The sequence below is a fragment of the Chanodichthys erythropterus genome, chromosome 22 (genome assembly GCF_024489055.1).
Source record: "Chanodichthys erythropterus isolate Z2021 chromosome 22, ASM2448905v1, whole genome shotgun sequence".
NCBI lineage: Eukaryota > Metazoa > Chordata > Actinopteri > Cypriniformes > Xenocyprididae > Chanodichthys > Chanodichthys erythropterus.
In genome coordinates, this window is record NC_090242.1 from 11,270,202 (window position 1) to 11,414,380 (window position 144,179).

Genomic DNA, 144,179 nt, shown 5'->3' on the forward strand with positions numbered 1-144,179 from the left:
ATGAAATGAATTATCATTTACTCTCTCTCTCCTGTCATTTGCCCATATTATGAACCGGCATGATGGTGAGCAAATAATGAGTGTATTTTATTTTTAATTAAATTTTATTTTATTTTTTCAATCTGCTACTGTAAATGAGCACGTGATAAACTGTGATGTGCACAGGTGTGTGGTAATATTCCTGAACGCCCAGTCGGTGGCGTAGTTCTACAGGCCTTTAGGGAACAGTAAAAGAAACATTAAACTATTCCTTGAATTTTAAGTCATCAATTCTTATCAATTTTAAAGAACCGTTTCTCGGGATTTTTAAGTGCAAAACAACTTTTTCTTACCAACAGCATAATCATGAAATATGAACTAGTTGTCATTCCTGGAGTTTTACTGAATGTTTTAGGACATTCTACTAAATGTTGAATGAGTCTACAATACCAAATATTTGCTAGTATCAGGTGTTTAGGAATCGCATTTACTTTTTAGGGGTTTCATGGTTATACAAATGTAATCATTCAAGGAAAAGTAGTTACTTGTGTATAACATAGTGTACTATGTTGGTATACTATAGTATACTAGCATGGTATACTTCACATGACTTCTCAAGCCATCTTTGGAGACAGTGTATCTAATATATGGTTATATTATGTAAAAATAATTCTATATTATAGTAATATGTATTCATTTAATTAGCATACTTGAGTCATAATACTGAGTATTGATTTACTGAACATTTCCGACATTAAACCTTGGGTTGTATTACTATTTAATAACTATTTTAACTATTATATTATAACTTTTTATATATAAAAAAATAATTATGTATTATTTTAATGTATTCTTTTGGCACATTATACATAGTGAAATTGACGATCCTGAACATTATCTATCTATCTGATAATGATGAACACGTGTGTGTGTGTGTGTGTGTATATATATATATACACACACACATTATCATATATATATATATATATATATATATATATATATATATATATATATATATATATATATATATTATATATAATGATAATGTGTATATATACATGTTCATCACACACACAGATATATATATATATATATATATATAAGATTTTTTTTTTTTTTTTTTCGAACTCTAGTAGCGTATTTAATGTATATATGATGTATAAATTGCAGAAACCCCGAATGACTCTAAAGTTCAGTATTTTTCAGCTGAGTTCAGGCTGTCCACTCGTGTGTTCAGTGTTGCTGTGAGGATGCAGGTATTCACTGTTGCATCTCACATGCATGACCTCTCGTGTCTCATCCTCCCACTGCTGCGTCACGCTGGAGGAGGGCGAGATCTTTAAATATGGAACAAGACTCGAGACGAGCGCGACGCGACTCGAGCAGGTTTACGCGCAACGTGGAGCGTTATCCGACGGGACAGAGAGAGTTCGCGAGCCTGTTGCGTTATGACTGCTGGGGTGACTGAATTTATTGTAGTTAGTAGAAGCAGCAGTGAAATATCTCTGCTCCAGATAAACAGAAGTGAGTCTCTGAATGTGTTCCTGCTTTTACGCATCCAGACACGCTGAACTTGGAGCGAATTCGCACTTGCGCGTATTTTGAAAGTCTTTCTGAAGCCCGGACGCACTTTAACTCAGCGTAAGGGGAAGAAAGAGGGTCTCTGCCACAGGCAACATGAGCGACAAAAACAAGTGAGTACTTTTATTTGCATGTAATCTTCCTCAGAGTTCAGTCGAGATCAGTTCTGTTTCTATGAGTGGGTTGAGTAACAGCCCTCCCACCCTGGATCTGTCCTGCTTCTTCACCAAAAAGTAAAGGTGTAACAGTATCCTTCAGGACAGAGCAACAGATCTGCTCTGAGTATGTGCGGTTAGGGCTTCAAATTTCAGCGACCGAAGTTATCTATTAAACACATTAAAATGGCCATTTGCATATGTTTGACAGCTCATGAACATCCTAAATGTTCAGACAGCATCATGGTTTCTTGCACTACAGGTTCTAAGAAGAACCACGAATGAAAACTTTTTAAATTAAGCTTTGTTCTATTAAATTGGCATCAGTGGTTCTATGAAGAATCTTTAACATCCATAGAATCTTTTCAATGCACAAGGGGTTCTTTATAGTGGAAAAAGCTCTTTAGAATTTTTAGAATGTTCTTCAAAAATGGTTCTTTTTTAGAACTGTTCACTGAAAGGTTGTGGCATGTGCGGAATTACCATAATGGAACCGTTTATTATTTTAGAGTGTAAGAGAATCTTTAGAGGTTCTAGAATGAACTTTTTATCCCTCAGTTCTTTAAAAACCATCTGTGAACTGGTGCTTCAGAACCAGAGAGCCAAAAATTGTTCTTAATCAACAACAACCAAAAGTGTATTCCATCAGGGAACCTTTTAGGATACAATATATTTTTCTTCTTCACATCTTTAGAAAAACATCTATGTACTTGTAATTTAGAGCCCTGAAATCAATATGCTGATCTGAAGAACCAACAAAGGCTTTCCAAAAAAATTCAAGACTCCTAGATAGGCAGAATGATTCTTTATTAAGAACCTAATGGAACATCAAGAACCTTTTGGCTGTCTGAAGAATCAACTCTTAAGTATAAAGGTTCAAAAAGTGAGTTTTCACAGTGATTAACCTTTTAATGAACAGTTCTTGAACAATTTTTTCATAGTGTGAAGAACATTGTAACAATCTAAAGAACCTTTTTTTGCAATTGAAAGATTCCATGGATGTTAAATGTTCTTAAAGGAACCACAGATGCCAGATGAATGTTTAACTCTGCTGAACCCAAGAACCACTGAAGAGCCTTCATGAATGAAATATCTCATAGGGCTTCCAGAGGCCATTAACAGGGGGTTCCACCGGCAACACATGATGTATGATGTAGTTCATTCTGTTCATTCCACTGCCAAGTCGCGCTGCTTTAAGTCGCCCTCTTTACAGGTTCTCTGAAGCCGCGGCTTGAGCGGTCAGAGTAATCTTTTTCCAAGAAGCTCCTGTCAAAACCAATTAGGTCCTTAGCGTCCAGGAGCAATGTGTGCGTCGCTTAGCGTTCCAGAATCTGGTGGCTAGATATAATGCAAGCTGCAAACGGGATTTGTTCTCTTTTTAGTTCTGTGAAACTTGTGCTGTCATAAAAAAAGAGCCAGCTGCCTGTAGAGATCACATTTTTTACCAATACGGCTCTTCAGATGTGAGTGGATAGATCATGTGGTGTCTGGTTTCTTATGCAGTGCTAAAGACAGTTTGATTTTTACACTTTAAGAGGCACTAACTTGCTGGGAAATTAACACTTACAAAAAGTACTGTGATGGTAGTTTAGTATATACTATGGTACTGCATGAATACCATATTCATATAGTGTGGTATTTAAATGCAGTATAACCATGGTATCATACTCACAAAAATGGTAATACCATAGTACTTTGATGTGTACATAACTTTCAAACAGGTACTTGTTTTTAGACATTTAGTAGTACCATTTGCACCAAAGTAGTACCAGGTTTTTTTGAGTATCATGGTGTGTTTTAAAGTACCATAGTAATACCATGTGATACCATATACTATGGTATTGATGTGGTACTCAAAGAATACCATGGTATATGTATAAAATCATGGTATTATCATGGTACATGTCAAAAAAAAAAAACTGTTACTTTGAAGAATACCATGGTATAACCATGTCTAAACATTTTAGTACTATTTGTATACTATTATAGTATGGAAGCTTGTTTCCACCACTGAATAAAAAATAAAAAAGGTAATTGTGCCTTTTTATCTCACAATTATGATTTTTTTTTCTCAGAATTGAGAGATATAAACTCACAATTGTGATTTATATCTTGCAATTCTGACTTTATATCACTCAATTCTGACTTTGACTCAAAATTGTGAGTTTATAAGTCAGAATTGTGTGATATAAAGTCAGAATTGCAAGTTATAAAGTCACAATTGCGAGGAAAAAAGACAATTGCGACTTTATATCTCTCAATCCTGACTTTATAACTCGCAGTTGTTTAAATCTTGCAATTCTGAGAAAAAAAAAGTCAGAATTGTGAGAGAAAAAGTTGCAATTACCTTTTTTAATTTTTTTTTTTTAGTGGCGGAATCAAAGCTTCCATTGTATTTACTAATAATATCTTCATTTAAATTTTAGTAATTTTGTTATGCACACTTGTCATTTTTATTTTTATTTTTTTTATCTTTATTTTTATTTCAGGTTTAGTTTCAGTAATTTTAGTAATTCAGCTTTTGTAATTAAACTTTATTTCCAACTTTAGTACTTAAACTTATTTATTTCAGTTAGTTGCCAAGGCAATAGTTATATTTGTTATTTCGGCTTATTTTAAAAATTTTTACTAGTTGTAATTTTAGTTAAAGATAACAACACTGGTTAAAATCCTTGATGACACATGGTACTTGAAATTAGTGCTATTTTGAATCTGTTTTTCAGAATCTAAATCCCACCACACCTAAGTAAGATAGCGGGGATTTCATAGAAAAAATATGTAATTTTTCCTCATTCCTCACCTGGACTCACACAGGCTTATCTGTCTGTGTGTGTACGAGAGCATTGCATAAGTGCTAGTTGTCACCTGTTGATCTATGTGACGGCTCTTTCCCTTCCACTGACTGTCTGAAAGCACGCAGACTTCAATCTGACCATCTTCCTGGTGCTTTGTGTCACCTGTGCAGGTATTGTGAGAGGAAGTTTCATAGGAAGATAAGTGGAAAATGCAGAGTCACAATGGAATGTCCTTTAGTCTCTGCCCAGATATGCACGCCTTGACTCCTTTATATCTCTTTTTCTCCTTGAGAGTGAGGTCATCTCTCGCCTGTGAGTGACGGACAGAAGTGGCCCTGAACCTGCTGGGTTTCTATAGTGATACACCATGTGTTCTGAAATAGGATTTATGTATCGTGAGCTCAGCACTGATTTCAAATGTGAACTTGAAGTTCTGGAGGTAGACGCAGAGCTCAGTTTACACCAGCCAATCAGTTCCTAATAAAATCAAATCTCATTTTTCTCTCATAATACATACTGTTTCACATGGAAAATATATTGCATTATGGAAGTACAAAATGTTGTGAATGCTGTTTCATGTTGACTTTAAATCAATGGCTTGTCATTTTGTTTAACCCCTGATTGTCTTGCTTTGTGTTGGATTAGTTCCTGTCCTAAAATCAGCCCTGTGTTTCTCCTCTTTGCCAGTTAAATTTGGGAGCTTGTTGGGCTCCAGCTGTCTCTTCCCGACATGTGTTTTGGCATTTGGAAGTTCATATCACTAACTTGTTTGACTGCTGTGGTTACTGTTGTGTTTAGGCTTGTTTCACAAATATTCACTGATTGATGTCAGTGACATGTGCTGAAGTGTGCTGAATGGACCCTTCGCTAAGCCCCGCCGCCTTTAGTTACTGTTGCTACGCCTGTCAAGCTTTCGCGTCTGGCAAGTCATTTACAGTATGTATGCACCGGTGTCATTTTTTCGAACAGGTGAAATATCTGAGAGAGCAAGATTATTCCAGAGTTTCTGTGCAAGATGACAAAATTATTGTAAAAGCATTTTATTGTTTCTTTTATCTGTTAGATAAGGGATTGTCATACTTTTATGACCCCTTAAAGGGTTAGTTCACCCAAAAATGAAATTTCTGTCATTTATTACTCACCCTCATGTCGTTCCACACCTGTAAGACCTTTGTTCATCTTCAGAACACAAATTAAGATATTTTTCATGAAATCCAATGGCTCAGTGAGGCCTGCATTGCCAGCAAGATAATTAACACTTTCAGAAAGCTACTAAAGACAGATTTAAAACAGTTCAGGTGACTACAGTGGTTCAACCTTAATGTCATGAAGCGACGAGAATATTTTTTGTGTGCCAAAAAACAAAATAACGACTTTATTCATCAATATCTAGTGATGGTCGATTTCAAAACACTGCTTCATGAAGCTTTACAAATCTTTTATTTTGAATCAGTGGTTCAGAGCGTGTATCAAACTGCCAAAGTCACATGATTTCAGTAAAGGAGGCTTCGTTACGTTATAAGTGTTTAAAATATCTTAAGGTCTTACGGGTGTGGAATGACATGAGGGTGAGTAATTAATGACAGAATTCTCATTTTTGGGTGAACTAACCCTTTAATATACAAATGCTTCAAATCCTCTGCATAATAATTGCTGTATAATCTTCAGTAACACTGTATAATCATTCATAACATTTAACATACATTATTTCATTATGCTAAACAAGTGTTGACCTAGTTTCTAAATTAAATTTGCCATCATGCCACTGTATTGTGACAGAAAGAGATTGACGTCTGTGATGTTTTACACTGCAGAATCAACCAAATTATGTATCAGACGAGACTATATAAGAGATTATTTCTTTCGGCCATAAATTTTAGCCACGTTTAGAATTAAATTGTAGCGCTTAAATCATTTTTAAAGAAATTTATGTTTATTATGTTAAAATGATTCAAGAATTTTATTTCTAAATGTGTTTTTTATATATATATATATATATATATATATATAATATATAAAAAATGTATTTAAAATGATTTTGCAAAAAAATCTAAACTTTATTTCTTAATATTTTAAAGAAATGTTTGATATGCATGTGAAACATATAGAAATTTTATTTATACTTTATTTAAAGCCTTTATGTGTAATGTATGGACTACCATGTTGTGTAAGTTGTTAAAGACAGGGTTTAATTCCGGATCCTTGCATCCTGATCTCGTCTGTCAGTGTGCAGGAGATGTAGACTAAAAAGAGGAACAGAAACAGACAGAAAAATGCTAGGAAGAGAACATAATTTGAGGTAGAGACAGAAGAGAGAAAAAGTTCTGTAGAAAACAAAGGAAGCCTTGTACAAAAAGGAAAGAATGGCTGTATAGGACTGATGGGAAGAGAGATTACACATGGAATGAGGAAAATAGGTGTAGATGACAGGAGAAAAGTGGAAAGGACAGACACAGACTCTCAACACACCCTGATCTGCTGAATGAGTGTTCAATGAAGGTGAATTTCTATGTCAGTCCAGGCTGGTTTATGGTTATTAGTGGTAGTCATCTAGTCACGTTGAGGTTTTGGTCAAAAACTGCCCGTTTAGACAGGAAGAGACCATTTTATTGATATGTAAAGTGACCAACCACAGTTTGTTTTTCTGGAAACACTTTACAAAAAAAAAAAGTGCATTAGTTCTCATCCACTTTTTCAGAGGCGTTGGTACCGCAAGTGTTTTTTCCATTCACTTCTCCCATAGGGATTTCAAAAAAGTCGTAGTTTAAAGCATTATAAGCCATGAACCAAACCGACCAACTACGAGGTGAATTATAACTCTACAAAAAAGTATATATAAACATATATTTTTGCCTTATTGCAAAATATGGATAGATACACATTTAAGTAATTTGAGAGCGTAAGGGAGAACGACTTTATGAGAGTTGACGGAGCTAATAAGATATTTTGTCATGATTTGCTGTTTCGTCTCTCTGATTGGTGGAATTTTTGTACAGAATTATGGGTAATGTAGTTTTTCACCAGGAATTCCACTGTTAAACACTGTTAACGTGGGCTGATGGCTTCAACAGAAGCAAATGCTATCGATTAACAACCTTGTAGCTCACAGTGGGGCTGTCTGTAAAGGTTTATAAGGTACCGTTAAAAAGTCTATGGAGAAAATTAATGTTAAGTTTTACTTCCAGAACCTGATCGTTGCACAGGTTTAATTTAACTGCATTAGTAAATATGAATTAATAATGAAAGATACTTCTAAAGCATTTATAAATCTTAGTTAATGTTAATTTTAACATTTAATGCATTATTAAAATCAAAACTTGTACCTGTTAATATTATTTCATGGACCTGAGCTAACAGGCATATTTTATTTTTATTAACTAACATTAACAAAGATTAATAATTAATGTAACAAATGAAATAATCTGTCCAAAGTAATAAATGCAAATTATTTCCCATATATTAATATTTGTTTTCCCAAATTATTGGCACAGAAAACAAAGTGGAAAGTTTACTTGCTACTAAGCGTCTCAAAACAAAAATTTGATTATATTAATCTGGCAATCTTGATCAAAAGTACAGCAAAATTATTGCAATTTAAAACAACTGTTTTTTATTTTAATATATGTTAAAATGTAATTTATTCCTGTGATCAAAGCTGAATTTTCAGTGTCACATGATCCTTCAGAAATCATTCTAATATGTTGATTTGCTTCTTAAGAAACATCAGTCTGCACTTGTTTGATTAATTTAGGATGATACTATTGATTGTATGGATCAGTTCTGGCCACCAAAAGTCTCAGGCGCTGTTTTGGTCTTTCTCCTCTTCTTGTCTTCTCCTCTCTGTTCCTGCCTCCGCTGTTAGTCCTGTCAGTCGGAATGATTAACTGGCTCTAGCTGCTTGGGATTTAAAGAAATCTACACCATTCGGCCTGACTGTCCCACCATCTGCTACTCCAAATGCCTCAAACAGACGCTGCATTAAACTCTAGCTTTACACACTGGCTAATCTAAACTAATTGCTAAGATGTTATATGACCAATCAATGGCTGCTGGCTGGACATGGCAGAGGATTATTCCTCAACCACTTGAGTCCATGTTTCATTGGCACCTTAAAGGGATTGTTCACCCAAAATGAACATCATTTATGCACACTCAAGTCAGTCCAAAACTGTATGACTTTTTTCTTCTGTGGAACCAAAAATCAGATATTTTGAAGAAAATAACATATTAGCTTATATACATTACCATTCAAACATTTAAAGGATTAGTTCACTTTAAAATGAAAATTACCCCAAGCTTTACTCACCCTCAAGCCATCTTAGGTGTATATGACTTTCTTCTTTCAGACGTATACAATCGGAGTTATATAAATAATCACCCTGATGCTCCTAAGCTTTATAATGGCCGTGCACAGAAACCACCTGTTTGAAATTCAAAAAAGTGCATCCATCCATCATAAACTTATTCCACACGGCTCCGGGGGGTTAATAAAGGCCTTCTGAAGTGAAGCGATGCATTTGTGTTAAAAAAAAAAAAAAAAAAATCCATGTTTAACACATTACAAAGTGAAATAACTAGCTTCCAACAGACTGGCTTCCATATTCAACTTACGAAGAAAGTGGAACGCCTCTCGCTGTTCAAAATGCTTACACTACGTCCTACGCTTTCCCTATTCAACTTAAGAAGAAAGCATCACTGGCATTTCGTCAGTTATGCTTTTTTCATAAGTTGAATACGGAAGGTTGTGTGGAGTACGTTTATGATGGATGGATGGATGAACTTTTTTGAATTTCAAACAGGTGATTTCCGTTCACTGCCATTTTTAAAGCTTAGGAGTATCAGGGTGATTATTAATATAACTCTGATTGTATTTGTCTGAAAGAAGAAAGTCTTTTGTAATATAAATGTCTTTACTGTCACTTTTGATAAATTGAATGTGTCCTTTAAAAGTTAAAGGGGCTCTATGTAAGATTTTTACTTTAATAAAGCATAAAAATACCCCAATATGTTTGCCGATATTTACAAAACATGCTGAGTTCACATACTTGTTTCTCAGAAAAACAATGCTACAGCCAAATATTCTACTTTGAAAATATGCGTTCCATGTCGGAATGTCTGTTTTTGTTTTGGTCTGTGTGAAACATGTGCTGCCAGTTTATCCAATAGTATTTCGACATCACAGGTTGCCAGTTGGCGGAAAACACAGCATATTGTAGCCATGGAAACCAGCAAACAAACTGGTCATATTTCACACCAAGATTCTACATATTCTACATCACAGATTCTACCTGACCTAAAAGCCTCTGAATCCATCTAAATATCTCTATGAACAACAGCATATTAAAACAGATAAATCAACTCATCAGCTTACAGTGTGCAAGTCTCCTCAGCTTTCATTGTGAATTGTGCTACATATTGTTGCTGGCAACCGCGTCTTTGAACGAGGGGGGGAGGCAGGCTAAACAATATTTTGAATTTGGACTGCAGTACCTATTTTGAACACTGGTTGTCATTATTACATAGAGAACCTTTAAAAATTCATTAAAGTGTGAGCAAAAAAAACGCCATTTTTGTGTGTGTCCCTTTAAATGCAAATGAGCTGCTGCTCCCGGCCCCCTTTCCAGAAGAAGGCGGAGCTTAAACAGCTCAACAACAACAAAGCTGGAGAATCTCAAGCAGCCAAAATGAGGATTGTCAGTAACGGTGTTCAGCCTTACATTGTTCAAACCAGAGTCGACACTGATGGAGAGACTCAGGAAGAAGTTACAACTTTTAGAATGAAACTGGACGTTTCTGAATGGTTCATGGATAAATTTATGTAGTTGCTGTGGAGTTGATTCAACTCATCCACTAGCATGTGCATCATGTTAATGTTTTGTGCAATTCCAGTGTTGAATTGACCCTCGTTTGTGAAGCAGTCTGGCGTACAACAACTTTTCCTCTTCTCTAAAGCAGCCCAACATGGCCCCACCCCCTCTGATGCATGTTCTCGGGGGCAGGTTTATGTAAATTTTGGGGTTTGTGATGTCACCAACCTGGGAAGAAGCTCATTGCAGTTCCTACCAGCCGGTCTCATGCTAAATGCTAAAAGCTAAATATGAATACTGGACTTAAGCAATAGCTGCATATCTGACAAACAATCCTGTTACTTTTGAAATGACTTGTTTGCTTGGATCATAAAGTTAATTGTAAACAACAAAAACCAAAGTGGCAAGTAGTTTAAACCGGATTAAACTGAAAAAAAAAAAAAAAAAAAATTCTGTTCCCACAGAAGCTGTTACATTTGAGTAATTAGAGCATATGAGAAGGATTTAAAGATCAGAAGGTCTTATTAAAAGCTCTGTTGAAATCCCACTTACACAGTGATGTTGCTTTTCTTTAGTTTTTTCACTCTTACTTTCTTGGCTATGAGAGCCAAACTGTGCTTGTTGTTGTGTATTTAGTGTAGTATCTAAACTAATACTAAACTTAATAGACATGTCACAACTCAACTTTAACTCAAAGACCTATCTCAAGCACCTAATAAACCACTTCCCGCTTCAGGTGTCAGATTTAACATGACTTTTGGCTTTGACCCCAGGAAAGGGTTTGTGTCTTATAGACTCCGCAGCTGTCAGGACAACACCTTGTTGCCTGTTTAATTGATCACTTCTGTGAAACCACAACAGCTTCTGAGGTCACATGGCAGGAGAAAGTGTTCCTTGTCGCTATCAGTGTAAATGCCAGTGTCGCTGGTGTACGATTGTGTAATTAGTCCCACCTCTGAATTGGTAAACATGGTGCGAGGGCTGCTGGGAGCTCGTGCGTCAGTCAGTCACACACCTTTATTGCTTGTGTTTACTTTAGCTTCATGACATTCCTCTACCCGGGTCTCATGATTTTCCTTATCATAAACTGTAATAAACAAATCCTTTATTGTGTTTGAGTGTGTGCACACACACATGAGATCAGTCTCTCATTAGATAACAGATTTTTTGGTTGTAGTTTGTAGTTGTACTGTCATTTCTTTCCAAAGAAGTTTCATAAAGACCATGAGACCTTTTTTTTTTTTTTTATTGGGACAGTTAAGCACTTTTATATATTTTACATCATCCGGATGTTTTAGATGCTTTTGTGTCTTGCCATTTTTCATTATGCTGAATGTGATTCTCATATAGTACATTACCTTACATAAAAAATACAGTATAGTATGTAAAAATGACATAAATTTTTATCACAAATTTTTATCAGCATAAAAGAGATTTATATCAGCATAAAACACTTATAATATTATTTATTCTTATATATATATATATATATATATATATATATATATATATATATATATATATATATATATATTTATTTATATATATATATATTAGTGTATATATATTAGTGTATATATAATGTGTATGTGTGTATATATATGTATATATAAATGTATATGTAGGCTGTGTGTGTGTGTATATATACACATACACATATACACATATACATATACACATATAATATATATATATGATACACATGAACAATTAATACAGAATACATATATATATATATTATACAAAATACATTTTTCACACACACACACACACACATATATATATATATATATATATATATATATATATATATATATATATATATATATATATATATATATATATATATATATATATATATATATATATATATATATATATATATATATATATATATTTATATAATACATTAATTATAATTAGATATATATAATTAAAATAAATATAATTAATTATATATATTTTTTTACCCAAATTTCACTTCATAATAATTGTGAGTTTTGTATTTTTCTTTTTTCAGAAATTAATTTATCCTGATATAAATTTAAAAAACTAAAGGCAATACAATAAATATTATGTAAATTTATCACTATTATATATAATTTATAATTTATTAATTATGTATATGTGTGTGTATATATATATATATATATATATGTCTAATTTATATTAGTTATATTTAAATTAAAAATCACAGAATATATAAATGTGTGTGTCTGTGTTTTATATATATATATATATATATAATTTAATGATAAATTATATATTATTAAATATATATATATATATATATATATATATATATATATATATATATATATATATATATATATATATATATATATATAAAATTGTATATATGTATGTGTGTGTGTATATATATAATGTGCAAATACGTGTGTGTATATATTTGTGTCTAACTTATATTAAGCATTTCTTGTTTTTTACATCACAGTTATGAGGAAAAATTATTCTTAAATATATCACAATGCAAAAAAAATACTAATTTAAGCACTATTTTATTATTATTTTTATTTTAAGCACTTAATTTTTTAAGCACTATTTATATGTATATATGCGCAGTATCTTAATTGTTTCTTTTTGGTGTGAAATATGACCAGGAACGTTTTTTGCTGGTTTTGTGAGATTGGCTCAACTTATTACATCTGTTAAACACATTTCAAGTACTATTTCCCGTTTGTGTTCCACTAGAGATGAATAAACTTTATTTAGTTTGAAATCAGATGCAGAGAGTTGATGCGCTGCCAGAAATCCGATTGTCAAATGCTGATCCAACGGTTTATGTTCGTGTGGCAGTCTGGCTCCTCATGGTGTGTGAGGGGTTATTATAAACAGAGAGATTACAGTACATTCGGCTCATGTTTAACGTATATTAATCACAAGATAACATAGCTCATCTAACCAGGTTACATGACCACCTGGCCTTCGTTCGTCATTCTAAAGACCACAGGAAATGAACTTAAGAATGACCGGAGGGATAAATGAGATCTATACTGTGAAATTCTCCGTAACTGAGGATGGATAATGCATGCTTCACTGTAATGATTGTATAATAGAGTGTAAGAAATAAAGAGATATATATGCATAGAGACAGAGATAAAGCAGAGACAAGCTGTGAAACCAGCACCACTGACCTCATGGATAAAAGAGTCTAAAATGACAAAAAAAGAAGGGAGAATATGTAATAAAACACAGTTGTTCTCGCTAGCTCTTTTGTGAAGTAAATGTCCAGCGTAAATGATACACACTACCATTCAAATATTTTGGAGGCAGAAAGATGTTTTTTTTTAAAGTGTCCCTATTATGGTACTTTAAAAGGTTCCTAATTTTGTTTTGTAGGTTTCCTACAACAGGTTTACATGCATTTAAGTTCAAAAAACACTTCCATTTTCTCACAATATGCATTGTAGCATCACCTCTTTTCTCAAAGTGTCTGAAATTGCTCTGATTGGTCAGATGGCCCCAGGGTTGCCAGGTTTTCATAACAGAACCCGCTCAATTGCTTCTCAAAACTAGCCCAATCGCGTTTCATGGGGGGTCCAGCAGTAAAAATCACGTTCCGAGGGATAAAATCTGTGTATTTGGCGGGGTTCCCCTGATAAATTCGCATCCCAGGGGCTAAATATCATGTTATTTGGGGTCGCTTCAATCCGCGGACATGAAAAATAACCCATGGCAACAGTGTAAAAGTAGCCAAATTCCGCTGGAATATGTGGACTTGGCAACACTGGATGGCCCAGCCTGTTGTGATTGGTCTACTCTGCTCTGATTGGTCAGATAAAGTCAGATGGCCTAGCCTGTTGTGAAATGAAATGGCCATTACCATATCTGAATTTCAACTACGAAGGCTTCCTCATCACTTCATACTCAGTGATACAAATGATGGCGTTGGTGTTGAAAAGTAACTGTTTTTATACAGATTTTTTATTAAGAAAATGTAAGCAGTGTTTTTATCCATGCATGCAAAATTTTCACCACCATAATGGGATATTGTGGGTGGTTGTTAGGGCGTTGCTATGTGGTTGCTAAATTACTTTGTTATTTTATATGGTTTCTAATTGTTTCAAGTCATAAGAGTTTACCCTCAAGTCGTCCAGTTCATCCAATCCTCAGGGCAAGGCATGTGATGACTTGAATTGAAACCAGACTGGTTCAGGTTTACACGCCTGATAAACAAGTAAATGTAAAAAAGAAAGGTTAAAACACAAATCACTGATCTCCTTCAGAAGAAACGCTGTTCTGAGAAATGTCCGCGTGCAAGGCGAGATTAAACGTGTTTACTTTTTCTTGATAAAGTCTGGGTTATAGTTTTTGTATTTGACTTTCCCTCTCTGTTTTTTTCTGTTTTAGAATGGAGGATGAAGCCATAGTGGACAGGGGAGCGTCCTACATCAAAAACGTGTGTGAAGAGGAGGTCGAGGGTACGAAACACACACTCACACACACACATGTTCTTGCACTTAAATATATTGTGGGATACACGATCTCCTGTGTCTCAGTGACGACCGCAGATCCCTAAGACTCTTAGGTGCTGTGGATTGAGTTTCACGTTCACTTTCACTCATTCCTGTTTTACTCTCTTTCGACTACCAGCTGTTTTGTTTTGTTTTTATTCTTGGTTATAATTTGTGTTCAAGGGCAGGAGAGGATTATGAGCGCTGCAGATGTAACAAAACAAAGCTCTACACGTGAAGATGTTTACTACTATCTTAATCCACACACACACACACACACACACACACACACACACACACACACACACACACACACACACACACACACACACACACACACACACACACACACACACACACACACACACACACAGAATCTGTTTCCACACTGGAATTGACTAAATGGGCATCACTTTAGCACACTATATTTCAGTGCAAACCCCTTCATCTTATTCACATGCCTTATACGGGTCATTGACGGATAAGGTTTTTAAAAGTGTAAAAAAATATAATGGAGATATAATTAATTAAGAAGTTTTATCAAGTGTTAACAATGAGATTATGTGGTTTTTATAATCATTTAACACTTTTTTTTTTTTTTTTTTTGTCATTTTTTACAAGATGGACAAAATTTGTCACCAAAAAAGTCCAAAAACCAAAATTTCAGTTTTGCCGAATGACATGTGGTTATACTAAATGACGATATTTTTTAACAATGCCACAGGCTGATATCTAGCTAGCCAGTAAAAGGACAATCAACATTTTATATTTAGTACAAGTTTTTAAAATATTACAACATTTTCCATGTTTTATAGTGGTTGTACCGAATGACCTGATGTTTTGGGACATGCGTATGAGCAAGTGAAAACATGAAGAGAGAGTTAGTTACTTTGCTTCATGACCATGTGGTCCTTTGTAGGTGTCTGAATGATGTCACATCCTGTCACATGATATTGACCGCATGACTTGATCCAAAATGGTCCCTTTATATCTGTTACTCCGAATGACATCAGTGAAATTCATTTTTACGGACATTCTTTCTCATAATAAAGAAATGACTTCTACACATAATTTTAATACCATTTATGGTATTAAGCACTATGTTGATATATGATGTTATAAAATCATGCCAGAATAAAAAATATATTCATTTATTACATTTTAAGATGTTTTAATCACAAATCAAATGGTTGTATTGGCCTTTGGACGGTTAAACCGAATGACATTTTGACACTTCAGAATCTTTAAAATACATTTATATGTAGCAAAATATAATTAAAACCTTTTGGATTCAATAAAAGAGATGTAGTTGTACTACCTCACATACTTTGGATGTCATATCTATGTTTTTGTTTTTTTGTATTATTAAGACCTTTGGACAAAAAAATTACCCATCACGTCATTGACCCTTTATTATATTATATTATATTATATTATATTATATTATATTATATTATATTATATTAATTATATTATATTTATTATATTATATTTATTATATTATATTATATTATATTATATTATATTATATTATATTATATTATATTATATTATATTATATTATATTAATTATATTATATTTATTATATTATATTTATTATATTATATTATAGATAAAATGTTTAAAAAATTACACCCTGTATGGTAAATTTACCCATTTTTCATTCATTCCGGGATTAAAATAAATTGTCATAACTCTTTCCATGTAAATGTAGCTCATCATAGAATAATTTTAATTTATATAATTTTAATGAATAGAATACTGACAGTGTGGGCCATATTCAAATTTGCAGCCCCAGTTTTTTAATTGACTTGGTACAGTTCACTCTGAGTGAATTCCTCTCTTAGTTGTGGGATGTATAAAGTATTAGAAGTTTAGACATCTAAAAATATCTCCACATCAAAAGCAGATCAAACACGCATTCGCAAACTTGAGCAGTTCACACTTAAGCCCTTTTTATATTTGTTTCACTCTCTCTTGTCGTCCCTGAACTTTGGACTTTCACATGATACACACACACACACACACACACACACACACACACACACACACACACACACACACACACACACACACACACACACAGACACAGACAGTGCTCTATCAGATAACGACTGGTGGACTTCTTTGTTTAAAGTCAAACCTGAAATGAAAGAAGTGAAGGATGACTGAAGCATGATTGATGGATGACTGGACTGATGAGTGATTAGTTCTTATATCGTTCTTTGAGTGTGTTCATCTAAGTGTGTGTGTTTTCTGTTTTTACATCCACTTCCTGGAGATGTTTTGCTGTTTCCTGCTAGATCAGCTGTACAGGAAGTTGTTGCCATTTATCTATAATCTAACAAGTGTGAGATACGGGTCAGTTTTTTTCCTTCAAAAAATCATACCAACACAGAAACGCAGTGAGATTGATTTACCTTCTTACACGTTCCTGGTCTTATTGTGAATGATTGATCAGTACATGCTCTTCCAAAGAAAATAAATGCTGTAAAAATGTAACTCTGAAATGACTTTTTTTCACAGCTGATGTCATCAAGCCATTTTTCCTGTTTCACTCATGCAAACACATTAGAAAGTGAATCTCAGTGTGGTCCTGTTGGTCACATCAATGTTGTTTTGGTATTATTATTAAAAAAAAAAAAAACTATTACAGTATTATTAATTTTTGAATATTAGCTTTTTTACTTTTTTATTTAAATTTTAGTTTGTCTTAGTAATTTTGTTATTTGTAATTTTTATTAGTTTTAGATCAGTTTTTAATATTTTAAATAGTTATTTAACATTAATATTAAGAATGATATTAATATTATTTTTTACTATTAATTATATTAATATTTCTATTTAGCTTAATTTATTTTTATTTCAGTTTATTTTACTTCTAAGAATTTTAATTTCAATTTTAAAAAGTCAGCAACTTTTCGTTTTTTAAGTTAAAGTTTTTCATTTACATTTTATTTCATTTAATATTTTATTTCAGCATCTTTTCAATGAATAAAAAAGATTTGTAATAGTTTTAGTTTAAGTTAATGATATCAATGAGAACATCACATTAACCACGTTTCCATCGAAATTATCCGGAACAATTCATGCCAGGAACTTTTTCCCCCAGACCTGTTACTGTGTGCATTTCCACTGCTGTCTAAAGTACCGTGAAGATTAGACAAATTAGTCTGGTGACATAGGACTGTGTGCGACTTTCTAGTTCCCGCTGGATATCTCAAGCTTAAAGGGGACCCATAATGCCCCTTTCACAATATATAATATAAGTCTCTGGTGTCCCCAGAATGTGTCTGTGAAGTTTCAGCTCAAAATACCCCACAGATAATTTATTATAGCTTGTCAAATTTGCCCCTATTTGGGTGTGAGCAAAAACACCCTGTTTTTGTGTGTGTCCCTTTAAATGCAAATGAGCTGCTGCTCCCGGCCCCCTTTGCAGCAGAGGGTGGAGCTTTAATCGTGCTGGACAATCTCAGGTAGCCAAAATGAGAATTTTCAGTAATGTTGTTCAGCCTTACATTGTTCAAACCGGAGTCGACACTGATGGAGAGAATCAGGAAATAGTTACAACTTTTAGAATGAAACTTCTTCTCTAAAGCAGCCCAACATGGCCTCACCCCCTTTGTTGCGTGTTGTCGGGGGCAGGGTTTATGTAAATTTTAGGGTTAGTAATGTCACAAACCCAGGAAGAAGCTTGTTGTAGTCCATACCAGCCATTTGTTTTAGTCCTTAAAAAGTGATTTCTGTAAAAGAAAATATCTTTGCATTGAACTTTGAGTGTCGTAACTTTGCAGATGTTGTTTATGCTCAAACAGCAAGTTAAAAAAGTGAAATCATAATCCAGGACCCCTTTAATAAAGCCTCAACTTCATCGTCAGTCCATCTGTCATATTTTTCAAACTCCATTGTTGATTCGAGTAGCAATCAACAGCACACACCGCAACAGACTTTTAAATATGGTGGTTGAATTAAAATGCTGCGTGAACTCAACCAATCAGCATGTTCAGCGCCCAAGTCCCATCCCCGAAAGTTCCTGAACTTTGAAAAAGTACTACCTCTTGAGCAGGGACTTTCTGAGGGGGAAATCTTTAACCGGAACTTCATTTACATCCTGGTCCCTGCAGTTGAAACTCACCGAGTACCACCCCAAAGTCCCTAGTTCCTGGGGAAAGTTCCTGCGGTGGAAATGCACCTAATTATTTGTATAAAGTTGAACTTGGAAATGACCAACTCTCATTAAAAATTAATGTCTTACTGTTGCTTTTTTGCCTCAAATCACTGTCTGTCCTCTTTAATAGTGTAAAAATCTCAACTCTGATTAACACAGCCTTGCAATAAAAGTCAGCAGATTTTGTCTTCCATCAAATCGATTATACATTGACAGTTCAACAGTAGCACACAAATGTACACACAGAAACACTATTTACTAAAGCAAAGACACCATCTGGTTATCTGTGTGTCTATTTTTAGGCTTTGATTTCTAACCTATCACTCTGAAATGCATGTATCTGTGTTTGTAAGTGTGTATGTGTGTGTGTGTGTGTTTGTTTGTAATCTTGTAATCTTACCATGCCTTGTCCCTGTGTGTAGGTCATCACACAGTCTACATTGGCGTTCACGTGCCTAAGAGTTACCGTCGGCGCCGACGACACAGGCGACGATCCAATCACAAAGAGAAGAGGGAACGTTTGACGGAAAACGTGAGCGACAAATCGGACACAGAGAATGCAGATGATCCCTCCTCCAGCATCCTCAAACCACTCAGTAAGTGACATATAAAGAAACAATACCCAACTGCTCCTGTATGCCTGCGCTATTGATGTGATCAAAACAGTATTTGTTTAGATATACAAAACCAGTGCACTGATATTACTACGAATAAGTCCCGCCTTCTAAATAAAAGAGCCAATCGGCAACTGTTAATGTTGTGTCACTGCAGCTGCCATTAGAAGGTCTGGTTGCTTCATGTGCATTGGCTGGTCAAGCCTGAGATAATGCATTTTATTAACCTTACTGTAGTATGAAGCAGAGCAGGGCCAAGTGCTGTGTGAGTAAAAACGAGGCCGCTGGAGCTATTGCTAATGAGAGACGAGCGTAAGACATGGCTCGAGAGTTTAGACTTTTATTATACCACAGTCCCCACTTCTGCTTCTTCTGGTCAAGTGTATGCGGGGTAAAGCAGCGCTGTTTTATCATAATAGATTCATTTATGTGTTGAAAGTTGTTGTAATGCTACTCTGTGCGTTCACTCGGCGGCTGCTGTGCAACTTGGGTATAATGGCATTGATACGGTCCGTTTCCGGGTTAAAATTAGGGATGTCCAGATCCGATCACGTGATCGGAAATCGGGCCCGATCATGTGGTTTCAGACTCGATCGGAATCGGACATTACCTCCCGATCAGGACTCGGATATATATGTATTAGGCGTGCAACGGTTCTCGGTAAAAAATCGAACCATACGGTTCTCCACTTACGGACTGCACTTGCACTGCAGTCCATCTCGAATGACGACGCATCTATTGGTTAATATGGTTTGTTTAAAATAGCAACGTGGAAAACAGACAGAGTTCAGATAATGTATGTTTCAGTCGATAGATGCACAAAACGTTACAACAACGATAATCAGAAAGCGTGGACAAAACAGTCACTCTTTGTAAACTGTTAACTGCGAGTGCCGTTTGCTCTAATGTCCAGTCATTTACGCCGTCATCACCTGTTGATAGCGCGCGAGCGCAGGTGAGACCTGAACAGCACACGTTGCTATCTGTGTTTAAACTAACTCATTTAAGCCTTGCTGATTTAAACCTTCAAGAACAAGACGCGAAAGAGAACTCGCACGCGCTGTGAGAAGATTTGTGTGCGCTCATCCGACGCGCGCACACGCTTATTTCAGTCAGCGCGCAAATACTGAGTTCTCTTTCAAGTCTTGCGCTTCGGCGGCCACATTCATACAAAAATTGTCAACATGCCCGTCCTAGCGAGTATCCTAGCAAACATAGTCGGTTATGTCTTAAGTGAACGTATATTAGTTGAGAAAGACAGCGCATGTGGAACAGTATGTACTGAATCGTGCATGTCTTAAAGGGAAAACCTCTATTCCTGCTGCCTGTATTTAATGTTAAATCAATCAACAAATAACAAAGAAATCACTCACTGCTCTTGACTGAATCGTTTTTGTAACTTCAGTAACGATTAATCTTTATTTATTTTATACAGTAAATAATGTGCAGTGATATTTTATATTTGATTACTATTTGAAAACTGTTAGATACCTGAAAAACCTGAAAAGCACTGTCCCTGGATCTGTTTTTTCGCTCTTCTTTATTCTTTTTTATGTAGGCTATTGAGTATCGGATCGGGACTCGGTATCGGCAGATACTCAAAATCAAATGACTCGGACTCGGACTCGAGGGCAAAAAAACGTGATCGGGACATCCCTAGTTAAAATAGCTTATTTCTCTGGATTTAAACTTTTTTGGAAACATTTAGGATAATGTAAGTACACAAGTCAACATAATATATAGCCTAACACCAAACAATCTTACACACTGCGCCTTTAATGCATCCTTGTTGAATAAAAGTATTAATTTCTGTCTTTTTTTACCACAAATTTCTACAAGTCATTCTTGATGTCTTTGAAGAAAACCTTCACAGATATTTTACAGATTATCTCCGAGCAATCCTTCTGGAGAATCAGGGAGTGAATTAAATAAATATGACTGACCCAGAGAGCCATGGAGAGAGAGAATGAGATAAAGCGGTCCTTACAGCCTCAGTTAAAGGTCTTTGTGTGCTAATCTCTCCTAATCAGTGACATGGCTGAAAAGGCAAAGCATCAAGCTAAACAAGTACATAGACACCTTTATCTGCGTTTATCCTCGGTGAACCCGCTCTCCGTCGGTCTCTCTGACTGTAGATCGTGTGAGAGCACAGAAATCCCGCATTTCACACAGTCATTACTTATAGTAAGTGACTGGGTTAAACTAACAAACACATTTCTTGCATAAATAGTTTGTACAGCTTTTCATGGCCTGGATTTGTGGCTGGATTTAGTATTAGTGGTCAGCTGATGGCAACAATGCCACTAGTTTCAGTGTTGAGTAAATGCTAGTGTATAATGGGTAATTTTAGCCACTTGTTGTAAGAGGTGTTAACTTTTAGCCCAGGTTAGGAGACATGGGCCAAAGGGATGTTCTTCCCTTCTCTGTTATGTACACCATGGCCTGATTTACTCCTGAGGGGCTGTTTCAGGCCACTGAGGGATGAAAACAATCGTCCAGCTTTGGCTAGTTTAGTTTAGCTTAGCATGCTCCAAATGTGCTAAGCTGCACAAAGAGAGAAAGACAGTACTAAAAAGCCTTCAATATGTTTCAAGTATGAATTCTGGTGCCATTATCTTGCATTTTTTCTAATTTAATACTGTTGTTTTAATTGCATATTATATTATCAACATAACAAATTGAGTAATTATTCAGAATGTCTTAGTATTGGGTATGGCTCTTTCGCTTCAATGACGGCAGCTCTGACATAAACAAAATCTTATGATCATATTCTCCAGCTTTATTTGAAGTGATGCAAAGAACGTCTTTTCATCAAAGAACATCAAACCATCTGACCATCAAATAAGCAAATATGTCTCTGTGTTTCATAAATGTGCCTATTTGAGTGTGAGCAAAAACATGCCGTTTTTGTGTGCGTCCCTTTAAATGCAAATGAGCTGCTTCTCCTGGCCCACTTTGCAAAAGAGGGTGGAGCTTTAACAGCTCACGCTTCGGTTGCTCAACAACAACAAAGCTGAACAGTTTAGTCCAAAAGCTTCTTGTCCCTCCATTGAAAATGTATGTATGGTAGACTGTCCATGTCCAGAAAGGTAATAAAAACATCATCAAAGTAGTCCATGAGACACCAGAGGGTCAGTTAGAATTTGTTAAAGCATCGAAAATACATTTTGTTCCAAAAATAACAAAAACTACGACTTTATTCAGCATTGTCTTCTCTTCCGGAATCCTTTCCATTGAATTGATTCCATTGAATCCTTTCATCTGTCGGCGTTGGTAATGCACTTTTACGTTGCCGTGGTTGTTTTTGGCGATTAGGACATCCGTGACATTTTGAAGCATCGAAAATACATTTTGGTCCAAAAATAACAAAAACTACGACTTTATTCAGCATTGTATTCTCTTCCGGGTCTATTGTCAATCCACGTTCACGACTCTGCTGCTGCTGCTTCTTCTTTTTTTTTCCCTGTTTTACGGCGGTTGGCATCCAGCTTATTGGTGCATTACCGCCCCCCTCTGCTCCGGAGTGTGGTTCACGACTCCACAGTGATGCTGCTGATGTAAGACGCTGCTGACATGTTATTTAGTGCAGAGAAAGGTTTGCCAAAACAAAGTTACTGAGTTGTCCTTTTCACGTTTTCTGGGTTGGAAGATGCACCAGGAACCCGATTATAGCACTTAAACATGGAAAAAGTCAGATTTTCATGATATGTCCCCTTTAAATGTTTTTTTTTTTTTTTTTAATTTTAACTTTAATTTTATTTTTAGTTGTACTGTACTTGTACATTGGACATTGTACATTGTGACACGAATGTTTAAAAGTTTGGGGACGGTACGATTTTTTTATTGTTTTTGAAAGGAGTCTCTTATGCTCCCTGTCCCTACCTGTCTTTACCTTGACCTGAGGCTAGATTGAAAAGAAGCATGCACACCTGCAAACATGCATGACCTGTGTAGATACACACGCAAATATACGTGGTATGTCCCAATGCAGACTTTGAATTAAAATATCCAGTTGAGTAACTCTGTTGCAATGCAAAAGAGAGATTTCCCCATGTGTTGACTTCCCTTACTAGCAGGGAAGGCCAGAAATCATTGTATTTTAGACCTAATTTCCTAGACATAGACACAGATATCATCAGTATCCTAAAAGTCTAATCTTAAACCGCTTGTTTTGTCTAGTTTTACCTTTTAAAAAAGGCCCTGCCTGTGTGGAAAATTGAGTCTTTGTAATTTAAATGTCTACACGTTTAGAGAAGGTGTGGCGCAACTTTCACTTTACAAAATATACAACATTGTGGTTATGAGAAATGCTGACACAGGCTTTTTCATGCATTTTCCTCTGTCATTTATTTTGTGCTTTGCATCTCAAGGCTACTTCCCTGTAAAATTCAGATTGAAATCTCACAGAGGGGTCAGTTCTGGCTCTGTCTGCTTTCGCAACACTATTTCTGTTTATCCAGGAAATAAAGTCTCACGTACTGACCGCTTTTTGGGTGTAACACACTCAAATTTACAAGAAAGCTCATTCATCTTGATGTTACATAACACCTATGCAGGAAACAACCACTGATTTCTGCTACCGTCACACCTTAAGCAGACAGAGCGCTATTGTACTGTTGTGTTATTGTTTGTTTCTGTTGTTGGATTTGTAGTTTGATTGTATTGGCTTGCAGTCTTTATATTATAAGCTGGCCTATCTCACACCTGGTTTGTTGTTTTCTCGTCAGTTTCTCCGGCAGCAGAGCGGATTCGCTTTATTTTGGGGGAAGATGACAGCGGCCCACCTCCGCCACAGCTCTTCACTGAACTCGATGAGCTTCTTGCCGTCGACGGTCAAGAGATGGAGTGGAAGGAAACAGCCAGGTGAAGTGAACAAACACAAGAAATGTATTAAATAGGAGATTAGACTGAACAAAAATGCACAATTTCACAGGTCACATTGTATTCTCAGTATGGCCACAAGGGGTGCTATAGTGGTTATTAACGTAAACTTTCTTCTTCTATTGTTAGAAGAGGAATATTTTTCTAGCCTATTCAGTGTTACGAAGTCTGGTTTTCAAGGCAGACACTTTTTTCCAAAGCAGCTTAAGGTTATACATTTGATCATGACGTCATGCTCTACTGTTTGAGCCACAGGAAAGCCATCATTTTCTTTATGAACTATCATTTTCAAATTTCACGTTTTTCAGGTCAGAAACACACACTTGAAAGGGAGAGACCTCTTGTTTGTCTCTGCTAAAGCAACAGAAGTATTCAACACTCACGTCATTTACCAAGTGCTCACGATTTTAGTGTGCCACTTGACTGTTCTTAGGATTTCACACATTCCTGACTGTGCGTCGCTCACATATGCTATTAGATAAGTTTTCTGACTCCAGAATAAGGGTTAAGCAGAAAACAGTAACAAATAACACAAGAACAAAATGTTTTTTTCTGAGGAACAGATCTGGACTTAAGGAGAGGTACATTCTTTATTTTCTTTTTTTGATACTTAAGGGAATAGTACATTCCCCCCAAAAATCATCTTGCCCTCGTTTACTTGCCATTGTTCCAGACTGTTTTGTTTTTCACATGAACAGCATGGGAGTAAGTAAATGATGACAACATTTTTACTATTTTGGCTAGATATACTAGTGATCTCTTGCAAAAAGCAAGAGACAAAGAAACTGAGGAAAGACACGTCAGCAAAAAGACAAAGCAGCTTTTATCTGGTCCTAGTAGTTTTGATTTCCTGTGTGGATTGAGTGACAGACGATCTCCAGGTCTTTTCCTGCCACGAACATATCAACTGACCAACACACACACACAGGCCTTGCAAACTAGTAATTAATTACTGAAACTGTTATTTAACAGCTAAATCATGTTTTTGAGTGAAACGGGTACCTTTTAATATTTTGTAAAGGTGATTTTTTTTTTTTTTTTTTTTTTTTTTTTTTTATGACAAGGGTAAACATGGTTTGGATATTTTATATTTGAACATGAAACTTGAAAAATAACTTTCGGATGCTAAATGTTAATTGAACAAGCTTTTGAAATGTGCTTCTCTGAAAACTCTTGATATCACTTTCTTTTCATTATGACATCCAAACTGACATTTCACAATTATTTCGAGGTAAATAACAGGGTGGGAGGGATAAAAGATAAAAAATAATTTTTATCTTATTATATTATTTTATTTTATTTCTTGTATATATTTTTTTATTTTTAGTTTTTTTTTGTGTTATTTAATTTTAATTTAATTTAAAAAAAAATTCATTTAATTTTTATTTATTTATTATATTATTTCATTTATTTAGTTTTATTGTGTGATTATTATGTGATTTATGAAAGGAAAACCAGTGCATATTTTATCATGGCAAAGTTTTAGAATTTATTTATTTGGGTTATATGGACATGCATATACAACAAATTAAAATGCAACATGAAATCATATTTTATAGAATGGATATATTTAATCTCACATTGCAGTCAATAGCAGGTTTTTGTGTTTCACACAAATTTTGCATCATTTGATGGACATAAAATCCTTTCATGGATCGACTACTGCACACCGTTTCTTTCTTCGAATTTGCATGTTCCAGATTTACATGTTAAAATCTACCTGGATCATGTTGAAATGAAACCATTTGCTAACAAAGAGCCCATTGTCTTTTGTGTGTACACGTGTGTGTGTTGGGATGCAAAAACCCAGTACAGGGTTCCCAGAGTTCTCATGGGTCTCTGGGTTCACCTGTGTCTCAGGTAACCGCAGGCTGCAGTGTGTGTGTGTGTGTGTGTGTGTGTGTGTGTGTGTGTGTGTGTGTGTGTGTGTGTGTGTGTGTGTGTGTGTGTGTGTGTGTGTGTGTGTGTGTGTGTGTGTGTGTGTGTGTGTGTGTGTGTGTGTGTGAGAGAGTATGTATCACTTTTGTCTCAAATATCATACCCACGCTTGGCTAAACTCAGCTCAACAGCCCCTCTGCACAAGATTACAGGGCTTTGAAGGATATCTGTGTGTGGTTGGGTATCGTTTCTCTAAGATACTCGCTCAAGCAGACATGGGTAAGCTAATAACAGGACCAGAAGAGCTATAAGAAGCTTTGAATCATTTTGATTCTTATTTTACATCAAATAGCTTTCAGTTAGTCAGCAGAAAGCCAAAGTTATGCAGCTATCGTTCTCTGTCTTTCTGTTTTGCCAAATGGTATAAGCTTAAATGAACAAAAATATAAAGTCTTCATGTCCTTGCAAACACAGTACCGTAATTGTACCATGGTATACTGATGGTAAAACCATGATAGTGAACGACTGCCATATTCATATAAACTACCATTCAAAAGTTTGGGGTCTGTAGGAGTATAAGTCTCTTCTGCTCACCTGCTCACTCAACAGTATTCTTCTGAAATGCTATTACAATTTTTATTTATGTATATTTTAAAATGTAATTTATTCCTGATTCAAAGCTGAATAATCAGCATCATTACTCCAGTCTTCAGTGTCACATGATCCTTCAGAAATCATTCTAATAAGCTGATTTGCTGCTCAAAAAACATTTATTATTATTATCAAAGTTGAAAACAGTTTCTTGATGAATACAGATTCAGAAAGTTCAAAAGAACAGCGTTTATCTAAATCTTAAATCTTTTGTAATATTATAAATGTCTTTTGATTCACTTTTGATTAGTTTAATGCAGCATTGATGTATAAATTTCAAAAACAAAAAATCTGACCCCAAACTAACTTCAAAGAATGATACACCATGGTAGATGACCAAAATTAATATAGAAACATGGTTATTACTATAGAACATGCCCAAAACATAATATACATGTATGCACCATGGTAAAACCATAGTATAATTAAGGTGCATGATCAACAATAAATGGGAGTATTATGATGGTAAATGTCCCAAAAATGTAATATTCTCATTGCACAAAGCAAAATATTATCATAATACATGCTGAAAAAACCTGATATTATTGTGGTAAGTGCCCCCCAAAATTGTATTATCATGGTATTTTTATAAGCTAGTTCAGTACCTGGAATAATGTCACTGTACAGGGTCACACTCTAAAATTGATTCAGCTGCATATGTGTTTTATGTGTTTGTCTCAGATGGATAAAGTTTGAGGAGAAGGTGGAGAAGGGTGGAGAACGGTGGAGTAAACCCCATGTGGCCACTCTGTCCCTTCACTCGCTCTTCCAACTGAAAAACTGCATTGAGAAAGGAACCATCATGCTGGACTTGGAGGCAAACTCACTTCAGCAGATCGTTGGTAAAACTGCACTTCAGCATATGAGGTTCTTCAGTGTTCAGCAAAGAACCCTCTTCAAGAACCATTTTTAGGGTGTATAAGGATCTTGAATTGCTTTATGGTTCTTAAGAGCTTAAAAGCAATCTTAATAACGAGTGTTTTTGTTTCTGGGGATTTTAAAGCACAAGTATATGCCTGATGAAATCTGTCTCTGTCTTTCAGAGATCATCACTGACAATCAGATCGAGACCGGACAGCTAAAGCCCGAACTGAAGGAAATGGTCATGTACACTTTACTCCGGAAACACCGCCACCAGACCAAGAAGTCCAACCTGCGTTCGCTGGCAGATATTGGAAAAAGCGTGTCAAGCGCGAGTCGCCTGTTCAGCAGCCAGGAGAATGGTAACACAGCTGCCACGTTAAACCTCTCGCTTACACTCTATCGGTTTCCACATCTCTCCTCTCACTTTCACCATCAGCATCTATCTGCTCAATCAATCCACACGTCTCTCACTCATTTTACAAAAGGTTGCATTCACAGCGGTACAGATGTTTTCCAACAGTCTTGTGGGTGAAATAAAAAGCACATTTGCACAGTGCAAAACTGAAAATGCTTTGATGTCGGAAGTAATCAAATGTGCTGAAGAAATGCAGTTGTGTTTTCAGATTTTCACAACAATTAAACCTGAGACCCTCCCAGGAAAAACTAGAAACTTCTAGAAATGTATTAGATCATGTTTTGGTTTCTGAAATTTGCTGCCGAAACTGAGCTGTTGATCTGTATAGTAAAAGTAAAATGTTAAAGGAACACTCCACTTTTTTTGAAAATAGGCTCATTTTCCAACTCCCCTAGAGTTAAACAGTTGAGTTTTACCGTTTTTGAATCCATTCAGCCGATCTCCGGTTCTGGCGGTACCACTTTTAGCATAGCTTAGCATAGTTCATTGAATCTGATTAGACCGTTAGCATCGCGCTTAAAAATGACCAAAGAGTTTTGATATTTTTCCTATTTAAAACTTGACTCTTCTGTAGTTAAATCGTATACTAAGACCGACAGAAAATGAAAAGTTGCGATTTTCCAGGCTGATATGGCTAGGAACTATACTCTCATTCCGGCGTAATAATCAAGGAACTTTGCTGCCGTATCATGGCTGCAGCAGGCGCAATGATATTACACAGCGTCTCTCACAAACGTCTCCATGGTTGCAGGGCACGTTCCCTGTGCAAGCAGGGGCTCACGGGCGCTGCGTAATATCATTGCACTGGGAAATGACGGTTAAGGGGCTTTATGCAACACTTACGTTTTTTTAAGGGATTACTTAAGTGAAAAATACATACTTAAGGGAAATTCTTAGGGTTTATGACGTTTCACCTAAAGAAACCCTTAAGTAATACTTAACGGTTATTTTCTGCAACACCCTTAAGTTTAAGGGAAACATAAGGGCGATCTTAAGGGAAAATTACACTTAAGGTGCTTTATGCGACTGGGCACTGGCCTTATTGTGATTCATTGACTCGCATTATTTCAAAGAAAAAGTTTCAAAGTTTGTTTATCATAATCTTTCATCAAAATGAAATAACTTTGCGTCTGAAACCTCTTTCCTTTTTGGCTGACATTATCAGGCCCTTTATTTTTCAGCCCCTCCCATCCAGCTTCTATACACACTTTTCACCATCTGATTAAATCTTTATGCATTTTCTCAGTATGACAGTGAAAGGTCTTACATTGACTTTAAAGAACTAGAAGTGTTGTCTAAATGTCAAGAAATGTTGACTGCATTCTTCAGTAGCTTGACAATAGATCAGATGTTATCATAATATTGTAACTTTTCCAAAAACAAGGTGTTTGTTCCAAGTAGTGGTGCAATGCTACAAGATTGTTTTTAATGTACTGAACAAGTTTACAGTCGGGTGACCTGAAGTAATAATCAAACGCTCTTTCAGACGCACACACACACACTTTTTATTTAATTTATTTTAGGGAATCAGTTGTTTTGGATTATTCATATAAATTAACGACTCTCATCAAAAGAAAAATAATCATTGATATATATTATTATATTATATATTAATAAAATATATATTAATTTTAATAAATGTTTTCAGTACTTTTATTTTTAAGTTATATAGTTTTCTACGGTTTTATTTTTTTTTACCATTTATGATTTTTTTTTAGTATTTAGCTTTCAAATTAATGTAGCTGACTATTTTTCAAAAGTCCAACTTGACTCTAGTAACTATTTTAAATGCTGGATAGCTGATAAATAATGTATAAATATATTATTTATAAATATGTATAGCAGTTTCACAGCTTCTCTAACTCTGTTCTCTCCGAAAATGTTGTTATGTCCTTTCAAACTGTGATCATTTCTCTTCTAAACTCAAAGAGTAGGTGCTGATTGGGTTTTTGTGAATGTTGTCTATTTCATTTTAATTTTAAGCTTAAATTCTGAATCAGCGCTTTGAACCTTACTTTAATTGATTTCTCTGCTCTAATGCTTTCTTTTCTCTCTTCCCTGTCCCTCCCTCTTGTCTTGATTGACATGCATGCACCCTGTCTTTTCTCTTTATCTCTCGGCGTGTGAAGCGCGTCCTCTTGATCACTCTGTGCCTTGCTTTATCAACTTTGACCCTGACGAGCAAATTCAGATGCAGAGAAGCAACAGCATGGGACTTCTCTGTAAGTCTGTAGCTGAAGATTTAGTCTGATTCATGCTAGATTTGCTGTTTCTGTCCTGTTATCTGGTTCTCTGTAAGATTGCTGCTGACAATCAGGTCTAGTCCACTGTAAATCTGTAGATAAGGGCTAAAATAAATCCTTTTGTATGTGCACAACATTATAAACACTTTAGGAATGTTTCTGAAAAGTTCCCATGAAGTTATTGTTGGAGTATACTGTATATGCTGAAACACATGAGTGTTATCATCATTATCACAAGATCAGTCTAATCTCTCTCTATATATATATATATATTACAGGGGAGTTTTAGTTCTCTGTAACCTGCCCAACAAGTTAGTTAAGGAATCTATTGAGATGTAGATAGATATACAAAGTAATTTATCTTTGAAAATCTTGGGCCTCTTTGTTTCTTAGAATTTTTCTGTATTTTCCACGACGTGTTTTAGAGTTTAAGCAGTGGATCAGTGTTTGACCTTTGACCTTGTACGATTTCTGCAGGTAGTCCAGCCACGACGCACCGTAACCTGACCTCCAACAGCCTCAACGATCTCTCAGACAAGCCTGAGAAAGAGCAGGTACTTTGAAGTGTGTTTCTTTCTTTCTCTTTCTCTTTCTCTTTCTCTTTCTCTTTCTCTTTCTCTTTCTCACTGTGTGTGTGTGTTAATTAACTGTTTCTTCACATGTAGATTAATTCTGCAAGAAAATATTGTTGGGTCTTACCATAGACATAAGGGTAAAGTGTGTTAGAGTACCATCGTGAATCTCATTGTGTCCAGGTCACATTTTTATCTCCAAAATCAAAAGAAAAGATAAAAAGTTATATTCTCCATCTTGAATATTAAAAGAAAATATTTTCCAGACAATTAAGCACATTTCCTCCAAAATTATCATTACTGTTATGCATACAGACTTTTAAAGTCTGCGTGAACCGGAAGTTGCAAACGACTTTTCTCCAGTGCTGTGACGTATTTCCAAGTGAAACGGAATATTGAATAGAAGGCAGAGTTTTATTTTAGCGCTCCTCCTCTCCATCTCTCGCTCATAGCAGACTAACGGTCAGAGGGGAGTGGTTTAAGTGTTTACAACCCAAGCCGTCATCTGAAAAGGGGCACCGTTGCAGAGGGGAGGAGCATTTTCAGATTTTGATTAAATATTACAAAGCCAAACCATTTTTTTGTGTGGATTGACTTTCACGGATGAATTGTTCACCACAAAACTAGCAATTTGAGCTAACAAAATAAATAAGGTCAATTTTGATTTCATGTGTACTTTAAGTTTTTATATAATTCTCATTGTTTTTAATTAAATCTCATTTCTCATTAAATTCTCTTTTTTTATTATTATTTTTCTTTTATTTAAATCAGCAATTACTACCATGATATATAAATGCTGGAAAATATAATAATATAATAATGTAAATTCTAATGATTTAACATATTAAAATATAATATATATTATTTTAAAAGATAACCGTAAACATAGAAATATTTTAATTGCAAATATTCTAAATATTTTAAATATATATATAATTTTTATATAATAAATTATATATATTATTAAAATATAAATGATTTGCAATTTAATAATACAATAATGTATGTATTTATAATATCAAATATAATTATAATTTTATAATTTTTAAATATAATATTTAAAATATGAACAATTATTAGTAGTATAATTAAGTATATTTAGTATATTTAAGCATATACTAAATATATATATATATAATATAATATATATATATATATATATATATATATATATATATATATATATATATATATATATATATATATATATATATATATATATATATATATATATATATATAAAATAATATTTTTAAATAACAATAATTATAGTACAATATTTAAATTTATTATAAAAAGTGTAATAGTGTATATAATAATAGTGTATATAATAATATAATAGTGTAAATATATTTATAATATGTAATAACGATTATTAATATAATATAAGATCTTGTATTGACAATTCAAGAGTTAAGCACTCTGCCTCCTCCAGCACATCCCAAAAACTTTCAATGAAATGAAGGTCTGGACTCAAGGTCAGTTCACGTGTGAAAATGATTTGTCATGCTCCCTCCCGACCATTCTTTCACAATTTGAGCCTGATGAATCTTGACATTGTCATACTGGGATATGGCCATGATGTGTCTTCCTTACATGGTTGTTTAAGAAATGAAAAGCTACTCACTCCATCAGTTAGGGTTAGAAGAACTTGCCAAACATGCTAGAAACATAATAATCACTGTAATAGTGATACAATCATAAACTCTTAAATATTTGCCTATTTAAATCCAAACAGTGACTTTTTTTTGGGGGGGGGGGGGTCACTAATGAAAATTATGGGGAAATATTCTTCATAGCCAAGAAAATGGTTTGAAAACGGGCTTTATTTTCTTTAAATTTTTTGCTATTATTTTATTGAATTATGAACCAGGTGTGTTCTCGACAGGCTTTGTGAGATTCTCCCACCAAGAGTTCATGACAGGCAGGATAAATGACTGTTTCTGCTGTGGGAAGTTTGGTTACACAGGCTATACAGCCCTGGGCGTGACATCTCTAGGACAGGAATGAGTGCAATAATACAAAAGAAACTCTTTCTTCAAACGCAGTAGTGCACAATGAAACTCGGTGGCCGTCTTTCACACAAGGACAAAACATAACTGCTGTCGTCAGTTGCGTCAATATTTGTGGATTAGCGGGAGTGCCTTGTCAAATGCATAGAGCTCCTGTTGTGTGTTATTCTCGCTACTGCAGCAATTATGCTGATAACCTCAGATTAAAATCACTCAGACCGCAAACATTACACAAACACAAGGCCTGTGTTGTGTCAGAGTGTCTGTGTGTGTTCTTGGCTGTCTGTCATCCCAGCGTTCATCACTAATGAAGTGCTTTATGATCCTTTTGTTTATACTAGTTGTGAGCTTGTTTCTTTCCCACTTGCTTAAATCTTACCAGTCTTTTATATTTCACTGAAATATGATCTCATAAAGAGACGTATCACTTCTTTTGATAAATGTGTGAAAGAAATAAACAATGTAGATTTGAACATGGTTTATAAGGTATATAGAGATATACTTAAAGCTTCCATTGTAAATGTATTACTTTTACACTTTCATGCAACATATTGCTTTATATACATATAAATAAATAAATTGAACAGCCTGAAACAGTGTTGTTATTGTTAACTTACACTAAAACTATTAAAAATCATTTATCATTAATTGAAATAAAGCTGCAGTCTGTAACTTTTTTGGTTAAAAATGATCCAAATTCCATTTTTGATCAAGTACATAATCAGCCAGTGTTCAAAACTATCTCCTTACCTTAGCCCGATTCACAACGGTAAGCTTGTCATAATGTTTTCTAATTTGAGTGGTACTGGTAGGTTTTTGCGGGAAATTTGAGCATGCCACCATTCATCTTTGTGTCATTACGTCACGTCTGTTTATATACACTGTTTACAGGTAACACTAATGCACACTAAATACACACAGTCATGCAGTGCTGATGTTGTTAACATTAACAATTTGAGAACAAAGTATAACAATAATTAAAGCTGCAAGCAGTGATGAAAGGGCCCTCGCATCTGTGCCACCACGACCCGGTGGCTTTAGGAAAACAGAGCATGCTGGGCAATATGCATTTAAGTTTATAAATATAGGAGGAAAATGTCAGTCATTTGTATTTGCCACACTGCTTTCACTGCTTTTCCTGCTATATTGGATATTGTATGCTCGAGTTAAATAAACTTTGTTTCATGATGATAATAGCATGCTTTAGCACTCAGCTAAGTGTTGCTAGCATGTTTTAGATTGTTTCTAGCATGTTTAGCACTCAATTGCATATTTTAGTATGTTGAAAGTAGTTCATCACCATGTTAAACATGCCACTTCCTGTTGTATGCCTGAGTTACAACAACTTCCTGTTTCATGGCTAAACATTGAATTTTGTCAGGCCGCCACGAACACACCCTTCAACGAAAACTCTAGATCTTCGCAATTTAAAGTCGCAAAGGCCTTTAGATTAGACTAACCAAATATGATGTTGATCTCATTAAAACTTTTGGAAGAGTTTGTTAAAGTACAATGTCTGGAAATGGCAAAAACTGCAAAAATTTTGCAGAGAAAATTCAAAATATCTCACTTCCTGTTGGGTTTTCTGATTTTGCACCCAGGGGCTTTTTTGGTAGGTATTGGGCTGTTAGATGTGTCTAACGAATTTCATACTTTACATGAAACATAGTGCTAAGGGCGCTTAATTGAAATTTTGTAGGTGGCACTATTTAGCCATTTTGCCACACCTAATTCTGAAACCCATGTCAGATGTAAATTTTCACCACTTCTGACAGTGTGCAAAGTTTCATGAGCTTTCAAGCACGTTTAGGCCCTCAAAAATGCGTTTCATTTTGGAGAAGAAGAAGAATTGACCGAGCAATTACAATAGGATCCTCACACCATCGGTGCTCAGCCCCGAATAATAATTTGCACAGTTTGATGTGATATGAGCTAAGCGATCATTAGGTTTAATCACCATTGGTAGCACAATTTATTGTAATGCTCTTTTTCTCAGTTGGTCAGAACAAAAGTGGCAGATTTGTTAGTTACTTGTTCAGATTACATTTTCCGGTATTTTGGTCATACTTCTAGGACTACAATCTGTGATTCGAAGTACACTGTCCTCGGGTGCGGTGACTGACAGCCACACATTCTCCTCAAAAACATTAGATTCATCCGTGCTGAGGAGTCGTGCCGGGGCACAACCCACGTAAAGCTGATAGTTCCGCAAATAACTGCAATTGTAGGTTTCAAACAGAGACGGCGGCAAAGAGGCAAAACTTACAGATTGCAGCTTTAATGTCCTCAACTAAGTAACCCAGAGGCGACAGTAGCATGGAACCCAAACTCCATCAGGTGACAGAATGGAGAGAAGAAGAAAAAAAACAGGCTCAGTCGGGGGGCAGTTCTCATCTGGCCAACGAACACTGTGCGATTATGATTCCAGTGATTTTCAGAACCAGATCTACAAACCAATTAATTAAAAAAGTGCACACACTGAATGTACTGAAAAATATGTTTTTCTAATTGCTTCTCTCTGTAGTTGAATAATAAGTTCATGAAGAAAATTCCTCGGGATGCGGAGGCGTCCAACGTGCTGGTCGGGGAGGTGGATTTTCTGGACTCCCCCTTTGTGGCGTTTGTGCGTCTTCAGCAGTCCCTCATGTTAGGAGGTCTCACCGAGGTTCCTGTTCCCACACGGTAACCAACTCGCTATTTCAAGCTGTGCAATTCATAAATCTGTTGCTATAGTTGGAACAATATCTATGTGTATTTATAGGTTCCTTTTTATTCTGCTGGGGCCCAAAGGAAAGGCCAAATCATACCGTGAGATCGGACGTGCCATCGCCACGCTCATGTCTGATGAGGTGTGTGTGAAAGTTTACTTATTTCTGTGTTTATGTGCATTATTGCAGTATTTATTATAGTTCAGTGTTTTTATTTTGGGTCCTGTTGTAGGTGTTTCATGACATAGCGTATAAAGCGAAAGATCGTGGCGACCTGCTGGCAGGGATTGATGAGTTCCTGGATGAAGTCATTGTTCTTCCTCCAGGAGAGTGGGATCCTGATATCAGGATCGAACCTCCTAAATCCATCCCGTCTGCTGATAAACGGTACTGACAACCATTGATTTTACAGTGAAATTCATCTGTTGATTGGCAGTTTAATAAACTATATGAGCACTGATAACTGATGAAACAAACTGAGTTTGTGTGTTTGTGTTTTTAGCAAAAACATTATTGCCGGAGGGGAAGGTTTTCAGATGAATGGTGGTCCGCCTCATGATGGGAGTCCAGGTGGCGGCGGTGGCCATGCGGTCGGCGACGAACTCAAAATGACCGGCAAGTGAGTGTATAAATGGGCTCAAAGTTATAAACTCACAATTACGAGAAATAATGTCAGAATTGCGAGATATAAACTCACAATTGCCAGAAATAGTCAAAATTGTACTATAAACTCACAATTACAAGAAATAATGTCAGAATTGCGAGATATAAACTTACAATTGCCAGAAATAGTCAAAATTGTATTATAAACTCACAATTACAAGAAATAATAATATCAGAATTGTGATATAAACTCACAATTGCTAGAAATAGTCAAAATTGTATTATAAACTAACAATTACAAGAAATAATGTCAGAATTGTGATATAAACTCACAATTGCTAGAAATAGTCAAAATTGCATTATAAACTAACAAGAAATAGTCAGAATTGCGAGATATAAATTCACAATTGCTAGAAATAGTCAAAATTGTATTATAAACTCTCAATTACAAGAAATACTGTCAGAATTGCGAGATATAAACTCACAATTGCTAGAAATAGTCAAAATTGTATTATAAACTCACAATTACAAGAAATAATGTCAGAATTGCGAGATATAAACTCACAATTGCTAGAAATAGTCAAAATTGTATTATAAACTCACAATTACAAGAAAAAATGGCAAAATTGTGAGTTATAAACTCATAATTACAAGAAATAAAGTCAGAATTGCGAGATATAAACTCACAATTGTGAGTTATAAAGTCAAAATAAAGTCAGAATTGTGAGAAGTCTTTTTATCTCAATTACCTTTTTCCATAAAAGACAGCCCTACTGTGAGCTACAAGGCTGTTATTGATGGTATTTGCTTCTGTTGAATCCGTCAGCCCACATTATTTCAGCTTAGTTTTAAAATGATCATGCTTAACAACAGAATTCGTGGTGAAAAACTACATTACCCATGATGCTGTACTGAGAATTCCACAAGCAAAATGAGGCAAAAGAGTTTTTAGCTCCGTCCATTCCCATGAAGTACTGCAAATGAATCTTGTCTCCTTTTGCTCTCAAAATACATATATATGCATATTTTGCAACAAACTTAAAATATATTGTTATATGTGTTTGTAATGCTTCAATAAATTGTATTTTTTTCCATCACTAAACCCATTAAGTATGCAGTCCTGTACCTTTTAATTTTTGTCCAATTTTTAATTTGCTTCACATCAAAATTTGTAATGTTATGATCCACCTCGGTTTATGGCTTATAACGCTTTAACGGAGACATTTTAAAAATCCCTATGGGAGAAATGAACGGAAAAAATACTTCGGGAACTTTTTCTGCTGGAAAAAGGGGGCGGGCACTAATACACTCTGTTACTTTTGTTGGTGTATGCAATATGAAAAACATATAATATTTTATTAATAAAAGCAGTTAATTTTAATGTCAACATATATATATATATATATATATATATATATATATATATATATATATATATATATATATATATATATATATATATATATATATATATATATATATATATATATATATATATATATATATATATTAGGTTACCTGAGAAAACATTTTTCAGTAAGAAAAGACAATCTTTGTCTCTTGTAGGTTTTGTGGGGGTCTCATTCTGGACATCAAGAGGAAACTCCCGTTTTTCGCGAGCGATTTTTACGACGCTATCCACATCCAGTCTCTGTCTGCGATCTTGTTTATTTACCTGGGTACCGTAACTAACGCCATCACCTTCGGAGGGCTTCTGGGAGACGCGACTGAGAACATGCAGGTTAGACAGTTCAAGTCTTTTCACTGTGAGTTTGTGTGTGTTGTACTAAACTACTGTCAGACAGTTTGGATCAGCTAGTGTGGGTTTATTCAGAAGCTCCTGGAAATAAAGTTTGGCTGACATTGTGTTCACGGCTCCAGGAATTTAAAGGCCACAGATAGCTGTTTGATTATTAAACATGTCACGTCAAATATATGTTATGTGTTTCCTAAGTCGGTGTTTGGAAACAGTTGTACATGTTGCATGTTGGGATTTGATCCGTGCTATACTGAGAGAGAGAGAGGAATAGCACTTTTCTTCGAACAACTGTTTGTATAAATAGTCACAGGATTGTGTGTGCTACTTTCAGACATGTGCAGTGACTGCAAAGTTTGCGCATATATTTAGCAGTGCATTTATATGGCGCAGGCTAAGGAGGATCAGCTATAAATATCCTCAGATTACATACAAGCGCGCACACACACACACACACACAAAATCACACAAATACACTTTGGAAAAATCCCTCTTAGGGAATCCTTTACGTGACCTCTGCCCTTACCTACAAAGCCTGCTTCAAATATGTCAAATAAAAGCTTTAGGTGCAGATTTCAGGTTGCTGAACTGCACACAGGGATTTTTTTTCTCTCACATGTTTTATAAATGTTGAAATAACTTGTATTTGGAGGTAAATATGCCAACTTGCTTGTTGGAAATACACATAAAAAAATCATAATTATGACATACATATGAAATTATGACATACTAAGTCATATTTATGAGATAAATGTTGAAATTATTGCATACTAAATTGTAATTATGAAATGAAAAATCAAAATGACCTAAGTCATAATTATGGCATAAAAAGTCTAAATTATGACATACCAAGTCAATTATGAAATGAAAAGTCAAAATTATGACCTAGTCATAACTATGACATAAAAAGTCGAAATTATGACTTATAAGATAAATGGTGAAATTACGACACATCATAATTGAGGTGAAAAATCAAAATTATTACAAAAGTCATAATTATGACTTATGTAATAATTGACACACTAAACTGAAATTATGATTCAAAAATTGAAAAGTCAAAATTGTGACACAAAAAGTTAAACATACGAAGTCATATTTATGAGATAGTCAATTGTGAGATGAAAAGTCAAAATCATGACCTTTTCATAATTATGACTTGAGTCGAAATTATGACATACTAAGTTATATAATGAGATAAATGTCAAAAATGATTACATAAGTCATAATTTTGACTTTTTATTTCATAATTATGACACACTAAGCTGAAATTGTGACTTAAAAAGTTAAAATTGTGACATAAAAAGACATTTATGAGAAAGAATTTGAAATTGATATACTAAATCAATTATGAGTCAACATGCAATGTACTTATGTTTCCAAATTATGACTTAAAATGTAAAAAATTATGAGAAGTCAAAATTATGACATGTCATAATGAGATTAAAAAGTCAAAATTATGAATTAAAAACTAATAATTATGTCATTCGAAAATTGTTGAAATTATGACAAATTTTTAAGTCATAATTTAGACTTTTTAATCTCATAATTGACTTTTCGTCTCATAATTATGACTTATATCATAATTTCGGCTTTTTATGCCATACGTATGATTTACAAAAGCAAGATTTTTTTTTTCTTATGTGGCAGAAATGGGCTTCCATACAAATCTGATTGCAGAAGAGTTTAAATATGGATTATGCTGTGATAACTCACCAAAATTGAGCTGTCAAGCCTTTATCAAGAGTTTTGCATTTACAATAGTGGTCTATGAGTTTTTTAGGTCTGTTTTATTGTCCACTAGGTGAATATGAAGGAAATTTTGTTATACATTTTTTTACAGTTGTTTTACCTGTTTTTTGAAATATGCATTGCATTGTGTTGTTTTAGAGTTGACGGAAATGTCCTTAAACTTGACCTTTTCTGTTTTTGTCTTCTTATTGTGTACTTAAGTTTAATATTTATTGGCTTGTTCAAATTACCAACCCATGGTATGAGCAAATGTATGTAATAGAGATGCTTGCATGATAAACCTCCAGGCGTTTGTGTTGGAAACAGGTGTTTTTCTGATTAAGCATTTTCAGATTTGACTGTCAGGCAAAAATGTGCTTGTCAAGAAACAGCTGACATCACATACGGGCTCAAATCTGATAAGACTTCCTGTTTCAGTGCTTTTACGCCTACATGCCTTCAAATGCACTGCCTTTGGTTTTATTTTTCCGCTTGATATCTGTATTTTTGTGCTTTTGTGCAGGGCGTGTTGGAGAGTTTCGTCGGGACTGCGTTAGCTGGTGCCGTGTTCTGTCTGTTCGCGGGTCAGCCTCTGACCATCCTGAGCAGCACCGGGCCCGTGCTCGTCTTTGAACGACTGCTCTTTAACTTTAGCAAGTGGGTGGCAGATACATACACCTACATACTGAAGCATGCATACTCAAGTACATACTAAAAAAAAACATGAGTGGCATGATTTTGGTTTAGATTTGTTAGGCAAAATGTCATGTGTGGTTAAATCCACTTAATTGTCAGTTAGCCTACTGCATTTATAAAATAATTAATCAGTTTAATTAATTAATTGCATTAATAATAAAACAAAAAATGATTCTATAATAATTATAACAACAACAACAATTTATTTAGTTACGAATATTATTATTATTAATATTATTTACTAGTTAAATATATTATGCTATTATTATATTTTTAGATTGCATTAATGATAAAAAAACAGAATAATTATAACAACAACAATTTTGCCTTTATTTATGTATTATTTTATAATTGTTTATTTACTTAAGTATATTATTACTATTTACTATTTAAATCTATTATTATTATTGTATTATTATTATTATTATTGTTATTAAATTAATATAATAACCACATTACTAATAATCACAATAAATCATTCTTTCACCATGCAGTGTAGATCCTCCAGCTGTTGGCATTTTAATAGTAATAATAATTTAATTTTCAGGTGTTTTATGTTTAATTTTTACATGTATAATTATTAAATATTATTATTATTATTATTGATATAACAATCACATTAATAATAGTCACAGTAAATAAGTCACAGTCCTCCAACTGTAGGTTATTCATCCTTTTAACAGCTTGTTGCAGCTTTATTCATTAATTCAGTTTATGTGCAGTCAACAGTGTTTATACGAGCTATTCCAATCAGATTTAATAGCCAGACTTAATTTAGTTACAGAATCAGTATGAATTTGAGTGCGCAAATTTGAATTTCAACATTGGTATGAATTTGGAACCCAATCTAGACGGTTTATACTTTCTTTCTGTATTGATATGTTTTAGTTTGACCAAAAACAAGCAACATTCCCTGGAACTGTTTAGTTGTGTGTCATCTGAGGCACAAAACGTTCTCAGTTATCAGGAATCAAGATACATCTTATTGTTTTCCCGTTTCCGGCAAGGTCTCGTCTCTCTGTCTCTGCTTGTGTCTCAGTGTGTGCGTGAATACATTTCTCTCTCTCTTTCTTTCTCTCTCTCTCTCTCTTTCAGGATTCAGGTTTCTGTGTTTATGTTCCATTATGAATAATTGAGTCAGATTTCATGTCTGCTTCTGTTAGCGTGTATCACTTCAGGTTTGCTGAGGGTTTCCATCTAAAGCACTGCGCCTATAATTATGGAGTGTAACATATTTGATGAGTAAGATGTAGCATGCTAATATGATTAATACTTTTTAATCAATGAAGATATCTGGATTCAGTTTGTTACACAAGGAGCATAAGAAAAATTCTGCTTTGGAAAGTAATCCAAATAACTATAAACTATATAGGACCATGTATCAAATCGATTAATTGCATCTAACATAAAAGTGTGTATATGTATGTATATATATATATATATATATATATATATATATATATATATATATATATATATATATATATATATATAAAATATACACCCACACAAACTTTTATGTTTATGATTTCACAGCCCTAATATAAGAAAACTTGCACACTGTGTTTTATGCCATTTTGGTTGGTTATTTTCCTCCTACATTGTGCCTGTTGGTGTGTTACGGTGCTGTATGTTTCTTTGATGGTTCAGGGATAATGATTTCGACTATCTGGAGTTCCGGTTGTGGATCGGTCTGTGGTCGGGTTTTCTGTGTCTGGTCCTGGTTGCCACAGACGCCAGTTTCCTGGTGCAGTACTTCACCCGCTTTACGGAAGAAGGCTTTTCTGCTCTCATCAGCTTCATCTTCATCTACGATGCCTTTAAGAAAATGCTCAAACTGGCTCACCATCATCCAATCAACTCAGGCTATGACTTGGACCTCGTCACGCAGTATGGATGCCACTGCACTCCTCCGGACGGTGAGAAAAAAGACATCATCATCCAAAGAATCAGTATTTATGTCTTCTTGAACATTTCTGTATTAATAGTTTATTTTTAATAGTAACACTATATTAATATATTAATGGTAGTATTTTAATATCAATACTTGTTTTCTGAGAAATATCTTATTGTTTAAAAGTTTATTTTTTACCCTATTGACAAATTGTTACTTTGTTTTAATAAGTATAATTAATTTTTTTGTGAAAAATGAGATAGAAAGTGTGAAATAGAGAGAAAAACTGCAAAAATAAGCAGTGATTGTCGTCTTGTAATTTTTTTATTAATAGTTTATTATTGTTTTCTAATATTAATCTAATAATTTATTGATGTTTGTTTTCAGAGATATCTTATTTAAGTTTACTTTTTACCCTATTGACAAATTGTTAGTTTGTTTTAATAAGTAATTTTTTTTTGTTTTCAATATGATGAATCAATGCATCAGTGAAAATGATAAAAAGTGTGAAATAGAGAGAGAAAAACTACAAAAATAATCAGTATTTGTCTTCTTGTACATTTTTATAATTATTTTCTTTTCTTTTATTAACATTAATATTAATAGTTCTTTACACTAAAATGTTAATATTGTAATATTTTAATATTTAAAATTAATATAACATTTTTATAACATTAAAATTAAATATATATAACATTCTATACTAAAATACATAATATTTTGTGTATATATATGTGTGTGTGTATATGTGTGTATTTATTATATAGTATTTAATTTATATAATGTAATATATAATGTTTATGTGAAATATTTTATTTCAACATTTAAATATTTAATATAAATATATTAAATATCATATATTATATAATTAATATTTATATATATATTTATAATTATATTATTTATATAAAATATATAATCTTAAAGTTATAAAAATATGCAAAAAATTACATTTAGAGAGAAGTATAAATATCTTAATATTTAATAGTGTATTTTTTACCTTATTCACAAATTGTTACTTTTGTTTTAATTTCATTTTTAAGTTTTGGTTATTGTTTCATTGTGCAAATGACAGGACAAAAAAAAGATTTTTTTTCAGATTTTTTTCAAGTTTTAATTTGACGGCTGACATTCAATGTCAAGTTTAATATAAAGCTAAACTCATATTTTGTGTTTTTCTTTCAAAAGGCAACAGTTCAGCTCTGTACATGGAGAAAATGGAAGCCCTGATGAACAGCACTGGACAGGTAAATGCTCTGTGTGTTTGTGTCATTTATTATTAAATTATTACCCACAATGCATCATTACACTCAGATAAGTTAAAAATGGCTAGCTGCACAAGTACAATGCATATAATTAAACAAACTGATTTTTTTCATTGATAAGAATGAGGATAATTAGTGTTTGTGTCCGCGCAGCATCATTTGAATGCAACCTGGGCGTCGCTGACCCGTTCAGAGTGTTTGGAGTGGGGTGGTCAGCTGGTCGGACCAGCATGTAAATACGTCCCTGATATCACGCTGATGTCCTTCATTCTGTTCTTCGGCACGTACACCTGCTCCATGGGTCTGAAGAAGTTCAAAACCAGCAGATTCTTCCCAACTACGGTACGCAACAACACACACACATCATCAACACACATGAATGAGGATCTTAATGGGGTTACACTGAACTCATGAGGGTGTTCATCCTCACAGGATTGGGGAAACCTGCCCACATGTACACACACACACACACACACACACACACACTTTAAGCTCCAATCTGAAAGTCATTGCTTTTGAAATAAACCGGTCTTTGGTTTGGCAGCTGTAATGGAAAATAGTCCATCACTGATCCTTTGAAAAATGCTGCAGCACATTACCAATCTGACTCATTAAAACATTGTAAATCTCCGTTAATCTCCACTAATTAGAGATTACAGATTTAAAGATTATAGTTTTCACTTTCGATTCTGGTGTTTATTGTGCATTTCTATCTATCTATCTATCTATCTATCTATCTATCTATCTATCTATCTATCTATCTATCTATCTATCTATCCATCCATCCATCCATCCATCCATCCATCCATCCATCCATCCATCCATCCATCCATCCATCCATCCATCCATCCATCCATCCATCCATCCATCCATTCATTCATTCATCCATCCATCCATCCATCCATCCATCCACCCATTCATCCACCCGTTCATCCACCCTTCCATCCATCCATCCATCCATCCATCTACCCTTCCTTCCATCCACCCATTCATCCATCTTCCATCCATCCATCCATCTACCCTTCCACCCATTCATCCACCCATTCATCCATCATCCATCTACCCTTCCATCCATCCACCCATTCATCCATCATCCATCTACCCTTCCATCCATCCATCCACCCATTCATCCATCATCCATCCATCCATCCATCCATTCATCATCCATCCATCCATCCGTACATCCATCTACCCTCCCATCCATCCATCCATTCTTCCATCGATCATCCATCCACCCATTCATCCATCCATTCATCCATCCATCCATCCACTCATCCATCCATCCATCCACCCATTCATCCATCCATCCACCCATCTACCCTTCCATCCATCCATCCCTCCATCCACCCATTCATCCATCCATCCATCTACCATCCATCCATCCATCTACCCTCCCATCCGTCATCCATCCATCCATCCATCCATCCATCTACCCTTCCACCCATTCATCCATCCATCCACCCATTCATCCATCATCCATCTACCCTTCCATCCATCCATCCATCCACCCATCCATCCATCCATCCATCTACCATCCATCCATCCATCCATCTACCCTCCCATCCGTCATCAATCCATTCATCCATCCATCCATCATCCATCCACCCATTCATCCATCCATCCACCCATCTACCCTTCCATCTATCCATCCATCCATCCATCCATCCACCCATTCATCCATCCATCTACCATCCATCCACCCATCCATCCATCCATCCATCTATCCTTCCATCCATCCATACATCCATCTACCCTCCCATCCATCATCCATCCATCCATTCTTCCATCCATCCATCCATCCACCCGTTCATCCATCCATCCATCCATCCATCCATCCATCCATCTACTCGTCCATCCATCCACCCACCCAACTTCTCATGTGAATTTGTATGCTGAATTGTTGTTTATATTTTTGCAGATTCGCAAACTGATCAGTGATTTTGCCATTATTCTCGCCATTTTTATCTTCTGTGGTGTGGACGCCCTGGTCGGTGTGGATACGCCCAAACTAATAGTGCCAAGTGAATTCAAGGTGTGTATTTTGTGTGTTGAATAGATTTCATCTCTTTTGAGAACCCATCTAAGTTACAGAAATCCTATAATAATACCAAATTATACCTTCAAACTGCTCATTGATGTGTGACATTTGAAACCTCTAATACGTGTGTGTGATCACAGACAGACACAATTGTGCAATCGAGAGTTCTGTGGTCGTATTGTTGCAGCAAAAACTGTATTGACACAAGCTGACATCAATATAGCATCCACTTCATATCAACTTTCATTAGTAATGTTAACAAACCATAATACGTTTTACAATGCATAACAGATCAATAGATAATTTAGTTTAAAATGTCTTTATGATGCTCATATCTCTAGTTGACTATACATAAACTGTATATATATTATATAATGTTGGCAAATGACATTTACTATAAAGTGTCACCCACTTTGTCTTGGGTGAAAAAATAAAATTAAGTTAAATATAATATTTTAAAAAATGTTATTATAAAATTATATATGTAAATATAAATGTGTGTGTGTGTATGTGTATATATATATATATATATATATATATATATATATATATATATATATATATATATATATATATATATATATATATATATAAAATTAGGGATGTCCAGATCCGATCACGTGATCGGAAATCGGGCCCGATCACGTGGTTTCAGACTCGATCGGAATCGGACCTTACCTCCCAATCAGGACTCGGATACATATGTATTAGGGGTGCAACGGTTCTCCACTTATGGTTCGGTATGCACTTGCACCATGGTCCATCTCGAATGATGACGCATCTATTGGTTAATATGGTTTGTTTAAAATAGCATTGTGGAAAACAGACAGACAGAGTTCAGATAATGTATGTTTCAGTCGATGGATGCACAAAACGTTACAACAACAATAATCAGAAAGCGTGGACAAAACAGTCACTCTTTGTAAACTGTTCACTGCGAGTGCCGTTTGCTCTAATGTCCAGTCATTTACGCCGTCATCACCCTGGTGTTGATACAGGTGAGATCTGAACAGCACACGTTTCTATCTGTGTTTAAACTAACTCATTTAAGCCTTGCTGATTTAAACCTTCAAGAACAAGGTGCGAAAGAGAACTTGCGCGCGCTGTGAGAAGATTTGTGTGCGCTCATCCGAAGCGCGCACACGCTTATTTTAGACAGCGCGCAAATACTGAGTTCTCTTTCAAGTCTTGCGCTTCAGAGGACAAATTCATACAAAAAATATGTCAGCATGCCCGTCTTAGTGAGTATCCTAGCAAACATAGTTGGTTATGTCTTAAGTGAACGTATATTAAAGACAGCGCATGTGTAACAGAATATGTACTGGATCGTGCATGTCTTAAAGGGGGGAAAAAAACTATTCCTGCTGCCTGTTTTTAATGTTAAATCAAACAACAAATAACAAAGAAATCACTCACTGCTCTTGACTGAATAGTTTTTGTAACTTCAATAATGATTAATCTTTATTTTTTATACAGTAAAGATGCAGTGATATTTTATATTTGATTACTTTATCCATTTTCTGTACTTGAAAACTACTGTTAGATACCTGAAAAACCTGAAAAGCACGGTTCCTGGATCCTGGATCTGTTTTTTCGCTCTTCTTTATTCTTTTTTATGTATTATAGAAGTATCGGATCGGGACTCGGTATCGGTAGATACTCAAAATCAAATGACTCGGACTCGAGGGCAAAAAAACGTGATCGGGACATCCTTATATATATATATATATATATATATATATATATATATATATATATATATATATATATATATATATATATATATATGAATTTAACTTATATTTTTAAAATTACAGTAAAAATAAATATATATGTGTATATAACATTATATATTCTAATACATAATATTTTGTGTATAATAATTGTGTGTGTGTGTGTGTGTGTATATATATATATATATATATATATATATATATATATATATATATATATATATATATATATATATATGAATTTAACTTATATTTTTAAAATTACAGTATATATAGTATACAGTATATACAGTGTATATATATATATCATAAATTATAATATATAATGTAATATGTTTTTCAAATATTTATTTAAATAAAATATTTAATGTTCAATTGATATAAATATCATATATAATTTATATAATTATATAATTTATAATTATTTATATAGTATTATATCATTTTAAAGTCATAAAAATATAAAAACTACATTTAAATTGAAGTTATATTTTTTTAAAATATAGTATATTGATGTTAATTTTGTATTTACTTATTCATATATATATTTATATATAAAATTATTTATTTATTTTTTTCCTTATGATAGAGACCAATGTGATTATGTCTTCAAATTTCTAATTATCTTGTTTTCTACCCTAAATAGCCGACGAGTCCAAATCGTGGCTGGTTTGTTCCACCATTTGGAGGAAACCCTTGGTGGGTTTGCTTGGCGTCGTTCTTACCTGCTCTTCTGGTGACCATCCTCGTCTTCATGGACCAGCAGATCACAGCAGTCATCGTCAACCGCAAGGAGCACAAGCTCAAGGTACTGTTGTGGAATATTATCAGGGATTACCTTCATAGGATTACACCGGTACACGTGGAGCTACCTACTGCATGCAAACCACTGTGACTGTTTTACCCGAGACAGAAATTACATTTCAAACACACATATCCACAGGCCGCTGTAAAACACTTATTTATGATGTTATTTTTCCCATTTGAGTGCAGAAGGGAGCTGGGTATCACCTGGACCTGTTCTGGGTCTCCATTCTCATGATTGTGTGTTCGTTCATGGGGCTGCCCTGGTACGTAGCGGCGACCGTCATCTCCATCGCCCACATAGACTCGATCAAGATGGAAACTGAGACCTCAGCACCTGGGGAACAGCCCAAATTCCTTGGAGTCAGGTGAGGGGAAAAAAGCCAGTATTCATTTTAATCTTGCTCAAGGCATATCTTAAAGGGGCTATATGTAGAATTCAGAAACCCTTGTTATTAGTGACACCGGTGGCTGTTAAGTGAACTGCAGCCAGCAACTTATTGCTCGTGCACACGTAACATACAAGAGACTGAATGTGATTTAATGCCCATATCCATCCATTTTTCATTCTTTGTTTAGGGGTAAAAAGAAATTGGAAATAAACTGCTGCGATATTCTGTTAACAAACATCCCGACGTTAGCCACACTGCTGAGAGCGATGTTTAGATGAAAAATGTAAAATGTGCTGCGCTCTTTCCTCTCAATAACAAAATAAACACACAATAAAAATCACAGCAATGAGAAAACAGTTAAGAAAGCATCTGATCATAGCGATGTGGATATGTTTACATTAGAGCTGCGAATCACCGGCATCATGAAGAGAAATGAGGCAATTAAATTTACACTGTTATGATAGTTTGAGTATACAGTATATTTAAGACTATATATTATATAGATGAGACTATAGTTTGAATGAATGCCTTTTCTCTGCATGACACATTGACATTACAGTACAGAATGGCACTTTCTGCATTTTCCTGAATATTGTATAAACGTTTCTTGTGTTATTGAATGGAAGAGAGGCTCTCAGGAGCACGCATAAACATCACATCTTTTTGATTTTGTGTCTTTCACATAAAAATCAGTGTACAGGCTTTCATAGACACCTAGGAAGTTGGGGAAGGTCTCGTTTTTTTTACAAGCTGTTCACACATTAGCAATAAAAAAGCCCCTTTTTTTACATATAGCCCCTTTAAATCATGTCCTTATTAAAATACAACTGATCCCAACCAATTAAACAAGATGTTTTTAATATGCCAGTTTGTGTAACAGTTGTTTTGACCAATGAGATTTTGCTGTGGGCGGGGCTACGTTGCACAGTGTGACAAAACACTATCCAAATCGTCCTGTTCTGCCTTGTATATTGCAAAAAAATAAATAAATAAATAATATATATATATATAATTTTTTTTTTTTTTTTTTTTTCCTTACCTTGAAATTTTGCCTTGTTTTCAATTACAAATATCTAAAAATTCCTAAATCAAAATACATTTACTTACATTTACATTTACTTTTCTGAACAATGAATCATAATCATTGTCAATATAGTTAACTAAAAGTAAAATACATGTTTGTTTGCTTGAAAGAAAAAAAAATGTTGGAAATAAATAAAATATAAGGGAACATTCCTTATTTTCATGTAGTTTCACTTGATATGCTAAAATAAAAAAAATATATTTTTTTATTAATAATAACTTTATAGGCTTTTAAAAAATTGTCATAACAAAAGAACTTTAACTAAAATTAAAATTAATACAGAAAATATAAAAAAAACTCATTCAAAATATTAATATTCTTAAAACAAGAAAAAAAAAACGTAATTCAAAGGTAAAAAACAAGATTATTGGTCTTGTTTTAAGCACAACTTAATAGTATCTTAAGTCATTTTGCTTTTCCAGTAAATGTGTTTTAAGACATTTGTACTGGAAAACGAGACAAAATACTGAGAAAGATCATAATTTTTTGCAGTGTAGTGTCTGAGCGATGTGCATTTAAAAAAATGTGGAGTATATGGCTGATTTATTGGAGAAAATATAAACAATACAGTTTAATGACAGCAAATGAGATGTGCACAAAAAAAACAGAAGTACACTTAACACTTATTAACACTTATTATCCATTGACGGGACTGTCGGTGGAACTGACACGAGGAGGAAGTTACACTCCTGTTTTATCAGCCAAGCAGTCATTTTCAGCTGATTCTAATAGAAATAATAATCATATATTGCTTAATTGTGTAACATAACATCATATAACCAGATATTTTTAGATTCAGTTGTCGTTCACATGACTGTAGCTCAAACTTGTTATGTCGATTCTTTCTCCTGCAGAGAGCAGAGAGTCACGGGAACAATGGTGTTTATTTTGACGGGCCTGTCAGTTTTCATGGCCCCCGTTCTGAAGGTTTGAACTTTTATATTTCATAAACTTCATCTATGCTGTCTTTTCCCATACTGATACTTATCCTTAGAATAAGAGAGAATGTTGGAAAACAAAACAAAATAACCCTGTAAAATAAAAATAGACGCATGTGTGTTTACTTTGAGTTCATGTGTACTGCTAAAAGTTGACAAAACACACTTTATTAGCAGATATGCATATTTATCAGTTTCTCTCTCTTCTGGGAAAATGGACCAGAAATATGAAAATCATGATTCATTGCTGTGATGTAAACTAAAGAATATTTGAGAAAATATTAATTGTGTCTACATAATATTTCATAGTGTATTTTAAGCAATTCTAGTTATTTCAAGTGAATGAATTATAGGGCTTATACTGTATAACTCATGCCCTTATCCAGAAGCTTTATTTCTCTCTTTTTTTCTGGGAAAAGTTGATTCTTGAATATCAGAACTAATAAAAAAAAGCACCAGGGTACTTCTTTTTTGATATTTAATATCTTATTCATCATATATAATGGTATTTGCATGCACAAAAAATATTTTTTTCTGCACATGTACCATAGTAGTACTTTAAGATGGCATGGAAACACTATAGTATGGTTTCCAGTAGCATTATACAGTATATATCAAAGCATTGTGTTGATAAATAATACCATCTTATACATTTTAGGTTAGTTCTCCAAGGCACCATGGTCCAAAAACCTATTATATCATGGTGCTTTTTAGTGGTTAGTGCAGTTACTGTCCCCTGCTGGACATTTACTTTATAAACATCTCAACTTGGTAAAGAGGATATTGACCACTGAATGAGGAAAAACTCCAGGATGTGAGATGAGACAGAGGCTTTCATCCCTATTTGCTTTTCGTCAGTAGCACAAGTTCTAAAAGAAAATTATTTGCTTTGCACAAATCTCCTCCTTTGGAGCATATTATGTTGACAAGGTTGGGATTTGAGGTGTGTTTGGTGGATAGAGCTTTTTTGTCTTTGTGTAACCTTAGATTCTGTATGTGTGTACAGTGTCGCTTTATGTGTTTGAATACATATTACAACAGTAATATTTATATAATGCTATTATAGAGAGTGTTTTGTTTGATCTCTGCAGTTCATTCCTATGCCCGTCCTGTACGGCGTGTTCCTCTACATGGGCGTCGCCTCTCTCAATGGTGTTCAGGTGAGTTCATGCTGCTCAGCAAGTGTCATGTTACTGTTTCGCAGAAAAAGACCCTAATCCTGCTGACTTACCTGATCTCTGCTGGAGCCTGGGAACCCGACCGATTCCAGAACATGATCTGGGTTCAGGATAAGTCAGGCATAGTCAGGATTTTCATGGTGTAATACACCTGGCTAAACCTAGAGGACAGATTTGTGCTTCAAAAACACCTTTGCAACGACAGCAATATGCTAAAAACAGTTCAAACACCTTAGTAACCTTTTATTAATGCAGATACCCACAATAATTTGCTCTGTTTTGCATTTAAATTTTATTTTAATGTTTTGCTGTTCTTTTAATAAAATATATTATTAACATTTACACACACACACTTTATATATATATATATATATATATATATATATATATATATATATATATATATATATATATATATATATATATATATATATATATATATATATATATATATATATTTTTTTATACATGTATTTTTAAAAAAAAGAATATGTATTTAAAAGAATTTTATATTTATTTAAAATGTATATATTATTCTATTTTTGTTTTTTCATTATTTTTTATTATTTCAATTGTTTGTTTTAATTAAATTATTTATTTAATGTAAGATATATATCTTACATTAAATAAATAATGTAATTAAAACAATTAAAATAATATATATATATATATATATATATATATATATATATATATATATATATATATATATATATATATATATATAATTTAAAATATTTTTATTTCAATTATATATGTAAATATTACAAAAAATATTTATTAAAGAAATCTAAAAACAAATATTACTTTTTGAAAAATAAATATAAAATAATTTAAAATGATATATATTATTTAAAATAATTTTATTTAAATTATATATGTAAATGTTACTATATATATATATATATATATATATATAAATATAAAAATCTACTTTTTTAAAGAAAATAAATACAAAATAATGAAAAAAAATATTATTTAAAAAATAATATAATTTTATATTTGTTTTTCAAAAAATAATATTTATAGATTTTTTTAAAGTTTTTTTTTTTGTTTGTTTTTTTTTTCGTGAGAAAACAAGTTGTCTGCTTCTGAACAATCTATAAACTATGAATAAACATTTGTGTGTGTGTGTGTGTGTGTGTGTGTGTGTAGTTTATGGATCGTCTGCAGCTCTTGTTGATGCCAGCAAAACACCAGCCGGATCTGATCTACCTGAGACACGTACCGCTCAGACGGGTTCACTTCTTCACCTTCTTACAGGTGTGTGTGGTCACATGTTCAGCCTCTTACAAGGCTCAGATCTATAGCTTTAGTGCTGTATATGCATCATGAATGTGAATATGTGTTCTGTGCACAGGTGCTCTGTTTGGCCCTCCTGTGGATTTTGAAGTCAACCGTAGCAGCCATCATCTTTCCCGTCATGGTGAGCATTTTAAACATGCACAAAATGCATGTAATACTTCCATGAACTGCACTCAGTCTAAGTACTGTCTGATACATATTGCACACTAAACTGGAAAAATAACTTTTATTCTCTAGTTCTTAAGACATTGTACACATTCTACTACATGTCTTCTGTTTCTTTTCAGCAAGTAAAAGTCATTTTAGAATAATTGTTAAAAAAAAAGGTCCCCCTTCAGGTTGTGGTTCATGTGTCTTTTTGCTGTGAATTCTTTAATGATTTTTATAAAGTAAACAATAACTTTTATATTATTAGTAATATTTCAAGATGAACATTTACTGGACTGAAGCAACTTAGGATTACTTGATCATTATATTTAGAAAAATCATAAAACTGTGAGTATCAAATATGATACATCAGGCTGAGGAATGGTTGTTTGTTCATCTCTCAATCATCATTGTATTGTGTTGCATTATTTGTTTTAAAGGGGACCTATTATGCCCCTTTTCACAAGATGTAATATAAGTCTCTGGTGTCTCCAGAACGTGTCTGTGAAGTTTCAGCTCAAAATACCCCACAGATCATTTATTATAGCTTGTCAAATTTGCCCGTTTGGGTGTGAGCAAAAACACTCAGTTTTTGTGTGTGTCCCTTTAAATGCAAATGAGCTGCTGCTCCCGGCCCCCTTCCCAAAAGAGGGTGTGGCTTTAACAGCTCTCGCTTTGGTTGCTCAACAACAACAATACTGAAGAATCTCACGCAGCCAAAATGAGGATTGTCAGTAACGTGTTCAGCCTTACGTTGTTCAAACCGGAGTCGACACTGATGGAGAGACTACTTTTAGAATGAAACTGGACGTTTCTGAATGGTTAGTGGATAAATTTATATAGCTGCTGTGGAGTTGATTCAACTCATCGACTAGCATCTGTCGTCATGTTAATCTTTTGTGCAAATCCAGCGTTGAATTGACCCTCGTTTGTGAAGCAGTCCGGCGTAAAATGATGGCATGGTAACAACACTCTACTACAACAACTCTTCCTCTTCTCTAAAGCAGCCCAACATGGCCTCACCCCCTTTGTTGTGTGTTGTCGGGGGCAGGGCTTATGGAAATTTGGGGGTTTGTGATGTCACTAACCCAGGAAGAAGCTTCTTGTAGTCCCTACCAGCCATTTTTTGTAGTCCTTAAAAAAACGATTTCAATAGGTTCAAAAAAGGTTTCAAAAAGGTTCAATAAAGCTTTACATTTAAAAAAAAGTTAATTTTCTGGCTATTCTTTCATATGTCAGGTGTACAGTTGACCCAAGAACTCTACAGCCAAAGATGGTTCTTTGCCAAACACGTCTGAGATCTTTTTCTGTTGGTTTTCTAGATTCTTGCGTTGGTCGCGGTGAGAAAAGCCATGGATTATGTGTTCTCGCAGCATGATCTCAGTTACCTGGATGACGTCATGCCTGAGAAAGACAAGAAGAAGAAGGAGGATGAGAAGAAGAAGAAGAAAAAGAAAGGAAGCATTGACAGTGACATGAACGACGTGAGTTGAATCTCTTCATTTGTTCGTGTGTTTAGAACTTGTGTTGATGTAAAACTCCAATGGTATGAATATCCCACCCCTGCGTTCACAGTCGGATTTTCCTGCCATTGAGAATGTTCCCAGCATAAAGATCTCCATGGAGACCATGGAACAGGATCCAGTGCTGGGGGAGAAGCCCTCAGACAGTAAGTAAACACACAGGGTTTCCCTTGACCTCACGCAGGGGTTCCAGCAGTCACTCTGTCCTGTTACTAACAACTTTAATAATGGCTTTTCCCTTCCCTCTTCTTGCTGTCGTCACACTCTCCTTCGTGATTTCTCCAGAAAACATCTCTAAATCCCGTCTTTCTCTTTGTTTACGGTGTTGCTTGGTTTCCTGGTCTGTGTGGATCAATAATCCGCTCTTAACCGATAACAAATGCTTAATCACTATAGCGTAACTTTGTGTGTATGTATTAATGAAGTAAACATGCAATCAAAACGGGCCCTATTTACTTTCCTGATACATGTTCCTGCTCTCTTTGAGCATGGTTCATTCCAAAAAAAAATATTTGTTTCCATAATCTTTCATCAGAATAACTTTTTGCCTAAGCCCTCTTATTTCTCAATCTATCCAAGCACCTGGATTTATTCTGGTCTATAGGGATGGGAATTATGTGGAATTGAATGATTAACAATTTCAGGACCATAATGGTTGCGATGATGATTCTCTTTTGTAATTCTTAGAAGAAACAATGGACAGTGTTTGATCAAATAATCCCTGTTGTATTCACAACCCTCATATTGTTACCTACAGTTCAAAAGTTTAGGGTCAGTAAGAAAGTAATACTTTTACTCATCAAGGATGCATTAAACTAGTCAAAAGTGACAATGGAAATATAAAAAAAGCTGTTCTTTTGAACTTTTTGAACTTGAAAAAATATCTCAGTAAGATCTTTCTGAAGATGAAAAGCATGAAATGGTGCAATATCTTGGAAAAGACATGAAAACAACATATTTTGCGAAAACTGAATAGAGATTGTTTATGAACAGTCAAAAGATTTAGAGCACAGAAGATAAAATGATAATGATAATTGATAAAATGATAATCCTCCCATGCTTTACTCACCCTCAAGCCATCTATATGACTATACTCTTTCAGACGAACACAGTCAGTTATATATAATATCCTGGCTCTTCCAAGCTTTATAATGGGAGTGAAAGGGGCTTCAAAGATTTTGAAGTCCAAAAAAGTGAATAATTATTGAGTAGCAAATCATCATATTAGAATGATTTCTGAGGGATCATGTGACACTGAAGACTGTACAATGATGCTGAAAATTCAGCTTTGGATCACAGGAATAAATTACATTTAAAAAAAATATTCAAATAAAAAAATACAGTTCTTTTAAATTGTAAGAATATTTCACAATATTACTGTTTTTAGTGTATTTTTGATCAAATAAATGCAGCCTTGGTGAACAGAAGAAACTTCTTTCAAAATCATTAAAAAAAACCTTGACCCCAATCCCACAAAAATATGTTTCCACATGTTTTTGTTGACTCACATGCACATCTGACATAACAATAAGCTGCAATAATCATCATTCCATATATAGCCTTACTTTTTTCATTGAATATCCTGTTTTCACTCAGAAGTATGTCACATTACAGAAATAAATTGGATTGCAAACACAGTCTCATGTTGACTTTATCTAGATGGATCTGCATTTCCTGTTCTTTGCCTCTTTTAATTTTAACCACTAACCATCAAGTCCTTTTCAGCTGCCCCACTGTATATGAACACTCTGAGATTTGATCATCTGCCATGTGTGTATATGTATATTAACAATACATTTCTTTGTATCTTATAGGAAATAAGCCCATGTCCTTCCTCACTCCCTACTGATGGAAAGCACTTTTTCCCAAGGTAAGTGTGTGTCTGTGTGTGAACAAGTTTGGCTATACTTGTGAGGGCCAAATGACCTCACTTATTGAAATATTACGAGGACATTTTATTGGTCGTCACTAGTTAAAAAGGCTTATAAATCGGACAAAACATGTCTTTTTTTTCTTCAGTTGAAAATAAATTAAGGTTTTTTAGGAAAACATTCCAGGAATATAGTGGACTTCAACGGTTACAAATGGGTTGAAGGTCCAAATTAGTTTCAGAGCAGCTTCAAAGAGCCCCGTTGTAAAGATCATGCATGACGTAGGTGGAAGTACCGAGCAAGTGTTTACAAAGAGAACGTGCAAAGACTAAGTCCAACAGCCTTTACAAAAAATGATTAAACAACGATGTCGGACGATTTTTAAAGGAGAAAATTAATTGAAGTTTTTTCGCCCTACCGCGGTACTTCCGCCTATGTCAGCTGTGACCTTTCCAAAGTGATTACATAATGCGTGGCGCTTCACAGAGCAGTGCAAGACAAGCATTTGTGGTTAAAAAGTACATAATAAATTTTGACCAATTGTTTCGCAAGATTAGTCCTTTTATTCCTTATCTGGGATCGCCCTATGAAGCTGCATTGAAACTGCAATTTGGACATTCAACCCGTCGGTAGCTGTTGAGTTCACTATACGGAGAAAAATCCTGGAATGTTTTCCCCTTAATTTTGTTTCGACTGAAGAAAGAAAGATATGAAAATCTTGGATGACATGGGGGAGAATAAATTATCAGGAAATTTTCATTCTGAAATGAACTAAACCTTCAAGGGTTTGGATTAGGCACTAGTTGCGATAGTTAAGCTTAGGGTAAGGGTCTAGAGATTGCATTGTGTCAGTGAATCTCCTCACAAAGATAGCTGTACAAACATGAGTCAGTAGGGCTGAGCTTGTGTGAACATGCATGTCTATAATTAACCAGTTTAGATCAGCAGGAATTTCATGTCGGCTCAGGCTGGTTTATAGTGGTTAGCACTTACCATATGATTTTAGTCTTAAAGGGATAATTCACCCCAAAATTAATACTTTTTATCATCTTTCATCCAAACCTGTATAAATTGTTTTGTTCTGTTGAGCACAAAGGAAGATATTTTGAAGAAAGTTTATAACCAGGCCACTTTGGGGCACCATTGACTTCCATAGTAGGAAAAAAAATACTATGGAAGTCAATGGTGGCCCAGAAGAAAATGTTTTCCTTTGTGTTCAACAGAACAAAGAAATTTATACAGGTTTGGAACAACTTGACTATGAGTAAATGATTTTTGGGTGAACTATCCTTTTAACTGTGGCCTTAAAACAGTCAATTAGTATAATACATTATGCATGTCTATGAATTCATATGCTTATGTATGTAAGGCTAAATATTTAGAAATATCTAACAGCTCTTACTTTTGCTTTCACCTAGTCAGGATTTAAACCCTTTTAAGAAGATGGTGCCTCAGATCAGAATCGATTTGGACTCCGACGACAACAAATTCTTCTGGAAAACATCCTCTGAAACATCCCTTTAAGCACTCCTGAAAACACTTTCATACACACGTTTAGGTCCAGATGATGGTTTAGTCATTCAGCTAAACAAAAAAATGAAAAACTTTGCTGCATGTTTCTTTTCAAAGTCCAAACTAGTAGACATGTTTTATTTTAACACTACAACCAATTGCACAAACACAAAACTCTTTACCAAAGAGTCAAATTTTATTTTATTTTTTAACAGCTCAATGACGTTTTGGTAGCTTTAGCCTACTGTTGGAAGGTTGAGGAGAAGGAAGTATTTTTGCTATGGATTTAGTTTTAGGTTCTGGGTCCAGACTGATTTTTTTTGTTCCAATGAATTCAGATCATTTTTATAACCATAATATTTTATTAAACAGAATGATGACATAATCTTAATCATTTAGAATCCAATTGTATAAAATAAATTTGCAGTTTGAGTTTTTACTTTGGCCAAATAACTGCACTTCATTCAAATGAGCACATTAGATCAAATTTAAAAAAAAATTTAATTGAACAAATTAGTATTAGTGATACTTTGCGTTTTCCGTTTTGAGTCTTTTAGAAGCCTATTTAAGCGTTATATTATGTACCACAATTGTGGGCGTTAACTATCCCAATAAGGGAAACTGCCGTTTTAATGACACAATTCGCCTACTTAAATCGTTCCTGTACTTAAGAAGACACTTAAAAAAAAGTGGGAAACACTCGATATGAATATAATTTCCTAGTTCTACCTCTTAAAATGGACTGTAGGTGCCAGGCACTTGTTTGAGTGAAGCATTTCTCTATGCAGTGCGTTACGGATGTCACTTGACCAGAAGAGTGACCGCCGCGCGGGAATGCCTCTTCAACGTTCTTCTGTTCTGGCTACGAAATTCCTTCGGCCCTTTTGTGAACTGAAGATCTGTTTCTTTCTTCGTAAATGACGATCTATAACAGGGCGGACACTTTCAATGTGATTGCGTTCTATGTATTTACTATGAAGCAGTTGATTTATGTTGATTTTATTATCTGGATATTTTTATTGTACTTTTTTTTTTTTAAGAAGTAATGCTGTAGATAGAGACATCTTTTATACTGAGATGAGAAGTGTAAGGACTTAATAATGAGATTTAATGTGGAACAGCTGCACCAAAGTGACAGCAATACGCGAATTTCTTTGTTTTTTGTGTGTGTTTGAGAACTTAAATGCTGCCATTAAGACAGATCATTTTCTTTTACGTTCAGCACGAGGATATTTCAGTCAGCGAATCCGGTATAGAATGTTTATATCGTTAAAACTTGAATATATATAGACACAAGTCAGTGTTTGTACATACTATCTCGTCATCAATAATGTCTTCCATTTCTTTTGATTGTATCAAACTGCCTGTGCATTTTCAAGGACTGAACTGTTTTAGCGAGATGCATATGCAAGATGACGATTTCATAAATCATTTCTTTTTAGATGCATCGCTGTTTTTATTTTAAACCTGTTGAGATGTATTTATTGCCCTTCTGTTCTCTTCTGGAAGCTGTCTTACTCTCTGATTATACCGATGACGCTACAGGCAATAATGAGATTAACAGTTGATCACTGTTCTGTAAAAGGGAATCACCCTGTAGCTCTGTGAGGCGATGGGCAAATTAAAGCAATTATTAAAACTCATTCTCATGGTGTGATTCATTCAAATGAGCTTTTATTTGAATAAGAATATTGTTCACTACACATAGCCTATAAGGAGACTTGTATGATGGCCTATTCGTTGTAAATTTAAAATTGATTTGAATTGATAAGTTTAAAAATTACCAATAATTCTCTAAATGCAGTTTAAAACACACTTATCACCTACAGAAAAAAAATAAACCTTGAGGTGCTGCAGGCCAAAGTGGATATGTAACAGAACCTGAAACAGGAATCTGGGTCTAATCTGGATAAAAGCCCAGAGACGTTGTGTTCTAGTCCTTGTAATCTCTGACCTTCAGATCTGGAATGATCTCCCTCCTTCCTTACCTGTCTGAATCCCACATCCCACCTAACAAAGATAGACTGTGTTCCAAATTATTATGCAAGTGAGATATCAGTAGAATTTCAGTACAATACACATTCAGATTTGAGTTTTTCAAAGAAAGTCTTTGTTTTAGTTCTCATATCTTTTTAGATAACCGCTATCAATCTCAGACAGGTTTAAGTAGTTTACCAGGTCTTCTTAGGTAAATGGAAAACCTACTTAAAGAGGTTGTTCCACATTATTAAGCAAGTCACAGTTCTTCTCATGCAGTATGGGAAGGAAGTAAGATCTTTCTGAAGATGAAAAGCATGAAATGGTTCAATATCTTGCAAAAGACATGAAAACAACATATTTTGCGAAAACTGAATAGAGATTGTTTATGAACAGTCAAAAGATTTAGAGCACATAAGATAAAATGATAATGATAATTGATAAAATGATAATCATCCCATGCTTTACTTTAATATCCTGGCTCTTCCAAGCTTTCTAATGGGAGTGAAAGGGTCTTCAAAGATTTTGAAGTCCAAAAAAGTGAATCCATCGATCTTAATCCATACTCCAGTGGGTTAATAAAGGCCTTCTGAAGGAAAGCGGTGGGTTTTTGTAAGAAAAATATCCATATTTAAAACTTTATAAACTAAAATAACTAGCTTCAAGCAAATGGCAAATCGATTTACCGCAAAAGAGTAACCTCTGACTTGACGCATGACATTTTGAAGAACGCGGAAATGCAGAGGATAGAGCAAACAACACACTGGTCACGAATTAGAAGTCTAAAATGAGAATTTTTAAAGAGAAATGAGAGAAGAGGAGCTTGAGTCTGTTGTCCAGCCTCATTTGTTTGAACCGCGAGAGGTGTCTGAGCTTACGATACTACATCCTACATCATGCGTTGCTTCAGAAGTTACTCATTTGGCGCAAGTCGATTTACAGGTCATCTGCTGGAAGCTAGTTATTTTAAGATTTAAATATGAATATCAGAGATGTAAAGAGTACCTGAAAACCATACTTGAATAAAAGTACAGATACCTTACAGCAAAAATTACTCGATTACAAGTTACAAATCACCAATTCCTATATACGACTTGAATAAAAGTTAGGCCCGGTTTCACAGACAGAGCTTGGCCTAAGTCAGGATTAGGCCTTCAATTAGGGTATTTAAGTTGCTTTTATAAACATACACTAGAAAAAAACATTACAGGTGTTCATCTTGAGTCAAAACAATGGCACTGACATATTTTAAATTATGTCAGTACAAGTTGCTTTAATTTTAAAACAGCTCAAACATGCATTTTAGTCTGGGACTAGCTTAAGCCTTGTCTGTGAAACCAAGGGATAGAGTATCTGATTTTAAGAGTACTTAAGTATTTTACTCATACTGAATGTAGGCTCAAAGATGCACTAGTCCCTGACACAAGAAACATTCAGTGAAAAACAATACATTCATGAAGAGGATAATCACATTTACTTCCTAAAATCAAAATAAAACTGAACACCTCGACATTGCACTAAATCAAGGTCGACACAACAGCCTCTTAAATGTCTACAAACTCTCAAGTCTCGGTTAAGTTCAAGAGCACAAAAAGGCCATAAGTAAACCAATATCCTTCAAAATGGTCTTAAATATAACAGATCAATTAAAATAATATTAAGTAAAATTAAGTCAAAGTCAGCTTGCACTGGATGTGCTGGTTTCGGCCTCATCACCGGCTGCAATCATGTCCTCATCTACTAAATCAAACTTACCTGCTAATGCGCTCGCATTAGTTATTTTGTTGACAAGTTTGGGTGAGTAAAGTCAAAACGCACAAGATATAGTACCTTCAATGGCCTTAGATGGCGATATCGCTTCTTTATTAGAAACAAACTGCTGCAGAAAAAGTTAGGTGCCATGCAAAATGTAATGTGTAATTGCTTTGCTCATCACAAATGTATTGGAGTAAAAAGTACATTTACTTGTTCAAAAATGTAATCAAGTAGAGAGTAAAAGTTGCTAATATCTTTGATACTTGGTACAACTACAAAGTAGCCTTAAAGATACTTAAGTACAGTTATTAATTACATTTACTCAAATACTTTACACCAGTATTTTTCCTAAAAAAACCCATCGCTTCGATTCTGAAGGCCCACTGGAGCTGTATGGATTTCTTTTATGATGGATGAATGGATGCACTTTTTTTGGACTTCAAAATCATGAGTCCATTCACTACCATTATAAAGCTTGGAAGAGCCAGGATATTTTTAAATATAACTCTGATTGTGTTAGTCTGAAAGAAGATAGTCATATAAATGTCTTGAGGACTGAGTGATAATTTTCATTTTTGGGTGAACTATCCCTTTAAGGGACGTTTCTGTCAAACAAATTAATTATATTAAAAGGGCAGCTGTAAAAAGCCACTATTGAGTAGCAAACAGGTATTTGAAGCTGCTGGTGTCTCTGGAGTTTCAATAACCTCTCCATGTAGGCTGGCAGTTGGGCATAAATTTGCATTTTAGCCACTTCTAACCAAAACTCACAAAGAGAAACGTTTACAATGGGTTTAGAAATACGTGAAGACTCATTTTTAAATAGTTGACGAATGCTGTGCTGTAATGGATGGTCCAGATGGATGTAATTCTGGATGGTTCCAACAAGACTGTGATGTTTTCAAGGGCTTCCGGGCTGCCTGGAATATGTCAAATGACTTCTGCAAGATATGTGGAGTTTATAACTGACCATTTTCTGCTATGGTATAAACAGAAGGAATGTGATGTAAAACGATTTTCATTCAGGACAATACAGTTTTCCATGTTGCAAAAACACCACAGCAATAGCCTGTTTGAAAATGTATTTGAGTCATTCCACGAAACCGGTACGATTTGGATTTTTTACCAAAATGTATTACTTTTCTGAACACCCCACAACATTAATGACATATTTAACTTCCAGAAAAACATATTTTCCCATTTCAGGCATCAAATCCCTCTTATTATTGGTCATTATTTTAAGTTATGGACACTATAAGAGCTCTCTGAATATTATTATAAAATGTATTTGTGATAAAATCAACACTTTCCTATTAATCAGATGTCCCTCACACTAATTCAGTAATTGCAAATATAAAAGTTACATAAAATCTCACACTTTTGCTATACTAAAGCCTGAAATGGGCACTTTTTGTGACAGCAACCTCATCATTTTTTATCAAAGGCTTAAAGGAATAGTTCACCCAAAAATGAAAATTTTATGTTTATCTGCTTACCCCCAGCGCATCCAAGATGTAGGTGACTTTGTTTCTTCAGTAGAACACAAATTATGGTTTTTAACTCCAACCGTTGCCGTATGTCAGTGTTATAATGCAAGTGAATGGGAACTTTATCAATAAGAGTAGAAAAAACTTGCATAGACAAATTCAAATTAAACCCTGCGGCTTGTGACACATTGATGTGCTAAGACACGAAACAATCGGTTTGTGTGAGAAACCGAACAGTATTTATATCATTTTTTACCTCTAAAACACCACTATGTCCAACTGCGTTCAGCACTCGGTTAGTGAGGTCTGATTGCGCTCTGACAACAGAAGTGATGTCTCACGCTTATACTTCAATGAGTGTGAGACATCACTTCAGTTGTCAGAGCGCGATCAGACCTTACCAACCGAATGCTGAACGCAGTTGGACATAGTGGTGTTTTAGAGGTAAAAAAATAATATAAATACTGTTTGGTTTCTCGCACAAACTGTTTGTTTCGTGTTTTAGGACATCAATGTGTTTAATTTGAATAGTTTTCTATCTTTAATTGGTTGAGTCGTTAAGCTTGACAAACACAATTTCACAACATAATTTAGTTATAATTATTAAAGAAGGTGCTAACTTGCCTGTGTTTGCTCACAATGTTGTTCAGAAGACTTCTATGATGTCAGACTTCTATGATGTATTAATGATGTCACATAAGTATCAGTTTATTACATCACCTACGGACTTATAATGAACAGTAACAAAGATGACTTCCTGGTTAACATTCTTATGCTGGGAAAATTTTATATACACAAATCTAAGTACTTGAAGGTGAAACCAATGTTTTATGTATTTCATAATGAGTAAAGCCCTCAAAGTGATGAAAAAGAAAAATGCAATAAAGCTTTTTTCCACTATAGAAGAATATGATTTAAAAGAAAAACCCTAGCCCCCTTTATCAGATTTTATTTAATTATTTATTTTACTATTATTTTGCTTTTATCTGTTATATTGTATTCTCTCATGCACCTGTTCTGTAAATTGTAATGCAACTATGTGTTAATAATGCCATGTTGTTTGTACATTACTAATTGGTTAATAATAATAATAATTAAAAAAAAAAGGTATCAGTTCGATTTATTATAGGGGGATAATGGTTTGTGTAACAGGGTTGAGGGGTTACTGAGGTAAGGAACTAAATAATGTGGTTTTAATGAATAATCATGAATTTACTTAGAAAAAACATTACCAACAAAAAAGCACAGATGGATATTTATGATATTAATGGTAAAATGAATGAACTTTTCTCTCATTTTATTATTCATATCCCAAGAACATAGAAGGCCTCGAGGGACGTGACAAAATAATTGGTGTCAACTGAAAAAAAAGAAAGAATAATAACTTCTAATATGAAGAAACAATGTATGTCATGTTTTTAAACATTACCAAAGGAGACATTATAATTAATACAAAAAGCTTTTAAAAATATATTTTGTTGACCCAACAGACTGAAAAAGGTCAGAAGGACTCCAATCGTACTGGTTTCTTGGAATGACTCATTTCTTCACCCACTGTAAACGTTTCTCATGAAACAATGTTTTTGTGCAAACTTTCTAACTTAACTTTAAACGAACTCGCTCCTGGAATAATGTTTGTTCAGGAGAAAATCTTCACTAAAGTTCTGCAAACCTGTTGTTCCCTGTTAGCAGGGGTAACATTCTCATTTCTTGCACCTCTCTGACCAAATCCTTGACATCTAGTCTCGTCGTAATCGCTTCACTCACATGTTCCGCTGAGATAAACCGTGTTTGCACGCAGATGAACAGGAGAATGGCTGCTCATTATTTAAATTGCTCACTATCACGGCATAGGCCACTTTCAAAAAGATAAACAGAGCTGAGATTCGCATATTTTCCATCTCAGCAGGCTAATCGACGGATTCTCATCACGGGAATGGATTTAGCACGTAATGAAGCAAAAAGACACCGGACTAAATGTCATCACATGGTTGGACAACTTTAATAAGGAGCTGTTAGTAGTTACTTTGATCATCTCCTGATATGTGGCTTTTCTCAGGAATTTCACCTCACTGTCGTGCGTTGGACGATCCAGCTGTCCTGCACTGATAATGGGATGTACGCAAACGCACGTCTGCTCTGTTAACCCATGGGTCACAGTGGAGCAATAAGTAAGTGGGTAGGGTTAACCTCTAGGATCGAGCCGAGGACTTTCCATTTACCAGCATTGCCACACCACCCCCTAAATGTTTTACCACACGTCAAAAACGTTTTTGAAATAATTACACAGTTATACATTTTTTTGAATATGAATCTTTCGAAATAAATTATGTATTTATGTGGTGAATACGACAGTCAATCATAATGTGGCTCTTCAATAACTGCCTTGATTCATCATCAGAGAATCATCCACTGTCTTGTTGCGACATCTACTGGCCATTTATCAAAATTGCGAGAGAGTACAACACTTTGCTTCCTGATTGTGGATATTAAAGTGTTAGTTCACCCAAAAATGAAAATAACGTAATTTATTACTCACCCTCATGTCGTTCACCACCCGTAAGACGTTTAAGATATTTTTGATGAAATTCGATGGCTCAGTGAGGCCTCTATTTCCAGCAAGATAATTAAAACTTTAAGAAAGCTACTAAAGACCTATTTAAAACAGTTCACGTGACTACAGTAAATCTTAATATTATAAAGCGACGAGAATACTGTTTGTGAGCCTAAAAACAAAATAACGACTTTTCAACAATATTTATTGATTTCAAAACACTGCTTCGAAGCTTTACAAATCTTTTGTTTTGAATCAGTGGTTCGGAGTTCCAAAGTCATGTGATTTCAGTAAACGAGGCTTCATTTACGCGATTCGAACCACTGATTTGAAACAAAAGATTCGTAAAGCTTCGAAGCAGTGTTTTGAAAACGCCCATCACTAGATATTGTTGAAAAGTCATTATTTTATTTTTGTTTTTAGGCTCACAAGGTTTTCTCATTGCTTTATAATATTATGTATTTATAATATTTATAATAATATTATTATATATCACTGTAGTGACATGAACCGTTTTAAATATGTCTTTAGTACCTTTCTGGACATTGCTGGCAATAGGCTCACTGAGCCATCGGATTTCATAAAAAGATATCGTAATTTGTGTTCCAAAGATGAACGAAGGTCTTACGGGTGAGAAACAACATGAGGGTGAGTAATAAATTACATAATTTTAATTTTTGGGTGAACTAACCCTTTAATTAATGTAAATGTTAATTTAACAAACTTTTTATCTCACAAAAAAATCTAAAATATATTTTTATTATTTTTAATTAAATTTAAAAAAAAAAATAATGTAACATGCATGAAACATTTTCTTCCACTATATGCTTTTTAAATTACTTTAATGATCATATTGTTGATTAACTAAATTAATTAATTAATTAAATGTAAATAAATAAATAAAAAAAATTAATAATAAATAAACTATAAAGCTAACTAAACCCTAAAATCTGAGCTGATTTACACTCTCATGTTGTTTGTCCAGTAGGCGGCGGTACCGTGTTAAAAGTGAGAATACGCATGCGCAGTACTATGTGTGCTCTTCTGCTCTTGAAGACAGCTGACACGTGAGAAGCGCTTTAGTAGCACTGCATGGCAAACCAGGGAAATCCAGTTTTTTAAAGATGCAGCTGTGCAGCGCGACATATTTCTCTGAGATTTCGAACACGCAACCTGGTTAAAACAGGATGTCTTAATCGACAGCGAACTGGAAATGTTGTGCTGATTAGCTGTCCGCTTTTGCAGCCTCTTTACTTTGCAAACCGCCTTCCTCGAATCACAAATCATCATTTAATTCTTATCTATTTATCCGAATTGCACCAAATTGCTGTCATTCGCACTGACAATAACAATAAACAGTAGTGAAATCTGTATGGTAAACGGAAAGGAGGCGTGGTATGACACGGAGTTCCATATTGACAGGAAAACTCCCCAAATTTGGTGCTGCTTCCTGCACTCTACGAGTCACCATGCGCCTGTTCCGCGTGCTGGAGCGTTTACGCGCGTGTACCGAAGTCTCGGCGCGTAACCGACACTGGACCAACTTTGCCGAACTGTCATTGAGGTTCTCCAGCACAAAAGCTGCTCCGCGGTTCCGAAGAATGGACTATCAGGTAAAGCATTTGAACGCTCTTGTCTGAATGTTATGCGTATCTATGGAAATAATTTACAATTAATGGTAAGTTTGTGAACTTTGTTTTTACCTGGAAGGTTTAGGCTGGAAGTTTTGTTTTGGCTCATATAAAATAATTCTGTAAATCCAGCGCACGCGGCTGATTCATCCGTGACAGTTGTTACATCAGCCGTTAGAGTTTAAAATCAAAGAGCGGCAATTTGTTTCCTGCGTACTGTGCGCGTGGTAAGAGTATCATGTGCACTCCATTGAGTTCTTATGGCAAGCCGTTTAACTTTCATCCATAAATAATTTAATGTTATTAGCACTTATTTATGAGATACTACTTATTTATTTGCTTCTAGTGATTTTCCTAGTAGTTACGGTTAACGTTACCTGTTACGAAATTCAAATTGTTATCAGTGACAAAGAAATAGAAACGTGTCACTGTTTGGAGGTAACATTACTGGTTACAAAATGCAAGTTTTTACCGGTAACAAAGAAATAGAAACGTGTCACTATTTGGAAGTAACGGTTACTGGTTACAAAATGCAAGTTTTTACCAGTAACAAAAAAATAAAAATGTGTTACTATTTGGAAGTAACGTTTACTGGTTACAAAATGCAAGTTTTTACCAGTAACAAAAAAATAGAAACGTGTTACTGTTTGGAAGTAACGGTTGCTGGTTACTAGGGGGTGAGACGAGACTCGAGATTGAGTTCACGAGACGAGACAAGATTTTTACACACTATTTTTAAGAAATCCTCAATGGTGAAATACATATTCTGCAGGTGTATTTTAAATGTTTTAACTAATCATCTTATAATGAATGTCATTCAGTTCTACTTTCTGAGTATGAATTATCAAATGTAGTAAAAGACAACAATACTCAAGTACTGTAAAAGGTTTTGCAACAAACTCATCTGACTGACTTCTCTTCTGTATGATTTCAGTCTCTTCAGACCTTACTGTACATGATTTATGAACTTCTACAACTTTTGACCTCCTAACTGAACTCCTTTCCACAAACTGATCATAAAAACAGTATAAATAAAAATGGTAATACACTTACACTACAATAAGGTCTCATTTATTAACATTAACGTATTAACCAACATCAACTAACAATGAGCAATATATTTGCTACAGTATTTATTAATCTTTGTTTACCGGAATGTTAGTTAATAAAAATAGTCATTCATTGTAAGAATATGATAGTTAACAGTGCATTAACTAATGTTAACAAATGAAACCTTACTGTTTGTGCTTAATAAGATTAAGAGAAAACTGTTATTCGTTTTTATAGTAACACTTTACAATAAGTGCAACCACATTCTCTATATTTAAAGGTCAAATAAAACCAACTTTTTCTTTGATACAGAGATGGTTACAACTACACTGCCCAGCCTAAAATAGCTTTCAAATCGAGAGATATTTGCATGCATCAGGGAGCCGCTTTGAAAATGCGGGGTATTGAAATCACGTTTGAATGCGCGCGTTTACTTTCACTTTCAGCGATCGCGCGTACTCTTTAAATATGGAGCGGCGGCGACCGTTATACAACTGAATTAAATGTTTTTTTATTTAACACAAAGCAAAAAGACAGTTGAGGCGTAATGTAAATATAGCGGTGGCATATTCTTTCCTAATCATCCTAACACTCTGTCATGGCAACATCACGAGACTACTTTTCGCCTCGACGAGAAATCTCGTCACACTTTAGTCTCGTCACACCCCTACTGGTTACAAAATGCAAGTTTTTACCAGTAACAAAGAAATCGAAACTTGACACTATTTGGATGATAGAAAATGAATTGGTACTTCTAATGTGTGATTAATAATTACATTTGGATTATTTACTAGTTACTAATAAGTACTAGTAACATAAAAATAGGTACTAGTTAGTTTAAGCAATAGTTGTCAAAACAGCTTGCCATATATTCTGCATACTTTCAGGCCATGTGCTCAGGCAGCCATAACTGAGGATTAAATACATGTGTGTGAAGATATCATTTCATTCATAATTGAGCTGTATGTGTGTTATTTATATTCAATAAAGAATTAGATGACAGTAATAGTAATACAGTAAATGGCAAATCTGATATTATTAGACAGTGCAGTACTTGTTGAATAAGGTGGGAAAAATGTAAGAAATACAGGGGAAATGCATATATATATATATATATATATATATATATATATATATATATATATATATATATATATATATATATATATATATATAATATATATTTCTGTGATGCAAAGCTGTATTGTCAGCATCATTACTCCAGTCTTCAGTGTCACATGATCCTTCAGAAATCATTCTAATATGTTGATTTATTATTAATGTTGGAAACAGTTGTGCTGCTAGATTTATATTTTGAATAAATGCTGTTCTTTTTAACCTTTTATTCATCAAAGAATCCTGAAAAAAATATCACAGGTTCCAAAAAATATTAAGAAGCACAACTGTTTTCAACAATGATAATAACTGAGTATTAAATCAGCATATTCCAATGATTTCTGAAGGATCATGTGACACTGATGACTGGAGTAATGATGTTGAAAATTCAGCTTTGATCACAGGAATAAATTATATTTTATAGTATATTAAAATAGAAAACCATACATTTTAAATTGTAATAACATTTCACAATATTATTGTTTTTTCTGTATTTATTATGAAATAAATGAAGCCTTAATGAGCATAAGAGACTTCGTTCAAAAACATTAAAAATAGTAGTTTCCAAACTCTCGACTGGTAGTGTGTTATATATAAGGACTAGATCATTCACAGGAGGGGGATGTTTCATTAAGTGAATATGTGAATATTATAATATGTGATTATATATATGCCAGTTGCTCATATGATTCATCTGAACATGTTCACCAACCAACCATAACATTCAGCAATATATCACAAATTTAGTTTTCATTTGTCAGTTGTAATATGATTGTAGTACCAGATATTCTGGCTAAACATTGACTAAATATTATGAAAGAGTTCAGAAGTTCAGTGCTGTTAGTAAAGCTGCAGTAAATTCTCAGTTTGTAGAGACTAGACCTCCTCATGGATATCTGGCTATTCTCTGAATATTTAATTCCTGCATATGTATTGCGAGTCATAAATCTGTATTGGATGTAAACCTCGTGTCTTGCTCCATGGGTTGGTGTTTGAGATGGCATGAAGTCTTTGAGATCCAGCTGTAGCATGATGGATGTCTTTCAGGATGCTGTGTGCACCCTCAACACTCTCCAGACCAACGCCAGTGCTCTGGAGCAGGTGAAGAGAGAGAGAGGTCATCCTCAGCTCCAGCTGCAGGCCATGCGAGGCTTTCTTCAGCGGGCAGGACTCAAGGTGTCAAACCTCAGCTGCACTACACTAACATTACTCGTAATTGGGGCAGACGGTATGACCAAAATTTTGCCTTTATTGGTATCAGTCTTGGCAAATAACCATTCCTCTTTAACCGATTAGTAGATGTGTTTGAGAGCGTAGTGAATGGATAATATACATATTCCGTTTTTAAATGTTTTTTAGTAAATTAAGTAAATATTGTATAAAAAGTATTCATTCAATTTCAGCATATGCTTATATTAGATTTCTATAATGTAATTGTGTTAGCCCTTTGTATGTTTTTGTATATTAAGTAACCATGTGGTAAAGCCTATTTTCGGATAATCCAGTAAATTAAATGCATATAAAAGGTACTTAATTTTGTTTAATTCTTTTATTTTTATTTGCAACTTGACAGACCAAATGAAAGATCAGATTAATAGCAAATTAGTCTGACATAACAGTGCAAAAACAGCTTCATGTTTTGTAACATAAAAACAAAAGTTTCAAAATTGTAAAACTACTATAAAATATAGCTGCAAGCAGCAATTAAGGGACCAAGCACAACAGAAGCAAACAAGGAAGCTAGCAGCAGACCAACATTGTCATAATGGACTATGATAGCAACTGAGACAAAGACACTGCATGTTAATTTTGAAGTCAATCAGACCAATAATACTGTAGGTTAGAGTGTAGTTCATGTTTTGTTCAATTATAGTCCCACAGCTTTTTTGTGTGTTCTCAGAGTGCCCCCATACATAAGCGTGTCGAATTTAATGAAAATATCTCATTTTGATTTGGAGTTGTAGATATTTATGAACATCCAAAGTTATAAGCATGTAAATATTTTTTGGCCCGAATCTTCTCAGACTCATTCAGTGCATCTTGCCGATGACCCACACCGAGTTTCGTAATGATATGTTCATGCGTTTGTAAAATGCAGCATTTTACTACAAAATTCAAAATGGCTGATGGCCAAAATGGCCGATATGGGAAAATTGGATATTATTCAACGCCTCTAATCTAATGAGACCACTTTTTAATGATTTTTTTTGACAAAATGTTCAGAAGTTATGAGTAAAAATGTAATTGTTTCTTATTTCAGACCAGTAGGTGGTGCTGTGCCGAAATGCAGCATGTAACCTCAGGGCATGCTAGTAATGACATGGACCAAGTTTGGTCAGAATATGATAAAACTTTGTCTATTTTCGCAAGCGTTACGTAAAATACGTTTGCGTGTTTTTTTTTAAAATGGTTTGACAAATAGACTTGAATTCCACAACTTCTTGACATGTTCAGAAGATGATCTGGTTCAATTTTCATGAAGAACTAAGCAACGGCCTATGAGGAGTTTGGAAAAAGTAGGTTTTTCGGAAAATTAAAAATGGCGGGAAAATTTTCATGATGGAATATATCAAATTTACTATGGTGACAGTTCAGACTGGCCTCTATCAGTGTGCCAAAGCAAGCGGTTCTGTGGGCAGAGCAGAAGAAGAACGCCAACAGGTTCAATGGGTGCCTCTGAACCTTCGGTGCTTGACCCCTAATTACAACTGATTGAGACTATATAACTGTTATAATTGTAAAACTATTATAAAACCCATTTAAATCATCATAAATAGTCAATATATGCCTAAGTGTGATGAAACATCAGCAACTCAACTCTGCAATTCATTGTGAAGCCAAGTTCCTTCTCTTCTTGACTTGTTGAATCATGTTCAAATATCAACCATTCAACTGATGTGTTCTGTGTGTTCAGGTAGAAGAACTTGATCGTCTCAATATTATTCACGTAACTGGAACAAAAGGAAAGGTAAACCAGTTAAATGAGGGATTAACCACTGAATGAAGTTACGAAAGTTTAATGAAATGCTAAAATTATTTTATTTTTCTCAGGGTTCAACATGTGCCTTTACAGAACAGATTTTGAGAAACTATGGCTTCCGCACTGGATTCTACAGGTATTATAACCAGTCAAAATAATTCAGTGTTTGGAGCTAAAGTGTGTTTATAGTCATTCTGTGGTGATTGTGGGAGCGGTAGGTTTTTTAAATCAGAGTAAGTGTTGTGTAACTCTTCATTCATTCATGCATGCACATACATATAAGTTCACGCTGAACTTTGCTTGATCGTTCACTGAAATAAACCAGTTCTCAGAGTAAACAGTAAAGCTATGTGTTGGGTCAGTATTACCTTGTAAATGATGTAATCAGTCTGTCCTAAGTTTTGTTTAGTTGAATTTTATCTCAGGCTTAATGATTTACATAATCACTGACCATTGTTCACAGTAAGACTTCAGAGGGTTATATAGGGTTTAAACAAACACTGTAGTAAAGCCCTTACGTTTTATGTGTTATCTTTTGTGAATTGGTTGTTTTGTATGTTTTCTTGATTTTTAGTTCACCTCATCTGGTGCAAGTAAGAGAGCGAATCAGAATCAATGGGCAGCCAATAGGAAAAGAGCTTTTCACCAAATACTTCTGGCAGGTGTACAGGCGACTGGAGGAGACAAAGGTGAGTTGGATGTTATTTATTTATTTATTTATTTTTTAAAAAAAGTCACTATGCAATTTAGACTTTCACAACTCAAACTCCTTCCCAAGTACACAGTCTACATTTATACACCAGACCATTTATGAGAACTAATGGTAAAAACATCATAAGTCATAAATCACAATGGTTATGACACAACCCTGAACACATTAAAGGGTTAGTTCACTCAAAAATGAAAATTCTGTCATTAATTACTCGCCCTCATGTCATTCCACACCCGTAAAACCTTCGTTCATCTTCAGAACACAAATTAAGATATATTTGATGAAATCCGATGGCTCAGTGAGACCTGCATTGACGGCAAGATAATTAACACTTCCACATGCCCAGAAAGCTACTAAAGACATATTTAAAACAGTTCATGTGACTACAGTGGTTCAACCTTAATGTTATGAAGCGACGAGAATATGTTTTGTGCACCAAAAAGCAAAATAACTGCTTTATTCAACGATATCTAGTGATGGTTCACTGCTTCTTGAAGCTTTGAAGCTTTACGAATCTTTTGTTTAGAATCAGTGGTTCAGAGCGTGCATCAAACTGCCAAAGTCATGTGATTTCAGTAAACAAGGCTTCATCATGTCATAAAGTGTTTAAAATTTTCAATGGTTCACCACTGGGGGGCATGACTTTGGCAGTTTGATGCACGCTCTGAACCACTGATTTGAAACAAAGGATTCGTAAAGCTTTGAAGCTTCATGAAGCAGTGTTTTGAAATCACCCATCACTAGATATTGTGGTCATTAATTTGTTTTTTGGCGCACAAAAAGTATTCTCGTCACTTCGTAACATTAAGGTTGAATCACTGTAGTCACATGAACTGTTTTAAAAATGTCTTTAGTACCTTTCTAGGCATATGAAAGTGTTAATTATCTTGCTGTCAATGGAGGCCTCACTGAGCCATCGGATTTTGTCAAAAATATCTTAATTTGTGTTCTGAAGATGAATGAAGGTCTTATAGGTATGAAACGACATGAGGGCGAGTAATTAATGACAGAATTTTAATTTTGGGTGAACTTACCCTTTAACATGATGAGAGTGTGATTATATACTGATAGGTAAAGATTAGCTGATCTCAATTGTGATTTACATATATAAATATTTGCATTTGCATATGTGAAAAGGAGTCTGTTTGGTTCTGGCGCTGAGAAAGAGTGGGAAATAGCCATGAAAAATAGGGTTTTTGGTGCAAGAAATTATACAAAATAATAGGAATGTGAACCCTTTAAATTCTTTTATTCACTGCTTTGAGTGAAAATGTACAAATATCTGAGCTTTTTACCTCTGAAGAAGATTAATATATTCATTTTTGTACTTAGTAATAGCTTTATACAGTGATCTGGTTGGTTTCTCTACATATTGAGCTCTAAAGCTATTATTCCTCTGAAAGGATTGCGTGTTTCCTGCTGACTGCTCCTCTGGGTTTGTGTCTGTACCATGTTAATTGTGTTAAGTGTAAATGTGAGGCGTCTGGTCATGTAATTGTAAAATCACAACAGCATGTCAATCATGTGAGGAAGGAAACAGTGCCGTTTGTTCAGACACTTGAACCTAAATGCATCTTTGAACATTTACATCCATGTATCTTCCATAAATGGCAAAGCAGAGCAATAGTATGAGTGATTTCTAAAAGTGCAAAAGTTAAATAAGTTGTTTGACCTTTCAGGATGCCAATGGTGGCAGCATGCCTGCTTATTTTCGCTTTCTAACAATTCTGGCCTTCCATGTCTTTCTGCAAGAGAAGGTGAGTAACATTAAATCATGCTAGTTGTCCTTTATTATAGATACTGATTATTAATTGAGCTAAATTCTCTATTTCTCTTCTTGCTCAGGTTGATTTGGCTGTCATTGAGGTGGGGATTGGTGGAGCGTATGACTGCACCAATATCATTAGGTACCAGAGTAGTGTTTTCTGATCTCCCTCCCATATGCTTCAGTGTAGCGTGTCTAATTCTCTCTTTGTGCCGCTTTAGCCTAGTTTCAGCTGTTTCATCTTCATTCGCCTGGTTTCATAGTTTAAGCATGACACATTTCTCTCAAATCAACCAATCATTGATTTGCATTCTTCAAAAGTTTAGTGTATCCTCATTATCTTTATCCATGATCCTGACTGACAAAATGAACCAATCAGTGGTCCTTATTTATAAAATCATCTCGCCCACTATTTAATATTATCTTAGTCTCTAAGGCTACGTTCACACTGTCAGTCCAAATCTGATTATTTGTGTATCTGAGCTAAAATTATTGACTGTCCACATTGTGTATCTCAGCTGTTCAGATCCAATTTGCGTGTCCATGCCACTCTTTTGATTTCTGGGATATATTGCATTGGTTTCTATGGGAATGTTGTTGCATTGGTAGGTATATGCCAAAAACAACAACAGCAACCGCAACATGGAGGAGTCCCTTATATTGTCATTTTCTGTTTATCCAACACTTTGCAACAACACAAGCTTGTTTCCACAGTGGCTTTCAGCATGTTTCCTATAACGGCGTCTGACATTTATGTTTTATGTGGTGTGAGAAAGTCACATAAACCATGTGAGATCAGATCAGAGCAGTCAGACTGAAACAGATTTCCAAAAATGCGATTTGAATCTAATTTCAAACAAAATTAGGAGCCTTTAAAATAACATAATAGGGGCACTTTAAATATTTACAAGAAATGACACGCTTCACTTTAAAGTTCTTGAAATGTATCTTGTGTATCCTAGGCGTCCCTGGGTGTGTGGTATCTCCTCTCTGGGCATAGATCACACCAGCATACTGGGAGACAGCATTGAGAAAATTGCCTGGCAGAAAGGAGGGATTTTTAAGGTGAATATTTGTGCTTTTTAACTGTAAAAACTGAGTGTGTTTGAAGGTGTTCAGTGAATGTGTGTTTATTGCAGCCGGGGGTTCCTGCATTCACAGTCAAACAGCCTGACGGGCCGATGAAGGTGCTTCAAGAGAGAGCCGAAGAAATTGGGGTGAGAAATACAAACATACTGCAGATACACAACTCAGAATGCAGTTAATTTGCTGACATTGTTCTCTGTTTTTCTCTCTCAGTGTTCGTTGTCAGTGTGTCCTGATCTGGACGAGTATGAGAGCGAGGGCTCGCTCCTGTTGGGTTTGGCTGGTCACCATCAGCGCAGCAACGCTTCTCTGGCTCTACAGCTGTCACAAACATGGCTGCAGAGACACTTCCTCACAGGTGTGTGTTTCTGACTCTTTGGGGATTAGTTTACATCTCTTTTGTTGTGTTTTTAATCAGCTGTTTGTTCCTCAGATCCTGCGTCATCTCTAGTAGAGTTCAGCGGTGTGAGTCCAGCTCCAGCGTTCCAGCCTAGTCCTGCAATGATCAAAGGTCTGTAAAAACACACTGCACAGCCTAATTAAAAACTAAACCAAAAGCAGCCTTGAGTAAAGCAGTAAAGAATGCATCTGATCATAGCAATGTGGATACGTTTGCACAAGCTCTGCATTTCGGCACTGTCCAGTTATGTGACGTTTATTTATATAGTTTAGAACTTTATACAATATATTATAAACAAGCAGCTTTACAATATTAAATATGAAAAAACAGTGTCAGTGTGTCTTTGAACTAGAAGTACAACTCCAGTTTCTTCTATAAAGCAGCTCTCTGGTATGTTCATATTTTTACTCTTGTCTGGCCTGAACTGACTGAAAAGAAGAAATGAACTGGAAAAGATTTCCAAAAATGACCCGAAGCGTTTTATTTAAAAAATGTTAAATCGTAGCCTCATCGGAATGGTCCGAAACTTGGTGACTTTATTGGTACTTGGTATATGAACACCCCAAAAAATTGGGGACAGAATTTGAAAAGTTTAAATGGTCATAAAAAAATTGACCCCCATAGGAAATGAAAGGGAAATTGGCAAAAATATGAAAATACAGAGTTTTTTGTGCATACAATCTACAGATCAGCCAGGATGCATAAAAAAATGACTCAACAGTGAAGGGGTGAATCTCTAAAACATTAAGAGTGCAAAACAGACAAACACACTTACACACACACACCTACACACACATAAACATACAAACACACAAATAAACGTGTCACTGTAAAAGCTAATTTTGGAAAATGTGTGAAATAAAATCAACTATTTAACCACTAAGTAACAAAAAAAGCACACAGCAATGAAAGCATGAGACTGTAAGCCATCAAGATTGCAAAATAGACACGCACACACATGTTAGGTTTTTGTGAATTGTTGGGACTTTCCGTAGGCCGCAATGCATTTTATACTGTACTATGCACATAATAATATGTAAATATATAGTTGTGGTATTTAAAACTTTTTATTTTTCTATTTTCCATTGTTTGATAATAATTATTATACTTTTATTGTTATTTTAGTTTTTTGTTCATTATTTGATGTTGCCAATTTTGAGTTACTGTTTATTGAATTTGTTCATTGAATTGCAAAAAATTATTTCAATGAACATGTTTATTATGAAAGATTAATAAAAATATGTTATGACTGAAAGAATTGCATTTTTATTAAGTTAGAATTAAAACAATGGGTAACAAAATGCTTTCCATTTGTTCTCTTTCTAATGCAATGTTCAGGTTTGACTGTATTATAAAGTAAAACTGGCACTTCAAATTACCATTTCCAAGAGGATCTTTTCATCGACTGAGAAACCAAAGACTGTTACTGTGTTTTTGAAATGAGCGCATGCGTAAGAACAATTATTATATATTAAAATCAACAACCTGAAAAAAATTGGCAAATATGTGCAAAAATCACTAGAATTCACAAGCCTTTCTACAGAGAGCTGTAATCCACTATATTGGTAAGAATGTGCTATTGCACAATAAAAATGCTCAATGTGTCCACCGGATGGCACCGATCTCATTTAAAAAATTGCTTTTGTCTCTAAAATGAAATACATCTTTAAAAAAAAAAAAAAAAAAAAAAAAAAAAAAAATATATATATATATATATATATATATATATATATATATATATATATATATATATATATATATATATATATATATATATATATATAAATTTTCTATTATATTCAATGGGAAAAAATTTGTCATAATTATTGCATTAATATTAATTATAACTCATAAAATGTCTCAAAACACCAAAAAAGAAAAAATATTATTGAACAAAAATATATTTCATTGATTTTGCTCAAATTTTTTAAAATCTTAATCCTGCCCTCCGGGTCATTTTTGACCCGAAGGTCCCGAGTGTGACCCATAAATAAAGTACCCCAGAGGGTTAACCACTATGTTACAAGATTTCTAAATGGAAAGGTCTTGGTGCCTCAAAATTGTAGTCAATATACAATATTTGATGTTTTGACAGGTCTTGCAGAGACTGAGTGGCCTGGGCGCAATCAGACTCTAAAACACGGCCCTGTGACGTATTTCATGGACGGAGCTCATACCACACGCAGCATGCAAGCCTGTGTCCACTGGTTTAATGAGATTGCAACACATCATGAGAGAAATGCTGGGTAAAGAATGCAATGAACTAAAAAAAATCTAACTGATGGTAATTCTAAATGCTGTAATAGTAAATTAATTATATTAATATGACACTGACCTACATTCAGCATTGAAGTGGTTCTTAAACATTGCATATCTGCAGATGGTTGTTAAATGTGCTGTTGTTCAATGTTGTGTGTTTGCAGGGGTTCGGTGGTGAGGGTTCTCTTATTCAATGCAACAGGAGAGAGAGACTGTGCCGCCATGCTCAAACTGCTTGCGGTGAGTTATCAATTCATGCTTTTTAATCATGTCACTCTTCTAAAGTAACCCAGAGACTCATTTTGAAATGCTGTATGTTTTAGCCCTGCCATTTCGACTTTGCTGTGTTCTGTCCGAACATCACAGAGGCCATAGCGACCTGTAATGCAGGTAAGAGATGTTTCCAGCCACAGACCTGTGTAAAATCTAGTCAATCAAAAAGACTATATAAATGTTGGATTAGGACCATTTAGGACCTTTAATCTGGACTGCTTAAAGAACTGTGTTTGTGTGTTTTTGACCACAGCTTAAAGGGCATATTGCAGGTTAGAGCTTTAGTGATTCATTGTGTAGAAAAATAATGTATGAAATAGATTTTCTTGAAAAAACACGCATAAATACGCTACATAGGCTTCTGGAGTTGTTTTTTGTGAGAAAATTTTACTTCCGCATCTGAAAAATGCCAAATCGGACGTGACGTCACTGAAGGGAACGCGATCAATATAAACTATAGGAAAACAATGGATCGCAATGACAGTTCGGACGCTGAGGAAATTGTAAATGCTTATTTATCCTCTTATAACTAATCACAGCCATACAATTAGCCTGCTATGTGGTCAAGAGAGCAGGGACAGGCGAGAATTAGACAGAATAACGGTCAAAAGAGACAAATTGAGCTGTTGTGTGAGGATAAGCAGTGGAGAACAGGACAGAGACCGGTGTTAGCTGATAGATATTACGTTAACGACATGTGCTCAGATCACAATATCGTACAGATTATTATCATGAATCAGGCAATAGCAAAGCTATTGGTCATCTAGGAGTAACTGATTACTAATAACAGAAACGAATAAACTTTGATCAAGCGTATGTCACACACGTTAATATCCGTCCACACTTACGTTACGTGATATAGCCGTTTCTCATCACGACTGATTTGGTAGTTAGCAAATGTAATAATCAAACACAAAACTTAAAATGTGCACCGTAAGTCTTCATCGAGCTGCATCTCTGACGGATCCGTGATCATGTCTCCCGTCGGCGGCCAAACATATAGTGCTACTGTATGTGTTTCATGTTATCCTTTATTCATTAATTCTGTGTTATGAGTTTATTCCGTGCCCATTCACTGATCGTGTGAAGATGTATATGACGCCGTGATTATGTAGTTGTGTGAACTTATGTATATATAAGTTTACATACATGGCATGCATGAAATTGGAGTATTTACATTACCAGCACATAATTCAAAACTGTTTTGTGTAAGTGTGAGACTGTATGCATGTGTACATAATTTGTATTTATCAGTGTTGAAACTGATTCAAGTAAAAACGGTGAAGAAGCATCGTGTGTGTAAGTTTATTCATTATAATCATTTACAGAAGTATTACAATGTTTAACTCCCATCATATCGCCAGGATGATAATCCTCCAGTCTAAAATGAACGCGTTTTTCGAAGCACATGCAGAAGTGAAGTCCCTTCTCTTCACCTGCACAAAACAAACCCCGGCACAGAAGATAGCAGCGTAGTTTTTCTTGTTAGTAAACCTCTGTACTCGATGTCCTGACAGGCTGAAGATTGTGCAACCTCCACATACACAATAATTTACCATTACGATGATAAATAGAATACAAAAACTACCGAAAACACACTGATTCACGGCCGCTGTTGCTAAATACCAATATATTCTGCTGCACTGAATCAACACAGAGCTCTGCGAACATCTCCCTGTAGTGACGTAAAATGACGCGACGCTGAAAAAAAAAGCGTTTTTTACAGAGACCGTCACTTTATCTATTAAATTAATGCCCTTATGTCTCGCAAAACATTTTTAAACCCTGCAGTACCTTTTTATATGGTATTTTTGTACAAGGTTATATATTCATCTCGAAAAAAATGTTAAACCTGCAATATGCACTTTAAGCACTCTTTTAAGGTAGGAACACACCAAGCCCTTCGGGCAGTTTTTGTTTGTCGGCCGACTAAGTTTTCTCAGTGTGTTCCACACCGTCGGCTGAAGTTGGTCCTCGTCGGCCAATTCGACGGTTTGAATCAGCGTCGGTGCTCGTCTGTCCTTCGGTGCATCTGATCATTCTGATTGGCTGTTCAGATACTGCCACCTGCTTGTATGGAAAGGCATTTCATCTTAATCAGGCGCAGAACGGACGTGAGACCGGTGTTAGCTGATAGATATTACGTTAACGACATGTGCTCAGATCACAATATCGTACAGATTATTATCATGAATCAGGCAATAGCAAAGCAGAACGGACGTGCTACTTGGCCGTCGGCTGTTTAGCATCGGTTTGGTGTGTCAGGCAAACTTTGGACACAGACGCTGCCAACGTGAGCCAACCCCCTAGTCTGCTTTCATCACCACTAGTTCGTTGGAATCAGCTTGGTGTGTTCCTGCCTTTCAATTCAAGGATGCTGTCTACATAGGCAACATTTTAGGCATGATTGTTTTATTCCTGATGCTAATAGTGTTCAAAAATTATGCCTTTTAAGCCCAAAATGTGCAGCACAATCAGGCAATCCCAAAATACATTGCAAATTATTGAAGATTTCCATTAATATTATAATATATGATTTGATATATGATATATTCTAAAACATTTTATAAAATAATAATGAACTTTATATACATTTATTTTGTATTATTTTAGATTTATTTGTGCTTTTTTAAGCAACTTTTTTAAGTATGGAAGTTTGTTTCCTCCACAGAATAAAAAAATAAAATAAAAATAATAATAATAATCATAAATGCAAAAGTTTATATCTCGCGATTGAGAGACAAAAGGTCAGAATTGTGAGATAAAAAGTCGTAATTAACTTTTTAATTTTTTTATTCCATGGCGAACTTCCATAAAGCATTTATAAAAATATTTTAGTCCAATTTAAAATGTTTGTATTTTATTTTTTTTGCTTTTTAGAGTATCAAGTTATTCACTTAGCAAATTGTCAACATCAGACTATCGGAATCAACTTGTGAGTTTTAGTTGCGTCTCACGTGCTGTTTTTGTAATTAATATTTCAGATCAGTCACTTATGAAGTTTCATATCAGTTAGCTTACTGCCTTACAGTGTCATGTTTGTGCCAGTGTGGACAGTGCAGTGGTATTTTACTAACACACTGTTCTTCAGACCAACAGAACTTTAACGTGTCCGTGGAGAACATGCTCACACGTTGCCTGGACAACCAGCAGAGCTGGCGCATTCTGAATGGCCAGCAGGAGAAACCAGAGGCGGAGCTTCTGATCGGGGGCAGTTTGCCCTTAGTGACTGAAAGGCACAGTGACACACTAGTGTTTCCCTGCATCCTCAGCGCCCTGCAGTGGATCAGTCAAGGAAGAGACTCGATTCTGTCAGACCCAAACAAATGCATCATACCCGTTAAACCAAGCATAAACGCGAAAGCTGCGCCGCTACGAGAGGCCGTGAACATACACGTCCTCATCACAGGTAGCTTACACCTGGTGGGAGGGGCTTTGAAACACTTGGACCCTGCTTTAAACTCATAATAGACATATGCATTCAGACAAACACAGCAAGTGTGCCACCTAGTGCCTAATCACACTACATACAAATCATGATTGAAATCATGACGGCTTGTTCTAGAATCCATGCATTCTACATCCTGACTTCAGAAGAGCATTGGACCAGTTCATTGAGCGTTCATCTGTTTATGTAAAGAGCACATAAATTCAAATCTACTTGAGCTGTTCATGTTTACTTTGATTTGAAGTATTTAAAGTGCTTTTTTGTGTATTTTTCTTCTTTTACACTACAATTTTGATATTTTTAACTGGATCTTTCCATTCATGAAATAGAAAGTCAGGTTACTTACCCATCAGTGTTAGTGTTATTATTTTTATTGCACTGAAATAATTGTCATATACAAACACTTCTTTAATAATGTAATATTAATGTGTAATTTCTAACACATGCATGGGAGAATTTGCATTCATACATTCAAGTGGATGCAAAACGACGTTCAAAACATGCCAACACTGAGGTGCCCACATCTGTTAATAGTAAATAAATCCATTAAATGTTTTGTGTGTGTGTGTGTGTGTGTGTGTATATATATATATATCTATCAGAGGACCGGTGATGTATGTATGGTGATGTTTTCCATCAAATCTAAATATAAGTGTAATTTAATTTTTTTGTAGCATTTTATGTACTGTAGTTAAGACGGGAGAGTGTGTATTAGTCTAAATAGAAACTGCTATCTTCAAATGAAATATGGATTTTTTTTTAATATGGTATTTTTGTTATCTGTGAAAGATTGGATAATTATATCAATAATGTGACTTTTGATCAGTTAAGATTATACCACTCATGTCTTAAAGTGCCATAGGGTGCTATTAAAAAGTACTGTACATACCAGATGGACATTGAATAAAAACAATGAATAATTTTGTCTGTATTGTATTAAATCATATTTCTCTGATATATTTTTAAATGTATGTTGTTAAATTCCCAGTTGAGCTGATTGAGATATAATGCACAAGAGTCAAAATGATGCACACATTAGTATATAATACAATAACTATGTTATAAGACAGATCAAAAATGTTTTGAAACGCATGTGACTAGAGGAAGTTGCATGTAAGACTGTATCTTCCGGGCGGCAGGTGGCGGTAGAGTTTTTCTTGACGCGGTTGAATCCGTCCTGCGGACCGCAGAGTAACAGCAAGGATGCAGCGCGACAAAACCGGAAGCTCCGCCGGCGGGGAGAAGTACGAATATTTTATTAATTTTATATCTCTTATCAGTAATTTGAAGTATTAAAACACCACTTTTGTTGATCTTGAACATGTTAAGCACCCAGGTGTACTGGTTAAATATATTTAGTCTTTTAAACGAGGCTGTAAAGCTGATATTTCTGTGTGTGGGTCTGGATTTGGGTCTTTGTCCGGGCCGAATAAACAACATGAGATCACCCACACAACCAAAACAGCCTCTTAAAAGACCAAATATGGTGTTTATTAAAACATAATTCTGCCAAAATGCGTCTGTAGTATCATAATTATAATTATCTAAATGTAAGAACGCCAGAAGTCAATGAGAGCTCCTCTTGTGTTTGTGTCAGGCCGGACAGAGAGACGGCCATCATGTCTAAATACTATGATGGGGTCGAGTTTCCCTTCTGTGATGAGTTCTCTAAATATGAGAAGCTGGCGAAGATCGGACAGGGAACTTTTGGGTGAGTATTTGATGCTTGTGTAAGTAAATGCACTATTATGTACCTTAATGTTTATTACTGTCAGGAAAAACAGTGGCTGATATAATGACTATGTGGGTCATTATCATTGTACCTCATACTGCTTATGTGATTTCTGTCTGGATATTTGGTGAGGTTTAGTGATTCTCTGATGTGTTTTCTCTCTGAAGGGAGGTGTTCAAGGCCAAACACAGACAGACGGGGAAGAAGGTGGCTTTGAAAAAAGTGCTTATGGAGAATGAGAAAGAAGGGGTGAGAATATGCAGCTCCATCCTACATAAATCAAGTTGTTCTGTTGATTGAAATGCAGATATCACACTTGAGCATCTCCTGTCATCCTGTATTTTGTTTTATGAGGGTATTTATCTATATTTTGCTTTCATTCTCAGTTTCCTATCACAGCTCTGAGGGAGATCAAGATCTTACAGCTGCTGAAACATGAGAATGTGGTGAACCTCATTGAGATCTGCAGAACAAAAGGTGAAGATCTGTTTTTATGTAAATGTGGCATTATACACCTTATTCCTACGCTCCATGATGCTTTGCGTGAGTTATGGATGCTTTGCGTGAGTTATGGGTGTCTCTTCCGTTAAGACGTAAACAATCAGTGAAAGGCTCACTCTATTAGCACAATAATATTGAGATTCTACTCACCCTTCCACCATTGAACATTAAAAGGATATTTAAAAGTGTAAAAGCATCAACAAGGTACTTTCAACAGACCATGAATAAATAATTCCAAAAGCGTGATTCTTTCCGAAGCAATAACGGACGGGTTAGATATCACTGTAGTAATATATATCTGTATTATGTAACATATGTTGCCTTAATAAAAAATGTTATTGAACTTCAGCATTATGTAATACTATTTCAAAGTGATTTCCATCATTTTGAAAGACAATAAATTGTATTTACCTGTGAAAACAAACCTGGAAAGAGAAGTGAGGATCTGTGGAGAATGGCATGCATTCCAGTGAATTATAAATGGGATATATCGTAAATTAAATCGGGAGAACAGACCACAAATGTGCAGTTTGTTGTCATTTTCATACTATTACAGTGGAATGCAAAAAGACAAAAGAAAATAATCATGAGGAAAAGAAAGCAGCGACTGAAAAGAGTTCTTGCTATAGATATTCTTGTTATAACGTCACGTTAAAATACCAAGCATTACGTTATTCTCATGATGTCTGAAAATAAAACGTGAAGGAAAATTGACAGCTAATTCAGTTAAAATGATGGATAAGCTTTATTTGTAGGGCAACCTTATGATTTGAAATGATTTGATAATGCCAGTAACTCTTTATTCTGCTTGTCTCTTTCTCTCCAGCCACTCAATTTAACCGTTATAAGGGCAGCATCTATCTGGTGTTTGATTTCTGTGAGCATGACCTCGCTGGACTGCTGAGCAACGCTAATGTTAAATTCACCCTGGCTGAGATTAAGAAGGTCATGCAGATGCTGCTGAACGGGCTTTACTACATACACAGAAACAAGGTGAGACATGGCAGTATTCCCACTTTACCTGATGTTAATGTAACTTAAAGGGTTAGTTAACCCCAAAATGAAATTTCTGTCATTAATTAGTCACCCTCATGTCGTCCCATACCTGTAAGACCTTCGGAACACAAATTAAGATATTTTTGATGAAATCTCAGGGTACCTGATTCACACAACGTCATTGCACCTTTTGAAGTCCAGAAAGGTATTGAAGACAGTCGACGTGACTCCAGTGGTTCAACCTTAAAGTACACATGAAATCTAAATTGACCTTATTTACTTTGTTTAGTGCATATTACTAGGCTTGTGGTAAACAATCCGTGAAAGTTAAAACACAGAAAAAAAATGTTTGTCGCGGTAATCTTTAATCAAAATCTGAAAAGTTACTTCCGGTCTGGAATGGCGTTCCTTCTCTGATAACGCCAGTTTGACGGCTTGGGTTGAAAACACATAAACCACTGCTCTGCAATGGTTCGTCTGCTATGAGGGAGATATGGAGAGGAGGAGCGCTAAAGTAAAACACTGCCCTATATTCAATATTCTGTTTTACTTGGAAATACGTCAACACTGGAGAAAAGACGTTTGCAACTTCCAGTTCACGCTGACTTTAATATTATGAAATGGCAAGATTACTTTTTTTGCTCAAAAACAACGACTTTATTCAACAAATGTCATCACAGAGCTTCCACATTTACATCCGAATGCCGGCTCAGTACTGATGCAGGAACCGGCCAATAATGAGTTATTAGTGACATAGTTTTCATTTTTGATGAAGCTAACCCTTTACTATTGTAGCAGACAGGCACAGGTTTGTCACCGTGATGTTTACAGGCTCAGACAGAAGTGTTGTGTGTGTTTGTGTCAGATCCTCCACAGAGACATGAAGGCTGCTAATGTTCTGATCACCAGAGATGGCGTTCTGAAGCTGGCTGATTTTGGTTTGGCCAGAGCATTTAGTTTGGCCAAGAACAGTCAGGGGAACCGCTACACAAACCGGGTCGTCACACTCTGGTACCGACCGCCTGAACTACTGTTGGGTGAGTGAAGAGAAACCCTGTTGAAATCATTTTGATTCATTCTTGTATTACATTTTTTTTTCCCCAATGGTAAATGGAAACCAGATCCTGTTGACAAAAATATGAAGAAAGTTTTTATTAGCAGGTATTACCTGCTCACAGAGAATTAAGTATAAGAACAATGTAGAAAGAATTTATTCATATATGCTTTGAACATATGCATTAAAAAGTGCCATTTTCTCAATATCACTTGGCTGAAGCGCTCTCTCTGACTGTCTTTCTGTCATATACTCATGTGCATGTGTCTGAAGAAGTGAGAGGGAGAAAATGAGAGAGGCCTATGTACCAAATAAAGATAATTAAAAAGACAGTTGACAGGTGAACTTTTCCTCTGTTGAAGAGGCAGGTTCTGTTTTTGAGCAGAATTGAAACTGCTTATTGTTTTCCTTTTTTGTGGGATTAGGTTAATGGTTTCTCACTTTGTGTATTTGTTGTTTTTATTAGGTGAGAGAGACTATGGGCCTCCTATAGATCTGTGGGGTGGAGGGTGTATCATGGCGGAAATGTGGACCAGAAGCCCCATCATGCAGGGCAACACAGAACAACATCAGCTCACCCTCATTAGCCAGCTGTGTGGCTCTATTACTCCTGAGGTAAAACACACACACACACACACACACACACACACACACACACACACACACACACACACACACAAACAAACAAACTTACAGATCCATTTACATCTCTTGTGGGCTATCAGATCACAAATAGTCAACCGAGAACGATTACTATTAAAGGTGGGATAAGTAGATTTTCAAAAACGCTGTTGGGCATTGTTGATATTTGAAATCAACCCAAACAAACCCACCCCTCTCCATTGCTCCGCCTCCAAGACTCACTCTCCAATCCTATTGCTAACCACTCTGCTCGGTGTCGGTCTCGAACCTTGGCCTGATCGCTGCTGGCAGGTGAGGCGAGTGCACTGACAATTATGCCAAACACCTTATTCTCTAGCGGATGTCAGTGTGCAGTGGTTTACCTGCAAAACTCACTGTCTGGCCACTGTTATAGGGCGTTCACACCAGACTAAATAAATCCGAATAAATCGTGCTATTCGTGCGTAGTTGGACGCTTGAACATTTAGAGTTTACTCACTTGTCAAATGCCCGAAATGCTCAATTCGTGCTGCCTCATTCGCATGAATTGTGCCGCAGGATGTCTATCACATCTTTGCATTGACTTAACATGTAAATCACTTGCACTTAACGCTTCATTTGCATCTGGTGTGAATGCACCATTACACATGCAATGAGAGAGTGGATGTCAGTTTGTCATAGCTGACACACAACAAAATGTTTCACGAAAAATAAAACGCAGATGATGAATGAACAACAAGGATGCACAAAAAATGAACATACAGTACACAAGTAAATACAAAGTATTTGTTGTTGCTCAAAAACAGCACAGCAGCTCAAGACAATCTCAACCCAGTGTTACTCACATGATAAGCGGGATCAAAGCAGCCTCCACATCTGTTTTCAGGCCTTCACGCTTAGCTCTCTTCAGCGCTGGAAAGATTTTCTAATATAAACGCACGTCTTAAAGCACTTGCCCAGTCATAAACCTTCATCCCAGTGATGTCCTTTTGAGCTTTTTTGTATTGTGTCCAACTGTTTTGTATTTTAGTCTTGAGTGTCAAAATTGTAAGAATAAGTCACTTGAGATTAAGTGTGATTCTTAAAGGTCCATGAGTGTTAAGACTTGGTCTCAACCCCTTAAAGTGCCCCTATTATGCTCTTTTAAAGGTTCCTAATTTTGTTTTGGAGTCTCCTACAACAGGTTTTCATGCATCAAATGTCAAAAAACACTTTAATTTTCTCATAATATATATTGCACAGCAGCACATTTTTCAAAGACTCTCAAACAGGTCGTCCAATGCTTCAGTCTCTCTAAATCCCTCCTTTCCTTGAGCCTGCTCGGCTCTGATTGGCCAGACAGCCCAGTCTGTTGTGATTGGTCTACCACTTTAAGCGCAAGTCAGAAAGAAATGCCCATTACCATAACTGATACATCTCCGTATGCTTCCTAAAGCTCAGCGATTGTACGCACTGTAAAGACAGTAATGGAGTCGATTTTACCATATCAATCTAAGCGCGAGTCTGATGTATCAGAAGAACTAGTTATTCAACCCAAACCTCTGCATCTCTAGAATGACTTGAGCAGGACTTTTCTCAGCGATACACTGCTCAGTTTGATGTTCATCATGAGATGTTGCAACTGTAATTCCTCACCATCAGCATTAACAAGTGTATGTCCATCAACAAACCAATGTATACATTTCTAATTTATTGCGGTGCACACGTGGGATCTAGTTCTTTCCTTTAGTTTCTTTTTTCTTTAGTTTAATTTTATTTCTTAATAGTTTAAGTCTCCACCAATGCTTAATTTAGACTGTCTGATGGTCCGGCCACTTGCTTATTTTTAATATAAAATGAGTACAAAAAGCATAAATATAAAACTTGAATTCATGTTAATTTATGTTTTTGTTTGCATATTTTTATCATTTGCTGTCTCAGGTTTGGCCCGGTGTGGATAAGAAGTATGAACTCTATCAGAAGATGGAGCTTCCTAAAGGTCAGAAGCGGAAGGTGAAGGACAGACTCAAGGCTTATGTGAAAGACCCGTACGCTCTGGATCTCATCGACAAGTTGCTGGTTCTGGATCCGGCTCAGAGGATCGACAGCGACGACGCTCTCAACCACGACTTCTTCTGGTCCGACCCCATGCCCTCTGACCTCAAAAACATGCTCTCCACACACAACACCTCCATGTTTGAGTACCTCGCACCGCCGCGCAGGAGAGGTCACATGCCTCAGCAGCCAGCCAATCAGAACAGAAACCCTGCCACCACCAGCCAATCAGAGTTCGACAGGGTCTTTTGATTGAATTAGTTGGGCCCGGACGGTCTGTGATTGGTCAAGAAGGAGAGAGAGACTTCGGACTGAACCTTTAGTGGTCTCAATTATGAAATATAAGACTTTTCCTCATATCTTTTGAGTTATTGCTTCCTCAGAGTTTTGTGTTGGACATCTATGAAGTATGCAGATACATTTCCTGTTGTTTAGTGTTTGCTCTCACAGAAGCTTTACTAATATTACAAAAAATACTGAATGAGCACGAGATGAGCTCAATTGATATGACTTGATGCTTTACTACCAGAGCTGATCCAGGAACAGCTTCAGCACTCGGAGATACTAGTGTTTGTTGTGCTGCCAGTGCATTGTGGGAGAGAAAAAAGTGTACTTAGTGTTTTCATGATCAGGTTCTGTTTTCATGCACAGATTCAGTCTAATGTTAAATGTGAATCTCCTGATAAGATGATTTTGTATTGAAAAGCTTTACTGCTTTTTGTGTTGGAGATTGTTTGACATTTATTTAAACCCCTGGTTAACTTCTGTTCAGATTTTCTTGTTCATTTACGTTCTTATTTTTAAAGAATGTTTTTATTTGTAAGATCATGTGTTTGGGTTCTTGGTGTTTAAGTTACTTGTAAGTATAATACACCAATAAAACCGTCATTTTCCCGTTTCATTTCCCACCATTTATTTGTCTTATTTGGGTCATGAAGATGCTAATGACAGAAGCACTGACAAGTCTGATGTTCTTTGTGATCTTTCTTTTTATCATAACTGGGCTGATAACTCCTTGAAAGGAAAATTGTTATAAAGCAACTCAATCAAGGCCAGTTTTTGGAGCTTTGCACAATTTTGAAAGTGTGTCCCACTAGTTAAAAAGAAAAGATAACCAAGAAGATCTGTAAATCTATTCTTATTCATATTTTGACATTGGTTCTTTTTTTTTTTTATTAAGAACATTATATAGACAAAGAACGAAGCAGTCACAATGTAGGACAAATAACAAAACATAAAATAAAATAAAAGGTACAAGACGGGTATATAACTAATCACAGAAGATCACCTTAAAGGAAAAGATTAAAAAACTTACAACTTTCGATTGTTCTTAAAGCCTTCTTGTTACAAGAGTTAAGGACAAAAAAGTGGTTTCTGACCTGAAAATTTACATTTATGTATATAAAATTTTAATAAAATAAGATTTAGTAAGTATAACTTGTTTTCTACTAAATGCTATTTTTTTCCAATTAACAAATCCAAACAAAACAATTTCCCAAAGTAAGGAGAAACCCCTATCAATGTGCTCAATAACAAAAAGGGAAAAGTCTTTCCACGATCTTTTAGAGTAATGGCAAAGCCAGAACAAATGCACTATGGTCTCTAGGTGTTGTTTGCAAAAAGAACAATTTGTGTCAATATCTTTTTTAAATTTCTTCATGAAAGTATTAACAGGATATACACGATGAATAATACGAAATGAAACTTCTCTTATCTTATTAGCAATTAAGTATCTATTTGGGATCAGCCAAACTTTCCTCCAGGCAATATCAAAAATGTTCACATTGGTTCTACGGTACGACAAAGTACGGTGTATGACGTCAAAGCACCGCTAGTGCGATTCAAAAGTAGAAAGTATAGCTGCGTTCCATTCGACAGGGTCCCTATACGCAGTGTTCACTGCTCCCTACTCCCTGAGCACGGTATATCAGTTGAAGTGGACTACGCTGACAATAATCGTTCATTTGGAACGCCCTGCAAACGTCATCAAAGAAAGTCGACAGTGTCGCGGAGATTGATGACATAAATAAATAAATAAATAAATAAATAAATAAATATATATATATTTTAATTTACTTTCGAATTTAAAATCGACTCTTAACAGATTTGAAGCTGTAACTGTCATGCCATATGAAAATAAATTCTCATTTGGTTAACTGTATAAATGTATTCTTAATCCATGGTCTCATGCGCTTTCTTTTCCACGCGCAGCCGCATAAACACTCCTGAGGTAACATAAAATAAAATAAAATAAATGATAGAGCCTTAGCTGCTTTTCAACACTTTTACTTTGTCATGCCTATACATACAATAAAATATACAAATGTAACACTCATCGCCATAACCATTGATACTTTCGTTCGTACAAAATGTATCACTACTCAAAACCAGAGAGCCGTTAAACTCTTTCAACGGCTCTGCTTCGTCGTAGTTCTGAATGGTGACGTGGTGGCAATGACAGTTGGCTAATTTTACCTCTCTACTTCCTGTGAAGTGATGTATCGATGTTCCCTTATTCCCTATGCCGTTCGCAGTGCCCTTCGAACGGAACATGTTCGCTCCCTTCGGAATGGAATCACACTTAAGATGGCGAAATACCGTGTGAAGTCCACTTCGCAGTCCACTTTATGGAAGGCCAAATGGGTCAAAATACGCCAGTAACCAAACGCCTGGTGCCCAGAAAACGCCGTTATTTGCTGCGTTTTAGACGAAAAGACGGCGCAAAATACGGCGTTATGTAGTACAAGCGCCGTAAATTACGCCGTTTTCACCACAGAAACGCGTTAAAGGTACAATATGTACAATTTTTGCAGTAAAATATCCAAAAACCACTAGGCTAGTGTTATATATTTTGTCCAGCTGATTACAAACAATATATCTAATGTTTTCAACTACTTGTAAATCATGAGAAAATTCCCATTCTAAACAGTGACACGGGGCAGTGCAGTCGCCTGTCAATGACGTCAGTTTCCTTGTTACCGCCTTTACTGACGTAGAAACCATGACAACAGTGCCGTGGACAAATGCGGAAGTAGTGTCTAGCGTCCAGCAAACCATTAGCTTGCTTCAAGCAGTTCCTTATTTACTTCTTGCACGTTTTATGGTGGATTGTGTTACTTATTTATGGAACATAATTACTGTTTACCATCTGCCGCTGGTTCTGTCGACAAGGACAGCTCCCGTAAACTCATGACCGGAAAAGCGAAAGCGGCGCCGGCGACTGTGTCATAATAAAAGTCCCGCTGCTCGTGAGGCGTGTGTTGATCAATCGCTCCAGCTCCTCGTTCAGCTCCCGCAACACTCGGTCCTGCTATGCTTCATACTACAGTAACGTTAATAATCGCATCCACGGACATGAGTTCTTCCAGACTCCAATCCCTATTCTTTTGCACCGTCCGTTGAGATGGAGACCACATGTCCCAAGTTTCCGCTCTAAAACTTGACGTCATCAAACTACGCCTTTGTTTTGAATAGGCTTCTAGCGACCTCTAGCGGAAAAAAATATCACAAATTGTACCTTTAATATCGGCGATAAATATATTTGATCCGACCCAAAACGCTGTTCATTTCGCCGTTTGGCGTTCCATATTACGCCGTCAGTTACGGTGCTCCAGTCTGTCAAAGACGGCGTAAAAATTCTATAATATTCAAACCAGCCCCTCCTTTTACTACACAGCCCAGCCCCATTAAAAGACGGTATAAGACCTGTGTAGTAGAATGTCAATACACCTCAAGAGTCCTGCCTTTTAACGCTATTGCAACTGATATTTGGACTTTAATCGTGTGATATTTGTATTTTTTTCATTGGGCATGTGTGTATGTGCCTTTTCCTTAATCATATATGCCTAAGTAAAACTATTTTATAATCTTTTGTGTACGTTATTGTTTGTGAAAACCACAGAGCTATCGTTTGTTCAGGAGTCAGTAGTCTGGATGTCAGCCGAACTTAGCCCCGCCCACAACATTTCGAGGTCGGGGAGTTCGGTCTGGACTTGATCCGTAGAGGAGTAATTATGCCCGAACAGAAACTGTTCGGACCAATCACATGGTCAGGGCGATGATTGACAGATTATCACCAGAAAAGTAATCAGCCACGTCATCAAAGAGCGCTTGGGGAGTTTGATTGACAAGCGATCTAACCAATCAGAACGCCGTATCCGCTTTTGTCCGACAAAGCAGTCAGGAGTTAGAAGATTATCATTTAATAAATGGATTTAATAAATAAGAAGCAAATATAGCAGACAATATAATCATGACAGAGGCGGGGGCGCGATCACTGGTGCGTGAACTGGAGCGCATCTTACAAGCTGAATGAACCGAAACTCAACGGCTGCTTGCCTCACAGACATGATAAATATATCTATAGAAAGCTTGAAATATCTACTTTAACAAAAAAGGAAATAATTCAAAACGAAAAGAAATAGGCTACTCTGATTATGTAGACTAAACCGAATGAAGTACATTCTCTCTCTAGGCACGTCTATGAGGAGATGATGAGAGTCAATGTCAACTTCATCTTTGCAGCCAACACTAATTCAGAAGACATTACTTTATTAATAAACAATTAAAATGTCTCCTTGCTGATTTTGGACACATTCATAAGACCAATTTCAATTCGTAAATCCCAGTCGCTCTTTTGGTAGGCTACATGTTTTCAGTTGACGAATAAACAGTGCATAGTGCGCCTCCCATCAGTAAATCGCAATAGGCTTAAAGCTTTGTGTTGCTTTTGATATGAAACAAAGTCTCAGATTTCAAATTCTGTCCATTTCATTTAGAAATTCAAGCAATAAATACTGTTTTGGCGCTCTTTAATGTGTGCGAGATCGTTGTAGCTTCTGGGTAGCCTACTTGCCTGTGCGTTATAAAACCTTACAGTCTATGTATAAAACACATAGCAAAAGATTCGTGCCAGTTCAATTTTTGCTCTGGATCCTGCTCTGCTGCTACATTGGAGCACACTCGCCACCAACTGAACAGGGGTGTGAATTACAGTTACAATTTACAATAGATCACCCTCAGTGTAATCTGTCAACGTGACGGACGGCCTTCAGATTTTTCCATCATTAATAAAAAAAATCTGTCAATGACGGAAAATTTTCGGTTAAAGGTGCCCTAGAATCAGAATTTGAATTTACCTCGGCATAGTTGAATAACAAGAGTTCAGTACATGGAAAAGACATACATTGAGTTTCAAACCCCATTGTTTCCTCCTTCTTATGTAAATCTCATTTGTTTAAAGGGTCATGAAACCCTAAACCAAAATTTCTGAGATTTTAACAGAGGTATGTGTGTTGAACACCATTGAAGACAATGTTAGCATCTGTTAGATTTAATAGTGGGGGGGAAATGGTTAAATTTTAGTTTTTATACGCTATTTTCGTCTTCCGGGTTTAAAATCTTCATCCTGTCCACGTCACAGGCTATGACGTGGCAGAGCACGATAGTGCTTTGATGACTCATCGGTGTTTCATAATTATTAACGAGACTGAGTTTTTTATCCAATGAGAACACACTCTCTTAATTATTCATGACACCACGTGGATCTTTCCAATGACTAGGACGGTTAACGGCACTAAACAGTGAGAGAGACTGACTGACTGACGGTGCGTGTCCGTTGGCGCAGAGCGAGCGGGTAAGCGCGAGTGTTTTCGGTTCATTCCTATGGAAGTTGAGCCGCGCGTAAGTGACTGGTCGCTTGCTCTGCTCCAGTCGACACGCCGCCTGACTGACTGAGCGTGTTGTAGGTTCGGCACTTAGATCTATGCTATGTACGCAAGGTTTTTTTTTAAGCGTTATTTTTTTTTTTTCAAATATATGCATGTATAGTGTGTATATAAACAACTATATATTTTATAATGACTGTAATTACACATGTACATTAATATGTTTTAAGTAGAATTACGATTACTGTAGGATATATGTAGCAGGGCATTCAGTAACTCTTGAAAAGACAAAAATAAAGTGTCAGTGTATTTCATTAGAGTTTAACTTTTCTTTTTTTTCTTTTTTTTTAAATGTAGTATTTCCTCATGTTTTACCACTGATTTTTAGTGACAGTCGATATGCATGGGCTACTGGCGATGAGAGTTTCCCCCCTCTCCTCTCCTCTCCCCTCCCCTCTTCTCACAGCCACCACGCCCATTTAAGTTGCATTTTTCAAAAAGATTGTGAGCTAGACTTGAGCGGAAAGGGGGGGGGGGGGTTCATGACCCTTTAAAAGACTTCCGGAAAACACTCAGATCTCAACATAACACCGACTGTTATGTAACAGTCGGGATCATTAATATGTATGACCCCAATATTTGCATAATACTAATGCGTAGACAAGGGCAGGCAGTATTAACGGCTGGATCTGTGTACAGACTAGGTAAGCAAGCAAGAACAACAGCGAAAAATGGCAGATGGAGCAATAATAACTGACATGATCCATGATATTATGATATTTTTAGTGATATTTGTAAATTGTCTTTCTAAATGTTTCATTAGCATGTTGCTAATATACTGTTATATGTGGTTAAAGTTACCATCGTTTCTTACTGTATTCACGGAGACGAGAGTCGTTGCTATTTTCATTTTTAAACACGTATAATGCATAAACACAACTTCTTTCTTTATAAATCTCTCCAACAGTGTGTAATGTTAGCTTTAGCCACAGAGCATAGCCTCAAATTCACACAAAATCAAACGTAACCATCTAAATAAATACTTTACTCACATAATTCGAAGCATGCACACAGCATGCATGACGAACATCTTGTAAAGATCCATTTGAGGGTTATATTAGCTGTGTAAACTTTGTTTATGCGATGTATATATAGTCGAGAGCTCGTGGGGCAGAGGGAGCGTATCTCTTAAAGGGACCGGTGAAAAAAATCAGTGCATAGTTAATGATGCCCCAAAATAGGCAGCTAAAAAAATTAATTAAAAAAATCTATGGGGTATTTTGAGCTGAAACTTCACAGACACATTCAGGGGACACCTTAGACTTATATTACATCTTGTAAAAAAACAATCTAGGGCACCTTTAACGGTTAAGAGTTTATCGATCAGGTTTATTGGTAGGTGTAGAGAAAGCTTTATTTTCCCATAAGGTGGCAATCATTATTTAATAAATATAATAATTTACACTCAATATGTTATTATTGCATAGACTACTGTTTTATAATGTACAAAATACTGAGGTGCAAATAGTATCCAGCTAAAATTAAAATGACTTAATGTAAAAAAAAAAATTAAATAAATATATATATAAATATGTATATATATATATATACAGCTATGGAAAAAATTAAGAGACCACTCCAAGTTCAGAAATCAATGTTAAGTGGTCTCTTAATTTTTTCCATAGCTGTATATATATATATATATATATATATATATATATATATATATATATATATATATATATTTACATTAAGTCATTCATTTTAATTTTAGCTGGATACTAAAATTAAAATGAATGTGTGTTGATTAAACATTGATCAATATTAAGATATAATTTTTCCAAACCGAAAGAAAGGCTTTATTTTTTTAATTGAATCTATTAAAGTGCATAGGCCAATAAAAAAAGAAGAATACATAGGCTACTGGTAAAAAAAGATATAGGCCTAGTGCCAGTAGTTATTACAGAACTGTCTGTAGGTCTATTGGAAGTTTGACAGAATTGATTACTGATTGAACTGAAAAATGCTCACCGCGCTGCTAGAAATTGTAATTACAAGCACACAAAGAACAGCTATAATGTCGGGAAATATGCAACAGGACAGAGACAATCCTTGTGTATTTGCTGTAACCGCAATAATGTATTTATATTTATTTATTCAGCAGCATTGCTCGATGTAAGAGATACATTAATTCATCAGGTTAAGAACAAAGTAAGGAAATGTATATGTAGCCTACATTACCGTTTGTTCGTCAGAAACCTATAGGTATTATGCTCAAGGTTTGCATCAAGTGGGCGAAAACCAACTCGCTTGTGTAGGAAATATTTTTTAATCAACAATAAACCCGACCCAAAGCCATTGGACACAACAATAAGAAGCCTATATTTAGCTGTTGCGTGTAGGCTATTAAAGCATGTGCAAGGTCGCCTGTTAAAAAGCATTATTCCTGTTGGTTAAGTTGTCAGCAACATACAGTTGTAGATATTTAAAAGACCAAACAGAATAATACAAAAATCGAAAAGGAGAGAGAGAGAGACCTCGAACTCCTGTCACGAAATAAAGAGTAGACTACTGACTCCTGAACAAACGATAGCTCTGTGGTTTTCACAAACAATAACGTTCACAAACAATAAACAAGACACGTCCCCCCCACATTTCAAAATCTAAGTTTTGTCCCCCTCACTATTTCCCAATGTCAGATTTTGTTTTGCATTGCCTGCCTATCTCTGCCGATTTCAGAGTCTCCAAATTAATCCATTCTGCAACTTTTAAAGGCATAATTCAATTTTTAAAAACGAAATTATAGGCTGAAGTGCAGGTTCCGAAAGTTAGAGTCGTTTTGTCGCTATGGTTACACACACACACACACACACACACGCACGCACCGTAAATTGCGCTCTTTTATATGGCAAAAGTGGGAGACATAGAGCAAAGTAAGTAGATTAGCACCAATTAAGTTTTCGTGCACTATATTCAAAGTCATCTGAAGCCATTCCATAGCGTCATGTGAGGGACAGAAGAAATATACATCGATAAGTTCACGGTCAGAAACTCGTCTTCCCTCCGCTACAGCTGTCAATCATTCAGCATTTAAACAGCGTGTCGCGTTCGGTAACGACAGTCAGCACGGTAAAACTCTCCAATATGATATATTCCCATTATAATACTTGATATGTAGATATGTGGATTTGCATAAAATGACTTTATCTTGCTGGAGTTTATTGCTGTTTCTGACCGATGTCATCATACTGGCTACAGGATGTCTGTTAGATCGCACAACACAAGGACTATGAATTCGTGTCACACACACAATAACTGGAATTTAAAAATGAAAGAAACATATGATTAATAAACTGTTAGATACAGTCAGATGTACACAGGGATTCTCTTTGTACCGTGAACTTTTCAATGCGCAGCACAACTGCGCGCTCTGACTCGATATTGCTTCAAGCGCATCATTCTGCACCCGGGATGGCATTAGCGTTTTTTTGCTGTTGTTTTGAAGCGTTTCATATTATCATGGTTTTGCACACTGAAAGATTATTAATAGCCTATTTTGTTCTGTCGTATCTATATCTTGTTGCCCCATTAAAAAGCTGCACAATACATTTTAAATAAGCGTCTTTTAATGTTACATTAATATAAATACATATAATTATTTACATATAAATCTAATTTCATAATACAAATAGTAATTTTAAACTTTTTATTAACATTTGGATTTATAAAATTACTGTGCAAAGTTTTTAGGCTAGAATATTTTTTTTTGCTGCTGAATTATATACTCACCTAGTTTACTTGTCAGCTTATGAATATATTTTTATTCATTTGTTATTTTTCTCTATAATGAGATGTTGTGTTTAGTGCATATTGGATTGGTTAACAAATCAAAGATACAGGCTCCCACTAATAAATTAATTCAACAAAGGTAACCTCTTTTGCTACATATTTTTAATGGTTTAAATGTGTACTCTACATGTTTGACCACTTATGAACTATCATTTAGCCTACTATATGTTGTGTACGTGACTAATGTGCCCTACTATCACCAATAAATAAATTAGAGCACAAAATTGTTTACAAGAGAACAAATTTCTTCATTGATCTAGTCACGTAATTTTGCTCTCAGAATACACCAGATTTATGCATTTAAATTTAAAATGTACAAAATTTTCCTCCGGGGGGGCATGCCCCTGGACCACCCTAGAGGAACCGATGTCTACCCACCACAGTCTCACTAAATCCTGTGGGAAACAATCCGTTCCCAAAAGTCATTGGAAATTAGCATTTAAGTGCTTATATATATATATATATATCTATATATATATCTATATATATATATATATATATATATATATATATATATATATATATATATATATATAATACATATATATATATAAAAGGGGAATTTGCCGGATTTCCCCCACCCCTGGCATTTACTGTCCCCCCCAGGTTCAAAATCGCTCCTACGCCCCTGCACAAAAGATTATAAAATAGTTTTACTTAGGCATATATGATTAAGGAAAAGGCACATACACACATGCCCAATAAAAAAAATACAAATATCACACGATGAAAGTCCAAATATCAGTTGCAATAGCGTTAAAAGACAGGACTCTTGAGGTGGATCGACATTCTACTACACAGGTCTTATACCGTCTTTTAATGGGGCTGGGCTGTGTAGTAAAAGGAGGGGCTGGTTTGAATATTATAGAAAACGCCGCTTTTTACGCCGTCTTTGACAGACTGAAGCGCCGTAACTGACGGCGTAATATGGAACGCCAAACGGCGAAATGAACGGCGTTTTGGGTCGGATCAAAACCGCCGATATTAACGCCGTTTCTGCGGTGAAAACATCGTCATTTACGGCGCTTTACATAACGCCGTATTTTGCGCCATCTTTTCGTCTAAAACGCCGCAAATAATGGCGTTTTCTGGGCACCAGGCGTTTGGTTACTGGCGTATTTTGACCCATTTGGCCTTCCATACGTTTTGCTGTCAAAACGCGCGCCTTTGACGCGTCAGTGTGCAATCAGACGTCCGACCAGGCATTTGTGAGTACTTTGGCTTGCCATAGTCGCGTGTCTGTGGCAAGCATTCTGCAAAAAGGCGTCTCACAGATGGTGAGTTTTTTAAATTATATTTTTAATTAGTTGGAGACTTTTTAATTATTCATGCTATTTAGAATAGATGAATGTAGTGTTAGTGATTACGCTGTTATGAAAATCTATAGCGGATATTCGGGGCTTTAGCCTATATTCTGTGGATGCACTGTATGGATGGGTAAATCACTTGAGTCTTGAGATAAAGTTCCCCTAACTGTGCCAACCTCTAGGCTCCAAGCATGTCCAACGTTTTCCGCTAATTAAAAAAGAACACAAAAAGACTTGAATCAAGCTCATGGGTTTTCCTAATGTGCTTATAATACTGTATTTTAATATAATAATATAGCCGAATGTCCAGTAAAGCTGTTCTCGTTTCCTTTATATTTTTTCAGAGTTCAGAACTGGGCTGCGTTTCCCAAAAGCATCGTAAGCCTAAGTTGATCGTAAAAACGATCGTACGAGTGATCTTAATATTAAGGTCTGTTTCCCAAAAGCATCGTAACTTAAGTTGCACTTGAAAATGATCGTAGATCTACGAGTGCTCAGGAGTAATCGTTAAGCCCTAAGTGCATCGTAAGAAGACAGAGTTATGAGGTCACCTATATATATATATATATATAAAAGGGGAATTTGCCGGATTTCCCCCACCCCTGGCATTTACTGTCCCCCCCAGGTTCAAAATCGCTCCTACGCCCCTGCACAAAAGATTATAAAATAGTTTTACTTAGGCATATATGATTAAGGAAAAGGCACATACACACATGCCCAATAAAAAAAATACAAATATCACACGATGAAAGTCCAAATATCAGTTGCAATAGCGTTAAAAGACAGGACTCTTGAGGTGGATCGACATTCTACTACACAGGTCTTATACCGTCTTTTAATGGGGCTGGGCTGTGTAGTAAAAGGAGGGGCTGGTTTGAATATTATAGAAAACGCCGCTTTTTACGCCGTCTTTGACAGACTGAAGCGCCGTAACTGACGGCGTAATATGGAACGCCAAACGGCGAAATGAACGGCGTTTTGGGTCGGATCAAAACCGCCGATATTAACGCCGTTTCTGCGGTGAAAACATCGTCATTTACGGCGCTTTACATAACGCCGTATTTTGCGCCATCTTTTCGTCTAAAACGCCGCAAATAATGGCGTTTTCTGGGCACCAGGCGTTTGGTTACTGGCGTATTTTGACCCATTTGGCCTTCCATACGTTTTGCTGTCAAAACGCGCGCCTTTGACGCGTCAGTGTGCAATCAGACGTCCGACCAGGCATTTGTGAGTACTTTGGCTTGCCATAGTCGCGTGTCTGTGGCAAGCATTCTGCAAAAAGGCGTCTCACAGATGGTGAGTTTTTTAAATTATATTTTTAATTAGTTGGAGACTTTTTAATTATTCATGCTATTTAGAATAGATGAATGTAGTGTTAGTGATTACGCTGTTATGAAAATCTATAGCGGATATTCGGGGCTTTAGCCTATATTCTGTGGATGCACTGTATGGATGGGTAAATCACTTGAGTCTTGAGATAAAGTTCCCCTAACTGTGCCAACCTCTAGGCTCCAAGCATGTCCAACGTTTTCCGCTAATTAAAAAAGAACACAAAAAGACTTGAATCAAGCTCATGGGTTTTCCTAATGTGCTTATAATACTGTATTTTAATATAATAATATAGCCGAATGTCCAGTAAAGCTGTTCTCGTTTCCTTTATATTTTTTCAGAGTTCAGAACTGGGCTGCGTTTCCCAAAAGCATCGTAAGCCTAAGTTGATCGTAAAAACGATCGTACGAGTGATCTTAATATTAAGGTCTGTTTCCCAAAAGCATCGTAACTTAAGTTGCACTTGAAAATGATCGTAGATCTACGAGTGCTCAGGAGTAATCGTTAAGCCCTAAGTGCATCGTAAGAAGACAGAGTTATGAGGTCACCTACAGGACAACCGGCAGATTACACCTTTATTCAAGTGCAATGTGTATTACATAGCTAAGGTTTTGACTGTATTCCTCTTAAATCCTCTTTGTTGTTTAATATGAAAAGAAAACGGAAGAAAATAAAAAAATAAAAATACACATGATGTCATAAATAGTGCTGATAAAACATGTCTGCAATAAAAAAATTGTCTGTACGCCTGTAGAAATTGGCTAGATGAAGTACATAATTTGTACTACTGTCACCCTATATACCCTTTATATAGGCTTTATATAGGCCTACCACCCATGGCCTAAAGCTCTATGAAATACTATAGGAGTTCTTCCAAGTGTTTCTGAAGTGACTGACTTTTTTCAACTATAAACTAAATTTTAAAACATAAACAAGTTTAGATATTAACTTCAAAAACACTGAATCACAGTTTGATTGATTTCACACACACACACACACACACACACACACACACACACACACACACACACACACACACACACACACACACACACACATATACACATATATATACATATATATATATATATATATATATATATATATATATATATATATATATAAACTATAATTAATTTAAGTTAAATATAGACACTATAGTTAATTTATGTAAGTAAGAATGACAAAATAAAGTAAACTGTGACATATTATGCCCAAAAATGATTCAGACACTTTGACCTGACCATGTTTTGCTAAAGTGTTATTTGAGATCTTGTCATATTTTACTACCATTAAAAAAAAAAAAAAAAAAAAAACTATAGTGAATAATCTGTAATAATGAATGAAATGTTCAAGGTGTCTGAATAAATTGTGGTTTGACTGTGTGTGTATATATATGAAGACTTCAGATGCAAAAGTCTCTAAGTGCCATCTGAAATTTTCTTATAAAATGAACAGTTTTATCAAGCTTGTAGGCCTATGTTTATGTTCAGTTATTTCACATTAATGGAAAAGAAAATGACCTATTAATTGCCATTAAAGTGAAATTACTGAACCTAAACATACAAGCTTGATAAAAATGCTAATTTTAGAAGAACATTTCAGACGGCACTTATAGGCTTTTGCATCTGAAGTCTTCACATATATATATATATATATATATATATATATATATATATATATATATATATATATATATATATATATATATATATATAGCTTAAAGAAATCGTCTGAAAATTACATCTTTGTTTAGCTCTCCTCCAGAAGAACATTAATTTAATCTTTTTGAAAGGTATCTTTATTTATTTATTTATTTTAAACCACATCAGGTGACGATTATTAGGTTAAACGTTAAAGGATACGATTTTATAAGGTAATATTCAGCACTTGAGAAACGGACAGCGACTCTTAAGTAGCACGTAGAGCGCGTTCTCGGGCGTTCATGTTAAGGGCATTTTTGGGAAACGCACGTGGAATTGCAGCGAGCGTTCGTAACCTCGCACTTAGAAAGCGCTCTTAAGAGCTAAGATACATCGTTATTGGGAAACCCAGCCCTGGTTGAACTTTTTCACGCTTCACTATCGCCACCTAGTGATGTGAGCAGGTCTGATATCACGGTCCGTGTACGTTTTGATAGTTTGTTTTCCAATTTGAAATGAAATACGCAGAAACGAGAAAACGGTCGTTTCCCGTTTTTTCGTTTGTTAAAAAAAACGGAAAAACGAGATTTTGACTCGAATTTCGTTTTTTCGGGTCACGGATAGAAAACGGAAACACGACTTCAAAACTCGTTTTCCACATGTGGGCGGTCATTACACGCCCCTTTCAGCCGATTGGTCAATCAAATCTGAGCCAGTGACGTCATCTTCAGTTCGTTCAACAAAATAACAGTCCTCTGCCGCTATATCAGTAAATGTCATAAATCGGCTTTCTTCTGTGCAACCTAACGCGTATTTCACAGAAATATTTATTTCAGAAATGTTAATCAGCACACAGACTGTTGTAATGCTGTTTGTAGTTTAATATGCATAGTGAAACTGCACTCCCCACACAGAGGAGCGGATGAAAAGCACAGATTAAAAAAAAACAAGTTTTTATTTTATTCTATTTTGAATAAATAGAATAAATCACAATAAATAAGTAGTGTAAGCAATTTTGAAAAACGAACAATATCTCATCTCTCTTTATTTATTTTATATAGCCTAACATTGCCTGCTGAATATAGGCTAATGTTAATAACCCGTTAAAAGATTGAGGGAATATGTAAAGATCAAACATTAAAGATCGAAATTACAGCTACATAGCTATTTTAGTTATGACAAAAATAATATATAAATGTTAAGCCAAAACGAATTCATTTAAAGCTGAACTGAAACAATACCGGCCTTATTACTTCTCTAATTTGACACAAATCCAAATGTTTCAATATTCACGATTTGGAGGCTAAACTATATTTATTTAAACGCTTTTATTGTACACATTTTATATTTGGTTGAATGTATGTTATTTTGACAGTTAACAGGCTGTGATGTCAAGTTACTAAAACTGATGTTGTGTGTGCTTCGTGAGGCGCCGACACGTTCACTTGAATTTTCTTACAAAAGCGGAAACAACTTAAAATACTCAGACATTTATGGTCAAATATATGTAACACCATTCGAATCTGTGAAGGGTTAAATAGGCCTATTATTTCTCTACACTCACAATAAAAACAAAACATTGCTTGTAAAAACGAAATTTTCTGCTGTCTTGGTTTCCTTTCTGTGAACTTCTCAAAAATTAACCGACACTCATATTGTCGCATTTTTTCCCCTTTCATTTTGGTTATATTTTAATTACTTAAGTTCACAGAAGCGCGGCAGGTGCGTGATGATGATGAATCCTCATGTTCTGTTGTTTATTCTGCTATTTGTTCATGTAGGCTAAAACTAAACCCCTGGGATTTTTTTAATGATTTACAGACATTTATCAAATTTCGTTTAATTCTAATTTAATATAATCTTGTCCGTTAATGAAACGATGATCACGTCAGTTGAAAGTCAGGGGGAAAAAACAGAAATTATATTGACAAGGCAACAATAATTTTCGTTTAGTTTAAGTTTTTCAAAACATTCACAGAACTGCATACAGTAAATTTTCCCGCTGTTTAAGCCACGAATATTTACAAAATAAAATAATTACAAAGATAATAAAAGATAATAAAATAATTGCAAAGATAATAAAAGTTCTATGTTTAATATACGAGAGTTTTTGTTTTGCTGTTGTCCACTAAAGCAATTGACGCAGAATCGCCAATTGCCGTTAAATCGAATTTGAAAGTAAAATGTTCAGGGCCATTTAATTCATTCAAAAGCGAAGGAAAGACAGAAAAAGTGAGGATAGCAAGTAAACTGTGACATATAATAATGTTTACTGTGTTCATAAAAGTGTTTAATTTAAGAGATAAAATCTGCATGGCCATTTATAAGTAGCCTAAGGAAAAATAAAAAGCCCCCCGATACCGTTATTAGGTGTTGCCACCTAGTGGATATAGTCTACTGCAAGGAATGCGTCTGCTAAATGATTGAATTTAAATGTATAAAATGTAAACAAAACATTAAAATAAGAAAAAAATGAGTGCAGATGCCACTGATCTATAATAGACAATAGTCCATCATTATAGCCTATTGATCGGTGGTAGTAGCCCAAAGGATGTCATGCGCTTGGTAACAGATGTAGAGGCATTTACATTTTAAAAACACAATGACAGCTTAAAAACAGACTTAATTAAATTTACTGTAGGTTTTTTAAACTTTTTTTTTATCTGTGCAAACATATTTCTGTGAAATACGCGTTAGGTTGCACAGAAGAAAGCCGATTTATGCATTTACTGATATAGCGGCATAGACAGTAAAAGAAATGGACACAGCGACCCCATTGGAACTCAATTGAGTCAAGTGAAGCCCATTTTTAGCGATTTTTAGCACTTCCGCTTCTGACGCGCAGACTCACACTAAGCTTGATGACGTCCGCAACCTGTCTGATAGATGTAAATCTTCTAGTAGCTGTGCGTGCAAACTGCCATCGTTAATCTTGCGGAGACGGCGAGCTTGAGCGGGGAGTTCTTTGGCGTGAGTGAGCAGGAGTAAGTATTCTGATTAATTATTTTGTATAGTATTTTAAAATGTAACGCCAGTACGCCATATTAAGATAATCTCCCCGATTGCTGCAAGCTTTTCCTCCTGTCTGTACGGTAATTTCGCTACTGTGCGACAGAGAGTCGAGTGGTTATGACGCAATCGTTAGCTTATTTTTTACAAAAACTGTTTCTACGGGGCCATAATGTAACACAGAAGGTAATGGAGCCCTTTATACATTGTCGTGTATCTTTGGAAATAAATAATGGACAAATGGAGTCTTTAAATGCCTCAGATGTAAAGTTATTCACTGTCAAAGTGACGCCAAAATGAATGGGAGTCAATGGGGATGCTAATGCAAGTGAAGTTCTGCTACAAGATGGCAGCACGCGGCCGACTTCAACTTCCGGTCGACTTCCTTGGGCAGAGGACTATTATTTTGTTGAAGGAACTGAAGATGACGTCACTGGCTCAGATTTGATTGACCAATCGGCTGAAAGGGGCGTGTAATAACCGCCCACATGTGGAAAACGAGTTTTGAAGTCGTATTTCCGTTTTCTATCCGTGACCCGAAAAAACGAAAATCGAGTCAAAATCTCGTTTTTCCGTTTTTTTTTAACAATTGAAAAAACAGGAAACGACCGTTTTCTTGTTTCTGCGTATTTCATTTGAAATTGGAAAACAAACTATCAAAACGTACACGGACCCATCACGCATGCAGACGCCCTTAGTCATTTGAATTACTTTATAAAACTCTACAGTAAATTTTAATTTAATTGAAAGGTTTATTTGGGTAGATTTTTAGCTATAATTAGAATATGTCTGTATTTGATTGTATTTATTTTGTTTTAATAATAGCTGTAATTTCATACTTTATAGGATTTTAAAGCAATATAATTTAGCCTTCCCAAACATTTTATACATAAGACATAAAATAAAGGTTAAAGATTGAAAAGATTGATTCAATCAATGGCATCCACACTTGTTTCTCTACGGGAAGCATAACTTGTAGTAGCAGGTGTAACTTGTAACTTGTGGGGATGTGGTGTGTAATACTGAGAGATGCAGACAAACTATCCCAGACATTAGATGTGCTTGACTTAATGCACACGCCTACAGTAAGATTTTATTGTCGTCATATGTAGCTTTGCACATTGCCAGCATCTATAATGATTTTGATCCACATTTTAGTGTTCATAGTAGAGGGTTCTCTTAACTTGTATTTTACAGTATGTCAGTTAATATAATTTTGTAGTCTTTGCATACACATGTGCACCCCTCGAGCCTGAAACCACAGAGAAAATGTGTTATCAAATGGCCACAGTGTCATCCCATTTAGAATGAATTTGCTACATATTTGTAAAAGTAGAAGAATACACAATGATTGATTAACATGAATACATTTATTTATCTAAATGCCTCTTTGGGACCTTAAATCAAAAGTTTATTCATCAGTCACTACTATCACAACAGAAATGTTTTGCAGGACATCTCTTCTCATTTTAACTGTTGTTTTCTGTCATCTTGATGCTGTTGTACTGAGGTTTGTACAATCACACTGCCTTGTACAGTCATATTTTAGTAACATTTTTATGTTTTACTGTTTTTTTTTTTTTAACATTATTGACTTTCCCCCCACTGACTGTACTTAAAGATGTCAAATATAAAATGAGATTAAAGACATTCCTAGGAAAAATAAAAGCTTTATTGATTACTTGGATTATTTTTGATATTGATATTATTCTTGTATGTAGACTAAAAGGAAGTGTGACATTGCAAGGAATTTTATCTGCCATTTTCCTTTAAAAATATATTTTTCCTAGTCAACTGAAAAAGATAATGTTAAATTGATGGCAGTTACAACAAATAACATTCGTTTGACTCGCAGTGTTACTGTGAGCTCTTTAATTACTAATAGGCTTGGAGATCAGTTAATAACTTAACTTGACTCAACCTGATAAATCCTGTAACTTGAAAATTCTGTCATTTATTACTCATGTCGTTCCACACCCGTAAGACCTTCGTTAATCTTCGGAACACAAATTAAGATATTTTAGTTGAAATCCGATGGCTCCGTGAGACCTCCATAGGGAGCAATGACATTTCCTCTCTCAAGATCTATTAGTGTACTAAAAACATATTTAAATCAGTTCATGTGAGTACAGTGGTTCAATATTAATATTATAAAGTGACAAGAATATTTTTGGAGCGCCAAAAAAACAAAATAACGACTTATTTAGTGATGCCCTATGGCCGTTATGAATCAGCATATCGAATCATGATTTGGATCACGTATCAAACCGCCAAACTGCTGAAATCACGTGACTTTGCCGCTCTGAACCACAGATTCGACACGCTGATTCATTTATGATCCGAAGCTTCATGAATCAGTGTTTTGAAATTGGCCATCACTATTTAAGTCGTTGTAACGAAGGTTCTTTGTGTAATGGGAAGGAAGAGGACAGGAATCGGCTTTAGGGCTGCTGACAGTCTTTATTCTCACCAGAGAAAAAATATCCAACACATAAACAAAAAGACGGTGCAACGCACACTCAATAATTCCACATCCAAGGACGGGCTTCACTCCACGACACGAGCACAGCTCACTTAGTCCGACTGTCAGCAGTCCCTCTCTCTCTCACACGCTCCTGCTTCTCCTGGCGTTTTATCCTGTCTCCACGCCAGTTACTGGAACGAGAAACAGGTGTTCGTGATTTACATTCAACCCGTTCAATCACCGCACATCCCCAGACACTCCCTCCTGCCGCAGACCCCGCTAAACCACGCCCTCGCCACATACCCCCACCGCCCGACTCAGGCCGGGGAGCCGTCCGGCCTGCAGCCCCCCCCCCCCATTTCTGGAGAGGAAGTCGGCCACAGCCATCTGAACACCCGGCCTGTGGATCACTTTGAATTTAAAAGGCTGTAAAGCAAGATACCAACGAGTGATCCGCGCGTTGGTGTCCTTCATGCGGTGGAGCCACTGCAGAGGGGCATGGTCCGAACAGAGGGTGAATTCCCGCCCCAGGAGATAATAGCGGAGGGTGAGGACGGCCCACCTGATGGCTAAACACTCTTTCTCCACGGTGCTGTACTTAGCCTCTCTCTTAGAGAGCTTGCGGCTAATGTACAGCACCGGCCGCTCCTCACCCTCTATCTCCTGGGACAGGACCGCACCCAGCCCTCTGTCCGACGCGTCTGTCTGCAACAAAAAGGGGAGAGAGAAATCAGGGGAATGAAGTAACGGCCCGCCACATAAAGCAGCCTTCACCTGGGTGAAGGCCTGCTGGCACAGCTCCGTCCACTGGACCGTATCTGGTGCATCCTTTTTAGTCAGATCAGTCAACGGGCTGGTGAGGTCCGAATAATTAGGAACAAACCTTCTGTAATATCCCGCCAGCCCGAGGAACTGTCTTACCTCCTTTTTGGTCTTGGGACGCGGACAGGTTGCAACCGCTGCTGTCTTATCAATTTGGGGACGCACCTGTCCATATCCCAAGTGGAAGCCCAGATACCTTACTTCCACGCGCCCAATTGCGCACTTCTTCGGGTTGGCCGTGAGCCCAGCCCCTCTCAGCGATCTCAGGACAGCCCTCAAATGCTGCATATGCCGCTGCCAATCATTACTAAAAATAATAATGTCATCCAGATAGGCAGCCGCATACGCAGCATGGGGCCGTAAGATCTTGTCCATGAGTCGCTGAAAGGTAGCCGGTGCCCCGAACAGCCCGAACGGAAGGGTCACGAATTGGTGTAATCCAAACGGCGTCGTGAAAGCGGTCTTTTCTTTGGATAATGGAGACAAGGGGATCTGCCAATACCCTTTTGTTAAGTCCAGTGTCGAATAAAAGCGAGCTGTACCGAGCCGGTCAAGCAATTCATTCCACACGCGGCATTGGATACGCGTCGAATTTCGACACTGCATTCACCTTGCGATAATCCACACAGAACCGTACTGAGCCGTCTGTTTTGGGGACCAAAACTATCGGGCTCGCCCAGTTACTGCTGGATTCCTCTATTACCCCCATTTCAAGCATTGCCTCTAATTCTGCCTGAACCACTTTTTTTTTGTGTTCAGGTAACCTATACGGCCGGCTGCGAATCACCACGCCCGGCTCTGTCTCGATGTGGTGCTGAATGAGGTCAGTACGGCCCGGTAGGGGAGAGAACACGTCGGCAAATTCAGCCTGTAATTTGGAAACATCAGTGAGCTGTGAGGGCGAAAGGTGATCTCCCCCCGGGGCCAGAGCGAGGGATTGTTTTTTTACATTCGCCTCTGGCCCGAGATCATCCTCCCCGCTAATCACCGTCGCCAGCATCACTGATTCCGCCTCACTCCACTTTTTCAGGAGGTTGAGGTGATAAATTTGACGTGCCCCTCTCCTATCGGACCGTATTACTTCATAATCGAGATCACCAACTCGCCGTGTGACCTCAAATGGTCCTTGCCACTTCGCCAGTAATTTTGAGCTTGATGTGGGGAGTAATACGAGCACTTTCTCTCCCGGTGCAAATTTACGCAGATTAGTTCCCCTGTTATACAACCGGCACTGTCTGTCCTGGGCTTGTAACAAATTCTCCATAGATAGCCGCCCCAAAGTGTGGAGTTTTGTTCTCAAGTCCAGCACATACTGAATTTCATTTTTTGATTGAGACGGTCCGTCCTCCCAAGATTCTCTTAGGACATCCAACACCCCGCGGGGGTGGCGCCCAAAGAGAAGCTCGAAGGGGAAACCCCGTGGAGGCTTGCGGGACCTCTTCGCACAGCGAACAACAGGGGTTCCAACCATTTATCCCAATTTTTGGCGTCTTCTTGGAACGAACTTACGAATCATGGATTTAAGCGTGCGATTAAAACGTTCGACCAGCCCGTCCGTTTGTGGGTGAAAGACGCTGGTTCGAATCGAGTTAATGCCCAACAATTCGTACAGTTCGCGTAGCGTACGTGACATAAACGCCCGTGCCTTGATCAGTGAGGATTTCTTTCGGAATCCCCACTCGGGAGATTAAACTGAAGAGGGCGTCCGCAACACTCTTAGCGGAAATGTTGCGGAGAGCCACTGCTTCTGGATATCGTGTTGCATAATCCACAATGACCAATGCAAAACGATGCCCTCTCGCTGATCGCTCTAATGGCCCGATGAGGTCCATGCCAATTCGTTCGAAGGGGACCTGCATTAATGGAAGGGGGCGCAAAGGCGCTTTTGGAGTGGCCGGAGGATTTACCAGCTGACATTCACGACAAGACGCGCACCACCTGCGCACGTTCTCGTGAATGCCCGGCCAAAAGAATCGGGTCATGAGGCGATTTAGTGTCGCTGTTTGTCCTAAGTGTCCAGCCATTGGGTTGGAGTGAGCCGCATGGAAAAGCATTTCCCTGCGGCTCTTTGGTACTAACAACTGGGTTGTATCTTCCTTTGATTGAGTGTCTTGGGTCACTCGATACAACCTATCTTTAATAATCGCAAAATAGGGATAAGTTAGTGGTCGTCCAGGCTGGAGAGGCTGACCGTCAATCGTACTGACCCTCTCAAACGCATTTTTCAGCGTCTCATCGTGAGACTGCTCCAGGGGAAAATCATCACGGTCCGAGAGAATCAGTCTCCCGATCCCGCTCGGTTCCCCTGAGGCAGTCACCACTGGTCCCCGGTCAGTCTCCCCCGCCTGCACTCGCACTTCCCTTCCCCGCGTACACTTACTCCAAGAGGCACCCGAGCATAAATGCCCCAATAATTTATTAAATGCGGGCCAATTCGTCCCCAAAATTAACGGGTGCCGGAGGTGCGGATTAACTGCCACCTCCACACTATGCTTTTGACCCCTAAATAGAATCCCGACTGACACCAACGGATAACTCGCGATATCCCCGTGCACACACCGTACCTTAACCACGCGGCCTGTATCCAATGCCCCGGATGAAATCAGGCTTTGATGCACGGAGGTTTGGTTACAACCCGAGTCCACCAAAGCCTGATATGTACCCCCTTGATACTCACTGGTATCTGGTACTGACCAGCCTGACCGGGGGCGACCTGCAGGTCGTCCGGGACCCGGATCAATGTCCCCACCTCCATCACTGGACACCGGTCTATGAAGTGATCCGGGTCCCCGCAACGCCAACAGGCCGGCCCAGACCTGCCCGCCGCTCCAGTGGCGGAGAACGGGCCGAATGATTGGCGTGGAGAGAGGGAGAAGCAGGCGCGGGGTCCAGCCCGGCGGTGGCCAGTCCCGCCCCCTGGGCGGGGCTCTTGGCGCCACGAACTGCCGAGAATCCGTTCCACCCCGCCCTCGGGGCGGAACACGAGGCGGGCCGGGCGGACGGGACCTAGGTAGAGGGACAGGTTTAGAGAGAGAGAGGGGAAGAAGAGAGGGAGAGAGAGAGACAGATGGCAGGGATTCGCCGACCCCTGGGCACGCCACCAAGTGGTCCTCCGCCAATTGGATGGCCGAATCCAGCGACGTGGGCCGGTGGCACTGGACCCACTCGGCGGTCTTCTTTGGGAGCCGAGTGGTGAACTGTTCCAGCACCACGCGATCGATCATTTGCTCCGCGTCGCCTCCGTCGGCCATCAGCCATTTGCGGCACGAGTCCCGGAGCTGTTGGGCCAACACGAAGGGTCGGCCCGCCTCCCCCAGCTCCAGAGACCGGAAGCGCTGACGGTGCTGCTCGGGGAGCGGCCGACCCGCTGCAGGATGGCCCTCTTGAGGTCGTTGAAGACCAGGAGGTTCTGGACGGGCAGCTGCTGTGCTGCCACCTGCGACTCGCCCGAGAGCAGCGGGACGAGCCGCATGGGCCACTGGTCCCGGGGCCAACCTGAGACCTCAGCAGCCTTTTCGAACAGGTCCAGGAAGGCCTCCGGGTCATCTTGCGGGCCCATCTTCTGCAGTGGCAGCTGGAAGGGGCCAGCAGCTGCCGCGCTGGTCGCCGTGGGAACCTCCCGGTTCTATCCAGCTCCGGAACCTCTCACGGTCCTCGTGCTGGCCCTGGATGATCGCCTCGAAGCGGCGTTCCTGGTCACTCCGAAGATCCATCAGGGCCCGATGTTGTTCTTGATGCAGGACCGCGAGGGATGCAATGATGTCCGCAAACGGCTTTCCAGCGGCGGGGGATGCCTGCATGGCGGCGGCTTCCGTCTTCCTTCCCGGGTTTCGGCACCAGTGTAACGAAGGTTCTTTGTGTAATGGGAAGGAAGAGGACAGGAATCGGCTTTAGGGCTGCTGACAGTCTTTATTCTCACCAGAGAAAAAATATCCAACACATAAACAAAAAGACGGTGCAACGCACACTCAATAATTCCACATCCAAGGACGGGCTTCACTCCACGACACGAGCACAGCTCACTTAGTCCGACTGTCAGCAGTCCCTCTCTCTCTCTCACGCTCCTGCTTCTCCTGGCGTTTTATCCTGTCTCCACGCCAGTTACTGGAACGAGAAACAGGTGTTCGTGATTTACATTCAACCCGTTCAATCACCGCACATCCCCAGACACTCCCTCCTGCCGCAGACCCCGCTAAACCACGCCCCCCTCGCCACAGTCGTTATTTAATTTTTTTGGCGTACCAAAAATATTCTCGTGGCTTTATAATATTAATATTGAACCACTGTACTCACACGAACTGATTTAAATGTGTTTTTAGTACCTTTATGGATCTTCAGAGAGGAAATTACATTGCTGGCTATGGAGGCCTCACTGAGCCATCGGATTTCAACTAAAATATCTTAATTTGTATTCCGAAGATTAACAAAGGTCTTACGGGTGTGAAGCGGCATGAGGGTAAGTAATAAATGACAGAAATTTAATTTTTGGGTGAACTAACCCTCTAATTGCTATCAGACTATAACTGATTCAGTTGGTCCAATTTCCCAAACCATTCATAAATCTTTCAAAACAGACATGTTTTTTCAATGTTTTCTGTAAAACTCTACACAGGTTTAATTGTGTTCTCATTCAGAAAACACAAGTAATATAATTAACTCAAGTGTCATACTGAACTCAAATATCACACAATTATCCATGTGTAAACATTAAGCAGCAAAACTGATGACACACCAATCAGAATCTCAAGATAATGTCATTTATTGCAACTTTTAAAAATGTAATTCATTTCTCACTCCCAAAACAACTGATATGGAGGATGAGTCCTGCTAACTGCCGTGATTTGAGCCAGCATTTTCAGCTGAACTGATCCATATTTTAGAATAATTGACAGTTTTAAGAATATCTAGATGCTAGTAGAACACACAATGAAACATGACTCTGTCTGCACACAGCATACTCTTACACTGAATTTCATCCTTAAACTTGCATTTCTTGTAGATGGAGAAAGAACAGGAAGAACTACAAACCAATGGATAAAGAGTGACAGTGAAACGCACAGCATACAGCGTTTGGAACCAAACTGTAAGTATTTTGTTACATTAGCTCTCACTGCCCTGATGAATTAATTAAATTAAATTCAATTAAATTCAGTTCATTTAATTGTATAGCACTCTTCACAATACCTGTGTTTCAAAGCCGCTTTACAGAAAATGCATGTCAACATTACAATTTAGAGTAATCTTTTAGAAATGTACATATACAGATCACACAGTTAGCTAACACATTATGTCGCCGGTGCCACTTCTGCTTCTTCTGGTCTATGACAGCAGCACTGTTTATCATACATTTGAGTGTGTTGAAAATGATGTTATAACGTTAATCTGTGCATTCACTCGGCGGCTGCTGTGAGACACTGTTACACACTGCAGTAAGATAGATCGATTATAGAATATCATATTAAATGCTGGATGGCTTGTGTTGATAAATGGCATGCAATTAATTTTAAAACGTATTGTATGATGGAGAAAATGCTGTATTACTGTTACTAAAAATAAAGCTGCATATGATTATGCGATGTTAGCTACTTCAAATAATATTATTTTTCTCTGAGGCATGGTAAATCTTGGTACTCTTGGAAAATTAAGAGAACTAGATTTAAACAATAAGACTAAATGTGTTGAGCTATATAACAACAATTAGGGCCCGGGCACCGCTGGTGTGAGGACCCTATTGTAATTGTTTAGTCAATTCTTCTCCGAAATGAATCAAAGTTTTGAAGGCCTAAACGTGCTCAAACTTATGAAAATTTGTACACGCATCAGAAGTGGTGAAAATTTCTGTCTGATATGGGTTTCAGACTTAAAGGGTTAGTTCACCCAAAAATGAAATGAAAATTCTGTCATTTATTACTCACCCTCATGCCGTTCCACACCCGTAAGACCTTTGTTCATCTTCAGAACACAAATTAAGATATTTTTGTTGAAATCTGATGGCTCAGTGAGGCCTGCATAGGGAGCAATGACATTTCCTCTCTCAAGATCCATAAAGGTACTAAAACAATATTTAAATTGGTTCATGTGAGTACAGTGGTTCAATATTAATATTATAAAGCGACGAGAATACTTTTGGTGCGGCAAAAAATAACGACTTATTTAGTGATGGGTGATTTCAAAACACTGCGTGTCAAATCATGATTTGGATATGCTGAAATCACGTGACTTTGGCGCTCCAAACCGCTGATACTGGCCCTTTCATCGCTGCTTGCAGCTTTAATTATTTTTTTTGTCTATAAATATAACCAAACAGTTGTTCTCTTGTCTATTAAAAACGTTATATATTAAAGCGACTTTGGTGTTTCTATTATTTCAATGAAATAAAACCGGAAACCGAGGGTAATACAGATATGATGCCATTGACTGGCGACTGATTCACACGCCCCATATCCTTGGTTAAAATCACGATTTTCTCAAACTGAACAAAATATATAACACTGGCCTAGTGGTTTTCAATATTTTACTGCAAAAAGTGTCACAGAACAGTAAACATACAAATGTGTATATAAATATGATCAGGGATTTATTTCCTTTTTTATCTCTAGTTTCTCTTGATCCAGTCAAACCTGAGTCTCATGTTGATGTGCTAAAGGCCATTCAAGATGAGGTGAGTTTGTTACTGACGGAATGATTTAAATGGATCAATTAAATGGATGTAGATCAATGTATTTTTGCATTGACTAAAAGTGTGAATATGATTAATTAGAGTCTGCTCTCTCTTTCAGAGTACCAAGGACATTATTGTTGAGCGCTGATGTCAACCATTCCTGTTCCTCTGGCTTCAAATCCTTTTTTCTTTCTAGTTTGTAAAAACTTTAAGTCCAAATGGTTTTCTTATCAGTTGTATTAACCTGTGATGTTGTCACCTATGGCAAGCAGCAATCTCTAAAGTCACTTATACCCTGTTTGTTATCTACATCGCAGGTGATTACAAATTACTGTACTTGTTAATGACTTTATGATGACTTGTGATTGGATCAGCCGAGGTTAACCAAATCAGGGCCTTTTTTTGTCCTGCAAACAGCAAATTTAGTGCACAATTTTATTTTTTATTTTTTTGTTTTATACTTGGGCTGCCCCCTAATAGTTGACTAATGATTAGTCGACTAAAAGAGGTTTGGTCGACCAATATTTTATTACTCGGTTAGTCACAAAAAAAAAAAAAACTCCACAGGAAGTGGCAAATTCATGCAGTTTGTGAGGGACAGGTTGACAGGAAATCCAAACATTCGCCTATGATTCATCGACCTCAAGTATGGCTTATCACTTGAAACATGTAAGTAGTAGCAACTTTACAAGTCCGCTCGCTGTTAGCCTAGTTTTAAATAAATATGTGCTATTATTTGGTGCATATGCATGACAATGAGGCGCCGGTGCGATCATCACTTGGATTTAACTTAAAATACTCCATAATTTTTGTCATACAGATAAGAGTAATTCAAATTTTAAAGGGTTTACTTTTATTTCTGTAAACTCACAATGACAGCAAAACATTGGGATTTTGTAAAATAATGATGCACTTTTTGCCATCTCAGTGTATATAATATAGGCAAAAGGCTCATTATTATGATTTATGGCTTATTTATATAAATACATGATTAGTCGTTGAATGCCTTAAATGAACGACCACTAGTCGGGCAGAAATATCTTGAGTCGAGGACAGCCCTATTTTGTACTGTTCTAGGAGGCTTTTCAATATTGTAACATACGTATTCATATATCTGACCTAGCAGGAAATTGTTTGTCTATGTTATATTTGATTAAAAGAAATGTACTGTACAGTATCAGTATTGTGATGAATCACGCCATATTACAAAACCTGTAGTTTTCCACTATTTCTACCCCAGCTTACTTGTTTCTTACAATTCATGTTCATATCAGCCCCCAATGAAAACCTGCTTTTTTGTGCAATAAAACATTTTGTTACACTGGACTTGTTGGAACATCCCATGTGTGTTTTTAATATCTCCATATAGGTTAAAGTACCCCTTCATTGACAAATGCAGAAATTATGAGTTTCTTTGAATTCATACTGCATATCATTTAGTATTACTATAGTATTATTTTTGCAATGATTTACTTTTAGACTACAAACAATTGTTACTGTGGATATATGAGTTTAATTGAGTTCAGTCATAAAGTTAGTCATTTCTAGGGGCAATCGTTCTTTCTCTGAGGAAAATTCCATCAAATGTATTAATTTCAGATCATGTATCTGCTCAAACCTTCAGCAGGCATAGCAAAACCTAGTATGTCTGTGACATACAATACAAAAACAAGGTCTTCTAAAAAAAAAATGCTAAAGCGAAAAAGAAAGTTCAAAGGTCTAATCTAAAATACCATCATCTAGAGTTCATTATAAGACACTACCAAACAATTGCATAAAAAAGTCATTATGAGGCCTTTATTATAAAATCCCAAACTGTAAAACAAGTAAAAAAAGTTTTGCGACGTTATTTTATTTGTAATTTATTGGTTTGACCTTTAGCCCTGGGGCCTGTACCATGAAGCCGGATTAACTGGCTAGCCAGGTAAGTTTCAGATTAGTTTGCGCCAATCCTGGGTTTTAGGTACCATGAAAGTGACTTTTAGTGGCTTTTAGCGGTGTTCATCACCATAGTAACTTACACTGAATAGCTAACCTGCTCCAGGTTATGTTCTGTGTAAGATATCTCAAACCGAAATTGGGCCAATCAGATGTGAGCAAACTGACACTGACACATCAAATGCAATAAAGTCACTTCCCCAGTTTCTCTTCCTCCAAATTAAAGGTCACTATATAGCAAAAAAAAAAAAAAAAAGAAAAAAGAAAAAAATTGTCTGGCTTTAATGATTATTAGAATTATTTTATGATTTATATAATTATTATATGATTTATATTATGATTAATCCATTACACACAAGCAATTTTAATATAACAGTTATTATTAAGCATTTAGTTTTAATGAATATTGATATATACAGATCATATGTAATATAAATAAGCTGTAAATAAACTTTAAATATGATGTGACCTTACATGTTTGAGTCTATCGCTATATATTATCAAATAGATAAACTAACTTCACAAGTTTCACTTGCACTGAAAGAGCAAGATTTTTTTTTATCTGTCTTCTTTTATGGACAAGTATTTTCATCAGTGTAAATGAGTTTAAATACTTAATTTTCTTCAATCTCTTAACCTTCAGCAAAAGAGTTTTGAATCACGCTGGCTCTCTCGCGAGAAGTGAATGTGATTGGCTGTTCACCACTGATGTCACGCATTAATGTGCACATGCTCCACAAACTCAGAAACAAGGCCTGAGTTGACAGAGAAAGTTAATGATCAGCATCAAAGCCGGATTGGAGTGATTTGGTTTTGTCAACTTGAAACTAATCCTATAACCCTGAGTTTGTTCAACTACAATCATGGTACAGGCCCCTGAATTCAGAAACTTATTTAATACTGGAACCCTGTAACTTGAGCCATCAAGGGCCTGTACCATGATAGTAGTTGAACAAACTCAGGGTTATAGGATTAGTTTCGAGTTGACAAAACCAAACCACTCCAATCCGGCTTTATTGGTATACCATGATGCTGATCACCAACTTTCTCTGTCAACTCAGGCTTTGATCCTGAGTTTGTGGTGCGCGTGCACATGAATCCATGACATCAGTGGTGAAAAGCCAATCACATGCCTTGCAACAGAAATAAACTGTGATTTACTTCTCGCGAGAGAGCCAGCGCGATTCAAAACTATTTTGCTGTAAATTAAGAATTTAAATGGAACTGTGAAAGAGCACAAATAAAAGAAATTATCTTTCTCTATCAGTGCAAGTGAAAGTTGTGTTAGTTTATATAGTTGATAGGCTATATAGCGATAGAGACTCAAACATGTGAGGTCACATCTAAAGTTTATTTATTGCTTATTTATATTACATATGATCTGTATATATTAATATTCATTAAAACTAAATTCTTACTATAACTGTTAAACTAAAATTGCTTGTGTGTAATGGATTAATAATATAGATCATATAATAATTATAGAAATCATATATAAATAATAAAATAGTTCTTTTTTAATTTGGAAGAAGAGAAACTGGTGGAGTGACTTTATTGCGTTTGATGTGTCAGTGTTACTTTGCTCACATCTGATTGGCCCAATTTCAGTTTGAGATCTCTGAACCAGAACATAACCTGCCCCGGAGCAGGTTAGCCGTTCAGTGTAAGTTACTATGGCAATGAACACCGCTAAAAGTCAAGTCACTCTCGTGGTACCTAAAACCCAGGATTGGCCGAAACTAATCTGAAATTTAACTGGCTAGCCAGCTAATCCGGCTTTATGGTACAGGCCCCAGGAATCAAATTACAGGTTATGAGCTCAAATTAGAGAAATGAGCTAAAAATGTTAGAGGACAAAAATTAAGGCACAGTTAGGGTTTAGTAATGTGTTTACAAAGGTTGTGGATGAAGTAGTTTAATCTCACTTACTTGAATACGTGCTTAAATCATTTATTGATATTTAACAGTATTCCCTGTTCTCTGTAGAACCATGCGAAACATTGAAGACTGTCCACTAGATGGCGCTACAAGGTTGTTTCTATTCTGTTATTTTTAACGCCTCAACTGCACCTGGGGCCTGTACCATGATGGTAGTTGAACAAACTCAGGGTTTTAGGATTAGTTTCGAGTTGACAAAACCAAACCACTCCAATCCAGCTTTGTTGGTACCATGATGCTGATCATCAACTTTCTCTGTCAACTCAGGCTTTGATCCTGAGTTTGTGGAGCGCGTGCACATGAATCCGTGACATCAGTGGCAAACAGCCAATCACATGCCTTGCAACAGAAATATACTTGATTCACTTCTCGCGAGAGAGCCAGCGCGATTCAAAACTCTTTCGCTGAAAATGAAGAATTTAAATGCATTTACACTAATGGAAAATACTTGTCTGTGAAAGAGGACAAATAAAAGAAATGATCTTTCTCTATCAGTGCAAGTGAAAGTTGTGAAGTTAGTTTATATAGTTGATAATAGCGATAGAGACTTAAACATACAAAGTCACATGTAGTCATTTTTAAAGAGTATATTTACACCTTATTTAGGCCTATATTACATATGATCTATATATATTAATATTCATCGAAAATAAGTGCTTAATAACAACTGTTACACTAAACTTGTGTGTGTGTAATGGATTAATAACATTATAGATCATATAATTATACAAATCATATAAATTATATTATCATTAAAATCAGACAATTTCATCGTTAAATATTTGTTTTTACTATATAATGACCTTTAATTTGGAGGAAGAGAAACTGGGGGAGTGACTTTATTGCGTTGGGTGTGTCACTTAGCTTACATCTGATTGGTCCAATTTCAGTTTGAAATCTCTAACCCAGAACATAACCTGCCCCGGAGCAGGTTAGCCGTGGAGTGTAAGATACTATGGCGATGAACACCACTAAAAGTCAGGTTACTTTAATGGTACCTAAAACCCAGGACTGGCGCAAACTAATCTGAAACTTACCTGGCTAGCCAGCTAATCCGGCTTCATGGTACAGGCCCCTGTTCTCGTGCTCCTGCCAAAATTACATCTCATCGTTGTTTATGAGTGATCATTGCAGAGATGACTGTCTCTTTTAATTCAGCAAATGTAAATCTTCCAAACATTTATAAGAGTCGATCTCTGAAATAAACTGACACAATCCGAAATGATTTCACATCACACTGAATTATAATTTACACTTTAAATTTATTGCAACGTTTTTTTTTTTTTTTTTTTACAGTAAAACATGTCCAGTGTTTTAATTCCTTAATTAAAACATGAGCAAAAATTAAGTAATTAAAAAGAGCCATTTATATCAAACCCTATTATATTCTTAATATATATTTATGCTAAAATGTCACATAATCATAATCACACAATATCTTGCAGTCATTGAAATCTCAACATTATTTGAAATATTTATGAAACATTTATATATGTATAAAAACACTTTTCATCACCCAAATGGAAACTTTGGACACCACGAGAGATAAAACCTAATTAAACAACAGGTCTTATTGTTCCGAACAGCCTCGCCATCTGTCCAGCGACTGAAAATGAATGTCAATTTTATGATTATGAGCATGAATTGGACCCTGTGGCAAATTTACATCAATATATAAATGATACGTGTAAATATTATACGGACGCTGAATTTAAAAATAATATTAAAATGAATGGTACATTTTCATTGATTCATTTCAACTGTAGGAGTCTGTATTCAAATTTTGGTAAAATACTTGATTATTTAAAATCATTTGAAAACAGATTCACTGTTATAGCTTTGTCTGAGACCTGGTTAACTGAGGATAAAGGGGCTGAATTTCATTTTGAAGGTTATGAATTGTACTATGTTAACAGAAATAATCGAAAAGGAGGTGGAGTGGTACTATATGTTTGTAGTGATTTGAAATGCAAAGTAATTGAGCGAATGACTACTGTAGTCGAAGATTTAATGGAATGCCTAACAGTTGAGATTGAAATGGAGAAGCAAAGAAATATTGTAGTTACATGTGTGTATCGAACTCCGGGATCTAGTGTAAAAACATTTACAGAGAATTTGGAACAATTATTAGTTGGGATGAATGTTAATAAAATGTCTATATTTTGTGGTGATTTTAACATTAACCTGTTAAATGTATCACGTCATATGAGCAGTTCAAATTTCTTGGATGTAATGTACAGTAGAGGCTTTCATCCTGTAATTACTAGGCCTAGTCGAATAACTTCAGATTGTGCAACATTAATAGATAATATTTTCATAAATGTAGTAAACACCTTTAAAAGTGGTCTATTGATAAATGATATAACAGATCATTTGCCAATATTTATATCTCATTGTTGTGAAGTTAACAATAAGACGCAGAAACAAAGTAAAGTTATTCGGGTAAGAACTGAGGAGATGATAAATAAGTTCAGGTATGATTTATTGAAGGATGATTGGGTTAATGTCTATAAAACTGATAACGTGAATAAGGCCTATGAAGAATTTTTGCATAGATATTTATTGTTGTATAATAAAAATTGCCCAACAAAAATATTGGGGGACAGAGCAAGGTCTGACAAGAAACCTTGGATAACAAAAGGCATTCTAAAAGCCTGTAAAAAGAAAAACAAACTTTATATGAATTTTATAAAATATAGAACAATATATGCGGAAAGACAATATAAGGTTTATAAAAATAAGCTAACAAGTATAATGAGACGGGCAAAAAAAGATTATTATACCAACATGTTACAAGAAAACAAAAATAATATTAAAGGAATGTGGAAAGTGTTGCGGAATGTTATGGGGAATAAAGTGATTAGTAGTTGCCCACAGTATTTAATAAATGAACAGAATAAAGAAATCCGAGCAGAAGAAATGGCAGATGAATTTAACTCTTTTTTTGTCAATATTGGGCCAAATCTTGTCAAACCTACCCTTTCATATAATGGAGAGACAAATTGGAAAGGTGAAAGCAAAGTTGTACAGTCCTTGTATCTTGGAGAAGTTAGTGAGACAGAAGTAATTAGTATTGTGTCCAAGGTTAAAAGTAAAAAATCATGTGATAATGACAGTCTAGACATGTTTATTGTCAAGAAAACTATAGACTGTATTAGCAAACCGTTAACATATATAATTAATCTTTCATTTAATACTGGAGTTTTTCCTGATCAAATGAAGGTGGCTAAGGTTATTCCACTGTTTAAGTCTGGAGATAGGTATAGTCTCACTAACTATAGGCCTATATCTTTGCTTTCTCAATTTTCCAAAATATTGGAGAAAATTTTTGTTATAAGACTAGATTTGTTCCTTGAGAAACATTCATTGTTATCTGATAGTCAGTATGGTTTCCGGAATAACCGTTCAACTGCCTTAGCTTTGATGAAAATTATAGAGGACATTACATCAGAATTGGAAAATAAAAATTTTACTGTTGGTGTCTTTATTGACATTAAAAAGGCCTTTGATACCATTGACCATGGTATCTTAATATCTAAGTTACAGGCATATGGCATCAGGGGTATAGTATTAAAATGGTTGACTAGTTATTTAGAAAATAGGGAACAGTATGTTTATTATGCAGGACATGTATCTAAATGTAAAAAAAATATTTGTGGGGTTCCACAAGGTTCTGTATTAGGGCCAAAACTTTTTATTTTATACATCAATGATCTTTGTGAAGTGTCAAAAATATTACGTTTTGTTCTTTTTGCAGATGACACAAATTTCTTTAGTTCTGGAAGAAATTTAAAAATACTATTGACCACAATTCAAAGAGAAATGGTCCTACTTCAAAAATGGTTCAAGAATAATAAACTTTCATTAAATTTAAGTAAAACAAAGTTTATGCTGTTTACAAATAATAAATGTACCGAAAAAATCAATCTGAGCTTAAATGGAACTAATATTGAAAGAGTTTATGAATTTAGGTTTTGGGTGTTATTATAGATGAGAAATTAAAATGGAAGCCACACATTTCTTATGTAAAAAAGAAAGTTTGTAAAAACCTTTTTGTCATGAGCAAAATTAAGGATATGGTAAACTACACTGCAATGCGAACTTTGTATTGTTCATTAATTTTACCTTATTTTTTGTACTGTTTGGAAGTGTGGGGTAACTCATGTGTCACAAATTTAATGCCTCTAATTATTTTACAAAAAGAGCCATAAGAATTATACATAGAGCTTTTCCAAAGGAACACACTTCTGAACTTTTTTTGAAATCAGGACTATTAAAATTGAAAGATTTGGTTGTTCTGCAAACGTTATTAATAATGCATAAAGCAAGACATAGCCTGTTACCATGTGGCCTGCAAAGTCTTTTTATTAAAAGCGAAAGCAGTAGGAGAGTATATGATTTCAAACAGCCGTTAGTTAGAACTACTTTAAAACAAATGTGTATTTCTGTTGCAGGTGTAAAACATTGGAACTCCTTGGAAGCAGATTTAAAAAAATGTTCAAACATTATTCAATTTAAGAATAAATGCAAACAAAAAATGGTGAAATTTTATGTAAATGTTTGATTGTGTATATGATTGTGTAAATTAGGCTATTGTAAATGATTGTGTATATGATTGTGTAAATTAGGCTATTGTAATTTGATTTTGCCATCTATATTTCTGTTACTTTCTTTGAAATAAGACTGGGGTAGGTTAAATAAGAATATTGTTCTTCATCCTACTCCTGAGTTTGCACTGTAAGTTTACAGTATGTAATTATTTTGTTAAATTGTTGTTGTTGTTTTTTGAGGAATTTGTGCAAGCGCAAATAAATAAATAAAAAAAATAAATTATCATCACTTATCGACAGAGATGGGCAGTATTTTAATTATATGTATTTAAAATGCATATTTAATTACTTTTGAGTATTATGTAATTTGTATTTTCCTTAACAAAGAAAAAAACAAATGTAATTTGTAATAATTAAATACTTTGAGAGAAAGTATTTTGTATTTAAAATACTAAAAATACATTAAAATATGTTATTTTATTCTCGCATACAAGTTTCATCACCAGGCTTAAAGGTAGGGTAGGTTAGGTCATTTTCGGAGAGGCTAGCTTTGAAAGCATAAGATCCCACCCTCCCTTCAAAGCGTCTCCAAAGCCACACCTCCTCCAAAACACATGAACGCGCACAACCGGGAGAAAAAGCATCATGAGAGACAGGATTAAACTACCTCATGTCTCAAAGCACATAACTTTACAATAATAATGAACATAAACAACTTAAACAGCTCTGACCTGTAGCATTTGACTGCTGCAGACATTGGTAGATTTGCCATTGAAACATAAATTCGAGCCACGAACATCACGGATTGTCATCTCTTAATTACGGTAGTTATGGCGTGAGTGCAGCATAAGCTCATTGTTTTGGTTCAGGAGGAACTGTAACAGTGCATTCACATGGGTGTCAACGCTTGATGGAGGGCGTGTCAGAAGCTTAGTGCTGACGCGACTGTCTTAGTGACAACAGCCAATCACATTACTTTCTGGTGTTGCATGAATCCAATTGGCTAGCGTCTGCTTTAGGGTATATGCATAAGGAGATCTGATTGGCTAACGTTTGCATTGGCGCTTGAAAATTTTTAATTTTTAACTTCTGCCATGAGCAACGCGGGTGAAGCGACCCACAATCAAGTAAATGAGAAGCATTAATGCTGATGCCCAGTGAGAATGCACCATAAAAGGCAGCTGCTGTTTCGGTTGCAGAGCTCATGACCGACTTCTGTCTGGTTTACTTATCTTATCTGGTTTACTGTCTGCTTTTGTGCTCAATCAAACTGCTTTAAGGAAAGAAGATTAACGTAAATGGCTAGAACTTGTGAACTGACTTGCTAGCTAAAGCATGACGTGCGCTGTCTAGTGATGCGTGGATCGCAATTGTATCTGCACTACGGATAATCTGCGGACGGGTAGGTCAAGTAATAAAAAAATAACATTGATTAATTGCGGGTGAAAGTTGGTCGTGTCTTAAATTAATGTAACCATAAGTATATTTGGTCTGTGTGTTTGTTCTTAAAGTGACAGCAGCCTAATAAACCTGCTGCTGTCTGTCATTAATATTAATCAGGTAACAAAAGAAAAAGACAAGATCACTCACAGCTCCTGACTGAGTAACTTTAGCATCTTTATAAGGATCATCAATATATATATATGTAATTGTTACAGTGAGGACTGTGCAGTGTAATTTCTTTCTTGAATGATACCATTAAATAGTTGCTTGTGCTTTTTGAATGCTTTGCCTATACACTGTTGCCTTAAATTAAATACATTTTTACAGCAGTATTTTATATTTTATTTAAATACATTTAATACATTAAATACATTGAAAACAATCATGTCCGCCATATTGAAGGGTCGTTCCAAACCGATGTGCTCAAACTGGCAACTTCAAAGGGCCCTTCGGAATGAAGGATTTGGAAGGGTACAACTGATGGACACTCCGGGCCCCCATGATCATTTGCACAGGTAAGTTGTTTGTCGTCACAGATACAGGAGGCTCGGAGTTCGATTTTACCTATAAATGTATATATAGTATTTTTCTATACTACTGTAATATTTATACGAGTTAGGTTTGGTACATTATTATGGTCAAAACGACATTGTACTTAAAGTCCCTCTGAAATCAAAATTTAAGTTTTTTAGCTTTCAGTATGAATATGTTAGCCTTAAGGTTATGAAAAGGCTGGTGTGTTCCAAATCAATGACAAAATTCGCTTTTAGGAGATATAAGCACTTAAAACTTAGTCTCTCACTTCCACTAAAATGGATCACGGATTTTCATCATGACATCACATCACACTTCAGTTTCTCATCAAATCTTCAGTCCAATCAAATGCTCTTTGCCGCGGGTTGTTTTTCATGTCCGCGGGTTGAACTGACTCAAAATAACACATTTACTCTCTGGAATGCAAATTTTACCAGGGAAACCCCGCCAATAATATGAATTTTACCTCCCGGAACGTGATTTTTACCGTGGGACCCCCTGAAATGCCTTTGGGCTAGTTTTAAGGAGCAGTTGGGCAGGTTTTGTTGTGAAAATCTGGCAACCCTGACTGAAGCTGTGGCTGAAATACATTTACTTGTTTCTACATTGTGAATCACTATATAGAGAATAGGGAATGATTCAGACCGTGTAAATATGCTTTTATTTGACACAAATGAAGTCCGTTTTCACGTTAGTGTCACATGAACTGCCTCAGAGTGAGCACAGTCTGCTCCGGACCAGAGACACCAGAGCACAGAGCGGATCATGTCCGCGAGTCCGCTCAGACCACGAAAGTTATCGGACCCATTTGAATTCTGCACAGAATGCTATATTTTAAAGTGATAAAGAGGAGATTATAAAGAAAAAACGGTTAGATATTAAAAGTTTTACTGAGTTTAACGGCTCTGGCCGAGCTGTGATATAAATAAAATGCTATTGGCTATTTTAAAAAAAGGGGCGGAGCTGTTCTATAAATTGCCCTGTCTTCCTGTTTAAGTTGAAATTACGTGCATTCCAACACTCTTCAGTGGGCCTTTAAACAAAAATACTTAATAAAGCTCCATTCAAATGTTTAAAATACATAGACACAATATACAATATGGTGCGATAAACCAAAAAATAAATAAAAAAATAAACTAACGTTAAACAAAAGGCACAGCTTGCACAATCTACTCCACCTTGATTGTCTGACGCTGAAGAATGTTCCCCTACACCCTTCATCCCTTCGAAGCTCTCACTGCAGAGAGACAGAGCGCAGTTAAGGCCACTCCCACAGCGGAGGGGAAAACGATCCAGCCATCTCCATTGACTTTGTATAGAGCCTGCCTCCTCGTCATTTCTGGCTTATAACAAAACAAAAAGCTGCTATGTGACATGGTGTACAGCAAAAAACCCAGAACTAAGCTTTTATAAGCTGTCGACCCCAAAAAACGAATGTTTAAGGACACAAAAGTGGATACAGGCAGTGAGACAGAGCGCAAGGGGTCACAAGAACTACACTGGAAGGGAATGTAAGCGGCGACAGGTTATGCTAAAAAAACAAAGAATTTTTTTTTTAAATTATTTTTAACCATGTCAAAGAATTATTTCACCTGTCGCCGAATACGTTCCCCTCCATTGATCCGTTGCGCTCTGTCTCACTGCCTGTATCCACTTTTGTGTTCTTAAATAGTCGTTTTTTGGGGTCGACAGCTTATAAACATTTAGTTCTGAGTTTTTTTAGCTTGTTTGCTGAACACCATGTCACATAGCAGCTTTTAGACATTGTTCTATTTTTTGTTATAAGCCAGAAATGACAAAGAGGCAGCCTCACACTATAAAGTCAATGGGGACTGTTGGATTGTTTTCCCCCCGGTGGGCGTGGTTTTCAGATTATGATGCATGTCGCTCACACCGCCGCCGGTGAGAGCGTCAAAATTTGCCTTGGCCGCCCTGACAACAACGCTGTGCGTTAAACCAGAGCCGTTAACGGCTCTGCGTTAAACCGCCGCCGGAGGGAGGGTCAAAGTAAATGACAAGTTGTGGCAACCAATCGGAATCCTCTCAAGCGAGGACCTCTACATTCCGATTGGTTGCCGCCGAACCGCGTCATAGCTCATTACCATAAAGTTGACCTGACTTCAAGGCTGCGTCCGAAAACTGGAAAATGTTGCCTTCTGAGGCTTCAAGGCACGTCAGAATCCAATGTTAGCTTCACTTCCTGTTTCCTGAGATACCTTCATCTGATCGATTTTTGAAGGAAGCATGGATGTATCCTTAGCTGCCTTTGATATCCCACAATCCTCTGCTTTCCATTCTGTGATAGCAAAGACTATAGAATATTGCTGCGTCCCAATTCGCATACTATGCGTCCTAAATAGTATTCGAAAAAAGAATTAGTATGTCCCAAATCGTAGTATGTTGAAATGAGTATTCCAAAGATACCCGGATGGTGTACTTTTTCCGGTTAGAATTCGAAGTACAGATCCGTGCACACTTCTAACGGCTAATATTGCCCATAACACATTGCGCTGTGGACGAGGATTCGATTAAAACTACAAATACGAATAAAAAGTGTTTAAAAACTGCAAACATGACGGACGTGCGAGGTACGACGGTTAAGATAAAGGGGCTTGAATGATAGCAGTGTCTAACCTGACAAAAAGATATTTATTAAATGTTATCCACATTATATTTCATCTGCAACAGCATTGTGAACTTTTATAACGATGTGTTTGGTCATTAACTTTTAAATGCATCATTATGCAAAGATGAGGAGAGTTCTCTGCATGAAAGTCCCATGAGTGGCAGATCAACGTGCGACTACATTTCTCCCCGAAACGGTAGGAAAATATAATTCAATGTGGAGGATTTTAACTGTGACAAGATGATTGACAGGGTAGTTTAAACAGTTACAGGCTGAGTAACTAAGCAACAGAACGTCCGTTAAAGACGCAGTTATGACGAGGTAGTATGTCCCAAAACTTGCATACTCTTCTACTACACACTCAAAAGTATGTACTTTTTCTTTACAAAAACAGTACATACTTTTAGGACGTAGTATAAGTAGGCGAATTGGGACGCAGCATAACACAAGACATGTCACTCGTATTGTTTTGAATGGGAGAAAGTGTAACGCGCAATATGGCGGAATAGGTCCCGCCTTCTAAATAAGAGCCAATCGCTGACTGGTAAGTCATCGCGTCACTTCGGCTGTTAGAATCTTGCCCTGTGTCTCAATCAGCTCCCTAGTTCAGTAGTCAGGGCACTGACCAGGGAGTCGGCCATTTGAAGGGCTGTCTCATTCCAAATTCGTGTACACGATACTGACTCACGAGCTGGGGAGCTAGGGAACTGATTGAGACACCCATAGACATATTATATGTATCTGCACCGCTCCCGGTAAGAAACAACCAATCAGAGCCAGGAGGAGTGTCTTAGAAGTGTCAATCAAGCTCGCGTTGCGCGCTGATCTCACCCCTCTCATGCACAGCGCCAGCGCATACAGGAGTTCAAATTCAAGATTACCGGTGTGCCGCAGCTTTGCTTATGGCGGAAAAACAATCCAAACGGCCAATTCCTCGAGTGGCACCTGCTCACAAAATAAAGACGGGTAAACGGAAAAAGACAGATGACGATGATAAAAAAGCCAAAAAGAAAGAATTAGATAGAGCCCGAAATAAAACGAGGGTAAATATCGGAGCGGCTTTTCCGAGGTGGAGGGAGCTACGTGTCCTGAAAGGATTAAAAAACCGATACAGAGTCCGTTGTGATGGGGGAGGAGCTGTGGAGGGAGGGCTGTAGCACAACAGACAGCAAGGGGGAGTGACCTGTGAGTTGTGCTTGTTCAAATTTTCAGGCTAACCCTACAGCAGCTTTAATTAATGAAATGTTAAAGGTGTCTGAATAAATTTTGGTTTGACTGTAGTTGTCTAGTCTAATAATGGACATCTCTTCTGGTTTGCTTTCACTTATACCAAGGGTTTTCAAACTTTCTGATTCCCCAGATCCCCAGTTATGAACTGCGGTCAAGCCAGCCGCCACCGCGAAATGCACGGTCAATCTAGCCGCCACTTTGTGGTGCGCGCATACACTGGCTATTACGGTAAGACGTCAGAGAACTGATCTGAAACAAAGTATTCTTCTGTCAAAGCAATTTCACATTCATTTATTCAGTATGAATAAATGAAAATAACTAAATAAATAAATACATATTTTACATCCCAATTTCACCAGAAAATTATAGTAGTACACCTCACAGCCTGTCACTGTATGATATGCTGAAATCCAAAATAAATGTCTGCTTGAATAATAATAATAATAATAATAATAATAAAATAGGCCTAAATAAATAAATAAATATAAATGAATATATATATATATATATATATATATATATATATATATATATATATTCACAGCCCAATTTCACCTGAAAGTGATAGTACACATCGGACCCTGTCACTGTGATATAGTGAATTCCAAAACAAAAGTCTTCCCGAGTAAATGGAAAACAGGCCTAAATAAATATAAATAAAAATGTAACAGGCCAAAGTCACCTGAAAATGATAGTACACTTCACAGTAGGTTTCTTGATTATAGATTAGAAGTATTATTCTGTTATCATTGTCTCTGTGTTTTACTATTTAAAGTAGGACATTAATTTCCAATGTCAATAACCTACTCAAGTCAAGTGTTCAAAACAAAACCTGTCTTGATTGTTAGAAACTATGAAGCCAAAACTCAAAAAGCTTATAAGTTTCCTGATTCATGGTCATTTTAACACGTTGGTTATCATTGAAGAAATGTGTTACCATTATCATTTAGCATTTTAAAAAGTATTTTGCCAAAATATAAGCAGGCTTGTGTTTGGTGCATAAAATGTAAAAGCAGAAACAAAATCTTTTCAAAATAATAGCTAAAGTGAAAAAGAAAGGTCATTTGTTTCAAAACAACTAAATGGCACCATCTAGAGATGAAAAGAAGACACTGCCAAACATTTGCATACTATAATACAGTGTTTCTCAACCAGGGGTCCATGGACCCCTAGTGGTCCTTGACATAATGCCAGGGGGTCCTTATAAAATATCTGAATATTAATTTTTGTATATTTTGACATTGACATGTTCCCATAAAAGAGGAAGATAATATATGTATAATGTACCCGACAATATGACTAAATATAGGACAAGTCAACAAACGTAGTAGTAGTAAATTATACTTGATTGCATTTGGTTGTCACAAATACATTAATGATACCAATGTGCCATTTTTATTCTGGGGTCCTTGAGGATGGTTCCAAATATGATGGGGGTCCATGACTCAAAAAAGGTTGAGATTCACTGCTATAATACTAAAAACTGTACTGCAATGTATATTTATAGCGATGCAATGTTAATGTTATTGTATTTATAATTCATGTTTACACATTAAACCCTAAATTCAGAACTTAATTTGAAACTGGAACCCTTTAACATCTGTGATCTCAGAGAAATGAACTGTCAGTACTCTGTCTTTTAAGTGTTTATATTTTGAAATTTAGTGTGGCATTTTTTTGTACTGCACTTTGGTCAGTCTTTTAAATGTGCTATAATTAAAAGAACATAAACTTGAATGAATTAAAAACAAATAACTAAAATGCAGGGAAAATGTAATGGTTTAGGGTTTATTTAGGGTTTGGATGAAGTGAATCAATATCACTTAAATATGTGTTTTTTTTTTCTTTCTTTTTTTATTTTTATTAAGGATTTTCAAATAGAACAAACAGAGACAACAAAGACAAACAAACAGACAAACAAACCCCAAGCGCTGCAAGCCAAATGAAATGTACAAATGTATCAGTTTACAAAAAACATAGGTCAAAACGAGAGAAGCCAAAACTCTTAAAATAAAAATTCAAAATTTATGTAGAAAGGATTGGAGAGGTTCCCAAAGACTCCTGAATTTGTCCTGTTTATGGTTGAGGTCATAAGTCAATTTCTCCAAAGGCAGAAAAGCTGACAGCTGAGAAATCCACATGGAGATAGTTGGGACCTGAGATGTTGACCATTTTAATAGTATACATTTCTTAGCCAGAAAAGTAAGGGTTGTAAACAAAGGTCTGAAGTCTGAGTCAAAAAGGTCTTTGGGAATGTAAATATGTATTTTAATAAATTGATTTGATATTAAAAACAATCATTACACCATTTTTGCGCCTTAAAGTGTTCTGACCACTAGATGGCGCAGCAAGCTTGTTTCTATCCTGTAAGCATCAACTGTCAGTGTTCACGTGCTCCTGCCAAAATTACATCTCATCATTGTTTATGAGTGTGCATTGCAGAGATGACTGCAAATCTCTATTAATTCAGCAAATGTAAATCTTTTAAACATCTGTAAAAGTTTTGCTATAATGCAGAGTTTTTTTTTACAGTAAAAACTGTCCAGTGTTTTAATCCCTTAATTACCCTACAGTGAGACATTTATATCAAATCCCATATTACATGTTATGCTAATAATCTCACAATATCTTGCAGTCATTGAAATCTCAACATTACATGAAATATTTATATATGTAGCTATAAAAACACTTTTCAGTACCCAAATGGAAACTTTGGACACCACGAGAGATAAAAACTAGTTAAACAACAGCTCTTATTGTTCTGAACAGCCTCGCCATCTGTCCAGCGACTGAATTATCATCACTTATCGATTTTTTCCCCGATCCTCTCACATTCTACGGCGCGCGCGCTCCCGCCAGTGCAGCTGTCATCGGGGCAGTGAGGCGCGTGGCCGAGCTCTGCGTCTGTCGGTCTGTCTATCCGATAGAGCGCGCGTATGTGTGACTGTGTATTTGAACATGATGCTTCTGCGCTTCTGTGCCATTTTCAGGAAACGCGCGTGCAAAATCGCCGCTTTTTAGGCGCCCTTCTCATATCAGGAAGGAGAGAGAGAGAGAGAGAGAGAGAGAGAGAGGGGCAGTACCAGAAGCCTCAGGAGACACACACCCACCCCCCACGCAAACAGACGAGCACGTTCATTCGCGAAGAAACCGAGGAGCGACAGACACGGACTCTGTGCTGCTGCTGCTGTGGTTTGGAGTACAAACACGCACCCGAACGCACGAACCGTGGATTATTACGCGAAGAACGCGCGGAAACCATGAGCTGGGGAACCGAGCTATGGGTGAGTTCATGCCGCGCGCGACAGGGGTCGATTATCTCGGCCAAGGGCTCTGATAACGGGTTCACGGGCACTGTGCGTGAAGAGAAGCCGCTTTGGGAACAGTGCATGTGCACAGGAACTGCATCTTATATTGAGTGTGTCGTATATATAAATATATAAACATAAAGAGAGTGCGCGTGTGTATACATTACACATGCACAACTCAATATATTGTGTGCATGTTAACAGTTTCTGTATATATTATGTATATATGCATTGATAACAGCAATATATTTTTGCACTTTTTAGTGCATTTTTGTGCGGAGTTGTCATTGATGTGACATTGTTGCAGATGTTTATGGGTTATTTGTGTTGTTAGAAGTGAACCGTCTTGGCCTCATGTCTGAGATTTTCTCCTCTGCTTGCTGTTGCTTGTTATCACTAGTCTCTGTGCATCTCCACGGGCCTGTGCTGTCCATGCACCTCAGGGTATTTTTAGTCCATAGCGGTTGTGGTGCGGAAATGTCAGCCACAGTACCTTGTGTGTTGTGAGGCAATGCAAATTTCGGCATAAAATGCAGCTTCTGTGACAAAACACTTTGAGATGAGGTGTCATATCATGTCAGAGAAGCCCAGAGTGACTTTGTGCAACTGTAAGATGTCAAAACCGGACTAGCAGTTATGTGTAATTCAGCTTATGAACACCAGGGCAACCTGACATCTTTTAATTACAAAGATTTTAAAGATATCTTAAAGGGATAGTTCACTCAAAAATGAAAATTCTGTCATTTACTCACCCTCAAGTTGATCCAAACCTGTATGAACTTCTGTCTTCTGATGAGCACAAAATATATTGGTGTATATTTTGGTGTAATATGGGTAGTCAAACAGTTGATGAAGTCAATGGGGACCATCAACTGTTTATCTCTTTAAAGGGATAATTCACCCAAAAATGAAAATTCTGTCATCATTTACTCACCTCCAAGTTTTTCCAAATCTGTATAAATGTCTTTCTTCTGCTGAACACAAAGGAAGAAAGTTTGTAACCAGGCCACTCTGGGGCACCATTGACTTCCATAGTAGGAAAAAAATACTATGGAAGTGAATGGTGGCCCAAAACTGTTCAGTTTCTCACATTCTCCAAAATATCTTCCTTTGTGTTCAACAGAACAAAGACATTTATACAGGTTTGGAACAGCATGAGGGTGTATAAATAATGACCGAATTTTAATTTTTTTGGTGAACTATCCCTTTAATGCAGGTCAGGCCGGAGAGACCCCTGATGCCGGGGCCCGATTGATCACTAACTGAATCCTCACAGTCTTTGTTTGTATTGATCAGCTTTTATAGACTGCATGACAGTGGCTCAGTGACCTGCACTGTAGGGTAATGTGATTATTATACACAGGGTTGTTGTGTATTTTACTGTTCTTCTATTCTTATCCACAGGATGAGAAACGGCTACATTGCAAGCCTAGAACTAGACTGAGATGATTCTAGAGTTTGATGAAGCAATAAGACACTCAAGGCTGATTTTACCACGGATTAAGAGGGTGAAGTGTGGCTCATCCAATCAGATTTAGAGTCGGATTTATAATTCAGTGTTCATTTAGAGTCTGTGTTTGAACTTTGGTGCTTAGAACATGTTGCATACTGGAAATATAGCTGTGCATCTGACTAATGCATGACTCACACACACACACACACACACACACACACACACACACACACACACACACACACACACACACACACACACACACACATAGACACACACACACACATACACACACACATACACACACACACACACACACATACACACACACACACACACACACACATACACACACACATACACACACACACACAAACACACACACACACACACACACACACACACACACACACACACACACACACACACACACACACACACACACACAAGCCAAATAACTGAGGAGGCCAATATCATGCATCACAACCATAAGCTGCCGTCTGCCATGATGAGGATGCCCACTGGCACCAAACCAACACACACAAACACGTAAACACAAACATAAGGTGTTTTCTCTTAATCTCACATGCAAACTCTACACTTTCTTTTAATAGATCTCTTATTTTGTATTTTCCCCATTCAGCAAACTAAAACTAGACCTTCAGCAAACATGTGATGACCCTTCCTAAAAATCAGCACAAATTTAAAACCAGTGACATCCTTTTTGCTGTACAGAGAGAAAGAAGAGACCATAGCTGATAATACTTTTACAATTTCTGCTACATAAAGATAAGACAAAACTAGGAAGAGTAGTGTGCTATTTTATTCCGAATACTATCTCTGCAGTATATAGGAAGTATGCAGATGTTCAGTGTGCATGATAAAATTACTTAAAAAAAAAGCTAGTTCAGAATATTAATAAATACTAATAATAGTTTGCAAATAGTATTAAGTAGTCTCACACAAGACACCGAGATGACAAAGGTGCAGTAAACAACTTAGTATACATTTTTCCTTTCATTTCTAGTGTGTATGAATGGCTAATAATTTCAGCTGCAATATTAACAATTTTCTTTATTGGCTCATCATTAAATCCGACCGATAAATGTTACGATATTTGCAGTTTCTATTCCTTCTTTATAAATATGTAATGTAGACCTTTTTGACAGTAACTGTAATAACAAACTTACTTGCAAAGAATTTAAACATATTTTTGATTTTGATATTATCAGTGTTATTTTCTGGGAGATTTTGAAACCTCAATAAGGGATACAACTTTTACCTGTTATATTGCATGTACAGTACCCAGTTGCTCTGAAGGTTATGGAGATTTATTACTAAATTATGTTTAGGATTTACCCTGTTAGTGATTTTATACAGAAAAGATTTTATTACAAAGGTTCTTCTTTCCCTGAAACACTTGATGACCTATTCTTTTACTGTGAGGTTACTTCTAAATTTTGGTTTGATTTACATTGCTGGTTGTCAGTGAAAATAGAGACAATTCGTCCTATTGTTTTATAAGATGTCCTCTAGTTATTAAATCGTGACTTAAATTCCCTTTTCTCTGATGCTGCTGCAAACCTTGTTTTATAGCTGGGTAAATATCATATTCATGCATGTAAATGGACAAAATGCAAGCCCTCAAATATATATTTCACAAGATGTAATATTAGTCTCTGGTGTCCCCAGAATGTGTCTGTGAAGTTTCAGCCTAAAATACCCCACAGATAATTTATTATAGCTTGTCAAATATGCCTGTATTTGTATGTGAGCAAAAACACACAGTTTTTGTGTGTATCCCTTTAAATGCAAATGAGCTGCTGCTCCCGGCCGCTTTTCAGAAAAGGGCGGAGCTTTAACAGCTCAAGCTTCGGTTGCTCAACAACAACAAAACTGGAGAATCTCACGCAGACAAAATGAGGATTGTCAGTAATGGTGTTCAGCCTTACATTGTTCAAACCGGAGTCGACACTGATGGAAAGACCACACTCGACTACAACAACTCTTCCTGTTCTCTAAAGCAGCCCAACATGGCCTCACCCCTTTTGTTGCGTGTTCTTGGGGGCGGGGTTTGTGTAAATTATAGGGTGATGTCACTAACTTGGGAAGACGCTCAAGCCATTTGTTGTAGTCCTTAAAAAGCAATTTCTGTAAAAGAAATTCATCAAGTTCATCTCCCTTTGTATTAAACTTTGAGCATCGTAACTTTGCAGATGTTGCTGTTTGAGCATAAACAAAATTACACACTAACTAATAATCAAGGACCCCTATTATTGCTTATTTTTGCAGAAAAAATAGTCAGCAGCATGCCATGCAGTGCAGTAATTTATACACTAGTATTTCATTGTGAGCACAGCCTGTATTCAAACGTGTAACCCGTATGACTGTTGTGTTATTGGATGCTCAGTGAAAGCCTGATAAAATCTCATAATGACTCTAAATTTTCCCTTTCCTGCTTGTATAAACACATGTGCACGGCTAATCAGATGCTATCATTTTCAACAACTAGTTTCTCATTGTCTTTAATTTCCTTGTTTAAACAGGTGACGGGTCTCTTTAACAGGTGAATTCTGTCTTTCTTCTGCATTCTCAATTTTCTCCTCATTTCCCACATTCTCCCATTCTGTTTCATTCTTTGCTCTCTTTTGTTTTTCTTCTTTGGGCTTCAGACCATGTGAGTGACTCCCGCTGGCCTTCAGCTCCACAGGCTCGTTGTAGGAGAATCAGATCAAATGATTCATCCCTGCTGATCGTTTAATCTCAGTGATTCAGAGGTTCATCCCTGCTGATTCACCAGTGTTGACTCTGTGAATCAGCAGGGAGTCAAAAAATACAGTAGAGCAATAAAAAAACAAGTGGCACAAAGACAGCGAGGAATGCCGGAACGCAATTGGCAGCCCGGTTACAAAAAGCTGGAACGCTATTGGCTGCTCCAAAGAGGAATGATGGAATGTTATTAGACCTCTCTTGCTTATTACAACTGCAAAATGGCAACCCATACCCTGTAATTTCACTTATTAGCTATTTGTGTATATGTGTGTGTTGCATGTCTAGTTTTTCTTACCCAATACACCACAGCCACAGCAGCTTGACCAATCTAGTTCAGCAGTGACCCCCCCACACCTCTCCACCCCGCAAAATTTTTAGCATTATTGTGCAGAGTCTCAGTTGCACTTGCATTAAATTCCAATATAAAGCATCAAAACACATCACATCAGGTTACTAAAGCAATTAAACACAATTACTTGTCTTGTTACTAATTGTCATTGACGTCAAACCTTTGACAGCCATAGTTTTCATTCATTTTAAGTTTTCGCAGTTATCACAGTATTGTTGATTTTGGCTAAACTATCCCTTCATTGTGAATGTAAAAGACCTGCAAAGGTTTAAGTATTAAAGTGCAGTTAAATGGAGTTAATAACTTCCAATTGAAAGAATCTTGTCTGAAATGAGCCAGCAAATACAGCTATACTTCCTGTGTGAACTTACTTAGTTTTGTAGCACATTTGAATAATGCGAGCCAGTCTTCATTGGCTGCCTGCGAACAACGTCTACTTTGCCCTGCCCTCAAAAACTGTAGTTGTAACAGCAGCCTGGAAGAGTTTGGTTCGCATTGTTGCGAAAACACTGTTTTCTGCAATACAAAAGCAAATCCACTTTAGGGGCTTCCACGCTGGGTAGTTATAGGAACTCAGTTATAGGAATTAGCCACCAGGGCGGTCCCCCAAGAGCTAAATTTTCCGCTAGGGAAATTTTCCTGTTTGCTTTAGCACCGCCAGTAGGAACTCTGAAGTGACCTAAGCTGGCATTCAACAACGTCAACAACTGGAGGATGGAGGGCGCGGTGATTGGAGCTGTGCATGACTTTTTAAAAATGGCGGGTGCCGGTGTTTTGTATGGCATGCGCTTTGGCTAATCAACGAACACTTAAAGGTGCCCTAGAATTAAAAATTGAATTTACCTCGCCATAGTTAAATAACAAGAATTCAGTACATGGAAATGACATACAGTGAGTCTCAAACTCCATTGTTTCCTCCTTCTTATATAAATCTCATTTTTTCAAAGACCTCCGAAGAACAGGCGAATCTCAACATAACACCGACTGTAACAGTCAGGGTGCACACCCCCAATATTTGCATATGCCAGCCCATGTTCCCAACATTATGAAAGGCATTAGACAAGGGCAGGCATTAACGTCTGGAGCAGCACAGCCGAATCATCAGACTAGGTAAGCAAGCAAGAACAATAGCGAAAAATGGCAGGTGGAGCAATAATAATTGACATGATCCATGATTACATGATATTTTTAGTGATATTTGTAAATTGTCTTTCTAAATGTTTCGTTAGCATGTTGCTAATGTACTGTTAAATGTGGTTAAAGTTACCATTGTTTCTTACTTTATTCACGGAGACTAGAGCCGTCGCTATTTTCATTTTGAAACACTTGCAGTCTGTATAATGCATAAACACAACTTCATTCTTTATAAATCTCTCCAACAGTGTAGCATTAGCTGTTAGCCACAGAGCACAGCCTCAAATTAATTCAGAATCAAATGTAAACATCCAAATAAATACAATACTCACATAATCCAACGCATACATGCCGCATGCATGCCGCATACATGACAAACACTTTGAAAAGATCCATTTGAGGGTTATATTAGCTGTGTAAACTTTGTTTATGCAATGTTTAAGGCAAGCGCGAGCTCCATGGGCGGAGAGCATGAGAATTAAAGGGGCCGCACAGCATAAATTGGCTCATATTTAATGATGCCCCAAAATAGGCAGTTAAAAAAATTAATAAAAAAAAATGATGGGGTATTTTGAGCTGAAACTTCAGACACATTCAGGGGACACCTTAGACTTATATTACATCTTGTAAAAAAACGTTCGATGGCACCTTTAAATCACTGGCAGTTCCTGTTGTGCTGGATTTGACCCTACTCTGAGCTAATTTAGGTGTTCTTACTGTATGACTAAAGTCGTTCCCAATTCTTGTGGTGCAAACACGCATAAAAGCGGGTTATTCCACCAATAGTTATAGGAAATAAGAAAATGTTGCTCTGGTGCGAAAGCCCCATTTGATGCACCTCCAATGGATGGCAACTCGAGCTTGAATTGATGCCGAAATACCGAAACCATTATTACTGTTCAAATCATTGTGTACAAGTGCTGATGAAGATCCGGAGCAGAAATTCATATATGGTAACGGGCATTTCCGACATGTGCTGTAAGCGGTCAACCAGTCAAAACTAACTGAGCCATCTGACCAATCAGAGAAGAGTAAATTAATCACAACAGACCAATCAGAGCAGAGTAGGCTTTCAGGAAGGAGGGGTTTAAGACTCAATCTCCGAATTAACCATTTTCAGACTCTTTGAGAAAGGAGGTGATGCAATGTATATTATGAGAAAATTAAATTGTTTTTGACCTTGGATGCATGTAAACCTATTGTAGGAGACTTCCAAAATAAAAGTAGGAACCTTTAAAATAGCATAAAAGGGCAGTTTAACAAAGGTTAATAAATGCTGTAAAACATTTTTCATTGTTAATTTATGTTAATTAATGCAATAACAAATGAGACGTTATTGTAAAGTGTTTACTGTAAAATAAAAAAAATCAATTATTTAAGAAAAAATCATTTTCAGGTGCAGCATAAATTATGCACTGTACCTCTAGAACACTTCTCCCTCCATTTACCCTTGAGTGTGTCGTCCTGCAGTGGCTCTATAATGAAGAAAGGTTCTACTGTATCTCCATCCCACTTTACAGTCCCTGCGGGTGTCGTGCATGTGTGTGTATATGGAGTGTAAGTCCTCAATCTCTTCAGTGTTTGAAGAATGATTAGCGTACGGTTAAATCCAGCGAGGGGGAAGGGCTTGTTGTGTGAGGAGAAACAGGAGTGTTAAAAGGGGAAGATAGATAGGTTGGATGTGAAGACACTGTGCGTGTGTTTCGTCTCTGCGGGGGAATTAAAGCTACGGTGATAGGTGAACAACGGTGCAGTCATGCTTTAGCAATGACGTCATAGCAAATAATCACACACAGTTCATTCTCAGTGTCAGAATGATTACATTAGAGAGAATAAAAGGGCCGCTTTTATCTTTCTTTATGTGAAATGCTTGCACAGATGGATTGCCATGTGGGATTCATTCGGGAGTACACTTACTATGAGCCAAACTGAACAAATGTTTGAATGCCATTGCATTAGATAAGAAAATACCAAACCATCACTTTTCTGATGCCTTTTTTTTTTAATCAGTGATTTGATGACATGCACTTGGGGCCCCTGTACATGTGAGGCCCCGTTACTCTCTGCTGACACACATATATTTGCCCTGAACTATTTCATGATTTCTCTCTGGTTAGTAGTCATGCTAGCGGAAGGAAGTGGCATGACAGGAAGTGATGTCATACATCCTCACGAGAGGCAGTGTTGCACTGAACTTATTAAAATCTGCCTCAGGCAGATTTCACCTATTGTGAAGTTGTAAAAGGCCCTGAATGACTCACAGTGTATTTCAACAGAGGAGTGTTTAAATGTTGGACTCTTTGTAGGCTGTATTATAGGTTCAGCATTTCCTCTGTGAGCCACACTGCTAAAGAATGTTGTTCTGAACAATACACCTCTAACAACACATAATGACTGCTTTCGTCTCTCTCTGTAGCAGTAAACATAAATCATGGGTAGTCCTTTTGGCACCAATTGATGACATCATCTCTGATACAGTGGCACTTTCTAATGACATCACCTGATTGGAATGCTTGACTGTTATTTATCATAAGTCTGTCTATCCATCCCTCCATCCATCCATCCATCCCTCCATCCATCCATCCCTCCATCCATCCATCCATCCATCCATCCATCCATCCATCCATCCATCCATCCATCCATCCATCCATCCATCCATCCATCCATCCATCCATCCATGTTGTTATATCTATCTATTGTCTCTTAGACAGTGCCATACTTTTTTACAACAAAAAATATCATGCATTAGTAAATGCAAAAAATATAAAAATATAAAAATAAATAAAAGAAAAATACATTAATAAATAATGAATACAACAATAAAAAAGAATAAATAAGTAAATTAATAAATAAATGAATTAATACAAACTAATAAATAAATAAATAAAAATGCTAAATAAATAATTAATAAATAAATAAAATGAAAGACAGAAAAAAGTAGCTTGTTTCCAATGTCCAACACAAATGTATTTTTTAAATCCCAACCACCACAGATATTTAAAGTTTTCAGATGCTTTTGTCTCGTTAAGTTGAAATATTGTGTAATATATGAAGTGTTTTTCTCTGTTATTTGTTGGTGTGTGTATTTTGTTTGAATTAGTAGGTTTTATGGTGCATTGAATCGTATTAGTTAAAATCTGAGAAACCAAGTATTCTTTAATTTGGAGAACCATCTCTTGAGTAAGAAAACAAGAGCTTTGTGGCTTTCCAGAGGAGAGTCTGTGTGTATGTGCCCCCTCCGCCTGGGCGATCACAAATACATCCATTCAGAGAGGAAGTCAAGTGTGGCTAAACATGTGATTGTTTCAGAATCTGACACAAAGAGAGAGAAGCATATTTCATAACTGCAGAACATTTGAGAGGCTCTCTGCTGAAACAGAGTAATAGGATGAGTATGAGTCACATTTCCGGCAGATCAAATCTATATCATAACCTATAATCTATAGCTAAATCAGAGTTTTCCTGTGCAAAAAATGGTGTGAAGATGCTAAGTGTTTTTGGTTTGTTGCTATGCAGTTGCTAAGGTGTTCTGAGTGATTTCTAGCAAAGAGTTGTGGTCACTAGGATGTTGCTGTGTGGTTGCTAAGGTGTTCTTTGTGATTTTTAGCACAGAGTTGTGGTTGCCAGGGTGTTGCTATGCATTTGCTAAGGTGTTCTGACAGATTTTAGCACAGAGTTGTGGTTGCCAGGGTGTTGCTGTGTGTTTGCTAAGGTGTTCTGGGTGATCTTTACCACAGAGTTGTGGTCACCAGGGTGTTGCTATGGTTGCCAGGGGGTTGCTGTGTGGTTGCTTAGGTATTCTAAGTGATTTTCAACACAGAGTTGTGGTTGCCAGGGTGTTGCTATGCATTTGCTAAGGTGTTCTGAGGGATTTTAAGCACAGAGTTGTGGTCACCAGGGTGTTGCTGTGGTTGCCAGGGTGTTGCTATGTGCTTGCTAAGGTGTTCTGAGTGATTCTTAGCACAGAGTTGTGGTCACCAGGTGTTGCTGTGCTTGCCAGGGTGTTGCTATGTGCTTGCCAAGGTGTTCTGAGTGATTTTTAGCACACAGTTGTGGTTGCCAGGGTGTTGCTATGCACTTGCTAAGGTGTTCTAAGTGATTATTAGCACAGAGTTGTGATAGGGAAGTTGTCATAATCATGAACAGCATATGTACAGGAATATCTACTTATTTTATCTACATGAGGACTTCCTAACAGTGTTGTTGTTAACTAAATCTAACATTTTTAAAAATTGTTAATTGAAATAAGGCTGAAATAAAACTAAATATTAAAATTAGATTAAAAAATGTTGCCTTGAACCCCCCAAAAATAGCTAGGTCAGATCATAATCACATAAAAGTAGTAAATGAAAGGCTGTGTACGACATGAAAAACATAAATCTCTGTTCTGCTCTGAAACAGGAAATAAAACAAAGAAAACCATTCATGACATAACCGATAACCTTTACTGCAAC

General features: G+C 36.3%; 4 protein-coding genes across 17 annotated transcripts in view; all 4 read left to right on the forward strand.

Moving 5' to 3' along the window:
- Positions 1 to 1,321: 1,321 nt before the first annotated feature.
- slc4a4b (solute carrier family 4 member 4b) lies at positions 1,322 to 59,910 on the forward strand. Of its 3 annotated transcripts, none has more exons than XM_067376410.1 (27): positions 1,322 to 1,676; positions 14,692 to 14,762; positions 19,387 to 19,560; positions 24,306 to 24,441; positions 27,670 to 27,830; positions 28,032 to 28,211; positions 30,988 to 31,064; positions 35,619 to 35,776; positions 35,856 to 35,943; positions 36,035 to 36,189; positions 36,305 to 36,421; positions 37,972 to 38,146; positions 40,413 to 40,546; positions 42,236 to 42,504; positions 43,668 to 43,726; positions 43,898 to 44,086; positions 45,663 to 45,776; positions 48,162 to 48,323; positions 48,509 to 48,687; positions 50,650 to 50,722; positions 51,825 to 51,893; positions 53,067 to 53,174; positions 53,272 to 53,337; positions 54,686 to 54,847; positions 54,939 to 55,032; positions 56,701 to 56,756; positions 58,180 to 59,910. In XM_067376410.1, exons 1-26 carry the CDS (start codon positions 1,660 to 1,662, stop codon positions 56,733 to 56,735), a joined length of 3,222 nt encoding a protein of 1,073 aa, XP_067232511.1. In that variant the 5' UTR covers positions 1,322 to 1,659; the 3' UTR covers positions 56,736 to 56,756; positions 58,180 to 59,910. The 3 variants fall into 3 exon arrangements, with proteins under 3 accessions (XP_067232511.1, XP_067232510.1, XP_067232512.1); XM_067376409.1 differs by having other exon boundaries at positions 1,323 to 1,676; positions 58,176 to 59,910; XM_067376411.1 differs by lacking the exon at positions 1,322 to 1,676 and adding an exon at positions 5,345 to 5,449 and having other exon boundaries at positions 58,176 to 59,910.
- A 7,355-nt stretch (positions 59,911 to 67,265) lies between these two features.
- Positions 67,266 to 83,655, forward strand: fpgs (folylpolyglutamate synthase). Its single transcript, XM_067375662.1, has 15 exons — positions 67,266 to 67,655; positions 70,887 to 71,015; positions 72,754 to 72,807; positions 72,891 to 72,955; positions 73,394 to 73,508; positions 75,211 to 75,288; positions 75,377 to 75,438; positions 76,259 to 76,361; positions 76,436 to 76,513; positions 76,596 to 76,740; positions 76,816 to 76,893; positions 78,878 to 79,028; positions 79,206 to 79,281; positions 79,365 to 79,431; positions 82,406 to 83,655. The coding sequence occupies exons 1-15, from the start codon at positions 67,440 to 67,442 to the stop codon at positions 82,780 to 82,782; spliced, it is 1,794 nt and encodes a 597-aa protein (XP_067231763.1). The 5' UTR covers positions 67,266 to 67,439; the 3' UTR covers positions 82,783 to 83,655.
- Positions 83,656 to 83,896: 241 nt separating this feature from the next.
- Positions 83,897 to 90,979, forward strand: cdk9 (cyclin-dependent kinase 9 (CDC2-related kinase)). The gene is made up of 8 exons (XM_067375780.1): positions 83,897 to 84,006; positions 84,360 to 84,473; positions 84,662 to 84,743; positions 84,881 to 84,971; positions 85,822 to 85,988; positions 86,857 to 87,028; positions 87,512 to 87,660; positions 89,587 to 90,979. The coding sequence occupies exons 1-8, from the start codon at positions 83,966 to 83,968 to the stop codon at positions 89,950 to 89,952; spliced, it is 1,182 nt and encodes a 393-aa protein (XP_067231881.1). The 5' UTR covers positions 83,897 to 83,965; the 3' UTR covers positions 89,953 to 90,979.
- Positions 90,980 to 133,778: 42,799 nt separating this feature from the next.
- The window catches only part of fnbp1b (formin binding protein 1b), a 102,403-nt gene continuing 92,002 nt past the window's right edge, over positions 133,779 to 144,179 (forward strand). For 2 of the 12 annotated variants that reach the window (XM_067375788.1, XM_067375784.1), the window contains exon 1: positions 141,443 to 144,179. This exon is cut by the window's right edge and continues 313 nt beyond it. Coding sequence is in view for 1 of the 12 variants with exons in the window: in XM_067375790.1 (XP_067231891.1) it covers positions 133,970 to 133,993 (24 nt within the window). In the remaining 11 variants the exon portion in view is untranslated. Of the gene's footprint in view, positions 133,994 to 141,442 lie in introns of those variants that run through there. The other 10 variants (XM_067375790.1, XM_067375792.1, XM_067375791.1 and 7 more) reach the window with 10 other exon arrangements.

What these genes read in the sequence shown, in the direction of transcription:
- cdk9 (XM_067375780.1), top strand. Translation starts at nt 83,966, where the DNA reads ATGCAGCGCGACAAAACCGGAAGCTCCGCCGGCGGGGAGAA. An exon ending in AGCTCCGCCGGCGGGGAGAA is followed by an intron (nt 84,007 to 84,359) that starts GTACGAATATTT and finishes TGTTTGTGTCAG; the next exon opens with GCCGGACAGAGAGACGGCCA. An exon ending in GTGGCTCTATTACTCCTGAG is followed by an intron (nt 87,661 to 89,586) that starts GTAAAACACACA and finishes TTGCTGTCTCAG; the next exon opens with GTTTGGCCCGGTGTGGATAA.
- fpgs (XM_067375662.1), top strand. Translation starts at nt 67,440, where the DNA reads ATGACACGGAGTTCCATATTGACAGGAAAACTCCCCAAATTTGGTGCT. An exon ending in TCCGAAGAATGGACTATCAG is followed by an intron (nt 67,656 to 70,886) that starts GTAAAGCATTTG and finishes GATGTCTTTCAG; the next exon opens with GATGCTGTGTGCACCCTCAA. An exon ending in ATGTCTTTCTGCAAGAGAAG is followed by an intron (nt 75,289 to 75,376) that starts GTGAGTAACATT and finishes CTTCTTGCTCAG; the next exon opens with GTTGATTTGGCTGTCATTGA.
- slc4a4b (XM_067376410.1), top strand. An exon ending in GAACTCAAAATGACCGGCAA is followed by an intron (nt 36,422 to 37,971) that starts GTGAGTGTATAA and finishes TGTCTCTTGTAG; the next exon opens with GTTTTGTGGGGGTCTCATTC. An exon ending in GCAGATTCTTCCCAACTACG is followed by an intron (nt 44,087 to 45,662) that starts GTACGCAACAAC and finishes ATATTTTTGCAG; the next exon opens with ATTCGCAAACTGATCAGTGA.